The 143,575-nt window shown below is 44.5% G+C and overlaps 2 protein-coding genes, 2 long non-coding RNA genes and 1 pseudogene across 16 annotated transcripts in view; 3 read left to right on the top strand and 2 right to left on the bottom strand.

Annotated features, from left to right (window-relative positions):
* The window catches only part of hmgcs1 (3-hydroxy-3-methylglutaryl-CoA synthase 1 (soluble)), a 13,555-nt gene extending 8,902 nt beyond the window's left edge, over positions 1-4,653 (bottom strand). The window contains exons 1-4 of one of the 7 annotated variants that reach the window (XM_071351913.1): positions 4,435-4,540; positions 2,130-2,195; positions 401-858; positions 1-91 (exon numbers count right to left, since the gene is read on the bottom strand). The exon at positions 1-91 is cut by the window's left edge and continues 35 nt beyond it. In XM_071351913.1, coding sequence (XP_071208014.1) covers positions 1-91; positions 401-848 — 539 coding nt within the window. In that variant the 5' untranslated portion in view covers positions 849-858; positions 2,130-2,195; positions 4,435-4,540. The other 6 variants (XM_071351906.1, XM_071351909.1, XM_071351912.1 and 3 more) reach the window with 6 other exon arrangements.
* Positions 4,654-21,889: 17,236 nt separating this feature from the next.
* Positions 21,890-35,481, top strand: LOC139544595 (NACHT, LRR and PYD domains-containing protein 3-like; annotated as a pseudogene).
* Positions 35,482-36,132: 651 nt separating this feature from the next.
* On the top strand, positions 36,133-38,674 carry LOC139544593 (uncharacterized). The gene is made up of 2 exons (XR_011668896.1): positions 36,133-37,441; positions 37,512-38,674. It is a non-coding gene; the product is annotated as an uncharacterized lncRNA (long non-coding RNA).
* A 3,681-nt stretch (positions 38,675-42,355) lies between these two features.
* map3k1 (mitogen-activated protein kinase kinase kinase 1, E3 ubiquitin protein ligase) lies at positions 42,356-102,807 on the bottom strand. Of its 6 annotated transcripts, none has more exons than XM_071351365.1 (20): positions 102,304-102,807; positions 72,540-72,690; positions 70,982-71,200; positions 70,558-70,758; positions 66,235-66,351; positions 65,637-65,788; positions 63,306-63,472; positions 61,875-61,956; positions 59,456-59,624; positions 59,006-59,260; positions 56,314-56,435; positions 54,032-54,123; positions 53,577-53,769; positions 51,518-52,931; positions 49,276-49,428; positions 48,753-48,915; positions 48,109-48,240; positions 46,604-46,746; positions 45,469-45,600; positions 42,356-45,063 (listed from the first exon to the last, which is right to left on the bottom strand). In XM_071351365.1, exons 1-20 carry the CDS (start codon positions 102,777-102,779, stop codon positions 44,914-44,916), a joined length of 4,683 nt encoding a protein of 1,560 aa, XP_071207466.1. In that variant the 5' UTR covers positions 102,780-102,807; the 3' UTR covers positions 42,356-44,913. The 6 variants fall into 6 exon arrangements, with proteins under 6 accessions (XP_071207466.1, XP_071207468.1, XP_071207467.1 ...); XM_071351367.1 differs by having other exon boundaries at positions 63,348-63,472; XM_071351366.1 differs by having other exon boundaries at positions 63,306-63,469.
* Positions 102,808-133,190: 30,383 nt separating this feature from the next.
* LOC139544350 (uncharacterized) lies at positions 133,191-142,853 on the top strand. Of its 2 annotated transcripts, none has more exons than XR_011668852.1 (2): positions 133,191-133,266; positions 142,134-142,853. It is a non-coding gene; the product is annotated as an uncharacterized lncRNA (long non-coding RNA). The 2 variants fall into 2 exon arrangements; XR_011668851.1 differs by having other exon boundaries at positions 133,192-133,293.
* The last annotated feature ends 722 nt before the right edge of the window (positions 142,854-143,575 follow it).

Genomic DNA, 143,575 nt, shown 5'->3' with positions numbered 1-143,575 from the left:
AACATGGCTATCGCACCGGCGCCCCCTGTCGGCCGGGCACTTCCTGTGGCGTAAACTGCAATGTCTCCTGCCACCACCAGGGCATAACGACCTGCAGGGGGGCAGAAAGAGATGTCAGTAAGCAGACAGGTAACACAAATACTGAATATTCTTTATGAATAACAGATGATTTCTTCTCTCATTATGGACTGATACATTTGATTTAAGGTTATTCTATTGTCAGCATACTAGGTCCATTTAGAGGTAGTGTGTCAGACTTAAGAAATACGTCTTGTTTGTTCTTCAGTCAAATATTTGACTAAAATAGACAGTCTCACACACAGTCAAACACACCACACTTGAGAAGGTCAACAAAACGTTGACACAATGTCAACACAACGTTAAAAGCAACGCCTCTCACCGTCCCAGGAGCTAGACTCCACCCAGTTGACGGCGTTGAAGAGGGCGGCGGTGCCCCCATAGCAAGCGTTGGTCGTGTCAATCCCCTCCACGTCCGTGTTGCCCGATTCCTCGAACAGCTGCATCACCACCGTCTTCACCGACTTGGACTTGTCGATGATGGTCTCAGTGCCCACCTCCAAACGGCCCACCTGGTCGTAGGAGAGGCCATTCCTTTCCATCAGCCGCTGGACCACCGTCAGGCAGAGGGAGTTGATGTCCTCGCGGTCCGAGCAGAAGCCCATACGCGCCTGGCCCAGGCCCACCGTGTACTTGCCGGCCGACACGCCGTCAAACTGCTCCAGCTCGGCCTGGTCCACGTACTGTGAGGGGAAGTAGATCTCCAGGGCGATGACGCCCACATCTTTGGGCCACGTGGCCTCGCCGTTGGCTTGGGCTGATCCAGGCATTCTGTATGAGCTGGTTGGGAGAGAAGATAAGGATGAAGAGAGGTTTTAGAGATATGTTAATATGGGGAGTTTTTATTCATGGTGGAATGTGAGGTCAATAGGTTGATAAGGGAATTAAGTGCAACAGAGTAGTTCACGTCGTTATCCAGACCATGGTGCGCGAACCAGGGACCTTCTGCACAAAGACACTTAGCAGTCTAATCAATCGCTCCAACAAAACCAATCTGAATGTTATTCTGAAGCTGGTATCAAAAGGTATTTTCTATTGGTTGCATAATATTTCAAACATACATACTGAAGTAAATCAACTGGGAAAATGGCAGCTTGCATAACACCTGTTCTGAGTGTTCTTCCAGTGTGTTGAAGCTTGCTTGCAAATATTGTCTTCCTTGCTAAATGAACACACAAGCCCATTGGCAACACACGCACTGCGATGTTGGACAGAATGGAGACGCTAGCTAGCTACAACGAGAATAGGAGAAGGATAAAAGGTTTCGGAGTGGAGGAATATGGAAGGTGGATGGACAAACTTGAATCTGGCCCAGCGGTGGCAGGTCATGTAATAGCGGAAGCGGATGAAATGTTTGTTTCTGTTGGCGTGAGTGAAGTTGGTAAGAATGGGGCGGCAGGTAGCCTAGTGGTTAGAGCGTTGGACTAGTAACTGAAAGGTTGCAAGATCGAATCCCTGAGCTGACATGGTAAAAATCTGTCGTTCTGCCCCTGAACAAGGCAGTTAACCCACTGTTCCTAGGCCGTCATTGAAAATAAGAATTTGTTCTTAACTGACGTGCCTAGTTAAATAAAGGTAAAATAAAAAAAAGAATGACGATAATAAACAACAATGGAGCTAAAATAGCACAAGTTGGAAATGAACAGCAGTTTCTGGTTGGATTATGTTTCATGAATAAGGATGTTAATTTGGGAGACCTGTTTGCGGTTACTAAATTGGTGACAGACGAAGTGGAGTCGGGTCAGAGTGATCAGGAGCGGTATCATAGTGATTACATGTGTATCGAAAGAGCAAGAGGAAAAAGCTTTGTGGCTCTTTAAACTTTCAACGTACAAAGTGGAAAATGACGATTTTTAGAGTAGGGCGCAGAATAAAGGTGTCATCTCTGGCGATTCGCTGGATATCGAGGCTTCATGGTTTAGGGACAACATGCTGGTAATAGTTTGGGAATGTCAATTAACCTGTACTATGAGCATATGTACAAAAACTATTACAACGTTATAAAATGTAAAAAACTTTGTCCACCGGTCAAGAATTCACTGAGAATTCACCTGTTAGGGTAAAGGAGGTCAATGTAGCGAGGATCAGGGCTGTCGAGCAGGTCTTCTATGCGGAGGCTGTGAAAATTGTTGAGAGAGTAGAGATTATGAAGCTATGGCAGTGGATAACCAGCAGTCTATTGATGTCGTTCATCAGATAAAAGATTCTGAAATACTAATGGTGAAGATGGATTTTGTTGAGTTAATTGTACAGGACGACTACATTTTCAAAAAAATCTAAGAGACTGGATATCATTGTGAAAGCGGCAAAAATATTATTGGATCTTCAGTACTTCACGGCAGAAACATTGCAGGGAATACTGTCGGAAGATCAGTGGTGTAAAGTACTTAAGTAAAAATACTTTAAAGTACTACTTTTTTTTGGTATCTGTAAATTACTGTTTATATTTTTGACAACTTTTACTTTACTTAATTCCTAAAGAAAATAATGTACTTTTTAATCCATGCATTTTCCCTGACACCCAAAAGTACATTTTGAATGGTTAGCAGGACAGGAAAATGGTCCCATTCAAGCACTTATCCCTGGTCATCCCTACTTCCTCTGATCTGGTGGACGCACTAAACACAAATGCCTCATGTGTAAATTATGTCTGAGTGTTGGAGTGTGTCCCTGGCTAAATTTAAAATTTAAAAATATTTTTTTTATAATCTTTTTTATTTTACTAGGCAAGTCAGTTAAGAACAAATTCTTATTCACAATGAAGGCCTACCATTTTGCTTAATATAAGGAATTTGAAAGGATTTATACTTTTGATACTTAAGTATATTTCAGAAATTACATTTACTTTTGATACTTAAGTATATTTAAAACCAAATACTTTTAGAATTTTACTCAAGTAGTATTTCACTAGGTGACTTTTACTTGAGTAATTTTCTATTAAGGTATCTTTACGTTTACTCAAGTATGACGATTGGGTATTTTTTCCACCACTGTGGAAGATACTCCACCTTCTCAGGTTAGAGCCTGTGTAGGAATCTGAGTAGACATTTTAAACTGACTGAAGGATTACATTGGTTTGTGGGGGAAGTCTGAAAAACATACCAGCCTTCTTCTTATTATAATTTTTATTTGTGGACTACATCCTAAAAGGTGCATTGACGCCTCCTACTGGGTGGGGTGAAAACTGAGCGACTTTAACGCAGAAAAAAAGGGAATAGGGGAAGTGTTGATCATCAGGGAAGCAAACAATGTGATCAGCAGATGTCTTGCAGTAGTGAGTAATTGCGCTAGCATGCTCTACGCGTTACTATTTCCTCTATCGTCTCCTTTTTCGTGATTTTTTACCTAGCTAACGTTAATTGGCTAATAAAAATCCAAGAAGGAGAGTTGATTGGAAGCTAGCTAGCTAATGTTAGCTCTGCAAGTCCATGGTTGGTCTGCCATCAAGTGTGTCAGAACGACAATATAGTGGAAGAGGATAGCCATAACAGGGCTAACTACAGCTACAATCTCTACAAGCCATGTAATCAAATTCTAGCTGATGACAGCTAGCTAGCTACTTAGGACATTCGATTACTAGCTATGGCAAAATATGTCTGTTCACATAATCAGTCATCGAGAACATTCACAAAACCATTGACGATAGGTATCATCTTACCTTACAATCATAGGGTAATGACAAGATGTCTGTTTGCTGTCCTTAGAGGCTAGCTAACCAGATCATAAGGTCAGAACTCGATGTGACCACAGTCGGACGAAAGAGCGGACGGACCAGCTTCCGTTTCGAATTCTCTGAACAACCGTTCGACGTAGAATGTTACAATGTAGCACGCTCTCGTGAGTTCCTCTCATGTACCACGTTTGTTACTTTGTAATAACAGTGGTACTTTGTAAAAGGGCAACACCTGGCAGCACGATATGCATCCAAGATTAGATTTAGGATCTATTCTACTAATACCATAAAATAATTAGCAACTTAATTCAGCACCCCTCAGCAATCTAACTTGGAGCAAAATTGATATGCACCTAAATGAATAGTCGTCTAGGCTACTAATTTGGAGCAACGTTTCTTAGGCTATATCAATTTAGATGACCAATTTTGACCGCAAAGTAGATAACAGAATACTGATGATTTATCCATCACAGACAGAACACTCCGTTGACCATCTTGACTCGTGTACAGAAGCTTAACTTTTATCGTCACCTAGTTTAAAATAATATATTCCATAAAACCAAAAATTGGTGTAGCCTATTTAACAGGTATAATTACTTTTACAGTAGCCTGTACCGCTATAGCCCAGTATACCATCGTGTGGATTGGAGAAAGGCAATCCCGTAATCAATCCGTGTACTCACCTTGAAAAAGTAAGTGGTCTATCACTTCAATTATATAACCAGCCAAACTTTAGTCCCTTAACACTTTCTTGGCAGTAACGAATGACTTCAACATGCAAAACATCAATCCATTTATATATGACGAGTGTACTGTACCTGTGAACGACACCCCGTTTTCCAAGTGCCGAATACATGTCCAATCATAACAGAGATCCAAAGTTCTGAAGTTTCGGCATTGCCCACCCCTTTACGTATCCGACCAATCCACGAGAGGTAAAGAGAGACCATGCGCCGCAGCAGTCGAAGCGGTTCAATGGGGTGAGGGAATGACGGTGTATGGTGAGAGAGTATGGACCAATCAGGGAGCACGTCTGACTGCTGGCGAGGTAGTCAGAGACCTCCAGGCTCGAATCCGCGAGGAAGCTGAAGTGTCTCCTTGACGACCAGGGGCTGGATATTCACGTGCATGGTATTGGTGGATCTCCTCATCCTGCCATTGATCATGAACTTTCCTCTTTTCTTTCTTGCTTTAAAAGGAACACTTATACAACCTATTCTTGTTTGGCCGGGGTAGGCCTTCATTGTAAATACGAATTTGTTCTTAACTGACTTGCCTAGTTAAATAAAAGGTAAAGAATATATTTGGAAAAAATGAAGTTAAAATATACACCATGTGCTTGGTGGCTAGGCTACTGAGATGTTTCCTACAATAAACCCAACAGTCAGAATAAAATATAATCATGATATTCTAAAATAATAATAATATTCAATATGTTGGAAGAATAGGCTAACTTTATTTTTCCTAAAGGGGACTTTGACATATCTGGGAGATTTTGTTGGTAAAAATTGCTTCCAAATTCAGTCAAAACTGAGTCCTTATTTAGGCCTTGGTCAAAGAGCAATATATATTTATTGGTCCTATCTCACCAAGCAAGTGTTCAATGTCCTGACCCAACCAACAACTTTGTTTCCCAAGTAAAGTACTCAAGCAACCGGTGCATAAAATATTTCATAGCTTGAAGTTTTCCTTGTATGTTGGGACAGTGTTCTGACTGCATGGTGCATTTTAAGATTACCGTTTAAGAATGCATGTCTTTGAAAATTATTCTATAGTATGGCTTGCTTGCTGTGGGGTTGCCATTGCTCTCACAATGGGAAATAGTAACATACTGTAACACTGTAAGTCAACCCAGTGTACTTGATCATAATTTTCTCTGAAACCAAACCAGTGACAGTTTACCAGGTGGTGTCACTCATATGCTTTACCGCAATGAGAGAGCTAGGTTTTTGTAGTTAAAGAAAAGCTCTGATTGATCATGTTAAAACTAAAACCAATAAAACTTGACACCTTTCAGTAAATGTTGGTTGCACATAACAATAAGTCTTAGGTTTTTAGATGTTAGTGAGTTAAATTGTAGTTACATCTTTGTTTTTATGTTTGTCTGATTGGATCTTTTCCTACTTTTTCAAGGATGCATATTTGTCCTCTTTAATGTTTACAAATTTATCAAAGAATAACCAACGAGTAACGACCCTCCCTTTAATGTTCATATTGTTTAAGTATCTATATGTAACAGGGTTAGAAAATGTCCCTGTTCAGTGGCTTCCTCACAAAATGTATTGTTTTTCATATTTTTCATGTGGTAAGAGTGACCTCAATTGGTATAATGTGATACTGCAGTTCTTTGGTGACATCCTGGTTTTTGCAATCTCCAGGGCCCGTTTTTCCAAAGGTACCTGCAGGACTTCCCAAATAGGATAGGATTAAATGTTAGAATTGTGATTTTCAAAACTGAAAAATGTGATTATGATTCTCTGGATAGGAATAAGGATTTGGTCACCCAATCTCACCTTTAAATCAGGATTAAATATTGTTTTTGCTTTTTTCAAAACTCAAAAAAGGTAGTGATTAGGATAGTTTTGATCCCAAAAATCTGGATTATCTCGATCCCACTGGAAGGGTGGAGTCAGAGTGGCACTACAACCTAGACATTTCTATGTAACGAAAGTGAGCATCTGAAAACCAAAGGTTCATTATATTCAATTGACTGCCGTATAGGTATGTGGTAAATTGTTATTGAAAAGTGTCAAATACTTAAGTGATATGCAGGCTCTATTATTTTTAATCAAGGTATCTTTATTCATGTACAGTAGTTTACTCATCTGTTTCCCTTTGACAGTGTAGCAGTAGTACCACAGCCTGTCCATTAGATGGCAAGTAGCCTGTTCAAAGCACTGAAAATCCGGACTCTGTGATATCCGGATCAGAATGATCCTAACCGATTATTTTCTTAAAAACCGTCTCAAACACAGCCAGATTGATCTGATCCTGGATAGCAAAGAAGAAGATTACAGAATCCGCATAATTCTGATCCAGATACAAAGTTTTGAAAAAACGAAATGTTGTAACATATATAACTGGGTGAGTTATATAGAGACCTATCCAAATATGGATTGTAATTTCATGCAATTCTGGACTTTGGCCCTGGTTTCATGCAATTCTGGACTTTGGCCCCAGGGCCCAGTTTTTCAATTTTGAAATTTGGTTGTGCATCAGCTATTTTTCTATTGTTATGTCAGTCACTGACAGGACACTCAATTAATTAGCCCATGTCAGCAAACAATTTTTAGATTGGTAAATTAGTCTAGCCAGCTATCATCATTGAATTACCGACTGGGGGGCCCCACTGATTTTGTTAGTCACTCTCATTCAGTGTACAAACGACTAGCTGGAGCTTGTCTGACCGGTTGGCTGTGAATGCCCTCACCCACTACTCAATGCTGATAGTTAAGATTCTGACTCATTATAGCCTGTACTCAATGCTGATAGTGAGTCAGAATCTTAACTACACACTATCTGGCAAGAACAAGGCAGATGTGTCCATATCCAGAATTTCATTGGCTCTTTGTCACCACCACACATTACCAAACACACACACACACACACACACACACACACACACACACACACACACACACACACACACACACACACACACACACACACACACACACACACACACACACACACACACACACACACACACACACACACACACACACACACACACTTCATAGTTTTATGAAAGAAAGGAAATAAACACGCATATTAACACTGGTAATGCAGCTATACAATCAGGTCTGTACATAGCCCTTGATCATAAATCTCAGTTCCATTACATTACACATAAGAGTCATTGGACGAAGGCGTCTTCTGTATGGGGGAGTTTTGTTAAGAACCCTGATGCTCAATCTGAACATTAACAATTTCAGTATGGTTTTGCGAGCTTAAAAAGGTCCTTATCTTTCATATCAGCGAGAAATAATAATAAATAAATAACTAAAGGTTAAATTGAGACACGTTTATAAGGTTAGTTTTAGTGTTCCCATATGGCCATATCTCCATGTCACAGTGTATTTTTACAGAAGACAGGTGTATATTTAGCATTTGTGAAGTTATTTTGATGTGACATTATAGTAAAGGACTTTATGTTTCTAGAACCTTATCGCAACTGAGAATCGATTCACGTTTAGATGGAGTATTTGATTTATTTATATTTGGCTGCCAGAGCCAGTCTAACTCTAAAAAATAACATAAGATCATTGGAGCTTATTAAAACCTCTACGGGATCGGTGTCCCTAAACCGGGACAGTTGTTGCTCAATATGCGATAATGTGACTAGAATGACGTTGTAAACAACAGACAACTTTACGGGACATAGACGTGTTATTTGGGCAGAAAGCTTAAATTATTGTTAATCTTAACTGCAGTGTCCAATTTACAGGTGGTATTACAGCGAAAAAATACCATGCTATTGTTTGAGGATAGTGCACAACAACAACACATTTTTATCACAGCAACTAGTTTTATACATTCACCTCTGAAGGTATATAATGTACTTACATTCAGAAATCTTGCTCTGATTTGTCATCCTGAGGGTCCCAGAGAAAAACAGTAGCGTAGTTTTGTTTGATAAAATAAATGTTTATATTAATATGTAGGAACTGGGTTCTACAGTTTGCTGTCTCTGGCTCCACACCTACCCCGCCCGGCCATCTAAATGTGTGAAGGTTAGTGTCTTTTTTGTTGGGAAGCTAATGATCCATCATGTATGACATTCCTGGGAGTGTGTAAACTTACATTTTTATTACCATAGCATTTTTGTATGTTCTCTATAGTTATGTACTTGAACATGTATAAATTGACCAATTCGGCACATTTGGACAAACTCCTGGCAGGCTTGATACAAAATATTGTGGAGTCACTGGATCAGTCTGAAACTTTGCACACTCACTGCCATCTTGTGGACAACATCTAAATTACAACTATAATCCTAATCAGTATCTGGCCTCTCTCTTGCATTTCAAAGATGCCAAAAAATAAAACACGTTTTTTTGTTTGTATTATCTTTTACCAGATCTAATGTGTTATATTCTCCTACATTAATTTCACATTTACACAAACTTCAAAGTGTTTCCTTTCAATTGGTATCAATAATATGCATATCCTTGCTTCAGGTCCTGAGCTACAGGCAGTTAGATTTGGGTATGTCATTTTAGGTGGAAATTGAAAAAAAGGGTCCGATCCTTAAGAGGAGTAAGAGTACATCTTACTCAACAGGTAAACAATTCTACCAGCTAACAGAACAAATAAGTTACAGATGTAACAAGATAACTATCTCTAGCAAAGTCTCAGAAGCAAGCAGTAATTATAGTAAACAATCCCATAAAATATAAGCCACCAATTTACATTGCAGATGCACTTCTAGAATACACACTGATAACTTTGGTCGGCAGCCAAATTTGCATCTTCATCTAATATGCTGTAATTGTAGACTGAATATGGTGTAATTGCAGACCGCACCCCGGGGCGTTTCTTCTACTACTAAACTAATGGTGAAGAGGGAGAGAGGCCAGTGGAGATGCATGAATTGCGCAAGAAGGGAAAGTTGAACACAGATGTGTAAATTAGAAGTTCATTAAGCCACCATTTGTATGCTAGCCTACTACAGTGGATTTAGGCGAGTGAATTTTGGAGAAATATTTTTTGTCTATCGCATGTTTTGTGCCAATGAATTAAAGTTGAATGTCGCCAAATGCTTCAGTTTAATTAAATATGCAATGAAGAAGTAAAGTGCCTAGGCCTATTTAATGAAACCCTGGCTGTTGACGTAGGCAACAGATCGCAAAGCAGGGAATCACCATTCCCTACTGAGGTAATTTTTGGAAATGGCAAATTCACTTTCTCATCCATAAACGCATATCAAGTGTAAGTGCGCTGTCCAGCAGTTCATATCAACAGGATGGGGGGGCTTTTCATTAGGAGGAACGTCTAATGCGGATCGCTAAAATAATGATCACATTTCCTCAGTTTAAATATTAGACCTATGGGGAAACCTGTACATTTGGCAGCCAAGCATGAGTGATCATTGTAGCTTTTTATCGTCTAGACATGTTGAAATATCTTCACGCCTAAAATAAAAAAAATCACCAGCCTTCCGTCATAAGATTCAATGAATGACATTTTTTTATTAGGCCTACAGGGGGCTGTTTAGACAAATAAGGCACATGCTTGGATACTAATTACATAACCAACATCTAGTAATAATATAGCTGTCTCTCTCCCCCTTCAAACTTTCCTTGTCAATGAATTTGATAGGCAACATTATTTCAGCATTATGCTATAATGTAGCCTAGGCCTACTTTCTGATAGACTACAGGCACGATTTGAAGGTGAGCCTATAGGTTTTGAATATGTGTTTAAGAAAGGAGAAATGTGATTTGTGTGTGACTGAGGTGCACTGGTTGCTTTGATTGATGGGTCTGTGAGGGAACATTTTACGTTTGTGTGTATCAGATTGTACACAGATCGTATGTTTAGCATAAATGCTGCTTTTCTAATAACCAATTAGACTGGGTTCATGCAAGTGATTGATTGATTGTGCATGGGAGGAATTCTCACTATCAGTATAAGCAATCTGGCAGTACGCCCATAAAATTGCTTTGAGAACAAAAGGGGGGGTATCTCAGTTTCAAGATCTCAGCTTGGAGAGAAGAAGCCTCGTGAGGTTTTGGTCAGTCACGTGCAGGAACCAAAGTTAATGATGAATAGTGTAAATCATGCTTCTATTACTTTTTTACAATAGCCGTATATAAGAGAACTAACAGGACTGCCCCCAGAGAGCTCCTGACAGACCTTAAGTTTGTTGGAACTTGCTGATAATAAATAATTATTCCTTTAATATTGACTTCAGGTATCCCTGATAGTAATTTCTACAACAGGTCCTTTTAGTGTGTGTGTGTGTGTGTGTGTGTGTGTGTGTGTGTGTGTGTGTGTGTGTGTGTGTGTGTGTGTGTGTGTGTGTGTGTGTGACAGTTCACTAATTCTCTATGTCCATTCAGAAAGTTTCCTAAAGCAGCCTGTCTGGACTCCATTGTATAAATAAGAGAGGAGGGACAAATAACATAGGCCAAACTGAAATGAGCATAACAAATTGTGAAAATGTAAGCAAGTCATGATGATCAGCATACTGTATGTGCGAGGAATGACGACAGGTGCCAGTTTTGCATTTCTTTCAACTCATTAATGGGATGCAACTTAAGTAAACGTAGCTCGATTGAATCTTGCAGGCTAATATTTTCTGTATCATTATTTCTCTCTCATTATGGAGTCCTCTCTAGCCACTTTGAACAACCTGATCTTGCATTGACACTGTCTTCTCACAAGGGAATTACCACAGCATGCGGTAACGGTATTGTTTGTTGTTCTTAAAATTAGAATTTTAAATTGTGCAAAATTTTTTGCACACCCCCCCATGTTACATAACGTTGTCATGTAAAATATGAATGTTGCTTCCAACTACCAATCAGCAATTGTGTCATAAACCCGGCTGAAGGTTGTGATTGCTGGAGTGGAATGTCAGCTAAAGAGTCTGGTACTCAGCAGAGATGGAGTGGAATGTTAGCTAAAGAGTCTGGTACTCAGGGGAGATGGAGTAGAATGTTAGCTAAAGAGTCTGGTACTCAGGGGAGATGGAGTAGAATGTTAGCTAAAGAGTCTGGTACTCAGGGGAGATGGAGTAGAATGTTAGCTAAAGAGTCTGGTACTCAGGGGAGATGGAGTAGAATGTTAGCTAAAGAGTCTGGTACTCAGGGGAGATGGAGTAGAATGTTAGCTAAAGAGTCTGGTACTCAGGGGAGATGGAGTGGAATGTTAGCTAAAGAGTCTGGTACTCAGGGGAGATGGAGTGGAATGTTAGCTAAAGAGTCTGGTACTCAGGGGAGAAGGAGTGGGTTTCCTCACTCCATCCATCATGCGGGGTCAGTCGGTGTGATATCAGGAAACGCCCATTGATACCTGCCATCGGTCAGTCCCGGTTTTATGAGACTAATGGTTTCTCGACACAGGGGATTTGTTTACATAACAGGTTAAGATAATTAATGTGGCAGGTTATGTGAATTAGCGTGGCAGGTTAGCCAAAGGGTTAGGGTTAGCTACACTCCTACAGTTGTAAACAACGGTTGTACCCCACACACAAGAAACGGCTAAGGACCAAATCAAATCAAAGATGGCGAGCATCAATGGGTGTAATTTGATAGAGTGGAAGGGGTCAGAGTCCAAATGTACATTCTGGCATGCTGATTGGTGGAAACCAGGAGGCAATGAGGGGTTTGATTAGTCTTGCTCCTGTAGGTGGGTTTTGCACCAGCTGAAATTCGATTGCGTTTGTTTAGGACCCGGGCTGCCTCCCGGGCGTGAGCCAGGTGCCCGTTCAACCCCACGGCGAAGTCATCTCAAAACAAAAATGAAGTAATTAAGCACGTGGTGTAATGAGAAGGATTCTGTTATTTTCACAGTTTTCAATTTAAACACTTTATCTGACTTCCCAATTGTCATGATGGAGACCCGGCAGTGAATTATCCGGCTTAGTTATGTTTAGTAACTCTTAAAATCAGACAATTAACATGCAGTCCACAAGCTACTATCTGCTAGTCCTCATTGCTAGGTTAGCCATATCCGGTTATGACGATGACACGCATAACCAATCAATTACGGAGATATCTTTCAGACATCACTACATCTCCCCTTTTCTGAGAGAAATAAACTGTAACATCCTCTGTACCTAATACAAATATTCACCCTGTGGATCGTTTCAATACAAACTATTTGTATTTCAATGACATATTTTTTCAGTAACATAAGTTTTGTTTTTCTTTAACATCGACAATACACATAACTGTGTCAACTAGGACATGGGGGTAGACAGCCCTTTGTCCACAGCAACATAAGGATTATTCTGCCCTGAAACAGTTGCTGTTCCTATACCTCTTTCTTTTTTCTCAGGTGTCTCTGAACCTCAGTGGTAGTTTTACCTCTCGACCTCTGGAGGTCATTCTCACCAGTTGTGGTGAGGCTGGCTGAGGTGGTGGACTGAGTGAGGGGATGAGAGTTGGCTGGCTCACAGGCGGGGCCTGGTAGACTGGATGGCTCACAGGCGGGGCCTGGTAGACTGGATGGCTCACAGGCGGGGCCTGGTAGACTGGATGGCTCACAGGCGGGGCCTGGTAGACTGGATGGCTCACAGGCGGGGCCTGGTAGACTGGATGGCTCACAGGCGGGGCCTGGTAGACTGGATGGCTCACAGGCGGGGCCTGGTAGACTGGATGGCTCACAGGCGGGGCCTGGTAGACTGGATGGCTCACAGGCGGGGCCTGGTAGACTGGATGGCTCACAGGCGGGGCCTGGTAGACTGGATGGCTCACAGGCGGGGCCTGGTAGACTGGATGGCTCACAGGCGGGGCCTGGTAGACTGGCTGGCTGACAGGCGGGGCCTGGTAGACTGGCTGGCTGACAGGCGGGGCCTGGTAGACTGGATGGCTCACAGGCGGGGCCTGGTAGACTGGATGGCTCACAGGCGGGGCCTGGTAGACTGGATGGCTCACAGGCGGGGCCTGGTAGACTGGATGGCTCACAGGCGGGGCCTGGTAGACTGGATGGCTCACAGGCGGGGCCTGGTAGACTGGATGGCTCACAGGCGGGGCCTGGTAGACTGGATGGCTCACAGGCGGGGCCTGGTAGACTGGATGGCTCACAGGCGGGGCCTGGTAGACTGGATGGCTCACAGGCGGGGCCTGGTAGACTGGATGGCTCACAGGCGGGGCCTGGTAGACTGGCTGGCTCACAGGCGGGGCCTGGTAGACTGGCTGGCTCACAGGCGGGGCCTGGTAGACTGGATGTCTCACAGGCGGGGCCTGGTAGACTGGCTGGCTCACAGGCGGGGCCTGGTAGACTGGATGGCTCTTTCGTTGATCTGCTGCTGTCTCTCTGGAGAAGGTGACTCTAGAAAACCCTGACGATGTCGCCTGTTTCTCTGAGCGATGGTGCCGTGTTCAGTTTCCACAACGTAGGATCTCGGCTCTGGAGATTTGCTGATGACAACTGCTGGTGTTTTCCATCCTTTCTCTCTGTCCAGCTTGACTCTGACACTGTGTTCAGGGTGTAATAACGGTAGGGGGCGCACTGAATGCCTCCTGATATAGAAGAACTGGTAAGCTTGTTTGGCTTTCTGGTCCTTCTGTTTAACACTGTTGTGGCTGATAAGTTTTGGTTGTATATTTCCATCCAGCACGGGGACCAACGTCCGGATCTGACGTCCAGTCATGATTGGTGCTGTGCTTGCTCCTGTTGCGCTAATGGGGGCGTGGCTCGGTTGTTTAAGAATTCACATTAGCTGTCTGTACAGCACTCTCCGCTGCTCTATTTGCCTGCGGGCAATGGGGACCGGAGGTGGTATGAGCCAAACCATACTATCTGAACTCCTTGAACTCAATGCAGACAAACTGAGTAGCGTTGTCGCTAACGAGCTCAGTAGGTATCCCCATCTTACAAACATACCTTTGAGGCGGGTGATGACCTGCTGGCTAGTGGTAGTGGGCAGGTGAGCTATTTCTATGTCCCTACAATAGTAGTCCACCACTAGGAGGTATTTCTTGGCCTCTAGCTCACACAGGTCAGCTGCGATCTTCTGCCACGGACCCTTAGGTAAAGGTGTCATGACAAGGGGTTCTCTCTTCTGAGTTGGTTTGTTCTCTGTACAGAACCTGCATGACGTGCATCATTTTTCTCACGATGTGGGTGCTGATGCCCGACTACCACACCGATATCATGTGACCTTTATGTATCTGTTGTAGAACTTATCTCTGTGAAGCTGGGATGATAATCCTGTCTTGATATAGCACAAGTCCGTCCCGCTCTGATAGATGTGTGTGGTATCCCTGTAGCGTGTAGGGTAGCTGCGCCATTCTCTGAGACCAGCCTTTTCAGATGTAGCCAATGACCATTTGGAGGTGTGCATCATTGCGTGTCGCCTCTCTGATGTCATCCAGCCTGTGTGCAGACACTGGTCTGCTCTCCCCCACAGCTTCCACATATGCTTTGACTTCTTCTTCTGTGTCTGACGTGTTTACTTTCAATGGGTTTCTTGACAGTGTGTCATCCACCACTAACTGCTTCCTAAGAAACACTGCTTTCACTTTGAAACGTCTGAGGCGCATGAGCAGTCGCTGACACATGAGTTGTGCTTTGTCCAGGTCGTATGTGTTGATCAATGGAACGAGTGGCTTATGGTCTGTCTGTAAAACAAAGCTGCCCTGCAGGTAGCAGTCAAACCGTTCACATGCCCACCTGCCAGGCACTCTTTTTCAATTTGCGTGTATCTGAACGTGAACAAAATGCAACAGGACAGAGTTCGCCACCCTCTTGTTCCTGTAGGAGGGTAGCTCCGAGGCCATAGCTGCTTACGTCCGCACTGACCACAGTTTGTTTGCCGGCGTCGTAGTATGCTAATACGTTTGTTGACACTAACATAGCCTTGACCTTGTGGAAGGCCTGCTCCTGTGGGTTTCCCCACATCCACTCTGTCTCTTTTTTCAACAGCTCAGTGATGGGGTGTAGCACTGATGACAGGCCCGGAAAGAATTTCCCCAAGTAGTTCACCAGTCCCAGTATCTGGCGAAGCTCAGTGATGTTTGTTGGACTGGGCATCTCGGAGACGGCTTTCACAATGCTGTCATCCGGATTTATCTCATCCGGCTTTATCTCATCCAAGTACAGGATCTCCGACTTCCCACAGTGGCACTTGTCTTTGTTCAGCTTTAGTCCTGACTCTTTGATGGTCTGTAGCACTTTGCTCAGATTCCTGTCACGTTCTTCCTTATTTGCACCGTAGACCAGCATGTCATCCATCACGACGACTGTGCCTTCGTGTCCTCTCAGGAGCTTGCTCATCTCCCTCTGAAAGATCTCTGGCTCGTTGTTTATTCCTAAAGGAAGGCACTTTTTGGGGAAAAAAGTTTTGCCCATGCTGCAGAGGGCTATATCAGTCCACTAATACAGGACTATTAAAGGCCCAGCACTGCAGAGGGCTCTACCAGTCCACTAATACAGGAGTATTAAAGGCCCAGCACTGCAGAGGGCTCTATCAGTCCACTAATACAGGACTATTAAAGGCCCATCACTGCAGAGGGCTCTATCAGTCCACTAATACAGGACTATTAAAGGCCCAGCACTGCAGAGGGCTATATCAGTCCACTAATACAGGACTATTAAAGGCCCAGCACTGCAGAGGGCTATATCAGTCCACTAATACAGGACTATTAAAGGCCCAGCACTGCAGAGGGCTATATCAGTCCACTAATACAGGACTATTAAAGGCCCAGCACTGCAGAGGGCTATATCAGTCCACTAATACAGGACTATTAAAGGCCAGCACTGCAGAGGGCTATATCAGTCCACTAATACAGGCCTATTAAAGGCCCAGCACTGCAGAGGGCTATATCAGTCCACTAATACAGGACTATGAAAGGCCCAGCACTGCAGAGGGCTATATCAGTCCACTAATACAGGCCTATTAAAGGCCCAGCACTGCAGAGGGCTATATCAGTCCACTAATACAGGCCTCTTAAAGGCCCAGCACTGCAGAGGGCTATATCAGTCCACTAATACAGGACTATTAAAGGCCCAGCACTGCAGAGGGCTATATCAGTCCACTAATACAGGCCTATTAAAGGCCCAGCACTGCAGAGGGCTATATCAGTCCACTAATACAGGACTATTAAAGGCCCAGCACTGCAGAGGCCTATATCAGTCCACTAATACAGGCCTATTATTAAAGGCCCAGCACTGCAGAGGGCTATATCAGTCCACTAATACAGGCCTATTAAAGGCCCAGCACTGCAGAGGGCTATATCAGTCCACTAATACCGGACTATTAAAGGCCCAGCACTGCAGGGGGCTATATCAGTCCACTAATACAGGCCTATTAAAGGCCCAGCACTGCAGAGGGCTATATCAGTCCACTAATACAGGCCTCTTACCACTAATACAGGCCTCTTAAAGGCCCAGCACTGCAGAGGGCTATATCAGTCCACTAATACAGGACTATTAAAGGCCCAGTGCACTACTTTTGTGATATATATTTTTATATTGTGATTTTTCAGGCGGTGCTGCCGCACCCTCAGCACCCCTGTTTCCCGTGGCTATGTCTGTGTCTGAGGAAGTGGCCAGATGAGTCTCACACTTAGGAGAACAATAGGTGAAACTGGTTTGACAGGTGTTGTCACATTCCTAACCACCCACTTGCTCATGAGATTGGCCACCAAAGTAACTATATTTGGTTGAGGGTGTGATTTTATTGGAGGGCTAGTCTGTGATTTAAATGTCAGTGGGTTGTTCGTTGCCGAGTCGTGTCACTGCAGCAAGCTGATGGCAACAGTTAGACCACAGGCCAGCTCCCTGATACAGTGGCCACGTTCCAGGATGGTTTTATTGCAGTCAAGCTGCACACGGCAACCAATGGCTGCGTGCTACATCATCATCTGTGCAGTCGGGCATCAGATTGGGTGTGTTCCACAACTAATGCGAGGCGACGCAACAACCAATGGTCGCATGCCACGTCATCAACTGTGTCATCGACTGACAAATTGCTATAACATATGACGTGGTTAGCTGATACCTAAAATACCTATCCAGGCGTTGTCAGATCTGTCAGGCGTCAGCCATGTCTAAGCATAGGAACTTGCCAATTGCTACATCATTATGATGTGGTTAACTGAGACGTGAAACACCTATCCAACATTATATATATATTTTTAGATATCAAAATGAACCTTTACCAGTTGAATATAATTCTTTTTGTATTACTATCTTTCTGAAATATTGTAACAAAATATGCAATTTAGACAATATACGTGCACATCAATATCCATTATACATCAAAATCCATGATACATCAATATCCATGATACATCAACATCCATTATGCATGATACATCAATATCCATTACATCCACAACCATTAGGATGTTACTGATATCATATAATGAAAAGAGAGAAACCAATTATGAAAGTTAGCTTTACAATTTTTTTTTTTATTATGATACGATTTAAGGCGCATCTTTTACAAAAACGTTGTTACATTGCCTGTCCCAGTCACCTCAAGGCACTTTCATTTGGTTAACATATTCATCTTTATAACTAATGCTGGGGAACTGCTGTGAGTGGAAAAACAAGTTCTGTGAGTCCTTTCTAAAAGACATGCTCAGAAATACTTCCTGTTGTTGCAATTGAAAGGTCATCGTCACAGTGTTGCCAACTTAGCGACTTTGTCTCTATATTTAGAGAGTATTCAGACCCCTCTAGCAACACATTTTCAAAAAAGCAACAAGCGACAAATCTAGCGACTTTTTCTGGTGTTATTGGAGACTCTGACATGAAAGCACGTATCATTCTTACTCTTCTCAACGAGCAGCGGATGTTGCCGTGGGCCCCGCCCACGTCCCAAAGCACTCACAGGCGGCCCAGTCCTCGCGCAGCAATCCCTCCCAGCTGCAGTCAGAGCAGGAGATGTTCACCCCTCCACGTCCAGACTGCAAATGAATCGCACATGCGGGAAGCCGCCGCTGGCTGATCCTGGCCTGGTTCACAATAAAATAAAATAAATTAACCTGAATTAGGGCCAGACTAGTTACCATAATTTTCTCACATTGCCATTGACAGTTTTTTCCATTGTCTCTTTTTGGTCCATTTAGATTGTTAATGTAGATTGTATACAAAAAAAGTGTAAAAAATGTTATGGTTAAAAATTTTCATGTTTTACTGTGACTTGTTGTAGGCTCCTAAGTGGACCATAAGGTCAAAAACCAAACCAAATCAAGAAAACTAAAGTAAAAAAACAAAAAAAAATTAATTAAAAACTAAGTAACTCCGCCAGTGTCTCTTTTGGGTCACTTTTGCCGGTCCCAAGCCCGGATAAAGGAGGAGGGTTGGAATTGTGACAAAAAAAACAAGAATCAACAGAAGAAAGTTCATTTGTAGTTCTAAACATATTTAGGGTGTTTTTTTCCTCACTTTTTATCTCTCCCACGACGTTATTCCTCTCCTACAGCGTCCATCACAATTACATGGCAAATTATGCAAATTAGGTGATGACATCATTTAGCGACTTTTAGGACAGCCAATAACTACTTTCCTTACTGAGGAGTTGGCAACACTGCATCACCTCATTCTAGTAAGTCAGTATGAATGAGAAGGACATCACCTCCAGACAGGAGCAGCAGACCGGAGTTACTCATGAGACAGAAGAGATCTTTCAGACCAGTTCACTGTGTCAACAGCTATGAAGGGGGGGTCAAAGACAACAGTAAATATCAAATCTGTAAAAAAAAAAAATTAAATGTAGATTTTTTAAAATTTTACTGAAGATAGATTAAAGGGTTTTTCCATGAGATTCCTATAAAACATATTTACCAAGTTTTACACAGATCTTGGCGGTCTACAATTTTTTTTTTCTCCTGAGGTCTTGGCTGATTTCTTTTGATTTTCTCATGATGTCAAGCAAAGGTAGGCCTTGAAATACATCCACATGTACACCTCCAATTGACTCAAATGATGTCAATTAGCCTATCAGAAGCTTCTAAAGCCATGACATCATTTTCTGGAATTTTCCAAGCTGTTTAAAGGCACAGTCAATTTAGTGTACTTCTGACCCACTGGAATTGTGATCAAGTGAATTATAAGTGAAATAATCTGTCTGTAAACAATTGTTGGAAAAATTACTTGTGTCATGCATATAGTAGATGTCCTAACCGACTTGCCAAAACAATAGTTTGTTTACAAGAAATTTGTGGAGTGGTTGAAAAACGAGTTTTAATGACTCCAACCTAAGTGTATGTAAACTTCCGACTTCAACTGTATATACATAAACTGTATGAAATTATTTGATATTGTAAGCCATGAAATGTAGATGAAATATTTGTGCAATGAAAACTGCAAGAAAATACAGTATATATATATATATATAAACGGAATGTAGTGGAGTACTTTAAATACATTTTTGTTAAGTAATTTACACCACTGGACTTTAAAGGAACACCTCAATTACCTTGACTAACCGGTGCCCCGCACATTGACTCTGTACCGGACCCCCTGTATATAGCCTCGCTATTGTTATTTTACTGCTGCTCTTTAATTATTTGTTACTTTTATTTCTTATTTTTTAGTTAAGACGTGTATTTTTCTTGAAACGAAATTGTTGGTTAATGGCTTGTAAGTCAGCATTTCACTGTAATGTCTACACATGTAGTATTCGGCGCATGTGACAATTACAATTTGATTTGTTACACATGAAAACATGTTGTGAACCTGGTGTGACATTATTGAAACTGTGCTGACACCTAGTGGACACCAAGAGGAATTACACCACACACACTATAAAACAGATCCTTTACCTACATTGCTCTTTTTTATTAGACACTAATACACTGCACAAAAAAATAAAGGGAACACTTAAACAACACAATGTAACTCCAAGTCAATCACACTTCTATGAAATCAAACTGTCCACTTAGGAAGCAACACTGATTGACAATAAATGTCACATGCTGTTGTGCAAATGGAATAGACAAAAGGTGGAAATTATAGGCAATTAGCAAGACACCCCCAATAAAGGAGTGATTCTGCAGGTGGTGACCACAGACCACTTCTCAGTTCCTATGCTTCCTGGCTGATGTTTTGGTCACTTTTGAATGCTGGCGGTGCTCTCACTCTAGTGGTAGCATGAGACGGAGTCTACAACCCACACAAGTGGCTCAGGTAGTGCAGCTCATCCAGGATGGCACATCAATGCGAGCTGTGGCAAGAAGGTTTGCTGTGTCTGTCAGCGTAGTGTCCAGAGCATGGAGGCGCTACCAGGAGACAGGCCAGTACATCAGGAGACGTGGAGAAGGCCGTAGGAGGGCAACAACCCAGCAGCAGGACCGCTACCTCCGCCTTTGTGCAAGGAGGAGCACTGCAGGAGCCCTGCAAAATGACCTCCAGCAGGCCACAAATGTGCATGTGTCAGCATATGGTCTCACAAGGGCTCTGAGGATCTCATCTCGGTACCTAATGGCAGTCAGGCTACCTCTGGCGAGCACATGGAGGGCTGTGCGGCCCCACAAAGAAATGCCACCCCACACCATGACTGACCCACCGCCAAATCGGTCATGCTGGAGGATGTTGCATGCAGCAGAACGTTCTCCACGGCGTCTCCAGACTCTGTCACGTCTGTCACATGTGCTCAGTGTGAACCTGCTTTCATCTGTGAAGAGCACAGGGCGCCAGTGGCGAATTTGCCAATATTGATGTTCTCTGGCAAATGCCAAACGTCCTGCACGGTGTTGGGCTGTAAGCACAACCCCCACCTGTGGACGTCGGGCCCTCATACCACCCTCATGGAGTCTGTTTCTGACCGTTTGAGCAGACACATGCACATTTGTGGCCTGCTGGAGGTCATTTTGCAGGGCTCTGGTAGTGCTCCTCCTTGCACAAAGGCGGAGGTAGCGGTCCTGCTGCTGGGTTGTTGCCCTCCTACGGCCTCCTCCACGTCTCCTGATGTACTGGCCTGTCTCCTGGTAGCGCCTCCATGCTCTGGACACTACGCTGACAGACACAGCAAACCTTCTTGCCACAGCTCGCATTGATGTGCCATCCTGGATGAGCTGCACTACCTGAGCCACTTGTGTGGGTTGTAGACTCCGTCTCATGCTACCACTAGAGTGAGAGCACCGCCAGCATTCAAAAGTGACCAAAACATCAGCCAGGAAGCATAGGAACTGAGAAGTGGTCTGTGGTCACCACCTGCAGAATCACTCCTTTATTGGGGGTGTCTTGCTAATTGCCTATAATTTCCACCTTTTGTCTATTCCATTTGCACAACAGCATGTGACATTTATTGTCAATCAGTGTTGCTTCCTAAGTGGACAGTTTGATTTCACAGAAGTGTGATTGACTTGGAGTTACATTGTGTTGTTTAAGTGTTCCCTTTATTTTTTTGAGCAGTGTATATACGTCCAATAAACAGACATTCAAAAGTCGGAATGTAAAGCACTAACTACTGGAAAGTTCTTCAAAAGCAGCTGTAGTGAGTCAAGCATCTTGAGGTTTCCTGAAATAGATTAAAGCATATTTTCTAATTTATTTCATCTTTATTTAACTAGGCAAGTTGAACTCAACATCGACACAGACACAAGTTACCTGCTATATTTGGGAAACAGGATTAACACAGAGAGATCTTGACAAAATACAATGTATGTTTTTGTAGTACGAGTAGGCTGGTATATACCGTATCATCGGTAACAATTGTGTACAAGCCACCTAGTTAATGAAATAGTGGGGCTAGCGGTCATTAGTTACATTTCAATCATAGCGATAGCCTAATTGAGGCGCAATAGAGTTCACCGGCGAATACCGGAAATAATAACTAAACCAACGAACGAGAAATGGTGGAGGCTATCAGAATGAAGAGACATTTTCCCCAATAAACGTGGTGAGTGAAAAACGTATTTGCATACCGGGTAGGGAGTGGGCTCTCTCATTCTACCGTAATACGACTTTGTATGCGTTGTTTGTTGGCAACCTTGATATTTACTACGTTTTTGGAACGGATTCCTGCTTACAATCAGAAAACGAAAAAAGCTCGACAGTCAGGGAGAATCGAAAATGCAAAATAAGATGGAGGATTGTGATTGCGAAATGAAAGGTAGAGTCCTAGATAGCATCAAATGTTAAACAATGGATAAAGGACTTTTTAGTTCTTATGGTTAAAATGAGCAGAGCAGTATTCCACTCCTAGGAGACTTCAGTAGTGTGCTGAACCAATTTACACGTCCATTTCAGGTAACAAGACCCACCAGAACTAATAATACCACCTGACGCCTCTGATAGTGTGGGCAAGTGTCGTTACTGGTGTAGTGTAGAGGTCTACGTGGCACTGATTTCGGCACCTACAGCTATTCATACCGAAGCCGCTGGCTTTCTGTCCGACTCTCACCTGCTACCGCAGGAATTGGTCCCAAACCCAACCAGTCCCGCAACGTTTAGGCATATGTGACGCAGCTCAATTGCCAGCCATGGTCCCAGCAATTATGCGCCCTATAGGCAATATCAAAATGCACAAAAATATGCTGAGAAATAGGTTAGATTACCACAGATTCTCACATGGCCCTTTATATTAGGCTTCCGATATTACTAGACATAGTTTGAAGAGAGCAGAGTTGGAGAGACTTGAACTTTCTCTTCATTCAATAAAATGTATTTCCAAAGCCATTTTTACATCAGATGTCACAACGTGCTATACAGACACTCCAAACAGCAAGCAATGCACTCACAAACTACTACGTTGTATAGCCTACCTTTTAGGAGTGGGAAAATTTTCAGGCTGAGAAAAATATGGGTGTTCAATATTTTATTTATAGGCAATGTAGTAAACTATAGGCTAATCATGGGAACTCCGTTGACTAGGCTTGATTGAATATGACCCTCAGTCTGAAGGCAAGTTGCTCCAGTAGTTCATAGTAAAGTGAGTAATACTGATGAATGAAAATGTAACAATGTATTATGTTCTGAGTCAGCACATTGACAAAATCACAGGAGGAACAAGAAACTTCTCCTATTTTGGGTGATAAATGTTTATAAAATGAAATGCCATGGTTGAATTGCAGACACCAACCCAATCGTCTTAGATTTCTACAAGTGCCTGTAAAGGGGTAGGAATAAGGTTGTAGGGGTTTATTTGAAAATGACAGATAACATATCACAACTGGTTTCTGCCTCCAGCAAAACTACCTGTTGCAGTTCTCATTGGAAACCTCATTGGCTCTATGTGATGTCCTATTATAGTGGGGTTGCAGGAGCCCGTGTCTTGTAGAAAGGGAAGGGGACATGCTGTTATAGAATGTATGGTATGTGAGCAGGTGACCTTGAATAAATGCCCATGTTAATTAGTAACTAATGTCTAGTTATTGCAATATTACTCTATTCTAGTAAACCCGTAAGAGAAGGACAATCACCTCCAGACAGGAGCAGCAGACCTGAGTTAGTCGTGAGACCGAAGATAACTTTGCAGACCAGTTCACCATGTCAGCAGCTGTGAAGGGGGTCAAAGACTCACAGTAAAGATCAAACCGGAAAATTTAAGTTACTGCACACTCGAACTTCAGTGGCTGTTCCCCAAGTGAAATATGCAATTACATGCTAAAACGTGACCGGATCTCGCTGCCTCATGCTTGCTCTGCACAACAATAATACCCATTGTAAAAGCCCATCTGAACTATCTTGGCTTAACGATAAGAATCTTTCACCATTTCCTACCGAACTACCTCCTTGTTACACACGCCTCTAGGAAGAGGGAACGCAACACCCTGCTACAACTCAACTCCCTGTGGTGTGAAAGAGGTATGGGACTGTAGGTGCGAGTAAGGATGATAAAAGGCAGAACATTTGCCGTTTACTAGGAATTTATTCCGTCACACGGTAATATGGGGAAAATGGTCTGGACAGAACCAAAGTAAAGTAAATGTCAAAGCCCCCTCTATCTTACCTGCCTACCCACTACTTATCCAACTTAACACCACCTGGTGCACTAACCAAAATACAGGGGGTGGTCCGCCCAGGTCTTACCTGTGAATAGACTTCGGGTATATCTATGCCCGCGGGCCTCTTGCCTAAGCACTCCCTAGGTGCCTTCCCCCCCTGGGAACAGATGAAACAGAATATTACAAACTACTTGACAACAAAACTGAGAGAAAAAACTAAGGACATTAAAGAAGCTCTCTCTCTGAACAACAAACACAGAACACTACAATCAGCAACAACTAACACAGTACATAACAAATCTCTTAGCAACATGCTACAGCCATCAGCCTCCTCTCTCAGCAAACATCTCCCTCCTGAGCAAGAGAACACTGGTTAATATAGCTTCAGGAGTTGGTAATTGAAGACAGCTGCGTCCTGATGAGGGGGCGGGGTCAGCTCTCCAATTATCAACGGGGGCCGACCAATCAGCTGCTTGGGGAGAATTTCAGGAAGCCATTTCCTGAAATACACTCACAAATACACATACTACAACACAGAAACTGGGGAACGTAACACTCCTCACTTGGCACAGATGTCAGTTCTACGTCTACTTTGGATTAACATTTGTTTGAGTTGTCAACGAACCGTGAAATCAACAATAAATGTCACCATGTCATTGGCTTTAGGTTAGAAGTTGGATGAAAAAAAGACTAAATGCCCTTACGTTAACTTTTTGCAAAAATCTATAATCTGTTTTTCACATTGATTCAATGTCATCACATTGCTTTTTTTTTTGGATGAAATGATGTGGAAACAAACACACAGATAATATTGATTCAAACAGTTTTTGCCTAGTGGGTCATGTCTTCAACTCACTGATCAACAATGGAGACACCTGTCCCTGAGCTGTTGCTGACCATTCTAGAGGACAAACTGTGTGAAGAAAAACTGAAGAAATTCAAATGGCACCTGGTCCAGGGTGTAAAAGGTTTCCCTCAACACATCCCAAAGGCCCGGCTGGACAAAGCCGACCACCAGGACATTGTGGATAAGATGGTGGAGACTTACGGCCTTGAGGGCGCAAAGAAGATCACACTGGAGGTCCTGATGAAGATGAAGCTGATTGATTGCACTAATATGTGGACAGAACCAGCAGGTTAGATGATTTAAAAACATTTAAAGGGATAATAGTCATCATCATGATAGTCATATTGTGTTAGTATTGAAATGGCTATGGTCTGGCTCTGGCCTGTTCAAGAACTACAAGTTATACCCATTAGCGTATGTCCTGTTCATGACAACATTATGATGCTGTGATGACATACAGTTAATGTGTTTCAGAATGTATTGCCAAAATTCATGGTATCAATCTATGTACATTTAGTTTAATTAATAAAGGTTTGGGGTTGGTGCTCCATTGTAATTTTAGCACGGCTGTGATGGTCGACGGTACTACTCGGATAGCGTCTTTATATATGACCTCAGCACGTGCTTAAAGCCATGCTAAAACCACCATGAATCACACAGCCTCTCTCTCCCCTCTCTCTTTCTCAGCCCGGAGTGCTCCAGCAGTGGTTCAAAAAGTCAGAGGTGAGTAATACAAAATGAACACAGCGGCTACATTTGACACGTGGCACGTCATATTCTGTTTGTAAAGTGGTTTTCTGGTTGAGAACCAGATAAACGTTGTCTTTTTTTTTCCATGACAAAATCGAAAAGTCCTAGGAAGAATACCGCAAAGTTGCTACTTTCCATACAACAAGTACAAAACCTGACCAAAAGACGACATAATGATGTCAAACACATGCAGTTATCATGACCATTATATAAATAACTAGTGGCACCGTGCCCGGCGGGCAGTCAGTCATCTGATTAATGCAATTCCATCTGATGACTGTAACCCTAAAAATATATTAATATAAATAATATTTAAAAAATATGACTGAAATTACCACAGAATCTTTAACTCAATAACCCGTCTACTAATAAACTATGGTCAACTTCCTGTCTATTTGAAATGTAATGATTATTTTGCTTATGATCACTGTCACCCTATGTGTTGAGCTATTCAATTGTCATAGACAATTATTTTGTTGCAAATGCAACTGTGACCATGTAAAGAATTGTTAGGCTACTCATTTGAAATCCTCAGGTGGACACCTTGTGTGACCAATAGTCTTTGTGAGACCTGGCACAGTAAAATAATTTTGTTGCAAAAGCTACTGCCTCCCATACATCATAGAACACTCTTCAGCATCATTAAAAAATAATAATAATAATGTTTTACCCATACTCCAGCAATCTATCACAGGTGTGTAGAATCTGTAGAAAAGCTTTTCTTGTGCAGAGTTGCGGTAGCTCTGTAAAGTCCTGAAATCGAATCTTTGGGCTTTGTTTGAATGGCACATGGGAGTTACCACAGGTTATGTTGATGAGTCCTACCTTTTACCTGGGCCATTTCCCATATTGGCCGAGAACATATAGGCTACACTACAGGCTTATCAGTTTTGGAAACCAAATCTAGCCGAGGCTACTTATTAGTCTACTGTCTGGAATTTATCTTGCGTTGGTCTGCAAATGTGATCAAAGATGCATGTGTTTTATTAAAGGCTAAAAGTGTAAAGAATAAACTGAATCTATCTTTGTTTTCCCTTGCAATTGAAGATGAACTGAAATCGTACCTAAAGAAGAAGTATGACCAAATATATGAGGGGACGTCAAAGAAAGGGGATTTCGTCTATCTAAACAAGATCTACACTGAGCTTTACGTGATAGATGGGGCCATGGGAGGGGTCAGTGGTGATCATGAGGTCAGATGTCTGGATTCCAGAACACCAGCCACAGAAGAGACCGTTAAGCTCAGTGAAATATTCAAACCCCAGCCTGATCAGAAGAAACGAATCAGAACAGTGCTTTCACTGGGTATCGCTGGAGTGGGAAAAACTGTCTCTGTTCAGAAGTTTATTCTAGACTGGACAGAAGGAAAGGAGAACCAGGACATTGACTTCATCATTCCACTTCCTTTTCGCCAAATCAATAAAATAAGAGCAAAAGACTGCAGTCTGATTGACCTGCTTCATCAGTTCTTCCCCTTCATGGACCCAATCGATACTCTGGAGGAAGGTTTTAAGGTTCTGTTCATCTTTGATGGTCTGGATGAGAGTCGACTCCCTCTGGCCCTTAATCATAATAAAGATGTGGCTAAAGACACAAAAACAGCTCCGCTGGACGTCCTGATCACAAACCTCATCACAGGACAGCTCCTCCCTTCTGCTCTCATCTGGATAACCTCCCGACCTGCAGCAGCCAATCAGATTGATCGAAACTACATCCACCAGTGGACCGAGATACGAGGGTTCAATGACCCTCAGAAGGAGGAGTACTTCAGGAAGAGATTCTGTAATGATGACCAGGCCTACAGAATCATCAACCATATAAAGTCTTCAAGGAGCCTCCACATTATGTGTCACATACCAGTGTTTTGTTGGATTTCAGCCACTGTTCTGAATGATATCCTGGGTAAAACTAAGAGTGGAGAGATGCCAAAGACTCTGACTAAAATGTATGAACACTTTCTGCTCTGCCAGACTGATAAAATGACAGAACAGAAGTATCCCACAGGTAGTAAAAACGTTGTCCTTCAACTAGCAAAACTAGCATTCTGTCAACTGCAAAAAGGACAATTGATTTTTTATGAGAAAGACCTGCGAGAGAGTGGTATTGACATTGAGGTGGCTATAGTGTACTCAGGTGTGTGCACTGAAATATTTCTAGAGGAGGAGAAAGTGTTTAGCTTTGTGCATCTGAGTGTTCAGGAGTTCCTTGCAGCTCTATATGCTTACCACTGTCACACAACGTACAACAATAATGTACTTCTCCCAAAGCTGACAAGGAAACATTCAATATTTTGTTTTGGATGTATTCCACAGTCTTGGACATCTGTGTTTGACTTACATAAGACGGCAATCGACAAAGCCTTAGAGAGCCAGAATGGACACTTGGACCTTTTCCTCCGCTTCCTGCTTGGTCTTTCACTGGAGTCTAATCAGAGACTCCTGAGGGGAATCCTACCAGAGACAAAGGACCAAGAGGACATTGAGAAAACAGTCAGGTACATCAAGGAGAAAATCCGAGAGGACCTTTCTCCAGAGAAGAGCATCAACCTGTTCCACTGTCTGAGTGAGCTGAAGGATGAGTCTCTGGTGCTGGAGATCCAGAGCTATCTGAGATCGGGGAGTCTGCCAGTGAATGACCTGTCACCTACACAGTGGTCAGCACTCACCTTTGTGTTAATGACATCTGAGGAAACACAAGAGGTGTTTGACCTGAAGAAATACATCAGATCAGAGGAGGGCCTCCTGAAGCTGTTGGCAGTCATCACCTCCTGCAGGCGTGCTCTGTAAGTAGGCTACTAAAGTTGAAGTTGGTCTTGGTATATCCCAGGGACAGAAGTTATATTTTGGTCTCCATAAAATCATCAAATCGTATTTGTCACATGCGCCGAATACAACAGGTGTAGACTTTACAGTGAAATGCTTACTTACAAGCCCTTAACCAACAATGCAGTTTTAAGAAAAATAAGTGTTAAGTAAATATTATTATTATTTTTAAAGTAACAAATAATTAAAGAGCAGCAGTAAAATAACAATAGCGAGGCTATATACAGGGGGTACCGGTACAGAGTCAATATGCTGGGGCACCAGTTAGTCGAGGTAATTGTGGTAATATGTACAGTACATGTAGGTAGAGTTAAAGTAACTAAAGTGACATTTCCACGTTTGATCTGCTCTTTCCAAAGTATAATTCACAATAGTTAAATTAATTGCACCATCCTTGCTAATTTCAAGTGCTTGCCACCAGACGAGTAATGAAATGGATGTGCAATTCAAAATGTAAAAATCTAAAGCAGTCACCTCCATCAGAGAGAGTGATAGATTCGAGAGGGATACTACTACTTTATACAACGGGTGGGTCTAATCTTGCACGCTGATTGGTTAAAACCGCATTCCAGCCGGTGTCTATTCCACAAGTTATCACCGGCTAAAGCTATGACGTTGAAATGCCTATTTACTCTGTTCCATCTCACTGCGCAATCCACTGTCTCATCAGCTCAACCAGACAAGTATAAACTTGATCTCCCATTTCTTTTAGACTAGCAATTGGTTTTCAGTAGCGGAGATTTGTATAACACTTGCAGTCTGTCTCTCTGACATTTGCAACATTGTTTGAATATTGAAATTCGATCTCCAGCTGTCCCATAGTAATGCATGTGTCGGGGCGAGACAGACTGACAATCAATAAACCAAGGGGCCTGTAGACAGGACCCCGACACCCAATAAGGGTGACGAGCGAGAGAGAAACAGGTCGAGACGTGAGCTAAGTGACACAGGATGCACTTCCTGACAGCCGGAGGCAGGCAGGCAGCTTTTCTCGGGTAGTTCAAATCATGAATTAGCATAATTTTTTATGGATATATACAATTTACGAGTTAATGTTAATAGAAAACAGGTAAGACAAAACGAAATGCAGCTAGTTTGCAGTCTTTCCAGCTTCAGTTTGAAGTGATTGTGTTAGCTGTGTTGTTGGCTAGCTCCTCTTAACAACAGTGTCCTGATGAGAGCACACATTTTCTATGACAGGTGAAATCGTGCATCATTAGCTCATTGTTATGGATGTATCCAAGTAAATGTCTCAAGAAAACAGTTAAACAAATGCAAATGCAGCTTCTGTTGTTATTCTGGCTGCACTGTTTGACGTTACTGTATGTTAGCCGTAGTTGGCTAGCTATCAAGCAAGGGATAAGAACATTGCCAGCCAGTATGGCAATAGAACATAAAGACTGAACGACCAGTCGGCCTGGGTATCAACCCTAGGTTTTTGTCAGGACTATATCTCGTGGAAGGATGAAATAGTATTAATCAATACATCAAAATAACGTTTTTAATGAAAATATGTCAATTATTATTTGAATATGTTGGTAACCCGTTGTATAAAATTGATAATGCCCTCAAAGCCGGTGTTTGGAGTATATATTGACACGGTTTGCCTAACAACACTCATGCCAATATGTCCCCGAAACACCGGCTTCTCTGGCATTATCACTTAAATACAAGACACCTCCATCAGAGAGGGATAGATCAGAGGGATACTACGACCATATAAGATGTTTTAAACACAAAATAGTTGATATTAGAGGAGCCAATACTGCCATGTGATTTGATGTATAGCATTGTTGAAATAAACTTTTCATTCTGCTTTAGCTTAAACGACAAGTGCCGTTAAATGTTATTTTCCTGTGTTTTAATATATATTTCCACAATATGAGGTTGGAATAATACTGTGAAATTGTGACAATGTTGCTAATGCCCTTTTAGCTTAAGAGCTGGTTGAAAAGACCACCTGAAATGTCAGCCTGTTTTGGTGGGATGGAGTTTTGACCTGTCTGGTGACATCACCAGGAGGTAAATTAGTTAATAGACCAATAAGAGAGTTCCAAACCCCTCTGCCAATAACAGCTCGTTGTCAGTTTCCCCCTCCCCACTCAGACCACTCCCAGACAGTCCTAGCAAAATAAAAAATTCTTGCTTGAGAAATTGCTCTTGCTAAGAAGCTATTTTGGTTTATTTTTGACCGTTTTGATTGAAAGCAATCACAGTAAGGTACTTAAATTGTTACCCAAACTGCTGCATTGGACCTTTAATGCATACACTATGAGAAAGAGTTATGCAATTTAACATGTGTGTCATTCTGTGAAAAACATTCTTCTCCAGACTAGATAGCTGTAACCTTACAGCAAGATGCTGTGAAATGTTGGCAAAAGCTATCGGCTCAAACTCCTCTTACATGAAAGAGCTGGACCTGAGTGACAATGACCTACAGGATTCAGGAGTGAAACTGCTCTCTGCTGGTCTGAGGAGTCCACTATGTAAACTGGAGACACTAAGGTGAACAATTCTGGACTTGAATTGGGCTCTGTTTTATTTGTTCAATTGCGCTTCCTTTGTTCATATTTTTATTTATTTTTCAGACTGAATAGATGTAACCTCACAAATAACTGCTGTGTAGCATTGGCCTCAGCTCTGACTCTGAGGTCAAACGCCTCACACCTAAGGAAGCTGGACCTGAGTGACAACAATCTACAAGACTCAGGGGTCCAGAAGCTTTCTGATGGACTGAATGATCCACAATGTAAACTGGAGACACTGGGGTCAGTTGCTTTGGGTTATATGGGGCAATTTTCTAGGACCTTGTATAAAATGTCTGTAGCTATCATAATGTATCAGTATGAGTGTTCTCAATGTAGGCTTGAATAAAATGTCATCTAGCCTTTGGTTTATACCTGTGAACTGAAGAAGAGTTTTTGGAATATTTGATGATAGCAACTGTTCCCACAGGTTGTCGTTCTGCGGAGTCACAGAGAAAGGCTGTGCTTATCTGGCTTCAGCTCTGATGTCAAACCCCTCCCACCTGAAAGAGCTGGACCTGAGATACAATCACCCAAAAGATTCAGGAGTGAAGCTGCTCTCTGCTGGACAATATACAGTCAGGTGGGTCACAACAATACATACTGTGAAATGGGTGATAAACACTAATACTACAAAATATTAATTCTGTTCATTCTCTGTTCTTCTCTTACTAGTTTTCACCCTGGGGGAGAATACTGGTTCAGCGTTAGATGTAAGTGTGTTCGTGACTTTGCTCTCAGTCTGCATGTTAGCGCTGGATTAAAATTATACTAAAAAAAGTGTTCCGTACTTTGCCCTCAAAACCCAGCAGCGTTGCAGTTCTGGACACAAACCAGTACGCCTGGCACCTACCATACCCTGTTCAAAGACACTTAAATATTTTGTCTTGCCCATTCACCCTCTGAATGGAACACATACATACACAAGCCATGTCTCCGGTGTCTCAAGGTTTAAAAATCATTCTTTAACCCGTCTCCTCCCCTTCATCTACACTGATTTGAAGTGGATTTAACAGGTGATATCAATAAGGGATCAAAGCTTTCACCTGGATTCACCTGGTCAGTCTATGTCATGGAAAGAGCAGTTCTTAATGTTTTGTACAGTCAGTGAACAGAAATATAAACACAACATGTAAAGTGTTGGCAAGCTGGAGATTACATGTGAAAAGTAAACACATGGGTCCCTGCCTAATCAGGGCCAGATTACCAGTTAAAACAACGGGTCTCCTGCAGGCCCTCCGTATATGTATTCAACACATAACCAACATACACACAGACATCGATGTGTACACACACACACACTTTGACATGACGTGTTCTGAAAACAGACCTCCAAAAATCACACGACTTCAAAGTTGAAGCAGCAAGTAAGTAGGAGTATGATATACACTGAACAGAAATATAAACACAACATGTAAAGTGTTTGTCCCATATTTCATGAGCTGAAATGAAAGATCCCAGACATGTCCCATATGCACAAAAAGCTTATTTCTCTAAAATTTTGTGCACAAATTTGTTTACATCCCTGTTAGTGAGCATTTCTCCTTTGCCAAGATAATCCATCCAGTTGACAGGTGTGGCATATCAAGAAGCTGATTAAACAGTATGATCATTACACAGGTGCACCTTGTGCTGGAGACAGTTAAAGGCCACTCTAAAATGTGCAGTTTTGTTACATCACACAATGCCACAGTTGTCTCAAGTTGAGGCAGCGTGCAATTGGCATGCTGACTGCAGGGATGTCCACCAGAGCTGTTGCCAGTTAATTGAATGTTCATTTCTCTACAATAATTTGGCAATACGTCCAACCGGCCTCACATGATAATGCACGGCCCCATGTCCCAAGGATCTGTAAACAATTCCTGGAAGCTGAACATGTCCTAGTTATTCCATGGCTTGCATACTCACCAGACATGTCACCCATTGGGCATGTTTGAGATGCTCTGGATTGACATGTACGACAGCATGTTACAGTTCCCGCCAATATCCAGCAACTTTGCACAGCCATTGAAGAGGAGTGGGACAACATTCCACATGCCACAATCAACAGCCTGATCAACTCTATGCGAAGGAGATGCGTTGCATTTGGCAAATGGTGGTCACACCAGATGCTGACTGGTTTTCTGATCCACGCCCCTACTTTTTTTAAGGTATCGGTGACCAACAGATGCATATCTGTATTCCCATTCATGTGAAATCCATAGATTAGGGCCTAATGAATTTATTTCAATTGATTGATTTCCTTATATAAACTGTAACTCAGTTAAATTGTTGCGTTTATATTTTTGTTCAGTATATATTAGTTTCATTTTAAATGTCCATTTAGTTAGGCAATTTATGTTAATAATTCATAGGACTACAATCTCGTTTGATAAAATAGATATGCCTAATATTTATAATCTCAATTGTCTTGATTTAGTTACAAAATAAGGAAGTGGACAAAATAATGAAGTGGACAGTTCTTTACTTTAAAGGTTACATTTCCCTAGCGCCATCCCTTGACTAAAACATGTGGTGGGGCTACCGTTTTGTTGTTTTTCCAATCCCAGACTGTTGTTTTAAATGTGCAGTCCGTAATTCTAAAAACAACAAAACGGCTGTCCGGCATCTTTTTGAGGGGGTTAACAGCTACGGGATGGGGCTGGAGAAACCACTCTCAAATAGACCGGAGCTATGGATTAAAGGACTGACCGTCCATGAGATCAAAATGATCATTTTAATTAACCGTGTTTTTATTTGATTTATTTTGTACAATTACTAATTATGGGCTTAATAATTTTGTACAATTATTAAGTCCAAAAATGGATGTACCAATTCCAGATTTCCCCTTGAAGACTAATGATTAATGTCCACTGTATCAGTATGCATTTTAATAGAGCACAGTTTAAATTACTTGCTTACACTTTACATCGTTATGTATAACTTTTTTTTCTTTCATTCCCCCATCAGATGTCTGTAACCTCACACTGGACCCGAACACAACATGCAGAAATCTATCTTTGTCTGAGGAGAACAGGAAGGTGACATGGGTGACCACGAAGCAGCCATACCCTGATCACCCTGAGAGATTTCACTACTATGCACAAGTGCTGTGTAGAGAGGGTCTGACTGGCCGCTGCTACTGGGAGGTCGAGTGGAGTGGGAATAGGGTTGAAATAGGTATGACATATAAAGGAATCAGCAGAAGAGGACAGATAGATGACTGTGTTTTGGGACACAATGACAAATCCTGGTGTCTAGATTGTGATGGTAACCAATACACTGCCTGGCACAATGATGAGGACACTGCCATATCTGTCTCCTCTCGCTCCAACAGAGTAGGAGTGTCTCTGATTTGGTCGGACGGCAGTTTGGCTTCTATAGCATCTCTTCTTCTAACACGTTGACACACCTGTACACATTCCGTACCAAATTCACCGAGCCCCTCTACCCAGGATTTAATATTACAAACAACTCTTCAGTGACTTTGTGTCATAGATACCGAATGAGAAGTTCCCAAGCTCAATTTCCACCGCATATAGGCAAGAGCCTGACACACTATGCAACAGAGTGAGACTTGAAAGGAGCGCACCTTAAAATTGCGGTGGGAGAGAGAACCTGCTACAGTTGTTTAGATAGGATTTTGAAAATGAAGATTCTGAGTTTATAAAGTGAAAACGATTTCTAAGATGCATACTTTCACATATCATTAAGTCCTGCATTCAGACACGAGTCCTGCATTCAGACACGAGTCCTGCATTCAGACACGAGTCCTGCATTCAGACACGAGTCCTGCATTCAGACACAAGTCCTGCATTCAGACACGAGTCCTGCATTCAGACACGAGTGCCAGAAATGTTCCAAAAAGCGGAATCTGCATTGATTACCATGGAGAGTGGATGTTCCTATTCCTATTCCGCTTTGTCCGGTGGAGTGGGCCAGAGGCTCCTTTCAAGTCCTGTTTTGAGGCCTTGTGAAACCAGAGGGTTCCAGAGAGCCGGCTGGGTGGAGGAGCACTATCTGTTGGATGTAGGCCCACAGACGTTCCCTCTCCTCTGTGTAGTTCCAGTTACACTCTAACTGGAATGTCAGCAGCAGGATAGCAAAACTAGGGGCTTGTGGAATGTCAGCAGCAGGATAGCAAATCTAGGGGCTTGTGGAATGTCAGCAGCAGGATAGCAAATCTAGGGGCTTGTGGAATGTCAGCAGCAGGATAGCAAAACTAGGGGCTTGTGGAATGTCAGCAGCAGGATAGCAAATCTAGGGGCTTGTGGAATGTCAGCAGCAGGATAGCAAAACTAGGGGCTTGTGGAATGTCAGCAGCAGGATAGCAAAACTAGGGGCTTGTGGAATGTCAGCAGCAGGATAGCAAATCTAGGGGCTTGTGGAATGTCAGCAGCAGGATAGCAAATCTAGGGGCTTGTGGAATGTCAGCAGCAGGATAGCAAAACTAGGGGCTTGTGGAATGTCAGCAGCAGGATAGCAAATCTAGGGGCTTGTGGAATGTCAGCAGCAGGATAGCAAAACTAGGGGCTTGTGGAATGTCAGCAGCAGGATAGCAAATCTAGGGGCTTGTGGAATGTCAGCAGCAGGATAGCAAATCTAGGGGCTTGTGGAATGTCAGCAGCAGGATAGCAAATCTAGGGGCTTGTGGAATGTCAGCAGCAGGATAGCAAAACTAGGGGCTTGTGGAATGTCAGCAGCAGGATAGCAAATCTAGGGGCTTGTGGAATGTCAGCAGCAGGATAGCAAAACTAGGGGCTTGTGGAATGTCAGCAGCAGGATAGCAAAACTAGGGGCTTGTGGAATGTCAGCAGCAGGATAGCAAATCTAGGGGCTTGTGGAATGTCAGCAGCAGGATAGCAAAACTAGGGGCTTGTGGAATGTCAGCAGCAGGATAGCAAATCTAGGGGCTTGTGGAATGTCAGCAGCAGGATAGCAAATCTAGGGGCTTGTGGAATGTCAGCAGCAGGATAGCAAATCTAGGGGCTTGTGGAATGTCAGCAGCAGGATAGCAAAACTAGGGGCTTGTGGAATGGAATGTCAGCTGCAGGATAGGAAATCTAGGGGCTTGTGGAATGTCAGCTGCATGATAGAAAAATGAGGGGCTTGTGGAATGTCAGCTGCAGGATAGGAAATCTAGGGGCTTGTGGAATGTCAGCAGCAGGATAGCAAATCTAGGGGCTTGTGGAATGTCAGCAGCAGGATAGCAAAACTAGGGGCTTGTGGAATGTCAGCAGCAGGATAGCAAATCTAGGGGCTTGTGGAATGTCAGCAGCAGGATAGCAAATCTAGGGGCTTGTGGAATGTCAGCAGCAGGATAGCAAAACTAGGGGCTTGTGGAATGTCAGCAGCAGGATAGCAAATCTAGGGGCTTGTGGAATGTCAGCAGCAGGATAGCAAATCTAGGGGCTTGTGGAATGTCAGCAGCAGGATAGCAAATCTAGGGGCTTGTGGAATGTCAGCAGCAGGATAGCAAAACTAGGGGCTTGTGGAATGTCAGCTGCATGATAGAAAAATGAGGGGCTTGTGGAATGTCAGCTGCAGGATAGGAAATCTAGGGGCTTGTGGAATGTCAGCAGCAGGATAGCAAATCTAGGGGCTTGTGGAATGTCAGCAGCAGGATAGCAAAACTAGGGGCTTGTGGAATGTCAGCAGCAGGATAGCAAATCTAGGGGCTTGTGGAATGTCAGCAGCAGGATAGCAAATCTAGGGGCTTGTGGAATGTCAGCAGCAGGATAGCAAATCTAGGGGCTTGTGGAATGTCAGCAGCAGGATAGCAAAACTAGGGGCTTGTGGAATGGAATGTCAGCTGCAGGATAGGAAATCTAGGGGCTTGTGGAATGTCAGCTGCATGATAGAAAAATGAGGGGCTTGTGGAATGTCAGCTGCAGGATAGGAAATCTAGGGGCTTGTGGAATGGAATGTCAGCTGCAGGATAGGAAATCTAGGGGCTTGTGGAATGGAATGTCAGCTGCATGATAGAAAAACGAGGGGCTTGTGGAATGGAATAGAGCTGATCACAGGCTATGGGATCAAATGCAGTCTGAATGAGCAGGACTTGTCCATACTACTCTCTCTATATGATGAATGATAATGTTAATCTCACCCCACCCATAGCTGTCACTATTGATGAGGAATCTAGGTGCTTTAAACCAAATACAGCATCTGGTCCTGATGGGGTTAAACCACAGGTGCTTTGTGTGGTCCTGATGGGGTTAAACCACAGGTGCTTTGTGTGGTCCTGATGGGGTTAAACCACAGGTGCTTTGTGAGGTCCTGATGTGGTTAAACCACAGGTGTTTTGTGAGGTACTTCATTACATACATGTTGTCTATGTTAATCTTTATGGCAAATATCCCAATGGGTGCAAAACACCACACATAGTCATGTGAAGTGTCAGTCTGTAAAAAGAAAACAAAGACAAATGCAGGGCAGCAATTCAGGCCAATAGCATTGACCTCAGTCACAGATCAGGAAGTGTTTTGAGAAGGTGGTGCAGGTCTGTGCTCTCCAGGACCCTCTACAATATGCCTACAGGAAAAAGATAAGGGTTGATGACCCTTTGCCCTGTTTTTGTTTATCTATTTTAGACGACCATATTTAAGGTGAACTGATTGTCATGTTTTATATCGTTTATTGCTCTTTATTATTTTTTATATGCATATTATTCAATTGATCCTTGTGAAGTGATGTATTGCACTTTGTACCTGTTACTTAAGATGGGACAGAGGTCCTCCACGATTAGCTAATGTATTCAGGATGTATTGTACAGTCATTTGGTATTTTATTAGGATCGCCATTAGCTGTTGCAAAAGCTGCAGCTACTCTTCCTGGGGTTCCACACAAAACATAATACAGAATGACAGACAAGAACAGCTCAAGGACAGAACTACATACATTTTAAAAAAGGCACACGTAGCCTAGATATCAATGCATGCACACTTTTCCATTGATTCTAGTCTATTCCAGTGAATCTTTTGGCTATTATACAGTCTCTTATGAACATCATTATGAACTTGTTTCATCAGTCACTAGTACTCTGGTCATTGTCTTTACTGGTGACATCACATTTCTCCTCTGGAGATTAATTCATCTCTCGTTAACAGACGTTCCGTTTCTACAATTACGCAAGATTTTAGGTCTGGGTTAGGGATGAATTAATGTAACAGGACTGTGTCCATGTACATCTCAGATGCTATCTGGTGAGTGCAAGTTGATTACCTGTTTGTTGTGAATAAAAATGGCTGACCAAATGGAAGCGTTGAACTATCCAGGGATACTTAAATAGATTTAGCAATAGGAACACTTTTTTTGTATTACATGACACTTGATGTGATGTTACAGAGAACAAAACAATCTTTTTTTAATTTTTTTATGCTGTATTTCTATTGTTTATCTGAAATAAATCATATTTAACAATGTAATCAAGTCTCAAGTAGTGATTTTCTACCGAAAGAAAATAAAGGCCTATAGATGTGGTAAAGAGGCCAATGGAACACAGACCATGGGGGATAGAAGGATAGCGGATTGGCGCACAGTAAACAAATCTGATCTAACAAGGTGGATATTCATCAAATCAGTCATGATTGGTGTATTGTAACAGGCCCACAATGTGATTACTAAAGTCAGATTTGGATATATCTGTCTGTTTTAGCTGCATAACATTTAGAAGTAGTCCCTATTCAGGTTTAGAAGAAGTGACTGCTAAATGCTAACTCCCGTTCGTATAATTTAAACTGGTAGCATAGCTAGCGTACAGCAATCTGTGGTGGTAGTCAGTCGTTTTTAACTGTAATGCAGCTGATTGGTCACTATGACATGAACATGTATTGGGTTTAACATCCATGCAAACATTATATTCTGATTTTACCTCAACATATGTGTATTTTACACTAAATGTAGGATAATTTTGCTGGGGGGCAATCAGGAGATTAGGGATCTTTCCCCAACACGTTTCCATGGCATTTCCATTGTTTTGGTTGAGTTCCATTGACCTCTTTACTGCGTCTATCAAATTGAATACTTTCAAATTACTTTATTATATCAAACAACTATGATGTAATAAAGAATGACATTTTGATAGAACATTACTTATGACATAACAAATGAGCTTCCAGGAATTCCACGACATGGCATTATTTCATTCTGTGCTGCTGAGCTAATCTTTTCAAGTTGTATTTATTATACTCATGTGGCAGTCAGTACAAAGTGAAATCCAGGGAATATTATAGCCTTGAGTCTTCTTGTGTTTGACGCTACAAGCTTGACACAAATGCATTTGGGGAGTTTCTCCCATTCTTCTCTGCAGATCCTCTCAGGCTCTGTCAGGGTGGATGGGGAGCGTTGCTGCACAGCTATTTTCAGGTCTCTCCAGAGATGTTAGATCGGGTTCAAGTCCGGGCTCTGGCTGGGCCACTCAAGGACATTCAGAGACTTGTCCCGAAGCCACACCTGTGTTGTTCTGGCTGCTTAGGATTGTTGTCCTGTTGGAAGGTGAACCTTCACCCCGATCTGAGGTCCTGAGCACTATGGAGCAGGTTTTCATCAAGGATCTCTCTGTACTTTGCTCCGTTTATCTTTCCCTCGATCAAGACTAGTCTCCCTCCAGACGTGACGCTTTGCATTCAGGCCAAATAGTTGAATCTTCGTTTCACCAGACCAGAGAATCTTGTTTCTCATGGTCAGAGTCCTTTAGGTGCCTTTTGGCAAACTCAATGCGGGCTGTCATGTGCCTTTTACTGAGGAGTGGCTTCCTTCTGGCCACTCTACAATAAATGCCTGATTTGTGGAGTGCTGCAGAGATGGTTGTCCTTCTGGAAGGTTCTCCCATCTACACAAAGGGACTCTGGAGCTCTGTCAGAGTGACCATCGGGTTCTTGGTCACATCCCTGACCAAGGCCCTTCTCCCCTGATTGCTCAGTTTGGCCAGCCGGACAGCTGTAGGAAGAGTCTTGGTAGTTCCAAACTTCTTCCATTTAAGAATGATGGAGGCCACTGTGTTCTTTGGTACCCTTCTCCAGATCTGTGCCTTGAATCAATCCTGTCTTGGTGCTCTACACACAATTTCGTCGACCTCGTGGCTTTTTTTTGCTCTGACATTCACTGTCAACTGTGGGACCTTATATAGACAGGTGTGTATCTTTCCAAATCATGTCCAATCAATTGAATTTCCACCACAGGTGGACTCCAATCAAGTTGTAAAAACATCTAAAGGATGATCAATGGAAACAGGATGCACCTGAGATTCATTTTGAGTCTCATAGCAAAGGGTCTGAATACTTACGTAAATACATTTGTAAAACTTTTTTTTTTTTTACTTTTCGCTTTGTCACATTTCAGCCTCAGCTATCTACACACAATACACCATAAGGACAAAGCAAAAACAGTTTAGAAATTTTTGCAAATGTATTAAAAATAAAAAACAGAAATACCTTATTTACATAAGTATTCAGACCCTTTGCTATGAGATTCGCAACTGAGCTCAGGTGCATCATGTGTGGAGATGGGAGAACCTTCCAGAAGGACAACCAGGGTCTGGGAGACTAGTCAGGATAGAGGGAAAGATGAACAGAACAACGTACAGAGAGATCCTTAATGAAAACCTGATCCAGGTTCACCTTCCAAAAGGACAAGGACCCTAAGCACACAGCCAAGACAACGCAGGCGTGGCTTCGGGACAACTCCTTGAGTTTCCCAGCAAGAGCCCGGACTTGAATCCGATTGAACATCTCTGGAGAGACCTGAAATAGCTGTGCAGCATTGAGGCTGTAATCGCTGCCAAAGGTGCTTAAACAAAGTACTGAGAAAAGGGTCGGAATACAAATACTTATGTAAACATGATTTGTTTATTATTTATGAACTACCAAAGATTTCTAAAACCTATTTTTGCTTTGTCATTATGGGGTGTTGTGTAGATTGAAATGAAACGTAAAAGAGCAATTTCTCAAGCAAGAATTTAGCTAGGACTGTCTGGGAGTGGTCTTAGTGGGGAAACTGAAAACTAGCTGTTATTGGCAGAAGGGTTAAGAACTGGCTTTTCTTTATTCCATTAACTCATTTACTGCCTGGTGATGTCATCAGGCAGGCATAAACTCCATCCCAACAAAACAGGTTGAAATTTCAGGTCTTTTCAAACAGCTCTTACACTTTTATATATACATTTTTTTGTGTCAATTTGGGTTTTTGAAAAGCGTGTTACATTTTAAAATATATATTATTATTGAAGCCAGACAAGGCATGTCTTGGTTAAATAGACTTTTAGGCCAGTATTCCACTGAGTGACTTGTACTGAACCAACTGACAGGTCCATCTCCAACACAACCACCAGTAGGGCTGTGTCAGTCTGGAATTCTGGATGATCTTAACTGGCATGTTCTCCTCCTGAATGCGTGCTGCCATAGAAATATAATGAATACAACGAGTGTCCCCATTCCACAAACACTCTTTTGCTTGTTTCAGCAAGGAGCAACAAAGTTTAATCATGTTCTTAACCATGTTACAGCAGAAACTGACTCAACCGCAAGAACCAGTCTTCAGTTAAACGTTTGACGGTTATTTTCTTTTCATGACGGTCTTCATCCATAACTGGCAGTTCCGCGGTAATTGTGCTAGCCCTATCCTCCAGAACAAGTCCTACCACATGATGCTTTCAAGGAAAGTGATCATGGTTTTGATAGAGTTAAGAGTTATACGCATCTTTGTCCTGTACTGACTATTTATTTAAAAAAGCAAGTCAGTTAAGAACAAATTCTTATTTTCAATGATGGCCTAACTGCCTTGTTCAGGGGCAGAACGACAGATTTTTTTTGACCTTGTCAGCTCGGGGATTAGATCTTGCAACCTTTCAGTTACTAGTCCAACGCTCTAACCACTAGGCTACCTGTCGCCCACAGTTAAGGATCTATCTCAGATGACAAGGTTTTATTTAACCTTCATTTTAAAAAGGGAAGACATAGGTTGGACTGAATAGCACCGGCATTCTGAAGTAGAGGTTGCTCTAACTCATAATAAAGTCAAGGATACTCGTCTGTATGCCCATTGATAAACTGAACACAGTAGTTATGTGGTTCTGAGGCTTTGACAAAGAATTGACAGGAGGAACAAGAAACCTTTTTCCCAATTCTTTGTTTATTTACCATAAAGACAAACACCAAAATAAGTTCCAATTTATGCAATAAAATGCTTAGAATGGGGTAAAAATTGTAATAATTAAAATATCTTGATACATTTTAACTTACAGGATACAGCTTAAGCCATTTTTTTTCTTAATCCAGAGATTTCATGAGTTTATTTGCACAGTAAAGGTGCTAATATAAGTTAGCCCTTAAGCCCTGAAAATCTTTGAAGAAAAAAAAACGAAGTCAAAAAAAAGATTATATATATATATATATATATTGAGAAAGTGAACTTTGGTAGAAGAGACTCTATAGGACACCTGAGGTAGTAGAGACTGGAATAAAACAGCAAGATGTTTTTTACAAATAAAAAAAGTACCACCAAGTGACACAGGAAACAATTTCACACAAATTTCAGTCCAGCTTAGATCCAAAAAAAGCACATAAGATTACATCACATCAGCATAAAATAAGACAAAATAGATAAAGACCAGCAAGCTGGCTGAGACACAGGTGGACAAGAGGATTCCGAAGGCATTAAGAGATTGGTAAGAATTATAGACATGACAAATTGAAGTAATACTGATTAGCTTTTATGAATGACAGAAACAGATTTTTCTTCCAGTATATAAAAAAGACCAGAGTGCATAACTTTAAAGCTTTTAAAAAGGCATAAGAAAAATAACCCGAAGCAGGAACAAAAATAAAATGGAAAAGAGTATGGTATAAAAATACAGTCAAGTACAATCATTTTAGCTACCAAACTTCACATGTATTTACATTTAACTCTTCAAGCTTGATCAGCTTGTACTCCACGTAAAGAATAGGATATGTTTTAAATAGATTACATTTTCTGCTTAAAAAAAAGAATTTTTGAAATTGTCTCAAACCCTTGCCATTAAGAGATTCCAAATAAAAATAGCAATTAAATGCATATTCCCCATTTAAAAAAAGGTTGAATTTGGAAACATTCTACATCTTAATTATCATCCTTTTACTTTCTTAATAGATTACAACCAGAACAACAACACTTGGAGAGTTATAGTTCATAAATTAACACCATTTAGGAACATGTTTGAGAATTCTAATCAAAAAGAGATGGTAAAACATTTAAGCAGAAAAGTCAGCCTTAAATCAGAGAAATATCCCTCCACCAAAAATAAAAAACATTGTACAGCATTTATATTCATTATATAGAGTATCCACAATGGAAAATAGAAGAGTCATAGAAAACCTCAGATGTACATGGATTTTATAACAATTTGTTTTAAAAATAGAGCCAAGATAAAAAATAAAAATAAATCTAAATTGTTGAATTGTAGCGTGACATTCTACAAAGGAACAGCACCAGAAGAATGGTAGATCAATATTGAATATAGCGGTTTTGAATGTATGGACACAGCATTTAGGGCTCATAAAATGATTAAAAAACGCTAAAATATGTGCGATGCACATGGCTCAATTGTAACAGCGAGAGTTAAGAGACCAACAGGGTGTTTTCATTTTAACAGTGTGGTACGACATCAAAATGTTGTTCGGAAAACTTACGCCCATACACAATATATGTCTCAATCTCTTAAGGATAGCTTTGAATATACAATAACACCCCAAAAATATATCTATCTTTTTGGGGTGTTATTATATATATATATATAAAATCATAACTTCATACATGGGATCTTTCTATCTAAAAAATAAAATAAAATCAAACAAAATAACATTTGAGACAATACGGGCATCGTAAGCGTTCACATTCAGCGTTATGCTAGCCAAACTAGCAATGTTTCTGTTAGATATATCACCGCTCCCTGAAATACTTAAGTAATCTTCATGATTATTCGACTAAGCTTTATGGCCCAACAGTAAAATGCACATCTTAAAGGCATCTTTATAGAAATGCAGTTATGCACAAATTCAACCGATTAAAACTGCTTCATTATGCCTTTCTTCTACACATAGGATACTCTAAAAACAAAAACCGAGTCGGAAACTTATGACCCGACGTTACAACATAACAGTGATAAAAACCATTTTACTCCGTCGTCTCCAGATTGCGGTTCTAAGGACTTATTTGTTGACTCACGGGGGGTTAAAATGGGAAGAAGAACTTCTCGAAACCATTGCAAAATGGCTACCAAAGTGCTGACGGAACCATTTCTTTACCAGAACAGAGGCTTGATAAAACAGAGCAATACAGACTACAGTATACCAACATGGCACTAACTAAGAAAGCACCGTTTTCGTAGTAGAACGTTTGCGACTCGCTTTTTGCATTTTGTGCTAAGGTACAGCAGTTTGAGGCCATAGTAGTGGAGTGGGAGGGTATTACCCAGGTATCCCATCCATCCCAGGCCCTCCACTCATGACTGGGGGCAGTTTGGTGTGGATGGAGGGCGGTCTGGGGTTAGGTAGGCTGGTCTTGTGTTATGGAGGCTGGTCTGATTGTCAGCGGTGGGAGGAGGAGAGAAAAGCAGGCAGGCTGGCTGGGCCTTCAGTAGTAGACACTATGGGATAGTGAGGCTAGGGGGACTGTGGGAGGATGTTGGGGACTACCAGTTGAGGCGGAAGACGGGGTGCTTGAGGAGTTCCCTGGATGGGGGCCGGTCGGCAGGCTGCAGCTCAAGGCAGCGCAGGGTGACGTCCCTCAGGCCAGGGGTCAGTTGGGGAGGGATGGAGGGCGCCGTGGTGGCACTCGCAATCTGGGGGAGGGAGGGTGAGGTCATGCTACTGTTGAAACCCAATCAACCTTTGGATGAAACAGGCCAATAGGGTGCTTTTTCTGGTATATGTATTTTACAGCTCTACGTGTACATCAATCCTAAAACAGTAATGTTGTGCCAATTCCATCTAGTGATGTAAGACAGTAATGTGGTGCCAATTCCATCTAGTGATGTAAAACACCGACTGTGGTTTTTAGTGGGTCACATATTCAATGGTAACGTTAAAGAGTACTAATAACATTTCTAGGTATAGGATATTTCTGGTCGTGAAGACACATTGATCACATTTTTTTTTTTTTATAAAATGTATTTATCACTTATCTAACTGAATAGACATGGTTTCCTTAAAATCTAACTTTGTGGCTGTGCTTGTATTGGTGGCACCTTGAATATGAGAGCGAGGTGGTTGGAGTGTTTCTCTGCGTTCCAGGGGGGCTTGGCACACGACATCTCGATGATGGCACAGCCCACACTCCACACGTCACAGCTCCGGCCGTACTGCTGTCCACGCAGCACCTGCAGAGTCAACCGTACACAAAAAGGTATCAACATATGGACAACTGCGTGACGTTTATTGAATTTAAGCCTTTACTGCACACGCCCACTACACACACTTAACTCTACTCCATTCATAGGCTAGCATTTGCAAATAGCGGCAGAAAGGACTGAAATGGCAAGTCATTGTTTTATAGCACTTGACTGGGTGTTGTTGAGGAGTGGAATAGTTACACAACAGACACTTTTTGGTGGATGGACACACAACGTCAAACCAAAAAGAGTTAAATGTATTACGGAGCCTCCCATAGGCGGGCATTATGTTTTGTTGTGTCTATTTAGTTGCCCTGTTTCTACATTTGTCACATGACTATGGCTTCAATTTATTCCCAGGCCAAATCTAGCTTTCGTACGTATGGGGAAGGCCATTTAAAATGTCGTTGGATTCCGACAAAGCTTTTTTCCGGCGGTGAAACCCAGCCGCCATTATACGGGCCATTCAGAGTCACGTGTTCGCTACGGAAGTGAATTAAAGTGGATTTAGATTTCTCAGTAACTCCCAAATGTAAGAGCATTTTAATCCCCTTTGAAAGAGAAGGCCCCCACAATGGAGGCCGACCCCTTAATGTCTTGTTATTGTAGTGGCTCCCAAAACCTTGTTTAATTAGGAGGGAGTTCAACTGCCCAGGCCTCCCACAGCATGACAGCCCAGTTTAATACCAGCATGATCAGGGCCCTCTTCAAAACGAACAGACCCCACAGAAGGCTAATGCTTCGGCTTCTACCTCTTTCAGACCCTCTCCACAAAGAGGATACAGAGGACTGGGGGTTTTGATCTTAGGACATTGGTTTAAGTGGCGGAATTTACTCGTTTTATGCGAGCCATCACTTGTACGCAGTGTGTGTGTTAGGCTGTGTCTGAAATTCACTATGGCTCCAGTCAAAAGGATTGCACTATAAAGGCCAGGAACAGAATGCTAATTCTAAAACAGATTTACTCTCTCTCCCTTTCATCCATGCCTACCTCTGGGGCCATGAAGGCAATGGTTCCCAGGAGTTGGCCCTGGAACTCCCCTGCGCCAGTGCCCTTGGAGGCCAGTCTGGCTGCAGCACCGAAGTCAGCTATCCTCAGCCTCTGACCTGTGCTGTCAATCAGCAGGTTGGCACCTGGAGGAGACAGGGGGAGAGAAGGTGAGTTATAGTATGCCATAACAGGAGAGGTAGGGTGAGGTGTGTTCTGACTAGTCACCCAGTAGTCAGTCTCTAAGTTAGTTATTCCTGACCAGTACAAACCCAGTAGTCAGTCTCTAGTTAGTTATTCCTGACCTGTCCAGTACAAACCCAGTAGTCAGTCTCTAGTTAGTTATTCCTGACCTGTCCAGTACAAACCCAGTAGTCAGTCTCTAGTTAGTTATTCCTGACCTGTCCAGTACAAACCCAGTAGTCAGTCTCTAGTTAGTTATTCCTGACCAGTACAAACCCAGTAGTCAGTCTCTAGTTAATTATTCCTGTCCTGTACAAACCCAGTAGTTAGTTATTCCTGTCCAGTACAAACCCAGTAGTCAGTCTCTAGTTAGTTATTCCTGACCTGTCCAGTACAAACCCAGTAGTCAGTCTCTAGTTAGTTATTCCTGACCAGTACAAACCCAGTAGTCAGTCTCTAGTTAATTATTCCTGTCCTGTACAAACCCAGTAGTTAGTTATTCCTGACCTGTCCAGTACAAACCCAGTAGTCAGTCTCTAGTTAGTTATTCCTGACCTGTCCAGTACAAACCCAGTAGTCAGTCTAGTTAGTTATTCCTGACCAGTACAAACCCAGTAGTCAGTCTCTAGTTAATTATTCCTGACCTGTATAAACCCAGTAGTCAGTCTAGTTAATTATTCCTGACCAGTACAAAGCCAGTAGTCAGTCTCTAGTTAGTTATTCCTGACCAGTACAAACCCAGTAGTCAGTCTCTAGTTAATTATTCCTGTCCTGTACAAACCCAGTAGTTAGTTATTCCTGACCTGTCCAGTACAAACCCAGTAGTCAGTCTCTAGTTAGTTATTCCTGACCTGTCCAGTACAAACCCAGTAGTCAGTCTAGTTAGTTATTCCTGACCAGTACAAACCCAGTAGTTAGACTCTAGTTAGTTATTCCTGACCAGTACAAACCCAGTAGTCAGTCTCTAGTTAATTATTCCTGACCTGTATAAACCCAGTAGTCAGTCTCTAGTTAATTATTCCTGACCAGTACAAAGCCAGTAGTCAGTCTCTAGTTAATTATTCCTGACCAGTCCAGTACAAACCACAAGCCCTTATTATAGTTTCTTATTTCTACACTACATTTGTCCTTTAGCAGACGCTCTTCGGCAGAGCGACTTACAGCAGCAGTTACTTACCACTCAGTCTCCAAAGTTCCACCCGGAAAAGGTGAAACACATGGAATGAGTGTGTTTCCTGAGAGCCCACCTTGAACCCTGCGACAGGCAGCTCAATAGCAGCAGGGACTTCCTGTGCGCTGGAGGGTGTGTATGTGTGTGCCCTCACCTTTGATGTCTCTGTGGATGATCTGGTTCTCGTGGAGGTAGGCCAGGCCTCGGAGCAGCTGCTCCGTGTAGTTGATGATCACAGCCTCCTTGAAGGCTCCATACTTGTTCAGGAGATGGGACACACTGCCACCTGTACACAACAGAGAGAGGATCAACCCATGAAATATAATGACTATTTATCCTATTAATGGTACACCCAGTACTTCTATTTCTACGGGAGCAACATATGTGATTGTTATAGGAGGAAATTTATAGTAGGGATGGGGTCAAAAGTTACAATATCTACTATCAAGTTCAACTTCTGGTTAGTTCCAATTGGACATGACTTGTCTTATTTACATACAGGAAGTTAATGCTGCTGATACATATTCATCACTCATTAAAGGTTAAATTTCTATTTTATGTACCCAGTTCTGAAAAGTTGAATAAATACAAAAAGAATAATCACATCAAAGATAAAAAGCAAGAAAACGAAAATCTATCAATTTTCATAAATATTTTTTATCAACTAAATCAAAATTGAATTGAACAAATGAGAAAAGCAGGAACCCCCCCCCCCCCCCAAAATTTCAATTAAGGCTTTTTTCAACGTGGGATATCATCATCATCATCAGCAGCAGCAGCAGAGGAGGAGGTCGTTACCTGCCATCCACTCCACCATCAGGTTGTAGTTGCTCTTCTCGCAGGTGGCCCCCAGCATACGGATGATGTTGGGGTGGTTGAGGTGGGCCATCATCCGGATCTCCTCCCTCAGAGCAGTCACCACCTCCTCTTGCTCCGACGATGTGTTCCTGACGTAGGTCACCTATAGTCGGGGAGGACATGCATACACAGGGTTATCAGGGGAAGAGAGCTGGACATTCTCTTTAAGGGCAACATCTCAGTTTGAGGTCACTAGCTAAAATGAAGTCACAACTCTGACATGGAATCCCCAGAGTTTCTGCACCAGGGAACACAAGAGACCCATAGGCCCCACCTAGCAACAACACCTAGCCCTTATTCCCTAAACACTCCTGTAGATGGGAAAGCATTGAATAGGTATACATGCGCTATGGTAAGAGCTCTGACTGGCTAGGACACATTTTTATAACCATCTATTTCTCTGACATCAACAGGTGTGTATCAGGGCAGACATCTGTGGTTGGCATGTGTCTCCTCTTCTCACCTGTTTGACGGCCATCAGGGTGCCAGTGCCCACGTCCTGGGCCTGGTAGCAGGAGGAGAAGGCCCCCAGGCCAATCTGCTGGCCCTTCAGCCACTCCTGGCCCTCCCTGTAGGGCTGCTTGGCTTTGGTATGGCCAGGCAGTGTCTCTGGAGTCTGGGGAAGCATGGGATGACAACACGTCAGTATGACACACACATACACACCTGAAGTCGGAGGTTTACATACACCTTAGCCAGATACATTTAAACTCGGTTTCACAATTCCTGGCATTTAATCCTAGTAAGAATTCCCTGTTTTAGGTCAGTTAGGATCACCACTTTATTTTAAGAATGTGAAATGTCAGAATAATAGTAGAGAGAATTATTTCTTTCATCACATTCCCAGTGGGTTAGAAGTTTACATACACTCAATTAGTATGTTGTAGCATTGCTTTTAAATTGTTAAACTTGGGTCAAACGTTTCAGGTAGCCTTCCACAAGCTTCCCACAATAAGTTGGGTGAATTTTGGCCCATTCCTCCTGACAGAGCTGGTGTAACTGGGTCAGGTTTGTAGGCCTCCTTGCTTTGCGCACGCTTTTTAAGTTCTGCCCACAAATTGTCTATGCGATTGAGGTCAGGGCTTTGTGATGGCCACACCAATACCTTGACTTCTTTGTCCTTAAGCCATTTTGCAAGTATGCTTGGGGTCATTGACCATTTGGAAGACCCATTTGCGACCGAGCTTTAAACTTCTTGACTGATGTCTTGAGATGTTCCTTCAATATATCCACATAATTTTCCTCCCTCATGATGCCATCTATTTTGTGAAGTGCAGCAGTCCCTCCTGCAGGAAAGCACCCCCACAACATTCTGCCACCCCCGTGCTTCACGGTTGGGATGGTGCACTTCGGCTTGCAAGCCCCCCCCCCCTTTTTCCTCCAAACATAACGATGGTCATTATGACCTAACAGTTCTATTTTAATTTTTTTTCTAAAAGTACGATCTTTGTCCCCATGTGCAATTGCAAACCGTAGTGTGGCTTTTTTAATGGCGGTTTTGGAGCAATGGCTTCTTCCTTGCTGAGCGGCCTTTCAGGTTATGTCGATATAGGACTCGTTTTACTGTGGATATAGATACTTTTGTACCTGTTTCCTCCAGCATCTTCACAAAGTCCTTTGTGGTTGTTCTGGGATTGATTGGCACTTTTTGCACCAAAGTACGTTCATCTCTAGGAGACAGAACGCTTCTCCTTCCTGAGCGGTATGACAGCTGCGTGGTCCCATGGTGTTTATACTTGCGTACTATTGTTTGTACAGATGAACGTGGTACCTTCAGGCCTTTGGAAATTGCTCCCAAGGATGAACCAGACTTGTGGAGGTCTACTATTTTTTTTCTGAGGTCTTGGCTGATTTCTTTTGATTTTCCCATGATGTCAAGCAAAGAGGCACTGAGTTTGAAGGTACGTGAACTTCCGACTTCAACTGTACATACACACACACCTTCAAATGAGTGGATTCGACTATTTCAGCCACACAGGTGTATAAAATCAAGCACACAGCCAATCTCCACAGACAAACATTGGCAGTAAAATGGCGCTTACTGAAGACCTCAGTGACTTTCAATGTGGCACTGTCAATTTCTGCCCTTCTAGAGCTTCCCTGGTCAACTGTAAGTGCTGTTATTGTGAAGTGGAAACGTCTAGGAGCAACAACGGCTCAGCCGTGAAGTGGTAGGCTTCCCACAGCCAGCATGTGTATAGGTAATAGGCCTAGCACCACACACACGCTGTGGGTTAGATTTAGGGCCTCAGTCAACATTGGCAGGTTGATATGAATGATTATTCCCATGTATTCTCTGACCTTGGGTGTGACAATGTTCTCTATGCGGCAGCGTAGCCTAGTGGTTAGAGCGTTGGACTAGTAACCGAAAGGTTGTAAGATCGAATCCCCCAGCTGACAAGGTACAAATCTGTCGTTCTGTCCCTGAACAAGGCAGTTAACCCACTGTTCCTAGGCTGTCATTGAAAATAAGAATTTGTTCTTAACTGACTTGCCTAGTTAAATAAAGGTAAAAATTATATGTTATTTGTTACTGGGGCAGTTTCCTGGGCACAAATTAAGCCTAGTCCTGGAGAAAAAGGAAGCTCAATGGAGAAACATAAGGCTTAATCTGTGTCTGGGAAACTGCCCTTTTGTTTAGGGAACACTGAGGAAGTCTAAAGCCTTGTAGGGACATATGTTACTGAAGGTGCACATTGACTCACATCTGCCTGGATGATGATGATGTCCTGGTCTTTATCCACCTGCAGCTGGGGGATGATGGGCAGCGCATCCTGCGACTCTGACATGGCCATAACTACGGCCAGCGCCGCCTCCTCCTCCGCCTCCATCTTCTCCTTGCACTTCTGGTGCTGCGTCACGTCCTCGCTGTACATCCCCACCTCTCCCCCTCCTCCCGGCCCGTCCCCAGCCCGCTCCGGCGACAGCACGGCCACCTCCGACTGGAACGTGACGGTGGTGGTGTCACCAGCAACGGGCAAAGATGCTTCCAGGAGGTCTTCCATGGAGGAGTTGAGCTCAGCAGAGGCATCCAGTCCACGGAACTTCTCTTCCACAGGGGTGAAGCAGCTGTCCTCGCTGCTGATGAGGGTGGTGGCCCCCCCCATGTGGCCCCCTGTGGAGGGGCCTTCACCTCCGGAGGCGCTGGTGGAGAGGCTGGGCGATTCCCCCTGGAGGTCCAGCTTCATGCCCATCTTGGCGGCTCTTGGAGTGGGCGAGGTGCAGAGGGTCTTGGCCCCCTCGGAGGGGGTGGGTCGGGAGGGCTTTGGTCTGTGGATCTGGCTGGAGGGGAGGGGTCGGGCCTGGGTGAAACAGGGGGAGGGGAGCTGCTTCTCTGGGTCCTTGTTGCTGAAGGGCTTCTGCTGGGGAAACCTGCGCTGGGCGCCTGGAGAGCAGGAGGAAGCAGAAGAGGGGGCAGTTGACGCTAGCTTGCTGGGGACGAAGCTCTGGGGCCGGGGTTTGGTACTGCTGTCAGGGCCTGGGAAGGAGGGGGGAGGGTGGGAGGCGGAGGGCGAGGGGAGGCTGGGGGTTTGGCTGGAAGGCGTAGAGTTCAGGCACTGGCTGAGGGGGCGGTTACGCGCCTGAACGGGGGGCTTTGGGTGCTCGGCCAGGGCCCCACCGCACGTGGAAGTGGCCATATTGGGACGCCCAGCGCTAGTTGAGATGGCCGCTAACCTCTCACTTATATCCTCAGGACTCGCTCCCAGGTTGCCGGAGAAACCTCTCCCTCCCTTCCCGCTGGTCATCTGGACCGTATGCGTCGGGGTGTTGCTCTCGGTCACGTTGGGCGAGTTCTGAGGCGCGGAGGGCTCAAGGAAGGCGGCGCTTGCCCGTTGGTGCGCCTCGCTGGCGCTGTGCTCCATGCTCTCCAGACCCAGGTTGATGGCGTCCAGGATGTCCATCTCCTCGGCGATGGCGAGCAGGCGGCGGCGCATGCGGGCGTAGTGAGTGGAGCTGGTGACGCTCAGCATGTCCAGGAGCTTGACGAAGATGTGCGGCACGCGGGCCACCATGCGCGCGGCGCTCAGGAACACGCGGCGAGACAGCTTGCCCACCATAGAGTGGGAGTTGTCGATGGACTGCAGTGAGAAGCTCAGTAAGGGGAGCAGCTTCTGATACCTGGACAGAGGAACAGGAGAAGGACAACTTAAAAGGCTGTAGCTTCCTATTCCCTATAGTACACTCTCTTGCAATAAAATCACTGTGTGAGATATAAAGGCACGATTCAAGGAAGTGTTATCCAGACCCGAGTTTGTATCCAGACCCGAGTTTGGTCATCACGAGTCTACATATTTTAACTTAGAATAAAAAATATTTTAATTACCATGTCATCAACATTAAGAACAGACCAAACTACTGAATTACAAGCTACAAACCAGGACACCATTTTTTATAAAGTTAGGAGTGTTTATTAATAGCAATACCCAAAGAATCCATCATAGCACATTAGGCCCCTTAATGAACTTCCCAAGCATTCAGAGTAATGGGCCAGGTCAAGGCTATGTATCCAAGGCTACGCACTCAAGCGTACAAGGTTTTGACTTTGTCTAGGTGATCGAGGCTATACCAGGACAAGGTCACCATATCAATGCTGTGAGCTCAAGGCTACGTGACTACAAGATCCAAACTACTAAGTCAGGGAAATATCACTGGGCACAACGCTCATCCCTGTGGCACTCCTCTCCCAGGGAGTCAGACTCGAGTCAGCAGCTAGGTGAATCAGGCTATACAAGAACAAGTCTAGAAGAGGAGAAGATTGCGTACCTGTCCCCCAGGGTCTGAGACTGGTGCCAGTCCCCTCCAGAGACGATGTGGGGGTAGAACTCAGCAGGGAACTCCAGCAGGAGCCTGTCAATCAGACACAGACGGCCCAGCAGGGCCTGCCAGTTATTGGCCTCCGTCTGGGGTCCCAGGATGCAGTTCAAGACATAGTCCACCCCGCCAATACCGATGGACCCTGAGCGAGATGGATAGGGAGAGACGCTTACAATGAGTTGTCAGTTGGATGTTGAGGACCTACGCACCTGGGCATTAATGGCCAGATGGATATTGAGTATTAGACAAGTGGCATATTTACTGTTGTTGAGAAGAAGAAAAAACACTTAAGACAACAGATAGTCAAAGTCGCATATATAAATTGTGGTGAGTATGTGATATGGGGTGAATACTACATTTCCACTGATAACCCAGAGGGGTTGCATGGGATTTATAGCTCTTACCTGCTTTGAGGATCTCTCTACCCACAGCCAGCTCTCCCAGCTGGCCTTTGCACAGCTCCAGTAGTGTGGACACCGACAGCTGGCTGGTACGACTGGACACGACACTCAGAATTAATGTCCATGCTAGACTGCTAATGGCCGTCATTCATACTCTAACTTTTATACAGTGTGTTATCTCTTGTGGACAGACTACGTTAACATTCTGACCAAATGAAGCAGCATTTTAGTTCTGGCTTAAACGAGATTATACAGTGTGCAACATAGACCTACTGAAATGAGACAGGAATCATGGAGATCTGTTGACTAACAGTATTATACCACAAGTAAAGGTGCCCATATTTGAGTCAGTTCTTAGAGATATATCATGGAAATGTACAGTGGGGAGAACAAGTATTTGATACACTGCCGATTTTGCAGGTTTTCCTACTTACAAAGCATGTAGAGGTCTTTAATTTTTATCATAGGTACACTTCAACTGTGAGAGACGGAATCTAAAACAAAAATCCAGAAAATCACATTGTATGATTTTTAAGTAATTCATTTGCATTTTATTGCATGACATAAGTATTTGATCACCTACCAACCAGTAAGAATTCCGGCTCTCACAGACCTGTTAGTTTTTCTTTAAGAAGCCCTCCTGTTCTCCACTCATTACCTGTATTAACTGCACCTGTTTGAACTCGTTACCTGTATAAAAGACACCTGTCCACACACTCAATCAAACAGACTCCAACCTCTCCACAATGGCCAAGACCAGAGAGCTGTGTAAGGACATCAGGGATAAAATTGTAGACCTGCACAAGGCTGGGATGGGCTACAGGACAATAGGCAAGCAGCTTGGTGAGAAGGCAACAACTGTTGGCGCAATTATTAGAAAATAGAAGAAAATAGAAGAAGTTCAAGATGATGGTCAATCACCCTCGGTCTGGGGCTCCATGCAAGATCTCACCTCGTGGGGCATCAATGATCATGAGGAAGGTGAGGGATCAGCCCAGAACTACACGGCAGGACCTGGTCAATGACCTGAAGAGAGCTGGGACCACAGTCTCAAAGAAAACCATTAGTAACACACTACGCCGTCATGGATTAAAATCCTGCAGCGCACACAAGGTCCCCCTGCTCAAGCAGGCGCATGTCCAGGCCCGTCTGAAGTTTGCCAATGACCATCTGGATGATCCAGAGGAGGAATGGGAGAAGGTCATGTGGTCTGATGATTCAAAAATAGAGCTTTTTGGTCTAAACTCCACTCGCCGTGTTTGGAGGAAGAAGAAGGATGAGTACAACCCCAAGAACACCATCCCAACCGTGAAGCATGGAGGTGGAAACATCATTCTTTGGGGATGCTTTTCTGCAAAGGGGACAGGACGACTGCACCGTATTGAGGGGAGGATGGATGGGGCCATGTATTGCGAGATCTTAGCCAACAACCTCCTTCCCTCAGTAAGAGCATTGATGATGGGTCGTGGCTGGGTCTTCCAGCATGACAACGACCCGAAACACACAGCCAGGGCAACTAAGGAGTGGCTCCGTAAGAAGTATCTCAAGGTCCTGGAGTGGCCTAGCCAGTCTCCAGACCTGAACCCAATAGAAAATCTTTGGAGGGAGCCGAAAGTCCGTATTGCCCAGCGACAGCCCCGAAACCTGAAGGATCTGGAGAAGGTCTGTATGGAGGAGTGGGCCAAAATCCCTGCTGCAGTGTGTGCAAACCTGGTCAAGAACTACAGGAAACGTATGATCTCTGTAATTGCAAACAAAGGATTCTGTACCAAATATTAAGTTCTGCTTTTCTGATGTATCAAATACTTATGTCATGCAATAAAATGCTAATGAATTACTTAAAAATCATACAATGTGATTTTCGGGATTTTTGTTTTAGATTCCGTCTCTCACAGTTGAAGTGTACCTATGATAAAAATTACAGACCTCTACATGCTTTGTAAGTAGGAAAATCGGCAAAATCGGCAGTGTATCAAATACTTGTTCTCCCCACTGTATATCTGGACCTGGAAGCCAGTTCCACTGCTGATTTTCATTGTTCCCCTCTGATCAGTGACTGATTTACACCAAGTGGGTGCAATTAATTATCAGGTAGAACAGAAAACCAGCATCACTCCGGACCTCCAGGCTCAGATGTGAATATCCCTGATAGAACTCACCACTGATCATACTGGGAGAAACCTAACAAGTCCTGTTGTGTATTCTCCACCTGAGGGCACTAGCTACAAGCAGTTGTAGTCAGGCTCCCATATCTATCCCACTCTGTAGTTTCAGACTGACTTTACCTGTTGGCGTCGGCACATTTGACCAGGACGGTCTCCACCACGGGCCGGAGCAGCTGCTGCAGGCGCGAGCGTTCAGACACTGAGTGGCAGGGCGTGTACACCAGCATGGCCCGCAAGGTTTTCTACAACAAGGGGGTGAGAGACCAGGGTTCACATTACCACTTCAAACATACAGTCAGTACTACAAACACTTTATCCCTAGTCCTGTGTGTGGAACATGGGTAAAGACAAGAACAGTGATAGTGAATGTGACAACAATATTGTCCAGTCTAATGTATAATAACTTACTATCAACTATGAGTTTTAAATACTTTATATAAAGCTCCCCCCCCAAAAATGTTTTTGACCTACATGACTAAACCAAACAAGGCAAATGCTGAGATGGCAAGTTGCTAATTTAAAAATGATTGCGCAACACAAGACCTCTTGGAGCCCAAATGTAATACTAATAAGGCGGTTGGGGAAATTACGCTTTTGACCCAGTCGAGTTACGACCCCGTCTATTCCTGTGAGAATATGTCCACCTGGGCCTGATCACAGGCCATTAGAGACCCTCTGTGGCCTCGGCTGGAGGACACTTGGTGGTGCTCCCCCCAGGAGAGGGGTAGAGGTGCTGGGTTACAGGCGGTGCAGCCTGACCCTTACTCCCAGAGAGAGAGAAGAGGTGTGGGGAGTGGTGACTGATAGAGCGTTGAATTGGAATGCTGCCCAGAGACCGATAGAGAGAAAAAGAGAGAGGGACTCAGAGACTTTCTCCCCCACCCTCCCTCCCTCCCTCCCTCCACCAGGCAGACAAGGCTACTCCTTCCTCCAACCACCTCATCCCACTCACTCACAAATCACTCAAACACAGCACTACATACACGCACTCCCTCCCTCTCCCTCCATTACTACATTCTCCACAGCCTACTCTACTCTCAGGAGAGACGGATCATATCAATAAACAAGCATTTTGGCAAAACAAACAAAACTTCCAAAGGGGAAGCCACATCACATGGTATGACAAGGCAAGAAAATAGGACCCCAATCATCAAAGTTATTGAAATGGTGGCTCTGGCATTTTCACTCGTTACAAGGTCCCAGGTAGCGCGCACGTAGCTAACGACTTTGCCCCGTGATCTGAGCACACTTTCCAAGGCTGCCTCAAACAAAGTAGAGGCTTTTCAAAACGGCGATTAAAGTCGATTTTTGTCCCACTCTTCCAACTCTGGTGGTGCCCATGGTATTTTTAGTCCACTCCCCGCCATCACCAACATCCCCTGCTTTGTCTTAATAGAAGAATACAACAGACGCCAAAAGTCTGTCTGCTGCTAAACACGCTGGAAAGCCCCCAGAGAAGACAGAACTCTTTTTGTTTTCCATAACCGCAGCTCTGCTGAAGCAAAGTGCCGCGGGGGGAAATGTCAAGCTCCCCAGAGGGTCTGCATATTTTTTAAAACAGCCACCAATAAATATTGTTCTCTAAAAGAGACGAAGTAGAAGAAATTAGGCTAGGAAGAGTGAAAAAAGAGAGATGCTCAGTCTGTCCCTGGAGAATCCCTGCTGGTTTGACTTTAGGACTAGTCAGGCTAGCTTGTTGTTGAAGTGGACTTTAGGACTAGTCAGGCTAGCTTGTTGTTGAAGTGGACTTTAGGACTAGTCAGGCTAGCTTGTTGTTGAAGTGGACTTTAGGACTAGTCAGGCTAGCTTGTTGTTGAAGTGGACTTTAGGACTAGTCAGGCTAGCTTGTTGTTGAAGTGGACTTTAGGACTAGTCAGGCTAGCTTGTTGTTGAAGTGGACTTTAGGACTAGTCAGGCTAGCTTGTTGTTGAAGTGGACTTTAGGACTAGTCAGGCTAGCTTGTTGTTGAAGTGGACTTTAGGACTAGTCAGGCTAGCTTGTTGTTGAAGTGGACTTTAGGACTAGTCAGGCTAGCTTGTTGTTGAAGTGGACTTTAGGACTAGTCAGGCTAGCTTGTTGTTGAAGTGGACTTTAGGACTAGTCAGGCTAGCTTGTTGTTGAAGTGGACTTTAGGACTAGTCAGGCTAGCTTGTTGTTGAAGTGGACTTTAGGACTAGTCAGGCTAGCTTGTTGTTGAAGTGGACTTTAGGACTAGTCAGGCTAGCTTGTTGTTGAAGTGGACTTTAGGACTAGTCAGGCTAGCTTGTTGTTGAAGTGGACTTTAGGACAATTCAAGAGCTGTGGTGGAAGGAAGGGAGACAGGCCAAGGGGTGAAAGCGGAGATTGGGTAGCGCTAATTAATCAACTCCTGAGTACCGATAACAACACATTTCATGTCTTCAGCACTGGGTTCATGGTAATGAATGGAAGTTACTTGACCGTCTATGCATTGCAATCACTGTGTACATACAGTACAGTGTATAATTTGTCTTTGAAGTGATGGTGATTCCTGGAAGATAAACGTTTTGGAAGCGCCGTGATAAGAGGTTGTTTATGGACGGGGCTTCAGACTTTATGGGGCCAAAATGCTTTCCTTGACAGCTGGAGTATGGTACAGTCATATTTAAGAAAATAAGGTACTAAAACACTCACTGCTCTTTTTTACTAGCACCAACTTCGCTGATAATTAAATAGTTATCAGCCATGACTGTGATATGTGGTTGTCCCACCTAGCTATCTTAAGATGAATGCAGGAACTGTTAAGTGGATCTGGATAAGACCATCTGCTAAATGACTAAATGTTGAGTCTCACCAGTGCAGCCACGTAGACCTTGTAGACAGGGTCAGCACACACCATGGAGAGGACGCTACAGCACGACTCCACCACCACGTCACCCGACACCTCAGAGCAGCCTGCCCCGGCCCCTAGCCCCGCCCCCGGCCAGGAGCGTTCACCATTGGCCAGGAGGAGCGCGCCGCTGACGTCATGCGACAGCCGCCGCAGGGCCATCTCCCGGATGTTCCAGTTCCTGGAGAACAGACAGCCCACCACCTCCATGCCAAACACCTGGGGAGGACAGAGACATTAAATGAGTCTGAAAGGAATATGGCACTGATTGGATAGAGACACAAGTACACGTGAACCCCTCTTTGTAGGCAAAGGGAAAGTCCTAAAAAATGCAAAAGCTCCTTGAAGAATTTGAAAGTATAAGACAGAGTCCCCACATTATAGACCCCACGTCCATCTTCCCACCCCGCTCACCTTTATCCAGGGCTCGGCCAGCTCTTTGTAGGTCTGGGGGATCTGCTGGACCCCGTATTGTGGCAGGGTGAAGTCCCCCTCCTGGGACGATGACCCCCCTCTGGAACCACCTTCGCTGTGGGATGATGACGCCGCCGCATTCTCCATGGAGACAGATGAGGGGTCATGGCTGCCGAGAAAGACGCCAAAGTCAGTGAGCTTTTAGCGATTTTTGGGGGACTCAAAATGGTGGTGGTAGGTAGGTAACTAGACTAAGTTTGAATTGTAGTTCTGCGCATTTGATATTACAATAAAGAATGGTCACAAATATGCTGATTCAGGCTTGGTCAGAATTCAGGAATATACTTTCAGAATATAATGAAATGGGGGGAGAAGTTGTCAATAGGGGGAGGTGGGGGGGAATCATATTCTGAAGACGCCAAGAATCAACCCAGTGAAACCGGAAAATATGAAACTCTTTCCTTCCTGTTGTATTGGCACGAGAGTCATGTGACATGGCAGGTCATCATAATTGCAAACAAACAACAAAAAAACATTGAAAAACAACTGGGTACAATTTCAGGGCGGAGGGGGTAACAGATACTTTCTGACAGTATTCATGTCTTCATGTCTTCTGACAGTATTCATGGGGAAAAACAACAACAGCTATCATTTCATTCCCAAGCAGACGCACAAAACAAGGGCTGGTGCCTGGCTGTCTGGCTCACATAACCGCACTGTGGAGGGGATCGAGCTCACGACAAACCTACGTACACACACACACACACACGTGCGCACACTAACATACGTGTGCATACTCACACGCGGCACTTCAAGTTCAAAGAAGTTCTTGAGGCTAGTGTATTTAGCATGGGCTCATTCAGGGGTATGTAACATTATACAGCACTAGAGCATTCAGATAAACATTGTGGAGACACATAATTTCTAAAGTTTTTAGTTCTATAATGTTTTACAGTGGCTGGTTGTAAGGGTTGAGAGCTAAGGGAATGGTGATGTGTGTGGGGGGTGAGTCTCGAATGGTGATGTGTGGGGGGTGAGTCTCGAATGGTAATGTGTGTATGTGTGTGGGAGGTGGTGGGGCTGTTGACACTGATATTCCTGAACTCACAACCTGGGCTCAGTTATTGGCTTCTATTAAGCTTTAAGTGGAATGGCTCTGGCACACTGCATTAGCGTAGCCCTGTTTGACCTAGCATGATATAGCCTAGCGCACCACTAACATGCTAATGTGATGGCTCTGGCACACTGCATTAGCATAGCCCTGTTTGACCTAGCATGATATAGCCTAGCGCACCACTAACATGCTAATGTGATGGCTCTGGCACACTGCATTAGCGTAGCACTGTTTGACCTAGAATGATATAGCCTAGCGCACCACTAACGTGCTACTGGGAGACTAGTCAGGATCGAGGCAAAGATGAACGGAGCAAAGTACAGAGAGATCCTTGATGAAAACCTGCTCCAGAGTGCTCAGGGCCTCAGACTGGGGCAAAGGTTCACCTTCCAACAGGACAATGACCCTAAGCACACAGCCAAGACAACGCAGAAGTGGCTTCGGGACAAGTCTTTAAGTGGCCCAGCCAGAGCCTGGAATTGAATCCGATCTCTGGAAAAACCTGAAAATAGCTGCGCAGCAACGCTCTCCATCCAACCTGACAGAGCTTGAGAGGATCTGCAGAGAAGAAATGGGAGAAACTCCAAATACAGGTGTGCCAAGCTTGTAGCGTCATACCCAAGAAGACTCGAGGCTGTAATCGCTGCCAAAGGTGCTTCAGCAAAGTACTGAGTAAAGGGTCTGAATACTTATGTAAATGTAACATCAGTTTATTATTTTTAAAATGTCTAAAAACCTGTTTTTGTTTTGTCATTATGGGGTATTGTGGGTAGATTGAGGGGAAAATACGATTTAATAAATTTTAGAATAAGGCAGTAACGTAACAAAATGTGGAAAAGGGGAAAGGGCCTGAATACTTTCCGAATACACTGTAGCGTAGCTCACCGCTAACACTCAAGGTTCTTTCCTGTCTCTGGGCTACTGTGTCACTGACATAGCCTGCAATGAATCAATCACAGATTCACTGTGCAGTTCCACACGATATGCGCTAATCTAAATCCCTAACACTTTATGAGCTTATAAACAGCTTATAAACCATTCAATAGTTAGCTAACTATTAGTTAACCATAACTTGCATTCAGCTTGCATGAGATTCGAAGCTCCACAGCTGTTCTGTCATCTCAGACGAGGCAGGTGTTTCCTTTCCTCCCAGACACAAATATAGTGAAGCCGCTTCCCCCGTCTTTCACACAACAATACCAGATACCAGCTGGTGCGCTGTCAAATCATTCCCCCTCCCCCCATCCCAGGAGTCTTTCCAGGAGTTGCTAGTTCCTAGCCCACACAAACACACGTGAAAATTACCTGTAAAAATCATGGGACTTCCACTTGGCTCTACAGAGGGGGCAGATGAGCGTCTCGTGGTTCCGCCGGCATTCCTCAGCCCCTGCGAGACAGACAGACCAACAGAATTAGCTCTCCCCCCAGTTTAGAAAAATGTGTCAAGGAAGTCAATGCGCCAATAAAATGGAGCAACAATTAGACAGGAGTGTAGAGAGAGAGAAGGAGGCTAGGGCCTCGGCACGAACGTGACAGACTATCGAGAGGGCTGTATAGGGCTGTGTGTGTAATGAGATGGGAGTAAGTGGAGTGGCGTGTGGTGGTGCTTGCTGGACTATAAAACCTTCATGGATGACTGCATGGAGTCACTAAATGTCAGACGAGTCCATGTCTGAGGCCGGGCCACAGAGACCCAGGTCTCAAACAGTCAGTCGGTCGATGTTAGGGGAGATCGCTAACGGCTCGGAGCCTATTATAATTTCCCCCTTCACTCTATTTGAGGGGCATATGATATTCTGTTGTAGTTGCTTTTAGGAACACTATGCACATGTATATCCATTATGGCGCTACCACTGTACACCAACTACTACTACCACTGTACACCAACTACTTCAACTGGTGAAGAAAAGCACTGAGTGAAAACAAGACTTTCAGAGCTTCTACTCTGTCAATTTTAGTGTCATTTCACCATATCCGCTTCTCTCAAAATACATGTTTAATCACTCCACACCTCGTCAAACAGAGGTTGACTCTGTAAAGGGGGAAATTATAATAGGCTCCGAGCCGTTAGCGATCTCCCCTAACATCGACCGACTGACTGTTTGAGACCTGGGTCTCTGTGGCCCGGCCTCAGACATGGACTCGTCTGACATTTAGTGACTCCATGCAGTCATCCATGAAGGTTTTATAGAGAAGCTGATACGGTAAAATGACACTAAAATAGACAGAGTAGAAGCTCTGAAAGTCTTGTTTTCACTCAGTGCTTTTCTTCACCAGTTGAAGTAGTTGGTGTACAGTGGTAGTAGTAGTTGGTGTATAGTGGTAGCGCCATAATGGATATACATGTGCATAGTGTTCCTAAAAGCAACTACAACAGAATATCATATGCCCCTCAAATAGAAAAATCTGGACCTTGATGCCAGTTTAACTGCTTTAAAAAAAAAATGTATTCTTCCCCTCTAAATCAGGGACTAAATCAGGGACTGATTTAGACCTGGGACACCAGGTGAGTGCAATTAATTATCTGGAGGAACGGAAAACCAGCAGTACTCAGGACCTTGTAGAGTCAGATTTCAATACACCTGCCTTATGAACTAACCCTAAGTGTTACTGGGGTAAAACTATTTTGACAATGTCAGAGCTCACCTTGGCTTAGATGACAGGGACCATATTACACTGTACACGCGTCAAAAGTTTAAATGAGTTGAACTTTTGATAGCGTACTGTTGTACTCACAGATAGACATGCAGTCTTCTGATAGCGTACTGTTGTACTCACAGATAGACATGCAGTGGTGGTGCAGCTTGTTCCTGCAGCCTTCCTCACACACAGTCAGACTCTCCTCATCCAGCATGTCCAACAGACAGATAGGACACATCTGCTCCTCTTCATCCTTCAGACTACTGAGAGACAGAGGGGGTGAGAGAGAGAGGGGGGGACAGAGAGAGAGGGAGAGAGACACAGAGAGGGAGATGCAGAGAGAGAGGGGGAAGAGAAAAACCAAGGACATAAACATATACATATATATATATAAACATATACACACACACAGTTAAAATAGGAAGTTTACATACACTTAGGTTGAAGTCATTAAAACTTGTTTTTCAACAACAACCACAAATGTCTTGTTGACAAACTATACTTTTGGCAAGTCGGTTAGGACATCTACTTTGTGCTTGACATAAGTAATTTTTCCAACAATTGTTTAGACAGAATATTTCACTGTATCACAATTCCAGTGGGTCAGAAGTTTACATACACTAAGTTGACTGTGCCTTTAAACAGCTCGGAAAATTCCAGAAAATGATGTCATGGCTTTAGAAGTTTCTGATTGACTCAAATGATGTCAATTAGCCTATTGGAGGTGTACCTGTGGATGTATTTCAAGGCATACCTTCAAACTCAGTGCCTCTTTGCTTGACATTATGGGAAAATCAAAAGAAATCAGCCAAGACCTCAGAAAAAAATGGTAGACCTCCACAAGTCTGGTTCATCCTTGGGAGCAATTTCCAAACGACTGAAGGTACCACATTCATCTGTACAAACAATAGTACGCAAGTATAAACACCATGGGACCACGCAGCCATCATACCGCTCAGGAAGGAGACACGTTCTGTCTCCTAGAGATGAACGTACTCGTGCGAAAAGTGCAAATCAATCCCAGAACAACAGCAAAGGACCTTGTGAAGATGCTGGGGGAAACAGGTCCAAAAGTATCTACATCCACAGTAAAACGAGACCTATATCGACATAACCTGAAAGGCCGCTCGGCAAGGAAGAAGCCACTGCTCCAAAACCGCCATAAAAAAGCCAGACTACGGTTTGCAACTGCACATGGGGACAAAGATCGTACTTTTTGGAGAAATGTCCTCTGGTCTGATGAAACAAAAATAGAACTGTTAGGCCATAATGACTATAGTTATGTTTGGAGGAAAAAGGGGGATGCTTGAAAGCCGAAAAACACCATCCCAACCGTGAAGCACGGGGGTGGCATCATGTTGTGGGGGTGCTTTGCTGCGGGAGGGACTGGTGCACTTCACAAAATAGATGAAATCATGAGGGACAATTATGTGGATATATTGAAGCAACATCAAGACATCAGTCAGGAAGTTAAAGCTTGGTTGCAAATGGGTCTTCCAAATGGACAATGACCCCAAGCATACTTCCAAAGTTGTGGTAAAATGGCTTAAGGACAACAAAGTCAAGGTACTGGAGTGGCCATCACAAAGCCCTGACCTCAATCCTATAGAACATTTGTGGGCAGAACTGAAAAAGCGTGCGCAAGCAAGGAGGCCTACAAACCTGACCCAGTTACACCAGCTCTGTCAGGAGGAATGGGACAGAATTCACCCAACTTATTGTGGGAAGCTTGTGGAAGGCTACCCAAAACATTTGACCCAAGTTAAACAACTTAAAAGCAATGCTACAAAATACTAATTGAGTGTATGTAAACTTCTGACCCACTGGGAATGTGATGAAATAAATAAAAGCTGAACTAAATCATTCTCTCTACTATTATTCTGACATTTCACATTCTTAAAATAAAGTGATGTGCTAAAACAGGACATGTTAACTAGGATTAAATGTCAGGAATTGTGAAAAACTGAGTTTAAATGTATTTGGCTAAAGTGTATGTAAACTTCCGACTTCAACCATACACACACACACACACACACACACACACACACACACATACATATATATATATATATACATATATATATATATATATATATATATATATATATATGTGTGTGTGTGTGTGTATGTATGTGTACGGTTGAAGTCGGAAGTTTACATACACTTTAGCCAAATACATTTAAACTCAGTTTTTCTATAAATATAAATAACAGCCAGGGCAGAAAGGGAAAGAGACATTTGTGTTAAACCAAGCTGGACCAATGTGTTAAACCAATGCTTGACCCTCGTTCACATCAAAATCAAAAATTTGACACCACTTTTGTTTATACAACTTGGTGGTATTCAAGGGCCTTCTGGCATAATATGTTTTACAATACAACATCTGTACTCTGTGTGCGCGTGTGTGCGTGTGTGCGTGCACACTACCTGCTGTCGTTGCTCGAGGCGCCAGAGTTGCTGGACGGACAGGACGTGTGGGGGTTGGACATGCGCGACACAAACTTCTGAATGGTGTTGCGCGACGGCGCCTTGATGCGCGAGCTGCGGCGATTGTGGTACTTCTGGAACAAGCTCTCCACCTGGAGACAATGCCACAGTTAGCCGTCGTAGGGAGACATTTGCCCTAGACGCTGATCTTGGGTCAGATTGGCATTTTCTCTACTAGTGGTTAAGTATCTACATATTCAAGTGCATATCTTAACGTGCATTCAAGACGGTGCAAGTCATTGAAAGTTATCCTAAACATAGACATATTCTAGCTTTGAAGTTTCTTTGGAAATTGGTCATTACAAAATGGGTTTAGCTAATCATGTATGCCCTTGTCAAACTATTGTTTCGACCTGAAGCATACTGTGCTGGTACGGATATCCCCATTTTCACATTGTCCTGTCCAGCACGTTTTCAGCAACTATGTTGGATCCTTAAACAGGCCAGCACGGTACAGCTCAGTTCTCAGCTCAATAGGGAGAAAGGGAAATTACACAGATTGGTTACAGGGCATGTCGGTTGGTTGCTGAAAGGTTACCTCAAAGTTTTTGAGGGTTTTCCTCCAGAGCAGGGGGTCTGAGGGCTCCAGCTGGAAGACACGGAGCATGACGAAGAGGACGTGGATACAGAACGCCCCTCGGCCACAGCTACAGGTCTACAGTGAATGGAGAGGATAGCAGACCGAGGGGTTACTCACATGTGTGTGTATATACATACCAACACCGCACTCACAAACACACGCGCAGGCACACACACATGGCCATAAATGGTCACTCAGACAGATACAGACCTGCTGATCCATCTGTCCCAAATGGTACCCTAATTCCCCCACGTTGGACAACGCTCTGGTCAAAAGTAGTGCCATTTGGGACGCAAGCCTTTAGTAAGAGGAAGCTCTAAATCGCACCATCGCTACAGTAGCAAATGGCTGGGTAATCACTACATTAGCGATGGAGCGATTACCCAGCCATTTACTAACGATAAATCGCTCCAGTAGTAAACGGCTGGGTAATCGCTCCAGTAGGAAATGGCTGGGTAATCAATCACTCCATCTCTCCAGTAGTAAATGGCTGGGTAATCACTCCATCGCTCCAGTAGTAAATGGCTGGGTAATCACTACAGTAGTAAATGGCTGGGTAATCACCCCATCTCTACAGTAGTAAATGGCTGGGTAATCACTCCATCTCTACAGTAGTAAATGGCTGGGTAATCACTCCATCTCTACAGTAGTAAATGGCTGGGTAATCACTCCATCGCTACAGTAGTAAATGGCTGGGTAATCACTCCATCTCTACAGTAGTAAATGGCTGGGTAATCACTCCATCTCTCCAGTAGTAAATGGCTGGGTAATCACTCCATCTCTCCAGTAGTAAATGGCTGGGTAATCACTCCATCTCTCCAGTAGTAAATGGCTGGGTAATCACTCCATCGCTCCAGTAGTAAATGGCTGGGTAATCACTACAGTAGTAAATGGCTGGGTAATCACTACAGTAGTAAATGGCTGGGTAATCACTACAGTAGTAAATGGCTGGGTAATCACTCCATCGCTCCAGTAGTAAATGGCTGGGTAAACGCTCCATCTCTCCAGTAGTAAATGGCTGGGTAATCACTCCATCGCTCCAGTAGTAAATGGCTGGGTAATCACTACAGTAGTAAATGGCTGGGTAATCACTACAGTAGTAAATGGCTGGGTAATCACTACAGTAGTAAATGGCTGGGTAATCACTCCATCTCTACAGTAGTAAATGGCTGGGTAATCACTACAGTAGTAAATGGCTGGGTAATCACTACAGTAGTAAATGGCTGGGTAATCACTACAGTAGTAAATGGCTGGGTAATCACTCCATCGCTCCAGTAGTAAATGGCTGGGTAATCGCTCCATCTCTACAGTAGTAAATGGCTGGGTAATCACTACAGTAGTAAATGGCTGGGTAATCACTACAGTAGTAAATGGCTGGGTAATCACTACAGTAGTAAATGGCTGGGTAATCACTCCATCGCTCCAGTAGTAAATGGCTGGGTAATCACTCCATCGCTCCAGTAGTAAATGGCTGGGTAATCACTACAGTAGTAAATGGCTGGGTAATCACCCCATCTCTACAGTAGTAAATGGCTGGGTAATCACTCCATCTCTACAGTAGTAAATGGCTGGGTAATCACTCCATCTCTACAGTAGTAAATGGCTGGGTAATCACTCCATCGCTACAGTAGTAAATGGCTGGGTAATCACTCCATCTCTACAGTAGTAAATGGCTGGGTAATCACTCCATCTCTACAGTAGTAAATGGCTGGGTAATCACTCCATCGCTACAGTAGTAAATGGCTGGGTAATCACTCCATCTCTACAGTAGTAAATGGCTGGGTAATCACTCCATCTCTCCAGTAGTAAATGGCTGGGTAATCACTCCATCTCTCCAGTAGTAAATGGCTGGGTAATCACTCCATCTCTCCAGTAGTAAATGGCTGGGTAATCACTCCATCGCTCCAGTAGTAAATGGCTGGGTAATCACTACAGTAGTAAATGGCTGGGTAATCACTACAGTAGTAAATGGCTGGGTAATCACTACAGTAGTAAATGGCTGGGTAATCACTCCATCGCTCCAGTAGTAAATGGCTGGGTAAACGCTCCATCTCTACAGTAGTAAATGGCTGGGTAATCACTACAGTAGTAAATGGCTGGGTAATCACTACAGTAGTAAATGGCTGGGTAATCACTCCATCTCTACAGTAGTAAATGGCTGGGTAATCACTACAGTAGTAAATGGCTGGGTAATCACTACAGTAGTAAATGGCTGGGTAATCACTACAGTAGTAAATGGCTGGGTAATCACTACAGTAGTAAATGGCTGGGTAATCACTCCATCGCTCCAGTAGTAAATGGCTGGGTAATCGCTCCATCTCTACAGTAGTAAATGGCTGGGTAATCACTACAGTAGTAAATGGCTGGGTAATCACTACAGTAGTAAATGGCTGGGTAATCACTACAGTAGTAAATGGCTGGGTAATCACTCCATCTCTACAGTAGTAAATGGCTGGGTAATCGCTACAGTAGTAAATGGCTGGGTAATCACCCCATCTCTACAGTAGTAAATGGCTGGGTAATCACTCCATCTCTACAGTAGTAAATGGCTGGGTAATCACTCCATCTCTACAGTAGTAAATGGCTGGGTAATCGCTACAGTAGTAAATGGCTGGGTAATCGCTACAGTAGTAAATGGCTGGGTAATCACTCCATCTCTCCAGTAGTAAATGGCTGGGTAATCACTCCATCTCTCCAGTAGTAAATGGCTGGGTAATCACTCCATCTCTCTAGTAGTAAATGGCTGGGTAATCACTCCATCTCTCCAGTAGTAAATGGCTGGGTAATCACTCCATCTCTCCAGTAGTAAATGGCTGGGTAATCACTCCATCTCTCCAGTAGTAAATGGCTGGGTAATCACTCCATCTCTCCAGTAGTAAATGGCTGGGTAATCACTCCATCGCTACAGTAGTAAATGGCTGGGTAATCACTCCATCGCTCCAGTAGCAAATGGCTGGGTAATCACTACAGTAGTAAATGGCTGGGTAATCACTACAGTAGTAAATGGCTGGGTAATCACTACAGTAGTAAATGGCTGGGTAATCACTCCATCTCTACAGTAGTAAATGGCTGGGTAATCACTACAGTAGTAAATGGCTGGGTAATCACTACAGTAGTAAATGGCTGGGTAATCACTACAGTAGTAAATGGCTGGGTAATCACTCCATCGCTCCAGTAGTAAATGGCTGGGTAATCGCTCCATCTCTACAGTAGTAAATGGCTGGGTAATCACTCCATCTCTACAGTAGTAAATGGCTGGGTAATCACTACAGTAGTAAATGGCTGGGTAATCACTACAGTAGTAAATGGCTGGGTAATCACTCCATCTCTACAGTAGTAAATGGCTGGGTAATCACTACAGTAGCAAATGGCTGGGTAAACAAAAAGAGCCTGGCAATGTACAAGTGAAGCAACTTATTAAAGTAACTGTCCAGTGTTTCCAGATTTCTATGAAATATGACCTATAATTACTTACAATACGAGTGAAATGTTTTTCCTTCCCAAAAAAATGGTAATTAAGTACTGTATGTTAAAAAGCAACAGAATAGTGTGGGCACATATTGGTCATAAAAAATATTAATGCGAGTAGAGCGCTGATTGGTCAGCTCATCCTCCTTTAGACCACGGATTGGCCAGCTCATCCTCTTCAGGAGTATGACATCATACTCTGAGAAAATAGAAAGCGTTCTTGTTGAGATACAAGTTTGAGGTGTGGTTTTTGAACAGTTTTTTTCTTAGTACAACTACATATGGGGATATTATTTTTGATGATATATAGTATTACATCGTTTTGACAATATTGCTATATTTTTTTGGCGCTAGTCTCCTCAGGACTGTAGGGGGCATTTCCCAGCCCTATTATTACTTCAATGTATGTTTTGGCCACAAATACAATTATAGGATGAGTCAACAACATTATTTGGGTATAAGTTAACAGAATACAAACTTTTAAAAGTGAGATTTTCAAATGGACAATTACTCTAACCCCATTGCTGTAAACGCAATTTGGTAAAAGCTGGAGCCGTTGTTGCAGCCAAGCCTCAATCTAGCCTGCCAGTTGGAATCTCACAAACTTGCATCAGTTTAATCAATTCCCAATCGACCCCAAGTCTAGACACTTGTATATGTTTGAAATGTCTGTATCGACATAATAGCTGATAACACCCATCTAATCCTTTTAATATTTACACAAGTACAGAGGGTAGAGGGAGTCGATTTGAAAATTAGTCTTGATTCTGTTTAAATCTTCATTGGTCTGAGTGGACTTCCAGCACTTCCTACCTGTGGACCAATGAACACCCTGTATTTGTTGTCGGGGCTGTCTCCTCCAATCAGAAAGGAGTTGGGGCCTATCTGCTGCAGTAGGTAGAGGCGAGCCCTCATGACCTTGTTGACACGGCGACTGGTCTCCTCAGGACTGTAGGGGGAGAAGCCGTCTGGGGAGGGCGCCCGGCGAGGGGGCGTCACCCTGCCACTCTGAAACTACACAACAACATCAGATTAAGACAGCCTTAGAACAATAGTTACATGGGTATATTATACTGTCACTAAATAGTCACTTTGGACTTTATATTGCTATGATACTTTATACAGTTCTTTAAACCCCAAGTGAAGAGGCTTGATATCTAATCAATGTTATATTATCATCAACATGTTTTTATGTCTGTGCATTGTGTGTGTGCTACGTCTGTGTGTGGCTAATCACCGGCACGGGTGAGGCCCTCTTCCTGCGCACCCCGGGGGACTCAGGCTTCCCACCGGCCCTGCCAGAGGAAGAGGAGGAGGAAGAGGGGGGTCCGGGGGAGGGGCTGCGGCGGCCTCTGCTCTGCTGGGGGGAGGAGCTGGTGGGTGCGTCGGCTCCGGCCTCTGCCGCTTTACAGCCCGCCTCGCTCCCGTCCGGTCGCAGGGGGACGGGCTTCACCACCTGAGGGAGAGAAGGACAGGCGGTTAATATGTGGTTGGGGTAGGCCAAATGAGGCCTAAATGACAGTAGAGTCCCTTTACAGTGGAACGTTCAGACAGACATTTGTTTGAGTTTGAGTTTATTTTTATTTTTACAGGGGCAGTGCACACTAATCAACGTTTCAGTAAAAGTGCCGGTTTTAGCCAGCCGGCTAATTTTCAACCGCAGTCCCTGGGCAGGTTATTAAAAACAATTACAATATAGACAATAGCAACATAGAACAAGCAAGACATAGCAACATAGGACAAGCAAGACATAGCAACATAGGACAAGCAAGACGTAGCATACAGACAGAGCAACATAGAACAAAAAGCAGCAAGACAAAATTCATAAAAGCAACAAAGTGTTTCCACACCTTACAAGTTACAGACAACAGACATGGAAAGCGGCAACACACAGCTAGGGACCATGTTCACAAATCTGATTGACCTTTAGCCATGTCTTCAAGCATTTTGTGAAAGTGTGATATGTGGTGCAGTTATGTGTGTCTGATGGCAGTGTATTCCAGATATGGGAAGCTCTCACAGAGAATGCAGATTTACTAAAGGTGCTTTTCCTTAGGGGAACTATACAGTCACCTCTCATGGCAGACCTTGTGGATCTGCTGCCATATGTCTGGGTTTTCTGTTATGTAGAACAAACATGCTTCTCTGACATGTAGAACAAGGAATAATGTCAGCTCTATCCATGGCATTTCTATCTGCGACGTTGGTCAACTGAACACGGGTCTGTAGATCTGGTGGAAGCATTGACATTTCCACGCAGCCAATCGGAAGGCATGATGTAGCTATATTACCATAATACATATATCCATCTAATCCTCTCAGAAGACTGTCGAGACTAGAGGTCAGGGGGCTAGAGGTCAGGGGGCTAGAGGTCAGGGGGCTAGAGATCAGGGGGCTAGAGGTCAGGGGGCTAGAGATCAGCATCTGTGTCTGCTGTGAAAGACTAGGTGCAACATAATGGTGCAACGCCCAGGGTTGGGCATGTCCAATTCTGCTAGATTTGAGTCATGAAAACAAACTTTATTTCAAAGCATTAACAGTATCAAATCAGTCTTTAGAGTAGTGAATATTTAAGAGTTGCTTGGATCTATAAATGTTAAGCGTGGCACAGTAAGCTAAGTACACACACACGTGTGGTGTTCTCTCTCTCTGTGTGTGTGTGTGTGTGTGTGTGTGTGTGTGTGTGTGTGTGTGTGTGTGTGTGTGTGTGTATAGACCTACATGTTTATACAGTATTAGCCGTGTGTGCATGCGTTTGTTTCTGTGTCCATGTGTGTCAGGCTGCAGTAGCTCACCACCGGGCCCCTCCTGCTACGTCTCTCCAGCCACTCGTGCTTCCAGGTGGGCATGCAGGTGGCCTTGAGCTTCTCCCGGATCATCCGCTCCTCGGGCCGGTCCTCCATCTTTTGCAGACCCCGCAGGGTATCCTTACTCTCCATGTCGCGACTACAGAGAAACCGCAGAGGGGGCGGAGTTAGACAATGGCAACTGCTTGGCATCTGACCGCAAGGCACTACAGAGGGTAGTGCTTACGGCTCAGTACATCACTGGGGCTAAGCTACCTGACATCCAGGATCTCTATACCAGGCGATTTCTGAGGAAGCTGTGGCATATCAACAGGCTGATTAAACAGCATGATCATTACACAGGTGCACCTTGTGCTGGGGACAATAAAAGGCCACTTTAAAATGTGCAACACATTGCCACAGATGTCTCAAGTTGAGGGAGCGTGCAATTGGCATGCAGGAATGTCCACCAAAGCTGTTGCCAGAGAATTTAATGTTAATTTCTCTACCATAAGCTGCCTCCAACATCGTTTTAGAGAATTTAGCACTAAGTCCAACCGGCCTCACAACTGCTGACCATGTGTAACCATGCCAGCCCAGGACCTCCACATTCGGCTTCTTCACCTGCGGGATTGTCTGGGGGGGGGGGGGGGGGGCTGAGGAGTATGTGTCTGTGGTAAGCCCTTTTGTGGGTAAAATTCTGATTGGCTGGGCCTGGCTCCCCAGTGGGTGGGCATGCCTGCACCCCTGCCTACTCATGTGAAATACATAGATTAGGGCCTAATGAATTCATTTAAATTGATCATTATATGAACTTTAAGTAAAATCTTAGAAATTGTTGAATTTATATTTGTGTTCAGTATATGTACATATCTACCCTCAAGTACCCCTGCACAGACGACTCGGAACTGGTAACCCGTGTACAGGGCCTGAAACTTTTTTGGTTCACCATGATTGTTGCCATAATTACACCAAAAACATATATATTTTTTAAACAGATGAGCATGCTTTGTAATGTTTCTCAAACAAATGTATTACTAGTAAAAAGTGGTATATTGCTAAATGTTTACATTTGAACCAAAATATTACAGAGACAAATGTTCAGCTACCCCCTTTAAGGGCGGGAGGTTACCGTGGCAACGAGGGCGCTAGCTGCTCTAGTTCTTAGTGACACAGAATCTGACTAGTAGCCGGTGCCTTCACTAGCAGTTGAAGCAAAAATCAAACATTGAAAAACAACCTAGCTTGTGAACAAGACAATGTAAATAGTCAAGACACAGAAGGGCAAAGTCTCACTTTAGTAGACTTGCTGTGCGTCGCGGGATGGATAGATATATAAGTCCTAGTTCTTTGTGTGATTAGCTACAAGCTATGAAACAAAACGACAGAAACACTTTGAAAACAGCTCATACTTGGCTGGTGGCGTGTGTTCATTTTAGACTCTGCCATATAGCCAAGTTACTCATTGTGTATTTATTCCTCATTTTATTATTTTTCTATTATTTCTCTGCATTGTTCGGAAGGGCCCATAAGTAAGCATTTCACTGTTTGTCTACAACTGTAGATGTGATTGCCAATACCCAGCAAACTAGAAACATTCCCAGAACATTATCCAAGATTCCCATGATGTTCTAGTTAGGGTTCTCTTACAATAGGTTGATAAAGATTTTATTAACAACGTTCTCTGAATGTTTATGTTCTAACATTCACTAAAATGTTGTGCACAACATTATAAAAACCACCACAGAACATTCCCCAAAAGTTCTCATTGGGTTTCCAGGTAATGTAATAACAATGTACCAGTAATGTTTTCCCAGCAAACCTTTCTGGGAAAGTTCCCAGAACATTATTTAGGTCACGGCAAATGTTCTCATAACACACATTCCTGGTGATGATTAAAGAATGTTTGTATAAAACATTTGCCTAATGTTGCAAAAATGTTCCTATAAAACATTTAAAAAAGGTTCCCAGGATGTTTCATTAGGTTGTGGGACCAGTCTGGTGAGAACATTTTGGGGACATGACAAAAGATACACTACCGGTCAAACGTTTTAGAACACCTACTCAGTCAAGGGTTTTTCTTAATTTTTTCTACATTGTAATAGTGAAGACATCAAAACCATGAAATAACACATATGGAATCATGTAGTAACCAAAAAAGTGTTAAACAAATCCAAATGTATTTTATATTTGAGATTCTTCAAAGTAGCCACCCTTTGACTTGCTTGCAGCTTTGCACACTCTTGGCATTCTCTCAACAAGCTTCATGAGGTAGTCACCTGGAATGCATTTCAATTAACAGGTGTGCCTTCTTAAAAGTTAATTTGTGGAATTTCTTTCCTTCTTAATGCGTTTGAGCCAAATAGTTGTGTTGTGACAAGGTAGGGGTGGTATACAGAAGATGGCCTTACTTGGTAAAAGACCAAGTCCATATTATGGCAAGAACAGATCAAACGACAGTCCATCATTACTTTAAGACATGAAGGTCAGTAAATACGGAACATTAAGACCTTTGAAAGTTTCTTCAAGTGCAGTCGCAAAAACCATCCAAGTGCTATGATGAAACTGGCTCTCATGAGGATCGCCACAGGAATGGAAGACCCAGAGTTACCTCTGCTGCAGACGATGAGTTCATTAGAGTTACCAGCCTCAGAAATTGCAGCCCAAATAAATGCTTATTTGTCACGAGCGCCTGAATACAACACTTACAGTGAGATACTTACAGGCTCTAACCAACAGTGCAAAAAAGGTATTAGGTGAACAATAGGTAAGTAAAGAAATAAAAACAGTAAAAAAGACAGTGAAAAATAACAGTAGCGAGGGAATATACAGGCACCGGTTAGTCGGGCTGATTGAGGTAGTATGTACATGTAGATGTGGTTAAAGTGACTATGCATATATGATAGACAGAGAGTAGCAGTAGCGTAAAAGAGAGGTTGGCGAGTGGTGGGTGGCGGGACACAATGCAAATAGCCCGGTTAGCCAATGTGCGGGTGCACTGGTTGGTCGGGCCAATTGAGGTAGTATTTACATGAATGTATAATTAAAGTGGCTATGCATATATGATAAACAGAGAGTAGCAGCAGCATAAAAGAGGGGTTGGGGGAGGGGGGGCACACAATGCAAATAGTCCAGGTAGCCATTTGATTACCTGTTCAGGAGTCTTATGGCTAAAAACTGTTGAGAAGCCTTTTTGTCCTAGACTTGGCACTCCGGTACCGCTTGGCATGCGGCAGTAGAGAGAACAGTCTATGACTGGGGTGGCTGGGGTCTTTGACAATTTTTAGGGCCTTCCTCTGACACCGCCTGGTGTAGAGGTCCTGAATGGCAGGCAGTTTAGCCCCCGTAATGTACTGGGCCGTACGCACTACCCTCTGTAGTGCCTTGCGGTCGGAGGCCGAGCAATTGCCGTAACCAGGCAGTGATGCAACCAGTCAGGATGCTCTCGATGTTGCAGCTGTAGAACCTTGAGGATCTCAGGACCCATGCCAAATCTTTACATTTACATTTAAGTCATTTAGCAGACGCTCTTATCCAGAGCGACTTACAAATTGGAAAGTTCATACATATTCATCCTGGTCCCCCCGTGGGGAATGAACCCACAACCCTGGCGTTGCAAGCGCCATGCTCTACCAACTGAGCCACACGGGACCGTGTGGCTTTAGTTTCCTGAGGGGGAATAGGCTTTGTCGTGCCCTCTTCACGACTGTCTTGGTGTGTTTGGACCATTCTAGTTTGTTGGTGATGTGGACACCAAGGAACTTGAAGCTCAACCTGCTCCACTACAGCCTCGTAGATGAGAATGGGGGCGTGCTCGGTCCTCCTTTTCCTGTAGTCCACAATCATCTCCTTAGTCTTGGTTACGTTGAGGTTGTTATTCTGGCACCACCCGGCCAGGTCTCTGACCTCCTCCCTATAGGCTGTCTCGTCGTTGATCAGGCTGCATCGAGCGTGCTCACTGTTGTGTCGTCTGCAAACTTAATGATGGTGTTGGAGTCATGCCTGGCCATGCAGTCATGAGTATACTGGGAGTACAGGAGGGGACTGAGCACGCACCCCTGGGGGGCTCCAGTGTTGAGGATCAGCGTGGCAGATGTGTTGCTACCTACACTCACCACCTGGGTGCGGCCCGTCAGGAAGTCCAGGATCCTTAGCTTAGTGATGAGCTGAGGGTACTATGGTGTTGAACGCTGAGCTGTAGTCAATGAATAGCATTCTCACGTAGGTGTTCCTTTTGTCAATGTGGGAAAGGTCAGAGTGGAGTGCAATAGAGAATGCATCATCTGTGGATCTGTTTGGACGGTATGCAAATTGGACTGGGTCTAGGGTTTCTGGGGTAATGGTGTTGATGTGAGCCAATACCAGCCTTTCAAAGCACTTCATGGCTACAGACGTGAGTGCTACGGGTATGTTAGTCATTTAGGCAGGTTGCCTTCGTGTTCTTGGGCATAGGGACTATGGTGGTCTGCTTGAAACATGTTGGTATTACAGACTCAATCAGGGACATGTTGAAAATGTCAGTGAAGACACCTGCCGGTTGGTCAGCACATGCCCGGAGCACACGTCCTGGTAATCCGTCTGGCCCCGCAGCCTTGTGAATGTTGACCTGTTTAAAGGTCTTACTCACGTCGGCTAAGGAAAGCATGATCACAGTCGTCTGGAACAGCTGATGCTCTCATGCATGCCTCAGTGTTGCTTTCCTCGAAGCGAGCATAGAAGTGATTTAGCTCTTCTGGTAGGCTCTTGTCACTGGGCAGCTCGCGGCTGTGCTTCCCTTTGTAGTCTGTAAAAGTTGGCAAGCCCTGCCACATATGACAAGCGTCGGAGCCGGTGTAGTACAATTCAGTCTTTGCACTGTATTGACGCTTTGCCTGTTTGATGGTTCGTCACAAGGCATAGCAGGATTTCTTATAAGTTTCCGGTTAGAGTCCCGCACCTTGAAAGCGGCAGCAGTGCGAATGTTGCCTGTAATCCATGGCTTCTGGTTGGGGTATGTACGTACAGTCACTGTGGAGACGACGTCCTCGATGCAGTTATTGATAAAGCCAGTGACTGATGTGGTGTACTCCTCAATGCCATCGGAAGAATCCCGGAACATGTTCCAGTCTGCGATAGCAAAACAGTCCTATAGTTTAGCATCTGCTTCACCTGATCACTTTTTTTATAGACCGAGTCACTGGTGCTTCCTGCTTTAATTTTTTCTTGTAAGCAGGAATCAGGAGGTTAGAATTGTAGTCGGATTTACCAAATGGAGGGCGAGGGAGAGTTTTCTATGCGTCTCTGTGTGGAGTACAGGTGAGCTAGAATTTTTTTCCCTCTAATTACACATTTAACATGTTGATAGAAATTAGGTAGAACTGATTTAAGTTACCCTGCATGAAAGTCTCCGGCCACTAGGAGCGCCACCTCTGGGTGAGTGGTTTCCTGTTTGCTTATACAGCTAACTGACTGCGGTCTTAGTGCCAGTGATGCATCTGTGGTGGTAAATAAACAGCCACGAAAAGTATAGCTGAAAACTTTAGGCAAATAGTGTGGTCTGCATTTTATCACAAGATACTCTACTTCAGGCGGGCAAAATATAGAGACTTCCTTAGATTTCGTGCACCAGCTGTTTACAAATATGCACAGACCGCCCCCCCCTCGTCTTACCGGAGTGTGCTGTTCTATCTTGCCGGTGCAGCGTGTATCCCGCTAGCTGAATATCCATGTCATCATTCAGCCACGATTCCGTGAAACATAGGATATTACAGTTTTTGATGTTCCTTTGGTAGGATATTCGTGATCGCACCTCGTCTAATTTATTGTCCAGTGATCGCACGTTGGCGAGTAATATTGACGGTAACGGCAGCTTTCCCACTCGCCTTCTGCGTATCCTTATGAGGCACCCCGCTCTGTGTCCTCTGTACCTGCGTCTCTTCCTCTTGCAAATAACTGGGATGTCGGCCTTGTCGGTGTTCGGAGAATGTCCTATGCTTCATACTTGAAGAAAAAATCTGAGTCTAATCCGAGGTGAGTGAACACTGTCCTGATATCCAGAAGCTCTTTTTTGCCGTAAGATACAGCACAATTGGTTGGGCACCCGTAAAACTGCTGCCATTTCTTCCGGCGTCATTTTACCTCAGACACATCTCAACAACAACTGTTCAGAGGAGAACAGGCCTTCATGGTCGAATTGCTGCAAAGCAACCACTACTAAAAGGACACCAATAAGAAGAAGAGACTTGCTCGAGCAATGGACATTAGACCGATGGAAATCTGTCCTTTGGGCTGATGAGTCCAAATTGGAGATTTTTGGATCCAACTGCTGTGTCTTTGTGAGACGTGATGTGGGTGAAGGGATGATCTCTGCATGTGCATTTCCCACTGTGAAGCATGGAGGGGGAGGTGTTATGGTGTGGGGGTGCTTTGCTGGTGACACTGTCGTGATTTATTTAGAATTCAAGGCACACTTAACCAGCATGGCTACCACAGAATTCTGCAGCGAATACGCCATCCCATCTGGTTTGCGCTTAGTGGGACGCTCATTTGTTTTCAACAGGACAATGACCCAACACACCTCCAGGCTGTGTAAGGGCTATTTGACCAAGAAGGAGAGTGATGAGTGCTGCAACAGATTACCTGGCCTCCACAATCACCCGACAACCCAATTGAGATGGTTTGGGATGAGTCGGGCCACAGAGAAGGAAAAGTAGCCAATAAGTGCTCAGCATATGTGGGAACCCCTTCAAGATGGTTGGGAAAGCATTCCAGGTGAAGCTGGTATAGAGAATGCCAAGAGTGTGCAAAACTGTCATCAGGTCAAAGGGTGGCTATTTGAAGAATCTCAAATATATTTTGATTTGTTTAACACTTTTTTGGTTACTACATGATTCCATATGTGTTATTTCATAGTTTTGAGGTCTTTACTATTATTCTACAACATAGAAAATAGTAAAAATAAAAGAACAACTCTTGAATGAGTAGGTGTTCTAAAACATTTCACCAGTAGGGTATGTTCCCAAAATACAAAAACTGTCCAGTTCTGCAGATGAGGGAGACAGAGAGTGCAAAAAACATTCACCTGATGTTCCAAGAAAGTTCCCAGAACACATTCTCTGTTCTTTAAAAAGCTCCCAGAACATTTCATTCAGTTGTGGTAACATTGTGGGGAAATGACAAGTGATACTGCATGTTCCCAAAACACAGAAAATGTCCAGTTGTGCTGACATTTAGATAATGTTTGTATCAGGATGCACAAAATATTCCTTTGATGTTGCAAATTTTTTAACAAAACAGCCTTTTCTAATTCCCAGAATATGTACAGTTGAAGTCGGAAGTTTACATACACTTAGTTTGGAGTCATTAAAACTAGTTTTTCAACCACTCCACAAATTTCTTGTTAACAAACTATAGTTTTGGCAAGTCTTTTAAGACATCTACTTTGTGCATGACACAAGTAATATTTCCAACAATTGTTTACAGAGAAATTATTTCACTTAGTTAACATACACTAAGTTGACTGTGCCTTTAAACAGCTTGGAAAATTCCAGAAAATGATGTCATGGCTTTAGAAGCTTCTGATAGGCTAATTGACATAATTTGAGTCAATTGGAGGTGTACCTGTGGATGCATTTCAAGGCGTACCTTCAAACTCAGTGCCTCTTTGCTTGACATTATGGGAAAATCAAAAAGAAATCAGCCTGGTTCATCCTTGGGAGCAATTTCCAAAGGCCTGAAGGTACCACGTTCATCTGTACAAACAATAGTACGCAAGTATAAACACCATGGGACCACGCAGCCATCATACCGCTCAGGAAGGAGACGCGTTCTGTCTTCTATAGATGAACGTACTTTGGTGCGAAAAGTGCAAATCAATCCCAGAACAACAGCAAAGGACCTTGTGAAGATGCTGGGGGAAACAGGTCCAAAAGTATCTACATCCACAGTAAAACGAGACCTATATCGACATAACCTGAAAGGCCGCTCGGCAAGGAAGAAGCCACTGCTCCAAAACCGCCATAAAAAAGCCAGACTACGGTTTGCAACTGCATATGGGGACAAAGATGGTACTTTTTGGAGAAATGTCCTCTGGTCTGATGAAACAAACATAGAACTGTTAGGTCAAAATGACCACCGTTATGTTTGGAGGAAAAAGGGGGAGGCTTGCAAGCCGAAGAACACCATCCCAACCGTGAAGCACGGGGGGTGGCAGCATCATGTTGTGGGGGTGCTTTGCTGCAGGAGGGAGTGGTGCACTTCACAAAATAGATGGCATCATGAGGATGGAGAATTATGTGGATATATTGAAGCAACATCAAGACATCAGTCAGGAAGTTAAAGCTTGGTCGCAAATGGGTATTCCAAATGGACAATGACCCCAAGCATAGTTCCAAAGTTGTGGCAAAATGGCTTAAGGACAACAAAGTCAAGGTACTGGAGTAGCCATCACAAAGCCCTGACCTAAATCCCATAGATTTGTGGGCAGAACTGAAAAAGCATGTGCGAGCAAGGTGGCCTACAAACCTGACTCAGTTACACCAGCTCTGTCAGGAGGAATGGGCCAAAAATTCACCCAACTTATTGTTGGAAGCTTGTGGAAGGCTACCCGAAACATTTGACCCAAGTTAAACAATTTAAAAGCAATGCTACCAAATACTAATTGAGTGTATGTAAACTTCTGACCCACTGGGAACGTGATGAAATAAATAAAAGCTGAAAGAAATAACTTTCTCCACTATTATTCTGACATTTCACATTCTTAAAATAAAGTGGTGATCCTAACTGACCTAAGACAGGGAATGTTTACTTGGATTAAAATATCAGGAATTGTGAAAAACTGAGTTGAAATGTTTTTGGCTAAGGTGTATGTAAACTTCTGACTTCAACTATAATTAGGTTGTGGGAACAGTGTGAGTACATTAAAAGAGAAGTTCCCAAAACACAAAATATGCTCAGTTGTGATGGCATTCAGACAATGTTTACGTTAGGTTGCACAGGACATTCCCTTAATGTGGTAAGAATGAAATAAGGATGTTTTTATGACATTCACAGCATATCTGTTTTAGGTTTAACATAATATTCCATTGATGTTCACGCAATATACATTTCACCTCGTCTTACAGGTCTACAGAACATTGACAGGACATTGACAATGTTATATTTTAAGTTTTACCTAATATTACCACAACATTCTCAGCATGCAAATTAAAGCATAAGAAAGCAGATTGGAATGTTTTACATTTATTTAACTAGGCAAGTCAGTTAAGAACAAATTCTTAATTACAAATAACGGCCTACCCCGGCCAAACCCTAAACCGGACGACGCTGGGCCAATTGTGCGCCGTCCTATGGGACTCCCAATCACGGCCGGTTGTGATCCAGAACCCGGGGCCTGTAGTGTCACCTCTAGCACTGAGATGCAGCACCTTAGACCGCTGCGCCACTCAGAAACCAATACATCACCATGATGTTTTTCTCCATATTTAATGGCAATTTACATATTAGGACTGTATTTGTAGGTGATAGACACAAGTGGCATTTTTATTTAATTCATAGGAAATTTGAACAGTATTTTTTTTAAATCATACAAACAACCATATTATTTACACTTCATATATTGACAATCTGCACATCATTTAATTCATAGGAAATTTGAACAGCATTTAAAACATGGATCTTGTGATCTCTGGGACTCCACTAGTATTATGTCATCTTCTGTATACTGCCCCATACAACCCGAGAGCAAACAAATCCTCCTCCCACCCCTGGCCAGTCTGTGTTTAAGGCTGTCGGGTCAGAGTGCTTCAGAACAAATATTCCGCCTCACACGAGAGGATGTTATGATAAGGAGGCAGCAGTCTGAGCCCGTTAGAGTTCCAGTACATCATACAAATGGGAACTGACAGCCTTGTTCGCTGCACTCCCAATGCTTCTTTGTGAATGAGCCTTCCCTTTCAGCTCCCAAACACTTTGCCTTTAAAAAAAAATGGTTTGCCTACAAACCCCTCTAGTCAGACCTCGGAGTGCTGTGGTCAGGTCAATTCACCGCTTCTCTACAACAACCTTGGAGTCTTTTTCCATTGGCTGGACTTGGAGGTGTGGGCTGCTCACCAGTCAACTGTGCATGAAGCTTGCTCTTATCAAAGGATAGAGTTCATGAACCATTTTCACAAATCTTACACTTCAATAAAAGGTATATTCTCAGTTTGATGAGTCATAGAAAAAGGACTAAAGTCCATAGAACTCCAAAGTCCTTGAACAAACAAAAGGACTTTGGTTACCATTCAAGACCTCTAATTTGCAAAGATCTGAAGACTACAATATCAATATCCTCAGACAAAAAAAATCCACAACTAGCTTAAACATCATGCGAACACAACCGGGAGCTGAACTGAACTTCAAAGTCTCCTACAAAACCTAAGGATTGCACACGTCGCATCGAATGTGGATCTAGCATGCCTGCCGATCATTCAGCGTGCTGTGTTTTAGGGACCACCCACTGTAGATGTCTGACTGTCGACATCTTTCACTAGATTCTACATGTAAAAAGTCAGTGCGCACTCAGTTCGCAAAGTACGTTTAGAGAGCCTAGATACTCTCGACCAGCAAAAGCTATTGGTGTGTCTGTGCCCTTATGGTCGTCAGTCAGAAGATTAAAGTCGGAGGGTAAAGATCTCCTTACAACAATTATATCAGCCTCCGAGATGAAAGATTCCTCCACTGGATATATAGTTGTTTACCAGAACTCACTGCATCCCAAATGGCACCCTATTCCCTATATACAGGCCTGAAAAGAACTCACCCGGCGGGCCGATGGGAGTCACATGCAGTCCAGGGCCAGCTGTGGAAACCAGCCATTTTTAATTGATGCTGTGATCAATGCTTCTACCCCCTTCAGGCCTTTTCCGTTGGTCAATTGAATAGGAGGCTCGACTTGCTGCGGCTAACGAACGCTGTCAGTTCGACAATAACAAGTGGTTGGGTTGGTTGGGGGAACAGGAAGAGAGGAGTCTTCCTGTTCTGAGAACTGAAGAGCCGTTTGAAGCGTAAGATGTAGCAACTAGGAAGTAGACTGGGGTTTAAGTCAACATTACAGGGTAACGTTTATGTGGGGTTGATGCTTTGTAATTGTTGTGGAATGACAATGTGATTGGGAACATCGATTGGGGACATTGCCCTGTATTGTGTGCCGTCTTTCAGATGGGATGTCAATCGGATGTCCTGACTCTCTGTGGTCACTAAAGATCCCATGGCACTTATCGTAAGTGCAGAGGTGTTTAGCCCGGTGTCCTGGCTAAATTCCCAAACTGCCCCTCATACCATCATGGACACCAAATCATCCTCAGCTTCCAATTGGCTCTTCCGTCCTCTCCCCTGTAACTATTCCCCAGGTCGTTGCTGTAACTGAGAATGTGTTCAGTCAACTTCCCTGGTAAATAAATAACAAAATACTTAATGTGTCAGCTTAGCTACCATGTGTTTAGACTTCTCCTCTGTGGATGATGTGTTGGGTACAAACAGAGGGGGGCTCAAGTGGGCTTCCTATGGGCTAGTGGGAGGTCTAATGGGCTTCCTATGGGCTAGTGGGAGGGCTAGTGGGCTTCCTATGGGCTAGTGGGAGGTCTAATGGGCTTCCTATGGGCTAGTGGGCTTCCTATGGGCTAGTGGGAGGTCTAATGGGCTTCCTATGGGCTAGTGGGAGGGCTAGTGGGCTTCCTATGGGCTAGTGGGAGGTCTAATGGGCTTCCTATGGGGGGCTAGTGGGAGGGCTAGTGGGCTTCCTATGGGGGGCTAGTGGGAGGGCTAGTGGGCTTCCTATGGGCTAGTGGGAGGTCTTGTTGTTCATTAGGAGTACTCTCAAAACAAGGTATTTTCTGAGAATTAACTAAAAATTTTACATATACATCCTTCTCAGTAGATTTTCCTTAGAGTTTAAACTGTCTGTGATTAACTCTGATAGCAATGCTGTTCTGCGGCATGCTCTTTGAAAATGATCACAGTGCATGTCTCCAAAAAGTCCTTGTACTGTACAAGTGATCGTTAGCATAGCGTAAGTGCCTTCAACTTCACTAAGGAGAAGAAACATACAAATTTGGGCACCATAGTTCCTAGCTACACGCCATGTTCTGTCAAGCCAGCAAATGAAAAGAGAAGTCAATGTAGCCCAACTCCTTCATTTGTACAGATGTCAAACCTTCCAAAATAGACTTGTGTCAACGAGCACAGTGTGTAGTCAGTTAAAAACAACTGGAGCGGCCGTCTATTCAGTCCCCACTGGCAGAGGCCGACCTATTCAGTCCCCACTGGCAGAGGCCGACCTATTCAGTCCCCACTGGCAGAGACCGCCCTATTCAGTCCCCACTGGCAGAGGCCGCCCTATTCAGTCCCCACTGGCAGAGGCCGCCCTATTCAGTCCCCACTGGCAGAGGCCGCCCTATTCAGTCCCCACTGGCAGAGGCCGACCTATTCAGTCCCCACTGGCAGAGGCCGACCTATTCAGTCCCCACTGCCAGAGGCCGACCTATTCAGTCCCCACTGGCAGAGGCCGACCTATTCAGTCCCCACTGGCAGAGGCCGACCTATTCAGTCCCCACTGGCAGAGGCCGACCTATTCAGTCCCCACTGGCAGAGACCGTCTATTCAGTCCCCACTGGCAGAGACCGTCTATTCAGTCCCCACTGGCAGAGACCGAGGCCGTCTATTCAGTCTCCACTGACAATGGAACCAGATAGGAGTTTACCATCTTTCCTCTGAATAAAGAGTCAGTGGTGTTGCCGTCCCCTCGCCTCTTAAATAACAGCTATCCCACAGGGCCGTGGGCCGGGAACAAAAGGGCATTGTGGGGCTGTGCAGGTGGGACCTGGAAGGGCCGGCAGGCTGGGAGTTCATTTCAAACCTCCACGTAAGCAGAGACTGCGTCACACACACACACACACACACACACAGCCAAGCTCGCTGGGCACACACCCTTTCTCATGGGCTTCAACGCTCCCAAAAACTCAGGTTACCGGTTCACACAATCCCTGCCTCTGCTGGAGGGAACAGAGGAGCCAGGACTGCTCAACAGTGTATAATGACAGACGGAGCCTGGTGTTTCTGGTCAAAACAAGGCTGAGCAGACTCAACAACAGCCATAAACAACTTCAAAACAGACACAGCATAGCTAACCTTTCAGGCAATACAAAGAGGCAGCCAATTGAATTTCGCCTGACAAAATAAAATGGTTACGTTTAAAAAGGGAAAGAAACATATCCACATGACTAACCGACAAAACAAAAAGGTCAACCGCTCTGACTAACATATGGAAAGATCCGACTCTCTGTAACCAAATTAATCAATGACACAATGAGATTCAGCACCTCTAAATAGTGAGTGGAATCTAACGCTGACATGAAACTAATAACCATCACTAATGCTGTGAGGACCATATATCTAACTCTGGCTCAGCCCCCCAGTGCATGGTGGGAAGGGAGTAGCTTAACTGAAACCTTATTACAGCCGGCTTGCATCATGACCACGAGTTTGGTGATCTAACTCCACGGACCACTGAGAGACCCCCTGAGCGAGCAGCCGATGGTCAACTAATCCCGGGAGGAATCTCCTCGACAGACCAATAACAGTTGACCAGAGATTTGAGACAATAGTTCCACTATTAGGAACCAACAGAAGTGAACCGGTTAGATGGCAGAAACAGAAGTGAAAAAGGCAATCCCCTACAACAACTTGCCAAGTCATGAGACTAAGCAACCTGACGGAGGCATTTTAAGTGTAAATAAAAATGGGAATGACGTTTTAAATGAGCGCTTTCAAATCAATGTTATTTAAGCCCTTTGATGAATCTGGCAGCTTTCAAACCCCTTAGTTGTATTAATGCTGATTCAAAGTACAGTCACAGAAACAGCCAGAGAAATCAAATGACTGCCGTTTCAAAGCAAGATTCTGCCCAATGTTTCCCTCTGGAGAGAACCAGCCATGGAAGAACTATTTAGACAAAGTGCTGCAGTACTCCCAATAGAAACATGGGGTCGGAGAGTAGACCGTACCCACTGAAACTTTGAGGGGGGAATTCTGCTGCACTGAATTAGGGTATCCATCACTTTCTCAGGGAACAACCTCGTTGACATATTGATTGAAAGAAAAATGGGAGGGGTTAAAGTAAGCCCTATCAATCGTATTCATTACAACAAGCAAAACAGCCCACCTGACCTCGACGAACATGAGAATCTATCATCCACCGTAATAAACCTGAGCTGAAGGGACACTTCACAAGTTGTGTTGAAGTTTCTGCGTCTTTAGCATGAACTTCCTCTCAGGCAAGCAAACAAACCAGCAGCTTATGGTCGGAGAGGAGAAGTTAGATTCCGAGCAGATATCCGCCACATGTGCCGGACGGACCGAAACTGGTCCACCAAGAGGAGAAGTTCCCCATTACGGTTTCAGATCATGTGGGCAGGCGAGGGGGGGGGGGGGGGGGGGGTAAACAACGGCACGACATGGGACGTTTCGCAAGATTTAGAAAATATGCATTTCGCAAGTTGCCGGTTTGAAACCATCCACCTCCACCCGTCAATTCAGATGAAAGGGTTGGAAAGGAAGAGGAAAGACGAATCAGGGCCTCAATAGCAGGGCCTCAATAGCAGGGCCTCAATAGCAGGGCCTCAATAGCAGCCCGATGCAAAGACATCAGCTTTCTCTGCCTGTGAGCTTTTGTTTTGTTTTTAACCACAGACAGTGGTGGTGTCATTGGTTAGAAATACTATTGGTAGTCACATGAGTTGATTTTTCGTTTCTAAAGAGGTAACAAACACAGCCACCACTTATGAAGACCCTAACCATAAAGATGATGTTGGAGCATAGAGTCTGTTGGACATTACATTTAACATTTGAGTAATTTAGCACACACTCTTATCCAGAGCGACTTACAGTAATGAGTGCATACATTTTCATACTGGTCCCAACCCTGGCGCCATGCTCTACCAACTGAGTTACACGGGACCTGTGTGGCAGGACATCTGCACAGACTCTCGCTTTGTCCCTCTCCAACCTGCTGTTTGGTTTGCTTGCCTGAAGAGGTTTAGGTCCAAATCCTATTCCTGATTGGAGGATAACTGGGTCACCATGTAAGAGATAAAAGTTCATGACGAATGTTATGCAACACAGGAAACTGGACCCTGGTGTACCATTCAGAGCGCCCTTTTGGGAGGTGTGCCTCTGTCCAATAAGGTCATTTCTGGGAAATAGTTTACGGCTATTGAGCATCCCTAGAGGGAGGGAAAACATGTTCAATTCACAGTTGAGAGTTTATGCCCAATTACATTTTGAACAATGGCAGGTCTACCCATTTAATAGCAATTAAGTTCGTTTGCCAACATTTTGGTAGCGAAGTTCTCTAGCTTTTATTTTAAACAAATAAAAGAGTAGAAATCTATCAAACGTTGGACTAAAGCTGGGACGCCCTGACTTTGAAATGTCTATCTAGTTCATAATAACGTGTGATCATCACCTACGATGTAGGCCGCTGACTGACTCAACGCGTCAGGTATTCACATTCTCCACTTCAGAATTTTGGCCTATGGAGGAAGACTCGTTTAAACATGTTCAAACCAGTCTTCCAGCATTACCATAACATTTTCTTGACCTCTAATGGCATCCTGCTTGAGTCTACTCATTCAAATGAATCTTACCAGATGCCTTCCAAAACAGGACACGTCTGAATTTTGCAGGTCATCTGAGGCTTTCGTTTTAGTGCAGCCAGCTTCTAAATATAGGCCTGGTGCTGAATATAGGCCTGGTGCTGAATATAGGCCTAGTGCTGAATATAGGCCTGGTGCTGAATATAGGCCTGGTGCTGAATATAGGCCTAGTGCTGAATATAGGCCTAGTGCTGAATATAGGCCTAGTGCTGAATATAGGCCTGGTGCTGAATATAGGCCTAGTGCTGAATATAGGCCTGGTGCTGAATATAGGCCTAGTGCTGAATATAGGCCTAGTGCTGAATATAGGCCTAGTGCTGAATATAGGCCTAGTGCTGAATATAGGCCTGGTGCTGAATATAGGCCTAGTGCTGAATATAGGCCTAGTGCTGAATATAGGCCTAGTGCTAGTAGAGGCAACATGCCATGGTCTCGCCTGAGATATATATATATATATATATGTCTGATAAAACAATTTAAATTCACAAAAGTAGCAACACAATCAGTTTGTTTCATACCACTATAGCGGTTGCTGATGGCAAGTGGGAGCGTTGTGTGCATGCCGTTTAGTTCAGTGCCCACTGCTTGGCTATGGAATGTAGATGGAATGCAGAGAAATTCCTCCCACCCAGAGTTATTCAGAGCGCTTGGCCCCCACTGTGATGGGGGTATATGGAGGAGGTCAGGACCCCACCAACTCCCCACCTTCCCTCTCTGAGCAGGGGAAGCCCCATTAACCTCTCCCGGGAGCCCTCTTATCAAGCCACAAACCAGGCCAATAGTACTGCTGGTGCCTCTCATTCACACACCACGTCCTCATCACAAACCAGACTACTTTCAGCGGTTAAAAAAATAAAAAGTCAAAACTTTTCCATAGAGGGGGAAAAAAATGCTTAACTTCTGCAGCATGAATCATCACGGACCTGAAAAGGCTTGGTTGCTTGGTGAGAATTGATGTGGATGAGGTGTCCCCCACCCCCAGGGCTCTCTTCCCCCCCAGCGTGTCAGTGCGATTGTGCAGTGCCCCAACGAGCAGACACTCCATTAATGTCCCACTGGCCAACGTGCTGGAAGTGGAGCATGGCCTCCGGGGAGGAGGAGGAGAAAAGGGGGAATCATGAGGCAGGATGAACACTGGTTTTAGGAGGAGCGGTGAGGCAGGATGAACACTGGTTTTAGGAGGAGCGGTGAGGCAGGATGAACACTGGTTTTAGGAGGAGGGGTGAGGCAGGATGAACACTGGTTTTAGGAGGAGCGGTGAGGCAGGATGAACACTGGTTTTAGGAGGAGCGGTGAGGCAGGATGGACACTGGTTTTAGGAGGAGCGGTGAGGCAGGATGAACACTGGTTTTAGGAGGAGCGGTGAGGCAGGATGAACACTGGTTTTAGGAGGAGGGGTGAGGCAGGATGAACACTGGTTTTAGGAGGAGGGGTGAGGCAGGATGAACACTGGTTTTAGGAGGAGGGGTGAGGCAGGATGAACACTGGTTTTAGGAGGAGCGGTGAGGCAGGATGAACACTGGTTTTAGGAGGAGCGGTGAGGCAGGATGAACACTGGTTTTAGGAGGAGCGGTGAGGCAGGATGGACACTGGTTTTAGGAGGAGGGGTGAGGCAGGATGAACACTGGTTTTAGGAGGAGCGGTGAGGCAGGATGGACACTGGTTTTAGGAGGAGGGGTGAGGCAGGATGAACACTGGTTTTAGGAGGAGCGGTGAGGCAGGATGAACACTGGTTTTAGGGGGAGCGGTGAGGCAGGATGAACACTGGTTTTAGGAGGAGCGGTGAGGCAGGATGAACACTGGTTTTAGGAGGAGCGGTGAGGCAGGATGAACACTGGTTTTAGGAGGAGCGGTGAGGCAGGATGAACACTGGTTTTAGGAGGAGCGGTGAGGCAGGATGAACACTGGTTTTAGGAGGAGCAGTGAGCTTAATATCGCTCTCCCTTTTCAACCGTGGCTTGGCCAATCCCAACGCACTTGTCAAACGCAGGTATAGAACACATCCCTACGGCAGACGCGAAGAGAGGAACTATGAAAAGTAGCCATTCCCTGGAAAATCATTCAATGAGTCTCCTGATGACATAGAATACACAGAAATCCAAGCATCTGACAACTATGAGCCATGACATCATCAGTTCTCTCAACTGATGTTACTTCTCTGATGCTAAAAGACACCAATCTCAAGGTCTCTGGAACATTCTAGACAAAGATAAACACAACCACCATAGAAACCTGTGCTGGGGCCAACCTTGGTCTAAAGGTTTCAAAAACAATGTATTTATGTATCTGTGTGTTAATTTCACAAACAAAACATGTCTTTAAATATACCTTGGGTTTATGAGAAGCATCATAGCTTCCTCTGCCGTGAGTCTCCGGGCACCGAAGACGTGGATGTCGATTAAGGCAACCCCCCTCACCTCTCTGATTGAGGGGTTGGGTTAAATGGAGGAAGACACATTTCAGTTGTACAACTGACTAGGTATCTCCCCTTACCCACTGGAGTTAAAGTAGACAGATAATCTTACCAATCTGTCCTGCAAACAAGGCAGGTGTTAAATATTCACTCTGCTGTCTCAGAACAGAGTAGAGTGGAAACTTAGCAGACACAGGTGATTTCCCCAAGTTAATCAATATTTTCACCAGACACAAGTGGAACAAAGTTCGAAAAAACACATGTAGTGTTCGGCGAATATCAAAGGAGTTTTTATTGCCGTTTTGTTATTGGACTTTTGTGTTTAATGGTCCGACTTTGACCGTAACTCTCCAGCCATCTGGCCAGCTGTTATATCAGGTTTATACAGTTTGCAGAAGGCCTATATTCCAGTCCAACTCAAAATGACACATTGCTCATACCGTAAAAACAGCCCATGCGTCGGTCGACCGTTTACAATCTTCACATCCAAGTGTGGTAGTACCACAGTCTCAGCATGCTACACTAAGGTGGTGCCCTTCCCAGCCCCAGCACTGCTCTCTAGGACACTGTACCTGTTGCCTAGGACCCTGTTGCCTAGGATATTACAGTTACAGTACTCTTAGGCTGGAGATGGACAGCAGTGTAGCTAGCATGGGAGTCTGTAGAATATAGTTCATGAACTGTCCATGACTTTGCCTGAGATACTGGCTGCTACAGTCATGAGCGGCCTCAGAGATGATGTTTGGAGGCGCTGTCTTCGTACACAGCAGGATCTTTCGCTGGTGATGCAAGCTGACAGGGGATACACGGCGGGGGTACACCGTGAATCACACGGCCCATAGTGGGGTACACCGTGAATCACACGGCCCATAGTGGGGTACACGATGAATCACACGGCCCATAGTGGGGTACACGATGAATCACACGGCCCATAGTGGGGTACACAATGAATCACACGGCCCATAGTGGGGTACACGATGAAAGCACCTCTCCCTCAAATTTTTTTTTAATAATTCTAAACACAAAAAGCCCCTCCCCCACCCTCTAAATATCCCTATTTCTTACGTTCTCTCTTGCGCCACTCATCCGTCCCCACTGTGAGCAGAGGCAACAGCAGCAGCACATTTCACAGCGTTTCAGCGGGCCCTCCCCAGTCACATGTGAAAGCGACTCGAGTCATGGGAAAATCTGGGCCAAATCCGCCCAGAGAATCACATGCATGGCCTCTCCCCGTGCACCACTGACAGTTAGGGAGTGAAGGAGAGAGAGCGCACGCGAGAGAGAGAGCGCACGCGAGAAATATGCAAAGTTGGCACTGTAGTAGAACTGCCTAGTTCTCTCCATCCATTATGTTTTTTTGGCTACGTCTAGGACATTAGAAAGTGCATCTGGCTATTCCTGCCTTGGATATTTTCATGCAATCACATTTAGCTCATACTTTTATGGATACACGGCGCTGAAGTATTTTTATTCCGTGATCAAATAGCCCTTCGGCCAAACTAAGAACATCATTGCAAAATATCAGTTGGACGTCGCTTTCAGCGTCGGCATTTTGACAGCTAGTTCCAGGAAAGGTGAGCTTTGGCACGGCCACAACTTTAAGTCTGAGACACCAGACATTAAAACAGAGCAAACAAATCACATTAGTGAAGTCAGATCAGCATGTTGAACGAAAGCTGTGGAGCGGACTGTCACGGGGGTCAGGCGGGTTCCTGACTGTCACGGGGGTCAGACGGGTTCCTGACTGTCACGGGGGTCAGGCGGGTTCCTGACTGTCACGGGGGTCAGGCGGGTTCCTGACTGTCACGGGGGTCAGGCGGGTTCCTGACTGTCACGGGGGTCAGGCGGGTTCCTGACTGTCACGGGGGTCAGGCGGGTTCCTGACTGTCACGGGGGTCAGGCGGGTTCCTGACTGTCACGGGGGTCAGGCGGGTTCCTGACTGTCACGGGGGTCAGGCGGGTTCCTGACTGTCACGGGGGTCAGGCGGGTTCCTGACTGTCACGGGGGTCAGGCGGGTTCCTGACTGTCAAGCTAGCATCTCGCTAACAAGAGCCTACGACAACACATGTAGTCCACAGGAGGTTGGTGAAACCTTAAATTGGGGAGAACAGGCACATGGTTATGGCTGGAGCGAAATCTGTGGAATGGGATCAAATGCGCCAAACACATGGTTTCCATGTGTTTGATGCCAGTCCATTCGCTCAGTTCCAACCATTATTAGGAGCCGTCCCTCCCCCTCAGCAGCCTCCACTGACGTAATCTCTTCCGAGACTCATTCAAACTGTCTCGTGGAACGTTGAATAAAAGTGCTACCATGGCTGTGGTCGAAGGGCAGGGATACTCCGACGAGGGCAAAACGGTGAATACGGCTGCATTCAGCCAGGCACATGCCAGCGTTTTCAGCTGCTTGAGGAAACATGGCTTGAAACAAAAACAACTTGACCTGAAAAGCACAAAGAAAGACAAAAGGAAAACAAGTGTGGAACAGTGACCCTGGGGGAGTGTGTGGAGGCCAAGGCAGCTGCCCGGATGAACGCACGGTGGAAGAAAGGCGTGGCTAAGTAAACATTTCTGAGCCCTTCCAAAAACAGCTTTGACTGTAACAAATGGGAGGGCCGCCCGAGCTGAACATGCCAGCCAGGGGACGTTATTTTAACACAGCAAATTCAAAGCAAGGTCCTCATACGATGCATAAATGGACATGTAAAACTGCTTTGGGAGGAACAGAGATTGCACAACTGGTTTGTTTCTCTGCCACTATACATTAGCACATCAGCAGAAGAAAGACGTGGAGCAATACATGAACAGAATGTTGTTAGGAGCTTGGCAGCTAATTGGCAGAGGCACTGGTCAATATTTAGCTGTCCTTGACCCCACCTTCTGGAAAATATTCAACCAAAACTACAAGCCATGCATTCTTTATCAGCATTCAAGATAGCCCTTCTCACCCCCATAAGCCTCTAGAACACTCCAATAACATACTGAACAAATATATAACGCATCATGCAACAATTTCAACGACTTTACAGAGTTACAGCTCACAGAAGGAAATCAGTCTATTGAAATAAATTAGGCCCTAATCTAGCCAATCAGAATGAGTTTTTCCCTACAAAAGAGCTTTATTACAGACAGAAATACTCTTATGGTAGAGAAATTAACATTAAATTCTCTGGCAACAGCTCTGGTGAACATTCCTGCAGTCAGCATGCCAATTGCACGCTGCCTCAAAACTTGAGACATCTGTGGCATTGTGTGGTGTGACAAAACTGCACATTTTAGAGTGGCCTTTTGTCCCCAGCACAAGGTGCACCTGTAATGATCATGCTGTTTAATCAGCTTCTTGATATGCCACACCTGTGAGGTGGATGGATTATCTTGGCAAAGGAGAAAATGCTCACTAACAGGGATGTAAACAAATTTGTGCACAACATTTTAGAGAAATAAGCTTTGTGCGTGTGGACAATTTCTGGGACCTTTATTTCAGTTCATGAAACATGGAACCAATACTTTACATGTTGCGTTTATATTTTTGTTCAGTGTATATCATACTCCTACTTACTTGCTGCTTCAACTTTGAAGTCGTGTGTAGTGTTAGCGACGTATGATTTTTGGAGGTCTGTTTTCAGAACACGTCATGTGAAAGTGTGTGTGTGTACACATCGATGTCTGTGTGTATGTTGGCTATGTGTTGAATGCATATACGGAGGGCCTGCAGGAGACCCGTTGTTTTAACTGGTAATCTGGCCCTGATTAGGCAGGGACCCATGTGTTTACTTTTCACATGTCCAGCTTGCCTCGTCCTGCTGCTAACTAAACAGAATCTGGGAGGGGACCCCTAGGCCTGCTCACACGCCTAATGGGGATGGAAATATCCGGGCCTTTTGTTAGTGGCCTCCAGCTCTGAGTGTTGAGCTAACCCCGGGCTTTAAACAGCCAGTTCTGGTGAACGTGGAGAGGCCCAGGCAGGCTGGTTAGACAAAACAGTCAAACCCTCTGGAGTCCAGGGCCAACCCACAACCCACTGGGGCAGGGCCATAGAAAACAGACCTACAACTAGGCCCCCCTCTCTCAACGACACATTACCATGGGAAACCCAACGGCTATCAGGTAAGGTCTTGGTTAAAAGACAGCCATTAAAACAAAAGACATTTGCCCCCAGATACATTTCAAAGATACATTAGCATGGGCTTCTAAGAACACCCTTTCTGTTCCAAAACCACAGTCAAACATTATCCAGCAATCGTCGTTCATGCTGATGATGCCGTAGCGCCCCACACGTCGAGCGTGAGACATGTGTTTTCTGTGAACACAATAGTATGGGCTTCCCTGTCTTAAATCATATACCAATTATCACAAATAGCATTAGGCATTTTCAGAACGAGTTGGAGAAGGACAAAAGCTGGCTTCTGACCCCCCCATGTGAAGAATAGAATTTGAGAGCATTCCAGCCCCTGGTCTGCCTAGCAACAGTGCATTTCAGATGCTTCGGGCTGCTCCAGTCTTGAAGTAACTGCTCGTTATAAACATTGCCATGTTACCTTTATAAAATCTTTGCATTTAGCCAGGCAAGTCTTGAACCTTGGCCAGGAGTTTTATGGAATGGATAACAGTGAGAGCTACTTTTCAGTGTCGGACTCAAAGTTGCGTTGTTTGTATGATTAAAAATGTCAAGTCCATCACTATAAAATGTAGAGGTTAGAACAGCTCTGAATCAAACCCTGAAAAACAGACGTGTTTCCCTCTAGATACTAGAAGAAGTATAAACAAGGCAATATATTGAAATGTGAACATCTGTCAAAGAAATACTAGTAAAACTAATTGTCTCTCTGCAAAAAAATCTCAGTCTGGAAAATCCAAATCCTTGGATTAAAATGATTCAGTGAAAACTAAAACAGTTGAGAGCTACGCTGAGTCATTGAAAACCGATCTGTCTGCGGCCTCCTCCTCCACAAAACATAAACATAGCGCCTTTTAACATACCTTGATGGTGGAGTTGGCAGTGGACATAGGGGCTGCGGTCAAACCAGTTCTGGATGACCAGATCAAAGCACTCAACACTAGTCATGTGATTCGGTGGGAGGAGATCGGTGGCTCCCCTTGACTCCAAAGGCTCCGTACTATCCCCGGGAAGTAAAGTGTTGCATTTTACACTCAAACGCTACTTTGCCGACCCTGCATTTAACACTGGACAGTAAGCGCATACAGAGAAGATCCTCTGGTCTGGTCCCTTCTCCCCTCAATGTCAAAGGAGCTGACGTTAACAACATATGATAGATAAGAAACTGATCCCTAGGACCACTCTCCACAATGTTTCATGACTTTGGAAGATCCAGAACTAGAGCCGTGACGACACCAGTATCGCCATACTCCTTAGTATCGTGGCAAGGAAACAAAACACGAAGCGGATGTAACTTCTTTAGGAAAACATCCCTAATGTTGGAAACAAACATTGTGTTCATGTTTGTTCATCATTGTGTTGTCATCCAGAGTCACATGTATTTATTTAACAAGCTATAACGACAATGTTTTACATACAGCAGGTTTTTAAACGGACCAAAGACCTGGATCTGCTTCGTGTTTTCATTTTTGACATGGATAACATAATCGCAACACTGGTACCGTCCCAGCCCTATCTAGAACTTTGGTTGATGAGCATTGACCTTACCATGGTCCTGGACTTTCTGTATAGGTTAACAGTCTGAAGTGAACATTTGCAGCTCTTTCTAGAAAACACAACCATGCTGGTGTCATTTTTCCGTATGACTATACTGACATCCACAGTTAGTCGTTGAGATGATGTCAGGTCATACTCTTTGAAAGGCCATGGGGTTTGTACTACATAGGCTTTCCCTCTACTTCACCCATGGAGTCATTGGGCATCCAGATGTTAACAAGCTACTAATCTGACTCAAACAGCCGCTCCCCCCAGCTGTTCAGTGACCATCCCAGTGTTGGAGCCACGATGACTCATTCTATCACGATGACAGGATAACAAGATGTTAATGACATGATGCCCCCCAGGCTGAAAACGACTGAAGACAAACATGACTTAAGCCCAAATATTTCTTGAACTCTTCAACATTGCCACCTCAAGACAATTAAGTCAAGCTGTGTTTGAAACCTAAGCCCGGAACACCATCAGCTAAATAAAATGCGAGATGAAATTACTTCAGGAAACTCTCAATTATGGATCCTAAGCAATGTGCACAGAGAGGGGATTTTCCGGCTCATTTTTTTTTTCTCCCAGAAATGTCTACTTAGTGATTTTTGGAAGGGGTGTAGTCCAAGGGAAGTGTGCTTCACAAATTACCGCTGGTCTGATGTGACTGCCGATAATTGCAAGGAGTTTTGTGCAGTTAAGAATAAAAGCTACCAGCCAAGGTTATGAGTTTAAAACGAGGTGTACAAACACTAATCAAAACGACAACTACAGTACAAGATATAGGCTACTTTATAAACTGGGTTAGTCGAGCCCTGAATGCTGACGATGACAGCCGTGGTATATTTAAGTCCTTATGCACGACGCAACGCAGAGTGCCTGGACACATGATGGTACGGCATACACTTTTCCAGGGGGGCCATATCTTATCCTGCATCAGACTGTCGGTCTACTGTAAACCACAACGTCAGAACTCCTGCCACATCCGCTGGAAATGCAAACAAATTAATTGCGACCCCGTGGGTAGGGAACACCCATTGGCCACATACCAGCTTCTTCTTTTCCAAAGGAAACTTCTGTCCTTCAGAAGCAAAAAGCACAATAGTCAGGTTCCACTCCCATCAGCCTTTCAAGTGCCAACTGGTCAGTTGAGGTTAAGGCCCTGGTGAATTGTGTCCAGTTTCATTGTAAACATAGCACAGAGCCAAGCAAGAGCTCCAATAACTTAAAATGGCCAAGCTGAGAAAATATGGACGAAAAGCCAATGGAGGTGCAGCTTTTCTTGTTTGAGTGACCTGCTGAGGACGTGGTTGGGGGATGTTCTGGCCCTAGGCAGTGCAAGTGATAGCTTCTCTCCTCCATTAGACCTCAACCTCACAATGTAGACAGGATATGTAGGGCACCAACTGGATAAATAATACAACATACATGGTGAAGCCATGAAACTCCTCCAAAAAAGGTAGGCCACATACTGTATCGTACCTACCATTATATCATCTCCCTCAGATACTAACTTTGATTAGGCCTCTATGAATTAAAGCTGCAATATGGACCAACATTCACATATAAATGTGAGTTATAGATCTGTCATTCTCATTGAAAGCAAGTCTAAGAAGCGATAGATATGTTCTATGTGCACGATTTCTATGCTTCCCGTTCTTAAGTTTTGTTTTTGCGTATTTTACTTTCCGTTTTGTACACCAGCTTCAAACAGCTGAAAATGTAAAAAATTGGGTTATGGAAAATATATTTCACAGTGGTTTAAATGGTACAATGATTCTCTACACTAAATATTGCTTGGTTTTGTCACAAACTGAAATTAAGTGAAGTATTAGAATTTTTGCAACCAGGAAATGGAGGAGCGATTTCTGCATAGTGCATCTTTAAATAAGGGACCTTGCGAGACATGAGACATTCAGTGTGCCCAATCGAGTCTTCCCTGAAGTTAGTGTGAAGCATACAAATAGAGTTCAAAGAAACATCTGACCTTAATGTGTAACCGTCACTGTAGATAGCAAGGGAAGAGGCAATCCAGGCCTTTGAATGATTTAAATCCTAAGAAACCGTGTCAGCCAGAGGAGAAAGAGACGTTGGACTAAATTCTCTTTTGATCTCTCGTCAGTAAGACTGTTTACGAGTAGTCAACAAGGTTCTGACTTAACACACCTGCTTTTTGAAACGTCAGCAACACCTGTCGGATGGCTCATCTCCTACCAGCAAGGGTTGTTCAGAGAGGACAAAACAGCTACGAATAGCTCCACAAAACTCAATGACGCTCTGAGGCAACATGTCAGTGAGTGATTCAGTTTGCTGATGCAAACCGAGGCGTTTCGCTTTATCCGACTCAAAATCACGATGTGGCTTCTACAATATGTGAGTGCTGGGGTGGAGTACAACAAACCAGCCTTCCTTGAAAGCACAATGTGTCCAGCTAGAGCATTTCAATAGGATGTGGAAGCCTAAAGGCATTTGCCTGAGCATTAGCCTAATTATGGCTAGTATTGAAACTACACTATATACACAAAAGTATGTGGACACCCCTTCAAATTAGTGGATTCAGCCATTTCCGCCACACCCGTTGCTGTATAAAAATCGAGCACACATCTATGCAATCTCTATAGACAAACATTGGCAGTAGAATGGCCTTACTGAAGAGCTCAGTGACTTTCAAATGTGGCACCGTCATAGGATGGCACTTTTCCAGCAAGTCAGTTAGTCAAATTTCTGCCCTGGTCAACTGTGAACGCTGTTATTGTGAAGTGGAAACGTCTAGGAGCAACAACGGCTCAGCCGCGAAGCAGTAGGCCACACAAGCTCACAGAACCGCCGAAAAATTGTCTGTCCTCAGTTGCAACACTCACTACCGAGTTTCAAACTGCCTCTGGAAGCAACGTCAGCACAAGAACTGTTCGTCAGGAGCTTCATGAAATTGGTTTCCATTGCCGAGTTCGACAGACTAATCTGGGTTTGGCGGATGCCAAGAGAATGCTACTTGCCGCAATGCATTGTGCCAAGTGTAAAGTTTGGTGGAGAAGGAATATTGGTCTGGGGCTGTTTTTCATGGTTCGGGCTAGGCCCCTTAGTTCCAGTGGAGGGAAATCTGAACGCTACAGCATACAATGACATTCTAGACGATTCTGTGCTTCCAACTTTGTGGCAACAGTTTGGGGAACGCCCTTTCCTGTTTCAGCATGACAATGCCCCTGTGCACAAAGCGAGGTCCATACAGAAATGGTTTGTCGAGATCGGTGTGGAAGAACTTGACTGGCCTGCACAGAGCCCATCGAACACCTTTGGGATGAATTGGAACGCCAACTGCGAGCCAGGCCTAAACGCCCAACATCAGTGCCCGACCTCGCTAATGCTCTTGTGGCTGAATGGAAGGAAGAAAGTCCCCGCAGCAATGTTCCAACAACTAGTGGAAAGCCTTCCCAGAAGAGTGGAGGCTGTTATAGCAGCAAAGGGGAACCAACTCCATATTAATGCCCATGATTTTGTAATGAGATGTTCGATGAGCAGATGTCCACACACTTTTGGTCATGTAGTGCATATCTATGTAAACTCTGACAAACTCACGACTAAGATATTTCACTCAACTTCTTCAGCATTCATCAGTTTTTAAGTGTAATAAAATATCTGACATGGGATTGTGTTTACTTGTATGCTTTCTGTAATGCAAGTCCCTGCAAGCCATTGACACAATGATGATGCCTCCCTAAATAAAATATGCCAATTATGGGTTTGGCTTGTGATGTCTTGCTCTACTAAATGAAAAAGGGTATAATATATACTTAACATTCATTATTGTCTCTATATTTCATTGGCCCAAAGATCAGTAGAGAGAGGACTAAAGTTCAACCGAGAAACTACTGTGTGCAGAAAAGGGCTTGGGCCTCTGAGGTCCAACAGTGGAGTTCAGTTTGTTGGAATTTTACCTTTGTGCGGTGAGGGGATACTGATGGTTTGCCTTAGCCCATTATCCCGGACAAGAAACGCCACAATGGAATCCAGCTCTCTTTCCATCCATTTCTTTAGCTTTCAACGTCCTATTCATCTTTCATTATCTGTACCGTTCCAAAAGCCAATGTCTCATGTTGCAACAAATTCTCATCTCACAATCTTTCCTTTCTAAAAAGCTGTCATTCATCCCGGGCTGATCTCTGCGCTATATGGCTGTGTTGAGAAAGGAAGCCCAAGTCTGATATTTTTATTTTTTTTCACTAATAGGTCTTTTGACCAATCAGTTTAGCTCTGAAAAAGAGCTGATGTGAAAAGATCTGAAAATAGAATTGGGCTGCCTGTCAATACACCTGTCAATCATTAATCCTTAAGAGTCTATTGACGCACCCGTGCAGCAATCTATTTAACATAATACAAAAATCCCCATCAAAATCTGCTAGTTTTAACAGTGCTGTTTGTCAAACCAGGGGACATCACCAAAATTGTTCTCACAAAAATGTCTGTAACATCTGAATGGTTTGGCCTACTAACTATGACCACCACGATGGTGTTCTCCGTTCTGCTCTACAACCCCCACAACCTGTTTGAAGTCGGTACCGCCAATGTGCCAACTTCTGTCTGTAGTGTCCGAACCGTTTAGGCTATAAACTAATATGACTCCACTATGGAAAGGGAAGACTCTCACGAACACGATGGTGGTTAAATGTGTCCAAAAAACTTAAATTTTTGCTGAGATTTCTTATATCTCCTAGACATAGGACAGACACTTCAAAACCTTGTGTCTGTTTTGCCATTGATAAATGTGTTATTCAATGCGTTTCTATGGGCTATAGCAGTAAAGGCCAAATTAAATATTTGATCAAAAGCATTTTAAATATTTTGTTTGATACTTACAGGGGTCCTAAAATCATCAATCAAATAGCTAAATGATCCATGGTATGACCATCTTAAAACAATTTCATGTTAGTTTAGGAGAATACCCACCCCACCTTGAACCAGGTAGCCTAGCGGTTAGAGCGTTGGGCCAGTAACCGAAAGGTTGCTGGATCAAATCCCTGAGCTGACAAGGTAAAATCTGTCGTTCTGCTCCTGAACAAGGCAGTTAACCCACTGTTTCCCGGTAGGTCGTCATTGTAAATAATAATTTGTTCTTAACTGACTTGCCTAGTTAAATAAATAAAAATAATGGACACAAAGATGTTGATTGTTAAACACTACTCACAAAAGAAAATATATAGAAGTTGGCTGATTTTTAATAGCAACCGTTACAGAACTGCGTTTGAACTGTGTACACAGGACAACCAATGAATTTGAATTGTAGAACAGTGAATAACAAAGGATGTTCTATAAATGGAAAAACAGCAGAATTGGGATACCTGCTTGAAGTACTTGACCTACTGTGAGGTCACACAGAATTTCTTTCACCGTGAACTTTTTAATAATAAAAACAATTCCGTTAAAATATTAGCTGCTTTTTCACATGTGTTTTTCTATGTGTAACGTGATGACGTTTAAATGTCTTACTCTCAGAAAACCTATTGGTAGTGCAACCTAGTGCTGCTGACCGTGGCACGTCTGTAAATAGACACTTCTGACTCTACTTCCAAATGACACAGCCTACACAAACGGTCCTTCTACACGAGGGTTCGTAAGTAAGCATGTCACGGTAAGGTCTACTACACCTGTTGTATTCAGAGCATGTGACAAATAAAATGTGTTACAAGTTGGAGAATTACCGACCTTGAATTCTCTGGTCTTTGAAATTTTGACCTATACTTTTGAAAAAGCCTACATTAAGACCCATAACCATTATTAATTATTTATTTATAAACCAATAAAAACGATGCTTACAGTAAACACGCACTTGTATTTCATAAATCGCTATTGCAAGTTTCAAAAACTGATTGAAACGTGCGCCAAGACGAGGAAATCTCACAAATTAATATATAACTGTGCAACAAAGTAACTAGCTATGTCTGCAACTGACAGAATCCAACCAACAAGATAAAAAGTATAACGATTATCAAACAATCCATGCACCGAGAGTCAATCTTGTATGTACAGCTTACCTATTTTGTGTAGTATTAACTTCTATTGAAGTTACGGTTGCACCATTATCCGGACTGAGATGGTCGCTGCTGTTTTTGAAAGAAGTTTTCAACAATTCCTGAGCGGCTGTAGACAAACTATTAGTCGTTTTATCCGAGAGAGGGTGATCAGTTAGTGAGTTGCTCTGCTGAATGTGGGGTGTTTTCTGTAATAAAGTAGCCTGGACCGCACCAGGCGAGGAAATGGACAAGAAGTGAAGCTGCGCTGATATCGGAGCCGTCCCAGTCTCAGGAGACAGGAGCAGCGACTCAGGTTTATCCAGATCCACACTTCGGACTTTGCGTAGATCTTTACGTCTCCATTGTGAGTTTTCCCCGGTACTACTCTTCGCCTTACCGTGACTGCTTGAATTTCCTTGAAGACCGCTTTCAACGTTTGTGCTGTTATTCGACTCATATATTCCTGACGACGAGGTCCGGCTCCCCGCCGTCGCCATTTTCAGTCACGGAGTTTATCACTTATTAGGTTCTATGAAGAGGGAGTGGAGGGCATTGGGGGATGGTCGGGAGGGAGGAGCGAGAGAACCGTGGTGTTTACATTCGACCGTAAAATGCGCTTCAGTTGGCGTATTTTGCGCAACTTTACGCAAGGTCCAAATCTCTCAAAATAAGATCGACAATAAATGATACGTGACTCCTGTTACAGGCAGCATGTGATACCACATCAACACGCTTAAAATTATGAATCAGAATAAAGTTCTTTGTTTTATTTTAGATGTATTTAAAAACTGCAGAGAAAGTTAAACCATACATAACTACAAACCATTGGTAGCTGAAAACACACCCAGGGAACACTCAGGTTAAAATACATGAAACAGAACACAAAACTGGCACAAAAATGCTGCATTTACACAGGCAACTCAATTCTGAGCGTTTTTGCACTAATTGGTCTTTTCACTAATCAGATCTGCTCTTTTGCCAATAATTAGGCAACATATCAGAATTGTGCTGCCTGTGTAAACAACACAGCTCTATTTAAAATGAGCTATTTAGCGCAGTAAAAACACCTGTCTATTAGCCACCAATAATCTCAACCAATAAAAAACAAGAAACACTTAATAATGAACACGTGCTTGTAAAGGTTGTAAACTGATGGGAAATTTGGCCTACTAACTGGAAGTTTCATAAATGACTGAGTAAAACAAACATAGGTCTACATTGAACACATAAATACTTTGAATAAAGATTGTTGTTATATGGTTTAGCCTTAGGCCTACATAAATGAACAAAACAAACAGAACTTATAACTAGTAATATAATTATTTCTGTTCTGTTCTGATATTTACTTATCAGTATAAACTGCAGAGATTGTCCCAAAGCACCAGGGAGGTCTCTGGCCATGACCAACCAGTTCAGTGTGTTCCTCTTTTTCTAGGGCAACCGTTGGTCTGGGCAGAGTGTCATCTTTGTGAACCTGCAAATTGCATGTCCCCCTGAATCTATCTTTTGTTATTCAAGTTATGTAATGGCACAATTGAGTTTAAGGTCCTAACAGCAAATAAATATTGGGCTTGAAGGCTTCAACACAAACCCACATCATGTGAAGTATATTCTTATTTGGAAATACAGTACTTTTCCCCTTCACTGTATTCATGTCATGTACATTGTTGAAAATATCAGCCCTCAAATGAAACCATTGATATGGTTTTCCTCTTGATATAAAGGGATTGTTCTTCTTGATTCAAAGTACATTACATGTAGGTTACACCAAATGCTTTTATGTATGAATAGTATGTGCTATTATGACCTATAGTGCATGATATTCAGGGATTTCACAAACATGAAAGTCAATGCCGAGCTATCTTGATATAACAATCAGAAACTCTTGAACATGGACCGTTTCAGACTGTGATTTTGAGCGTGCAAACTCAGCAAAAAAGTTTTGTTTTCCCAGAAACCGGTAGTTGGGCAAGCAGGGTATTTTCTTTCTAAAAAAACAGAGAGCAGAGTGGATCTTTGAGCCCTGGGGAGAAAACAATTTCCTGTCAATGTGGATTCAATCCATCACCAAGCGCTATTCATAGCCACTCAGACTTCCTGTAGCTTCTACACGTCCTGCTCACGTGGGCCTGAACACATGAAACATGTCCACACCTCCTCACTCATGGTAATTTATACCAGGGTTGCTTTGGTCATTGAGGCTTACAAAGGTGTCATCGTTTGATCATTGACAGGGTAGAATCAAATTAAATGTTATTTGTCACATGCTTTGTAAACAACAGGTGTAGACTAACAATGAAATGCTTACTTACGGGCCCTTTTCCAGCAATGCAGAGTTAAATAGAAAACATATACAATATAAATAGTGACATGAGGAATAAATACACAGTAAATAATGAATAACAATAACGAGTAAAAAATAACATGGCTATATACAGGGAGTACCAGTACTGTGTCGATGTGCAGGGGTACGAGGTCATTGAGGTAGCTATGTACATATAGGTAGGGGTAAACTGACTAGGCAACTGTAACGGCTGTCGTCGGAAGAAGGTGAAGACCAAAACGCAGCGTGGTAAGTGTTCGTCATGTTTAATAGAAACTGAACACTAAAAAGCAAAAACAACAAGTGACAACCGAAACAGCTCCGTCAGGTGCAACACACACTAAACAGAAATGAATCACCCACAACACAAAATGGGAAAACAGGATACCTAAGTATGGCTCCCAATCAGAGACCACGATAGACAGCTGCCTCTGATTGGGAACCACACCAGGCCAAACACATAGAAAACCAACAACATAGAAAAAAGAACATAGACTGCCCACCCTAGTCACACCCTGGCCTAACCAAAATAGAGAATAAAAAACCTCTCTATAGCCAGGGCGTGACAGTAACAGGATAGACAATAGACTGAGCTGTAGCAGCAGCGTATGTGGTGAGTGTGAAAGTGTGTGTGTGTGTGTGTGTGTGTGTGTGTGTGTGTGTGTGTGTGTGTGTGTGTGTGTGTGTGTGTGTGTGTGTGTGTGTGTGTGTGTGTGTGTGTGTGTGTGTGTGTGTGTGTGTGTGGTGTCAGTATGAATGTGTGAGCATGTTATGTGTGTGGGTACCAGTCTATGTGTAAGCGGTAGCAGTCTTATGGCTTGTGGGGTATCTTTTCGGGGTCCTGTTGGTTCCAGACCTGGTGCACTGGTACCGCTTGCTGTGCGGTAGCAGAGAGAACAGTCTAGGCGTTGTCGTGCCCTTTTCACAACTGTGTGGGTGTGTGTGAACCATGTTAATTCCTTAAAATTAATGATGTGAGTGCTACGGGCGATATTCATTTAGGCAGGTTACCTTGATGCATTTGTGTTCATTTACCTTTATTTTAATTTATTCAATAGGTGCTTCAACTTCTTAAGAACTTTATACTGTGAACATACTAAATAAACATGACAATTTAACTTATATGTTTATGAGAAACATAATAATGAATTTCGTAATATCGATGTTTAGGTCACTGTAATTATATCTGCCGCTGTGGCCCTGCAGTCTCCAGTCCTGGTGTCTTCAGCTGACACCTTGCCAGGGGTCAATAGGACTCCTGCTCCTCCCCTGGGGGTCTTATAAGCCTTCACCATTGAGGTACTCCTGTTGCCTGTTCCTAGGCAGAGGGGGCAGCCGTCACCGGATCCACCACCGCATCTTGTTGGCTCCCCTCTTCCAGCGCTGCTTCACAGCCTGCACTGGCCTCCACAGTATCATTCGCCCTGGTCTGGTGACCTCAAGCACCCTTTGTGACGGGGCGGCCAGGTAAACCAAAAGACAGGCCTTCTGGTCTACATTTCTTCCTCTCTGAATGACCACAAGTATTTACGTCATTCCTCTCAGTGACTGTCTACCCTTGCTGCCCTTTGTTGTTGATTTCAAAGCACGCTGTGTGGTCAGAAACGTGCTTTCCCCATCCTGATGAGCACTTCCACAGTTTTCCCTCCTGCTGAACTTTTCCTCCTGTGGACTGAATCCCTGTATGTCTCGTGTTTAATTGTGCGTGCATCTAAACGTAAGTGCCTTGAGATCTGTGTCATGTTATGTGGAGCTAAATTTTGTGGTTTATTGTGTACAATTACCATGTGTTGAGCTTGTTAGCTAGCTCGCGCTCCCACTAGCGTTAGCAGTACTGTTAGCATTATGCATTGGAATGCATTAGCATTTTAGCATGACTGTTAGCGATTAGCAATTTCTAAGCATTGCTCATTTATGGTGCTAGGCTGTTTTCTATTCTATATATATATATATATCACTCATGCTCATTGTAATTATATTATGTATACATTTTAACATTACTGTAATGTTTATTTGAGCACATTTGCCTGAGTTTCAGGTTTAGAAGTCCAGTAGGGTGTTTGCCAGTCTATTGCCATGTGTCACGCCCTGATCTGTTTCGCCTGTCCTTGTGCTTGTCTCCACCCCCCTCCAGCTGTCGCCCATTTTCTCCATTATCCCCTGGGTACTTATATCTGTGTTCTCTGTTTGTCTGTTGCCAGTTGGTTTTGTTTTGTCAAGCCTACCAGCGCTTTTCCCTCTGTTCCTGTCTATTGATTCTTCCTGTTTTTCTCAGTTTTGACCTTTCCTGCCCGCCCTGACCCTGAGCCTGCCTGCCGTCCTGTACCTTTGCCCCACTACTCTGGATTACCAACCTTTGTCTGACTTGACCTGTCATTTGCCTGCCCCTGTTGCTGTAATACGCATTGTTACTTCAACACAGTCTGCATTTGGGTCTTACCTGAAACATGTGACTAGGCCTTATACTTGCTGTAGTGTATAGCCCTTGCTGTTATATACTTACCTGTGCTAGCTTATACAGACATGTCATTCATAATATAGCAGTGCTATAGCCTAAGTTTTCTTTCTCCTCTTTCCTTTCAGAACCACATAGTTAATGTCAGTTCTCACTGGGCATGACTGTCAGTTATCTGAACCGTGAGTGGTCAGATGTGTGTGTGATGTGTGAATGTGGACATCTTCTTCCATTAAACTCCCCCTAATCTGGACAACCGCCTCATCCTTCTTCTGACCAGACATTCTGTAGTGGTTGCTACCAGCCTTTAGCCAGTGTAACGGATGTGAAATGGCTAGCTAGTTAGCGGTGGTGCGAGCTAGCAGCCTTTCAGTCGGTTACGTCACTTGCTCTGAAACCTAGAAGTAGGGGTTCCCCTTGCTCTGCAAGGGCCGCGGCTTTTGTGGAGCGATGGGTAACGATGCTTCGTGGGTGACTGTTGTTGATGTGTGCAGAGGGTCCCTGGTTCGCGCCCGTGTCGGGGCGAGGGGACGGTCTAAACTTATACTGTTACACCAGCACCTAAGGTTTCTTATTACATTCATGGTCCTTCGAATCTCTACAACCCTACCCCTATTTTTCACCAGCACCTAATTAAGGATGTGCGTATGACCGCTAACTTTTCTATAGATGGAATTTTGATGTTTACCATTATATTGTCAGATGCGATTTAAAAAATAACTGTAAAACTGTACCCTCAGCCAATTACTAACAACAACCCTCAAATGACAAAGGCTTTTCTAGTCTGAAGTACAAACTCAAGAGTGGGATTAATACCCAACTGTAGTGAGAAAGGTAATTGTGACACATTTCACAGGTTTTACAAATGTCCAGGGCCCGGTTTCTCAAAAGCAGTTTAAGGGTATTAGAACCATTAGAACCATAGGATCCGATATGGCTCTAAAATGAACGTGGCCTTAAGTTACTTTTGGGAAACCGGGCCCTGGAATGTAACAACTCACTCAACACACAGCATAAAGCAGAACTCTGTGTTTTTTTTCATTTTTGGACAAGTTGATATAGCCTCCCGCTTCAAAACGTTTTCATCCTACTGGATAAGGACCAAGCTACAGGTACAGTACAATGTTGGTTCAGTTAGGGTAGAATCAGATTAAACACTGACTTGGCATCCTTTAGCAACAAATGACAAAAGAGACAAATGCCTCTCTTTCTTTCTCTCTCTCGGAGGACCTGAGCCCTAGGACCATACGTCAGGACTACCGGGCATGATGACTCCTTGCTGTCCCCAGTCCACCTGGCCTTGCTGCTGTTCCAGTTTCAACTGTTCTGCCTGCGGTTATGGAACCACTACCTGTCCCAAACCTGCTGTTTTCAACTCTTAATGATCGGCTATGAAAAGCCAACTTTTATTCCTGATTATTATTTGACCATGCTTGTCATTTATGAACATTTTGAACATGTTCTGTTATAATCTCCACCCGGCACAGCCAGAAGAGGACTGGCCACCCCTCATAGCCTGGTTCCTCTCTAGGTTTCTTCCTAGGTTTTGGCCTTTCTAGGGAGTTTTTCCTAGCCACCGTGCTTCTACACCTGCATTGCTTGCTGTTTGGAGTTTTAGGCTGGGTTTCTGTACAGCACTTCGAGATATTAGCTGATGTACGAAGGGCTATATAAAATAAACTTGATAACTTGATATTAAAAAAAGACTGGGCCACAGCGACCGTGGTCACCCTCACTCTCATTCTTCATCAACCAGTGGTTCACAAAAGGTACAAATGCAACAGGTTTTGTCTATTAGTACACACCATATCACCAACCACACATACGGTATCTTCTTCAGTCCCACGGTTGCTGCTTCAATCTGGGACCAAATACTTTGGGGTGTAGTCAAGCCAAAGGTTTCCAAGCGCAAACAAGACGGTCAAGTTCATTAGGGCAACAGAAAATGGATGGCGCCGGAGGAGATGGCTGCTGTTTTACAGGCTCCCAACCAATTGTGCAATTGTGTGTGTTTTTTCGCGTTATTTGTAACTTATTTTCTACATAATATTTCTGCCACTGTCTCTTATGACCAAAAAGAGCTTCTGTAAATCAGGACAGCGATTACTCACCTCATACTGGACAAATCATTTTTCTTTAACGAGTCGGACTCGAAGGATTTACTTCAGACATCCGTCAAGGCCCAAATCCCCGTCATTCGCATGAGAAAGAGATGGAGACATAGGGGACGTAGGTCGGGGTGCGTTGTAAGGATCCGACTGCCTCGACCATCAGTCCTATTAGCCAACGTACAATCATTGGATAAGAAAATAGACATGTTGCGATCACGAATATCCTACCAACGGGACAATAAAAACTGTAATATCTTATGCTTCAACACATGGATAACATACAGCTGGCGGGTTTTACGCTGCATCGGCAAGATAGAACAGCCGCCTCCGGTAAGACAAGGGGTAGTGGTGTGTGTATATTTGTAAACAACAGCTGGTGCACAAAATCTAATATTAAGGAAGTCTCAAGGTTTTGCTCACCTGGGGTAGAGTATCTCATGATAAGCTGTAGACCACACTATTTATCAAGAGAGTTTTTGTCTATATTTTTCGTAGCTGTCTATTTACCAACACAAACCGATGCTGGCACTAAGACCGCAGTCAATGAGCTATATAAGGCCATAAGCAAACAGGAAAACACCCATCCAGAGGCTGTGCTCCTAGTGGCTGGGGACATTAATGCGGGGAAACTTAAATCCATTTTACCTAATTTCTACCAGCATGTTAAATGTGCAACCAGAGGATAAAACCTCTAGACCACCTTTAGTCCACACACAGAGACGCGTCCAAGCTCTCCCTCGCCCTCCATTTGGCAAATCTGACCATAATTCTATCCTCCTGATTCCTGCTTACAAGCAGAAGTGGTCAGTTGAAGTAGTGGTCAGATGAAGCAGATGCTAAGCTACAGGACTGTTTTGCGAACACAGACTGGAATATGTTCCGGGATACTTCCGATGGCATTGAGGAGTACACCACATCAGTCACTGGCTTCATCAATAAGTGCATCGACTATGTCGTCCCCACAGTAACCGTACGTACATACCCCAACCAGAAGCCATGGATTACAGGTAACTTCCACACTGAGCTAAAGGGTACAGCTGCCGTTTCAAGGAGCGGGACTCTAACCCGGACGCTTATAAGAAATCCCGCTCTGCCCTCCGACGAACCATCAAACAGGCAAAGCGTCCATACAGGACTAAGACTGAATCGTTCTACACCGGCTCCGACGCTCGTCGGATGTGGCAGGGCTTGCAAACTATTACAGATGACAAAGGGAAGCAAAGCCACGAGCTGCTTAGTGACACGAGCCTACCAGACGAGCTAAATTACTTCTATGCTAACTTCGAGGCAAGCAACACTGAAGCATGCATGAGAGCATCAGCTGTTCCGGACGACTGTGTGATCACGCTCTCCGTAGCCGATGTGAGTAAGACCTTTAAACAGGTCAACATTCACAAGGCCGCAGGGCCAGACGGATTACCAGGACGTGTGCTCCGAGCATGCGCTGACCAACTGGCAGGTGTCTTCACTGACATTCTCAACATGTCCCTGATTGAGTCTGTAATACCAACATGTTTCAAGCAGACCACCATAGTCCCTGTGCACAAGAACACTAAGGTAACCTGCCTAAATGACTACCAACCCGTAGCACTCATGTCTGTAGCCATGAAGTGCTTTGAAAGGCTGGTCATGGCTCACATCAACACCATTATCCCAGAAACCCTAGACCCACTCCAATTTGCATACCACCCCAATAGATCCACAGATGATGCAATCTCTATTGCACTCCACACTGCCCTTTCACCCCTGGACAAAAGGAACACCTATGTGAAAATGCTATTCATTGACTACAGGTCAGCATTCAACACCATAGTGCCCTCAAAGCTCATCACTAAGCTAAGGACCCTGGGACTAAACACCTACCTCTGCAACTGGATACTGGACTTCCCGATTGGCCACCCCCAGGTGGTGAGAGTAGGTAACAATACATCTGCTACCCTGATCCTCAACACAGGGCCCCTCAGGGGTGCATGCTCAGTCCCCTCCTGTACTCCCTGTTCACCCATGACTGCATGGCCAGGCACGACTCCAACACCATCATTAAGTTTGCAGACGACACAGCAGTGGTAGGCCTGATCACCGACAACGATGAGACAGCCTATAGGGAGGAGGTCAGAGACCTGGCCGGGTGGTGCCAGGATAACAACCTATCCCTCAACATGATCAAGACAAAGGAGACAATTATGGACTACAGGAAAAGGAGGACCGAGCACGCCCCCATTCTCATCGCCGGGGCTGTAGTGGAGCAGGTTGAGAGCTTCAAGTTCCTTGTTGTCCACATCACCACCACACTATCATGGTCCAAACAGACTAAGACAGTCGTGAAGAGAGCACGACAAAACCTATTGCCAGGAGACTGTAAAGATTTGTCATGGGTTGTCAGATCCTCAAAAAGTTCTACAGCTGCACCATCGAGAGCATCCTGACTGGTTGCATCACTGCCTAGAATGGCAACTGCTCGGCCTCCGACTGCAAGGCACTACACAGGGTAATGCGTATGGCCCAGTACTTCACTGGGGCTAAGCTTCCTGCCATCCAGGACCTCTATACCAGGCGGTGTCAGAGGAAGGCCCTAAAAATTGTCAAAGACTCCAGCCACCCTAGTCATAGACTGTTATCTCTACTACCGCATGGCAAGCGGTACCGGAGTGCCAAGTCTAGGTCCAAAAGGCTTCTTAACAGCTTCTATCCCCAAGCCATAAGACTCCTGAACAGTTAATCAAAGGGCTACCCAGGCCCCTCTTTTACGCTGCTGCTACTCTGTTTATTATTTATGCATGGTCACTTTAACTCTACCTACATGTACATATTACCTCAATTTCCTCGACTAACCAGTGCCCCCACACATTGACTCTGTATCGGTACCCCCTGTATATAGCCTCCACATTGACTCTGTACCGGTACCCCCTGTATATAGCCTCCACATTGACTCTGTATCGGTACCCCCTGTATATAGCATCCACATTGACTCTGTAACGGTACCCCCTGTATATAGCCTCCACATTGACTCTGTATCGGTACCCCCTGTATATAGCCTCCACATTGACTCTGTACCGGTACCCCCTGTATATAGCCTCCACATCGACTCTGTATCGGTACCCCCTGTATATAGCATCCACATTGACTCTGTAACGGTACCCCCTGTATATAGCCTCCACATTGACTCTGTATCGGTACCCCCTGTATATAGCCTCACATTGACTCTGTACCGGTACCCCCTGTATATAGCCTCCACATCGACTCTGTATCGGTACCCCCTGTATATAGCCTCCACATTGACTCTGTACCGGTACCCCCTGTATATAGCCTCCACATTGACTCTGTACCGGTACACCCTGTATATAGCCTCCACATTGACTCTGTACCGGTACCCCCTGTATATAGCCTCGCTACTGTTATTTTACTGCTCCTCTTTAATTAATGATACATTTTTTACTTTACACTTATTTTTCTAAAAACTGCATTGTTGGTTAATGGCTTGTAAGTAAGCACTTCACTTTAAGGTCTACACCTGTTGTATTCGGCACATGTGACTAGTGAGATTTGATGAAATTGGATTTGCAGTGGAAAACAAACTGCAAATCCAGGCAGTTCTTGCCTGTTTTAGTCCACTTTCTTCCATTTGGTGACTAATGAACGCAACCACATTGTCCTGAGGTGGGGCAAAACCCCACTCCTACCACATAGCTGGCATATAGTTGGAAGGCTTGTGGGACTGTTTGAGATCCTGCATTCTCCACATTCCTTTGTCAGGTTTGTTTCCTGTGACAAATATACCATCAAGCATTAAAGTTTAGGAACATGTTCATAAAAGGTCAATTGCACAACTGTCAAGTGACATTTGTGTTTACACTACACACAGTATGACTGAACGAATTTAGAGCAATCAAGATTCAATGCAGATAATAATTTATTTAAAGGGATAGTTCACCCAAATTACAAAATACATTTTGAATGTTTCCTTAGCTTGAACACAGTCTATGGAAAAATAGAGATTGCGATCTCCACACTTTGATTTTGTTTATCTAAGCTGTCACCAACTCTAAATATTGGTATTTTCTAGCCAAAAACCAATGAAAATAAATGTAGGTCTACTCCCAGCCTGAAATGTAAACAATGCTGCAGCTACTTTGGTGTACATTGGTTTTTGGTGGGAAAATGCTATTAGCGCAGTAGCTATATACATTTTGCAGACCCTGTGTCACGCATTGTACATCATCAGAAAATTCCTTATAGCTTTACGATACATTTCTCCTCCTTTCTCTGGTGACAAGCCTCACATTGAGGTTTATTTTGGGTTCAGAAAGTAATTGAAGTTCAACAGCCGACACCCTGTCGTCGCCCTTCTCTGAGAAACACCAAACCCATGCCAATGTCCCAAAAAATGTTTCACCATTTTCATTGTGTTTAGCAACGGCTTTTCCCTAAAGACATGCCACTCATTCCATGTGATTTGGCATTGATTTCACACCAGTGCGCTGGCCTGACAACCACACAAATGTCTTTAACCTCTGTGTGTCAAATGCACTCAATTTGCGTGATGGCCTCTTGATGAATGCTTTCTGGTCATGTTCAACTATGCACTGATTCCCCATAAAATCCAAATCCCAATTATTCTGTCCCAAGGAACAACTCACGCTGGGCGTATTAAGCTCTTGCATGTGGATGCGGCATCTGTCCGACCGGGTTTGGGACCCCGGCCCAGAATCTGTCAGATTCAGTTGGGGTGGGGAGTGTGGGAATAGCTTTTGTTTGTGGGACCCTAGCCCCCCAACCCCCCACCCACCACTTTTGGAGCCTGGTAGGTGCATACGGTCTTCAAACAGAGGCATTCTGAAGCACAAGGTTTCATGTCCTCAAGAATGTGTAATTTCCACCCCTACACTATCCTACTCCACTGCTGTGCAGCTTGATATGAAACTCTTTGGAAAGCTCTAGAATGTCTGTTCACACAGTGGCACTGGTTAGCTGTGTCAATCCTCGAGGGGGAAGCCCATCAACTAGTCTATGTGTCGGTGTCAGTGACAAATCAAACAAACATTTATCACAACTTCATGTGTGTATAATTGCTAAATGTCATCCGCAATCAAAGGTTATCTTTTGTGAAAAGGCTCCCCTGCTGTGTGGCAAGAGCTTCGGCTCTCTGTCCCTGCCTCTCTCTCTGCCGAGCCCCCCTCGGCCACTTCGGCTCTCTGTCCCTGCCTCTCTCTCTGCCGAGCCCCCCTCGGCCACTTCGGCTCTCTATCCCTGCCTCTCTGCCAAGCCCCCCTCGGCCACGCTCCTTTTCAAGGCTAACACTAAGCCCTATGGAGACAGGGTACTCTCTGCATGTTAACGGGATCAAATGATCATATTTCATTGGCTATTTTTTGTCGTCCCTGTAATATGAAATCCCATGCCAAGCCTGGAGTATTATGATCTGTTAATCAAGTTAATGGTGCTGGGAACGCTCTGATCTCCGTCTGGTGTTGGATTGGAGGGCAGGGGCCCGATCTATCCAGGAAGTCGGGCTGTGTCCAAAATCCCTGAGACCCCCCCCCCTCAAGTCACTACATGGGCCCGTTCTATCCAGGAAGTCTGTCTGTGTCCAAAATCCCTGGGACCCCCCCACCCCCCCACTCCTCAAGTTGCTACAGGGGCCCGTTCTATCCAGGAAGTCTGGCTGTGTCCAAAATCCCTGTGACCCACCCCCCACCCCTCCAGTCACTAGAGGGGCCTGTTCCATCCAGGAAGTCTGGCTGTGTCCAAAATCCCTGTGACCCACCCCCCCACCCCTCCAGTCACTAGAGGGGCCTGTTCCATCCAGGAAGTCTGGCTGTGTCCAAAATCCCTGTGACCCACCCCCCACCCCTCAAGTCACTACAGGGGCCCGTTCTATCCAGGAAGTCTGGCTGTGTCCAAAACCCCTGGGACCCCCCCACCCCACATCTCAAGTGGCTACAGGGGCCCGTTCTATCTATCCAGGAAGTCTGGCTGTGTTCCAAAAATCCCTGTGACCCATCCCTCCACCCCTCAAGTCACTACAGGGGCCTGTTCTATCCAGGAAGTCAGGCTGTGTCCAAAATCCCTGTGACACCCACCCCTCAAGTCACGACAGGGACCCGTCACATCTGGGCTCAAATAGTTTTCGATGTCTTCTAAGTACTTTAGATGCTCTTGATTGAGCTTCCCTGGCACAATGGAACCAATAGAAGAGTTCCAAAAGTACAAACATCACCCATCAGGTAGGCTCTAGCAAACACTCAAAAGTTTATGAACGATTTTGAACCCAGATCCGGATCAGTCCACAGTCTATCCATGTGTAAGCCTAGTCACATGATCCCCACGTTATGACAACACAAACACCCATGGCTGTACTTCACTTTGCATGTTTTTGCCTGTCATTAAGGTGTCTTTGTGTGTCTTTGCGTGTCTTTGCCTGTCTTTAAGGTGTCTTTGTGTGTCTTTGCATGTCTTTGCCTGTCTTTAAGGTGTCTTTGCATGTCTTTGTGTATGTTTGCCTGTCTTTAAGGTGCCTTTGCGTGTCTTTGTGTGTGTTTGTGTGTCTTTGCCTGTCTTTAAGGTGTCTTTGTGTGTCTTTAAGGTGTCTTTGCATGTGTTTGCCTGTCTTTAATGTGTCTTTGTGTGTCTTTAAGGCGTCTTTGTGTGTCTTTAAAGTGTCTTTGCCTGTCTTTAATGTGTCTTTGCGTGTCTTTGCGTATGTTTGTGTAACGATCGTCCTGGAAAGAAGGTGACCAAAACGCAGTGTGGTAAGTGTTCATTATAATTTAATAAATAAACTGAACACTGAAACAACAAAGAGAGTGAACAAAACGAAACAGTCCTGTCTGGTGCAGACACAAAACAGAAAACAACTACCCACAACACACAGGTGGAAAAAGGCTACCTAAGTATGGTTCTCAATCAGAGACAACGATAGACAGCTGCCTCTGATTGAGAACCACACCCGGCCAAACACACAGAAAAGAAAACATAGAACACCAGACATAGAATGCCCACCCCAACTCACGCCCTGACCAAACCAAAATAGAGACATAAAAAGGATCTCTAAGGTCAGGGCGTGACAGTACCCCCCCCCCCCCCCCCCCCAAAGGTGCGGACTCCGGCCGCAAAACCTAAACCTATAGGGGAGGGTCTGGGTGGGCATCTATCCGCGGGTATCTATCCTCTGGCGCGGGACGTGGCACCGACCCCGGACTGGGGACCCTTGCAGTGGGCCCCGGACAGGAGGGCGACTCTGGCAGCTCCGGACAGGAGGGTGACTCTGGCAGCTCCGGACAGGAGGGCGACTCTGGCAGCTCCGGACAGGAGGGAGACTCTGGCAGCTCCGGACAGGAGAGCGTCTCTGGAGGCTTCGGGCTGGAGGCCGTCTCGGTAGGCTTTGTGCCATGTCTCACCACTGTAGGCTTCGTGCCATGGATCATCACTGGAGGCTTCTTGCCATGGATCATCACTGGAGGCTTCTTGCCATGGATCATCACTGGAGGCTTCTTGCCATGGATCATCACTGGAGGCTTTGTGCTATGGATCACCACTGGAGGCTTCGTGCCATGGATCATCACTGGAGGCTTCGTGCCATGGATCACCAATGGAGGCTTCTTGCCATGGATCATCACTGGAGGCTTTGTGCCATGGATCATCACTGGAGGCTTTGTGCCATGGATCATCACTGGAGGCTTCTTGCCATGGATCATCACTGGAGGCTTCGTGCCATGGATCACCACTGGAGGCTTAGTGCCATGGATCATCACTGGAGGCTTCGTGCCATGGATCACCACTGGAGGCTTCGTGCCATGGATCACCACTGGAGGCTTCTTGCCATGGATCATCACTGGAGGCTTCTTGCCATGGATCATCACTGGAGGCTTCGTGCCATGGATCACCACTGGAGTGGAGAGACACACAGGAGGCCTGGCTCTGGGAGAAGGCACAGGACTCACCAGGCTGGGGAGACATGCAGGAGGGTTAGGGCTTAGCACAGGCACAGGACTCACCAGGCTGGGGAGACATGCAGGAGGTCCTGTCCTTGGCCGAGGCACCGGATACACTGGGCCGTGGAGGCGCACTGGAGGTCTCGAGCTAAGAGCCTGCACAACCCGTCCTGGCTGGATGGTGACTTTGGCCCTGCACGTGCGGGGCGCAGGCACAGGACGCACTGGGCTGTGCAGACGCACTGGAGACACAGTGCAGAACCGGCGCAGGATAACCCGGGCCGAGGAGACATACTGGAGGCCTGGAGAGCAGGGCTGGCACACTCCGTCCTGGCTCGATGCCCACTCTAGCCCGGCCGATGCGAGGAGCTGGGATATAGCGCACCGGGCTAAGAACACGTACTGGAGACACCGTGCGCTCCACCGCATAACACGGTGCCTGACCAGTACGACGCTCGCCACGGTAAGCACGGGGAGTTGGCTCAGGTCTCCTACCTGACTCCGCAATCTCCTCGTGTGTCTCCCCCCCCAAAAAAAATCTGGGGCTGCCTCTCATGCACGCTTCCTCGAGCCAACTCCTCATAGCGTCGCCGCTCCGCTCTAGCTGCCTCCAGCTCCTCATAGCGTCGCTGCTCAGCTCTAGCTGCCTCCAGCTCCTCGTAGCGTCGCCGCTCCGCTCTAGCTGCCTCCAGCTCCTCGTAGCGTCGCCGCTCCGCTCTAGCTGCCTCCAGCTCCTCGTAGCGTCGCCGCTCCGCTCTAGCTGCCTCCAGCTCCTCGTAGCGTCGCCGCTCCGCTCTAGCTGCCTCCAGCTCCTCGTAGCGTCGCCGCTCCGCTCTAGCTGCCTCCAGCTCCTCGTAGCGTCTCCGCTCTAGCTGCCTCCAGCTCCTCTTGGGTCGCCGCTCCGCTCTAGCTGCCTCCAGCTCCTCGTAGCGTCGCCGCTCCGTTCTAGCTGCCTCCAGCTCCTCATAGCGTCGCCGCTCCGTTCTAGCTGCCTCCAGCTCCTCATAGCGTCGCCGCTCCGTTCTAGCTGCCTCCAGCTCCTCATAGCGTCGCCGCTCCGTTCTAGCTGCCTCCAGCTCCTCATAGCGTCGCCGCTCCGCTCTAGCTGCCTCCAGCTCCTCGTAGCGTCGCCGCTCCGTTCTAGCTGCCTCCAGCTCCTCGTAGCGTCGCCGCTCCGCTCTAGCTGCCTCCAGCTCCTCGTAGCTGTTATGCTGATGAATGAGGACCCAAAAGCGACGTAATAGTAACAGAGTCTTTATTCCAGTATTAAACAAATAATGATTCTCCTGGATATAATCAATGGTAATCCAAAACAGGAAACTGAAATCCTCTCGTCAATAGAGAGGAACGCCTGGAGACGCGACCACAGACTGCAGGTCGCTTCGGGAAGGCACTGGCCGTAGCTGACATTGACACCTGCTCACACGCAGCATCTGAAGAAGGCAAAGAACACGACAGGGCGAAACAAGGACACAGGAACAGCAAACATCAAACAAGAATCCGACAAGGACAGGAGCGGAAAACAGAGGGAGAAATAGGGACTCTAATCAGAGGGCAAAATAGGGGACAGGTGTGAAAGAGTAAATGAGGTCGTAGGGAGAATGAGAAACAGCTGGGAGCATGAACGGAACGATAGAGAGAGAGAAAGAGAAAGAACCTAATAAGACCAGCAGAGGGAAGCACAGGGACAAGACATGATCAAAGACAAAACATGACAGTACCCCCCCACTCACCGAGCGCCTCCTGGCGCACTCGAGGAGGAACCCTGGCGGCAACGAAGGAAATCATCAATCAACGAACGGTCCAGCACGTCCCGAGATGGAACCCAACTCCTCTCCTCAGGACCGTAACCCTCCCAATCCACTAAGTACTGGTGACCACGTCCCCGAGAACGCATGTCCATGATCTTCCGTACCTTGTAAATAGGAGCGCCCTCGACAAGGACGGGGGGGGGGGAGGGAAGACGAACGGGGGCGCGAAGAAAAGGCTTGACACAGGAGACATGGAAGACAGGGTGGACGCGACGAAGATGTTGCGGAAGAAGCAGTCGCACAGCGACAGGATTGACGACCTGAGAGACACGGAACGGACCAATGAACCGCGGAGTCAACTTGCGAGAAGCTGTCGTAAGGGGAAGGTTACGAGTGGAAAGCCACACTCTCTGACCGCGACAATACCTAGGACTCTTAATCCTACGTTTATTGGCGGCTCTCACAGTCTGCGCCCTGTAACGGCAAAGTGCAGACCTGACCCTCCTCCAGGTGCGCTCACAACGTTGGACAAAAGCCTGAGCGGAGGGAACGCTGGACTCGGCGAGCTGGGACGAAAACAGAGGAGGCTGGTAGCCAAGACTACTCTGAAACGGGGACAGCCCGGTAGCAGACGAAGGAAGCGAGTTGTGAGCGTACTCAGCCCAGGGGAGCTGTTCTGCCCAAGACGCAGGGTTTCGAAACGAAAGGCTGCGTAAAATGCGACCAATCGACTGATTGGCCCTTTCTGCTTGACCGTTAGACTGGGGATGAAACCCGGAAGAGAGACTGACGGAAGCACCAATCAAACGACAGAACTCCCTCCAAAACTGTGACGTGAATTGCGGACCTCTGTCTGAAACGGCGTCTAACGGGAGGCCATGAATTCTGAACACATTCTCAATGATGATTTGTGCCGTCTCCTTAGCGGAAGGAAGCTTAGCGAGGGGAATGAAATGTGCCGCCTTAGAGAACCTATCGATAACCGTAAGAATCACAGTCTTCCCCGCAGACGAAGGCAGACCGGTAATAAAGTCTAAGGCGATGTGAGACCATGGTCGAGAAGGAATGGGAAGCGGTCTGAGACGACCGGCAGGAGGAGAGTTACCTGACTTAGTCTGCGCGCAGTCCGAACAAGCAGCCACGAAACGACGCGTGTCCCGCTCCTGAGTAGGCCACCAAAACCGCTGGCGAATAGAAGCAAGCGTACCCCGAACGCCGGGGTGGCCAGCTAACTTGGCAGAGTGAGCCCACTGAAGAACAGCCAGACGAGTAGAGACAGGAACGAACAGAAGGTTACTAGGACAAGCGCGCGGCGACGCAGTGTGAGTGAGTGCTTGCTTTACCTGTCTCTCAATTCCCCAGACAGTCAACCCGACAACACGCCCTTCAGGGAGAATCCCCTCGGGGTCGGTAGAAGCCACAGAAAAACTAAAGAGACGGGATAAGGCATCAGGCTTGGTGTTCTTATTTCCCGGACGATAGGAAATCACGAACTCGAAACGAGCGAAAAACAACGCCCAACGAGCTTGACGTGCATTAAGTCGTTTGGCCGAACGGATGTACTCAAGGTTCTTATGGTCAGTCCAAACGACAAAAGGGACGGTCGCCCCCTCCAACCACTGTCGCCATTCGCCTATGGCTAAGCGGATGGCGAGCAGTTCGCGGTTACCCACATCATAGTTGCGTTCCGATGGCGACAGGCGATGAGAAAAGTAAGCGCAAGGATGGACCTTATCGTCAGACTGGAAGCGCTGAGACAGAATGGCTCCCACGCCCACCTCTGAAGCGTCAACCTCGACAATGAATTGTTTAGTGACGTCAGGAGTAACAAGGATAGGGGCGGATGTAAAACGCTTCTTGAGGAGATCAAAAGCTCCCTGGGCGGAACCGGACCACTTAAAGCAAGTCTTGACAGAAGTCAGAGCTGTGAGAGGGGCAGCCACTTGACCGAAATTACGAATGAAACGCCGATAGAAATTAGCGAAACCGAGAAAGCGCTGCAACTCGACACGTGACTTAGGGACGGGCCAATCGCTGACAGCCTGGACCTTAGCGGGATCCATCTGAATGCCTTCAGCGGAAATAACAGAACCGAGAAAAGTGACAGAGGAGACATGAAAGGCGCACTTCTCAGCCTTCACGTAGAGACAATTCTCTAAAAGGCGCTGGAGTACACGTCGAACGTGCTGAACATGAATCTCGAGTGACGGTGAAAAAATCAGGATATCGTCAAGGTAAACGAAAACAAAAATGTTCAGCATGTCTCTCAGTACATCATTAACTAATGCCTGAAAGACAGCTGGAGCATTAGCGAGACCGAACGGCAGAACCCGGTATTCAAAATGCCCTAACGGAGTGTTAAACGCCGTTTTCCACTCGTCCCCCTCTCTGATGCGTACGAGATGGTAAGCGTTACGAAGGTCCAACTTAGTAAAGCACCTGGCTCCCTGCAAAATCTCGAAGGCTGACGACATAAGGGGAAGCGGATAACGATTCTTAACCGTTATGTCATTCAGCCCTCGATAATCCACGCAGGGGCGCAGAGTACCGTCCTTCTTCTTAACAAAGAAAAATCCCGCTCCGGCGGGAGAGGAAGAAGGCACCACGGTACCGGCGTCGAGAGAAACAGACAGATAATCCTCGAGAGCCTTACGTTCGGGAGCCGACAGAGAGTATAGTCTACCCCGAGGGGGAGTGGTCCCCGGAAGGAGATCAATACAACAATCATACGACCGGTGAGGAGGAAGGGAGCTGGCTCTGGACCGACTGAAGACCGTGCGCAGATCATGATATTCCTCCGGCACTCCTGTCAAATCACCAGGTTCCTCCTGAGTAGAGGGGACAGAAGACACAGGAGGGATAGCAGACATTAAACACTTCACATGACAAGAAACGTTCCAAGATAGGATAGAATTACTTGACCAATTAATAGAAGGATTATGACATACTAGCCAGGGATGACCCAAAACAACAGGTGTAAAAGGTGAACGAAAAATCAAAAAGGAAATGGTCTCACTGTGGTTACCAGATACTGTGAGGGTTAAAGGTAGTGTCTCACATCTGATACTGGGGAGAAGACTACCATCTAAGGCGAACATGGGCGTGGGCTTCCCTAACTGTCTGAGAGGAATGTCATGTTTCCGAGCCCATGCTTCGTCCATAAAACAACCCTCAGCCCCTGAGTCTATCAAGGCACTGCAGGAAGCAGCCGAACCGGTCCAGCGTAGATGGACCGACAAGGTAGTACAGGATCTTGATGGAGAGACCTGAGTAGTAGCGCTCACCAGTAGCCCTCCGCTTACTGATGAGCTCTGGCTTTTACTGGACATGACATGACAAAATGTCCAGCAGAACCGCAATAGAGGCAAAGGCGGTTGGTGATTCTCCGTTCCCTCTCCTTAGTCGAGATGCGAATACCTCCCAGCTGCATGGGCTCAGTCTCTGAGCCGGTGGGAGGAGATGGTTGAGATGCGGAGAGGGGAAGCACCGTTAACGCGAGCTCTCTTCCACGAGCTCGATGACGAAGATCTATCCGTCGTTCTATGCGGATGGCGAGTGCAATCAAAGAGTCCACGCTGGAAGGAACCTCCCGGGAGAGAATCTCATCCTTAACCTCAGCGTGAAGTCCCTCCAGAAAACGAGCGAGCAACGCCGGCTCGTTCCAGTCACTGGAGGCAGCAAGAGTGCGAAACTCTATAGAGTAATCCGTTATGGATCGATCACCTTGACATAGGGAAGCCAGGGCCCTGGAAGCCTCCTTCCCAAAAACTGAACGATCAAAAACCCGTATCATCTCCTCTTTAAAGTTCTGATAATCGTTAGAACACTCAGCCCTTGCCTCCCAGATAGCTGTGCCCCACTCCCGAGCCCGACCAGTAAGGAGTGATATGACGTAAGCGATCCGAGCTCTCGCTCTTGAGTACGTGTTGGGCTGGAGAGAGAACACAATATCACACTGGGTGAGAAAGGAGCGACACTCAGTGGGCTGCCCAGAGTAACATGGTGGGTTATTAACCCTAGGTTCCGGAGACTCGGAAGACCAGGAAGTAGCTGGTGGCACGAGACGAAGACTCTGAAACTGTCCAGAGAGATCGGAGACCTGAGCGGCCAGGGTCTCAACGGCATGACGAGCAGCAAACAATTCCTGCTCGTGTCTGCCGAGCATTGCTCCCTGGAACTCGACGGCAGTGTTGAGAGAATCCATAGTCGCTGGGTCCATCTTGGTCGGATTCTTCTGTTATGCTGATGAATGAGGACCCAAAAGCGACGTAATAGTAACAGAGTCTTTATTCCAGTATTAAACAAATAATGATTCTCCTGGATATAATCAATGGTAATCCAAAACAGGAAACTGAAATCCTCTCGTCAATAGAGAGGAACGCCTGGAGACGCGACCACAGACTGCAGGTCGCTTCGGGAAGGCACTGGCCGTAGCTGACATTGACACCTGCTCACACGCAGCATCTGAAGAAGGCAAAGAACACGACAGGGCGAAACAAGGACACAGGAACAGCAAACATCAAACAAGAATCCGACAAGGACAGGAGCGGAAAACAGAGGGAGAAATAGGGACTCTAATCAGAGGGCAAAATAGGGGACAGGTGTGAAAGAGTAAATGAGGTCGTAGGGAGAATGAGAAACAGCTGGGAGCATGAACGGAACGATAGAGAGAGAGAAAGAGAAAGAACCTAATAAGACCAGCAGAGGGAAGCACAGGGACAAGACATGATCAAAGACAAAACATGACAGTAGCGTCGCCGCTCCGCTCTAGCTGCCTCCAGCTCCTCATAGTGTCGCCGCTCCGCTCTAGCTGCCTCCAGCTCCTCTTTCGGACGGCGATACTCTCCCAGCTGTGCCCAGGGTCCCTTGCCGTCCAAGATTTCCTCCCATGTCCAGGAGTCCATTCCACTACGCTGCCTGGTCCTTTGGTGGTGGGTAGTCCTGTAACGATCGTCCTGGAAAGAAGGTGACCAAAACACAGCGTGGTAAGTGTTCATTATAATTTAATAAATAACCTGAATACTGAAACAACAAAAACAACAAAGAGAGTGAACGAAACGAAACAGTCCTGTCTGGTGCAGACACAAAACAGAAAACAACTACCCACAACACACAGGTGGAAAAAGGCTACCTAAGTATGGTTCTCAATCAGAGACAACGATAGACAGCTGCCTCTGATTGAGAACCACACCCGGCCAAACACACAGAAAAGAAAACATAGAACACCAGACATAGAATGCCCACCCCAACTCACGCCCTGACCAAACCAAAATAGAGACATAAAAAGGATCTCTAAGGTCAGGGCGTGACAGTTTGAGGCGTCTTTAAATTGTCTTTGCCTATTTCCAAACGTGAACCCCTGTTGGGAAGACTCAGATATCAGATCACATTACTCTCCCTGGCACTTTCACTTCCAGGAAGACTCCTCTGTAGGTCATTGGACACTAGCTTTTTTACCCTCTCCAAGCCCCCGCATTTCATCTCACATGTTAAATGGCTCTGCCTGTCATTGCTTAAAAAGTGACAGCGGCAGATGAGATGAAAACACTAAATCACACTCAGTACAATTAAGACAATTAAGCAAGGGGGTGTGGTCAATATACCACGGCTAAGGGCTGTTCTTATGCACGACGCAATGCGGAGTGCTAGGACACAGCCCTTAGCCGTGGTATATTGGCAATATACCACAAACCCCCGAGGTGCCTTATTGCTATTATAAACTGGTTACCAATATAATTAGTACAGTAAAAATACATGCTTTGTCATACCCGTGGTATACGGTCTGATATACCCCGGCTTTCAGCCAATCAGCATTCAGGGCTCGAACCACCCAGTTTATAACAAGGAGCACATAGCCTCGTTATTGTTATTTTATTGTTGCTCTTTTATTTTTTACTTTAGTTTATTTAGTAAATCTTTTTCTTAACTCTTATTTTTCTTAAAAACTGCATTGTTGGTTAAGAGCTTGTGAGTAAGCATTTCACAGTAATGTTTTGTATTCGGTGTATGTGACAAATAAAAATATATTTGATTTGAAATGAATTGACATGCAATTGTATATAAAAATATAAAGTGCAGTTGAGCTATAAATGTATTTCTGTTTTGTAAAGACATATATATATATATATTTATTTATTTTTACTTGGAAATGTTTTATGTTAGAATATGTATAAAATGGCCATTTGTATTAGGCTGGAATTTCAAATATTTTACTGTTCTGCACGTACACTGAACTAACTTGTCAAAGTTCTCCCCCTCACAAAAAATGCATTTTAGAATGTTATCTTTTAATCATGACTACATATTCATTTCTGAACACTCTCTTTTTGTATTTTCTTGCCAGTAGTAAACAAATCCACTGTGATAGTGAAACTTATACACGTCTTCCCAGTATGTAGAGTTGAAAGGTCCAGTCTTTCCCACCAAAAGCATTTAAAATCCACCATTGTATCTTTGTTTGTGTTCGAGACAGAGGGAAATGGGAAACGAAGGAGAGAAAGCGAGAGACAGAAAAGGAGGCCAACTTGCTTTCTTAACCCAGGGGTTGATTTACTATCTATACGACTCAAGTAGGCTAGAAAGGCATTATACGTCTTAAGTGCAGAGCTGAGAATACGGAATTGTGAACAGTCAAAGAAATGTTGAAATACATAGTTTGAATACTTTGAAGAAAAAAAATCTTGATGAAAGGGCTGTGTTTTGTTTGTAATTTTTTTTCTTCACAATCATGTGACATGCCCCCCCCCCCCCCCCCAAAAAAAAAGTAAATACTGGTTCTTCATCTATAAAGTGGCTTAAATAGCCGCCATCTCCAATTATAACACAGCTACAAAGTATGCACCACACCACAGGAAACTCTGAAGGGTTCGAGATAATTCATGTTTCTGAGTCCGCAAAGAAAGTGTTTGAATCCTGGGGTTCGCCCCAAATGGCACCCTATTCCCTATATAGTGCACAACAGTAGTGTACTACGTATATAGGCGTTAGGGCGCCATTTAGGAGACAGACAGTGTATAAATCCTGACTTCAGAGAAAGCACAGCTCCAAACAATAGCAATGACCTCTTTATCCCGTCAGCGCTCACCTGATAGGAGCCGGATGAGCTACCACGGTAATTCTACACTTTGGTTTACAACAGAGCTACATTATCAAAACAGACTGGTTAGTCTGTCTCCTCTACACTTTCATTTACAACAGAGCTACATTATCAAAACAGACTGGTTAGTCTGTCTCCTCTACACTTTCATTTACAACAGAGCTACATTATCAAAACAGACTGGTTAGTCTGTCTCTTCTACACTTTCATTTACAACAGAGCTACATTATCAAAACAGACTGGTTAGTCTGTCTCTTCTACACTTTAATTTACAACAGAGCTACATTATCAAAACAGACTGGTTAGTCTGTCTCTTCTACACTTTCATTTACAACAGAGCTACATTATCAAAACAGACTGGTTAGTCTGTCTCTTCTACACTTTCATTTACAACAGAGCTACATTATCAAAACAGACTGGTTAGTCTGTCTCTTCTACACTTTCATTTACAACAGAGCTACATTATCAAAACAGACTGGTTAGTCTGTCTCTTCTACACTTTCATTTACAACAGAGCTACATTATCAAAACAGACTGGTTAGTCTGTCTCCTCTACACTTTCATTTACAACAGAGCTACATTATCAAAACAGACTGGTTAGTCTGTCTCTTCTACACTTTCATTTACAACAGAGCTACATTATCAAAACAGACTGGTTAGTCTGTCTCTTCTACACTTTCATTTACAACAGAGCTACATTATCAAAACAGACTGGTTAGTCTGTCTCTTCTATACTTTCATTTACAACAGAGCTACATTATCAAAACAGACTGGTTAGTCTGTCTCTTCTACACTTTCATTTACAACAGAGCTACCTTATCAAAAAGCGGGGCTTGTTCCAATAGACGGAACCTGTATAAAGTTGTTCCACCTACTATGATTCACCTCCTCTCCGTGTGTGTGTGTGTGTGTGTGTGTGTGTGTGTGTGTGTGTGTGTGTGTGTGTGTGTGTGTGTGTGTGTGTGTGTGTGTGTGTGTGTGTGTGTGTGTGTGTGTGTGTGTTACTACTAGTGAAAAGGGCAATTCAGAACCCCAAACACACCTAAAAACACCAAAATACACACAGAGATATGCACACACAAACACACACGTGGGAAATATCCCCACGAGGGAGACTTTTCCTTGTTTTACTATCCTTGTGGGGACTTTTGGGGATTTTACAACTCCACAAGAATAGAAGAACCAATCAACCCGCACACACACACGCACACACACACACACGCATGCACGCACGCACGCACACACACACACACACACAAATGATATACCTATCAGTCTCATGCACGATATAGTCATTACAGCATAGTACCTTCAATTCCATTTACCCCTTAGTCTCCCCACTTACAATGAGACACTAAAAGGGAACCCATCCAGAAATACACCTCTCCTGCAGCCCTGCATGAGCACAACGAGAGATTAAATCACAGTACTCCTCTTCAGACTTATCCTTTCATTGACGGGGAACAATGAAATCTCTCCACCAAGCTGTTTCCTGCCCTTACCTAAACATGGAAGCTGGCCTCCTCTCCTCCTCGCATCAGCATGAAAAAAGGGGAAAAAATGTATTTATTCATTTGGTTTCCATGTGTGGGCTCTTCCTCAGGCATGTTTATCTATCAGTGAGGGATACAGGGACTGCGACCGCGGGCAGCGAGGGGATGGAATTTCCAACATGGAAAGGAAGCAGTGGAAAGCGACCATGTTTTTTTTGGCGAAACAACCAATTGTTTTTAATTCAAGAGACACGCTACCAAAAAGGTCATTCCCCCCCTTCCAAAAAAATAATCCTCCAAATTACACATTCAAAAATAGGTTTTGGCATTAAATTCAGACTTTCTTTGAGTGAGGCTCTCTGACAGTGATTTGACTAACAGCAGCAGAAGCTGTTTATGGATAGCTATTTAGATAACTACATAACATAGCTAGCTACTCATATATCCACAGTACATGGAAACTCATGGGATGTTCTGATAATGGTGTGTTTTATCAACTGCAGAGAGACAGACAGAGAGCCACAGAGCCATTATCATTTGAGTCCACTCCACTGTCAGTGGCTCTAGCTTCCCGTCTGATACTGTTAAGAGCTGCCCGGATAGTTGCTTCCTGTTTTAGCTTTCCTAAGGTCAGAGGTCAGACTGATGGCCTACAAAGTCCCAGAGCCTCTGTCTGTCTGCAGACAATATCCTCTTTATCCAGGGCACACTGCTTTCACTCACACAGCAGTACAGCCCAAATACAACCACATCACCACAACAGCAGGACAATCTTCAATTATTTAGGGAATGTTGGTGCTGTATTTGAGATTGAGACAGAAGACAAATGTCCATGTTCTCACAAAAATGATCATTAATGTACTATATCAAGATGGTTGCTGATTGTTGCTGTTTTTCTGCTGACTTGTTGAAACACTATGGGCTTGTTGTTCAGTGTTTCTATTTAAGACGATAAAAATAAAACAGGCATATGACAAAGTGTGTCAAAACCTCCTAACTCATAACATTATTTTCTGACAAATAATTGAAGATGTTGTGCTGTTGTGGTGATGTGGCTGTGCTGCTCTGTGAGGGAACGCAGTGTGGCCTGGATAGAGAGGATGTTGTGCTGATGTGGCTGTGCTGCTCTGTGAGGGAACGCAGTGTGGCCTGGATAGAGAGCATGTTGTGCTGATGTGGCTGTGCTGCTCTGTGAGGGAACGCAGTGTGGCCTGGATAGAGAGGCTGTTGTGGTGGTGTGGCTGTGCTGCTCTGTGAGGGAACGCAGTGTGGCCTGGATAGAGAGCATGTTGTGCTGATGTGGCTGTGCTGCTCTGTGAGGAAACGCAGTGTGGCCTGGATAGAGAGGCTGTTGTGGTGGTGTGGCTGTGCTGCTCTGTGAGGGAACGCAGTGTGGCCTGGATAGAGAGGATGTTGTGTTGATGTGGCTGTGCTGCTCTGTGAGGGAACGCAGTGTGGCCTGGATAGAGAGGCTGTTGTGGTGGTGTGGCTGTGCTGCTCTGTGAGGGAACGCAGTGTGGCCTGGATAGAGAGGATGTTGTGCTGATGTGGCTGTGCTGCTCTGTGAGGGAACGCAGTGTGGCCTGGATAGAGAGGATGTTGTGCTGATGTGGCTGTGCTGCTCTGTGAGGGAACGCAGTGTGGCCTGGATAGAGAGGATGTTGTGCTGATGTGGCTGTGCTGCTCTGTGAGGGAGCGCAGTGTGGCCTGGATAGAGAGGATGTTGTGCTGATGTGGCTGTGCTGCTCTGTGAGGGAACGCAGTGTGGCCTGGATAGAGAGGATGTTGTGCTGATGTGGCTGTGCTGCTCTGTGAGGGAACGCAGTGTGGCCTGGATAGAGAGGATGTTGTCAACACCCCACATCATCAGTCTGCAGAGTCTCATCGCTGTGTTTCTTCTCATACAACATGTTGTCTTACGGAGGAAGACGTAGGCCTACATAGATAGCAAAGACAGATGGTGAAAAATAATCATGTTTCTAATTGCTAGCCTTTGCCAAGGTCTCTTAAATCAACTTACAACCATTTGGATTTTCCCACTCTTCCCACAATTCATTTCACCCACTCTCCCACTCTGTTCACCTGCTATGAGTGTTCTACAATGTCTAAAATAACGTTACGTTATAATATATATATTATGAGATAAGCCGGGTCTTGAATGAATCACACTTATTCAGCTGTGAGTCATTCCCTGCTAGTACATGTTGTCACGACAACATTATATCATGAAAAACTACAGAGCTGTTGATTTTGAAAGAGGATTCTGTCGAGACATGTCAAGACATGTCAATGTCTTTCCAAGGAAGAGCATACCGATGCATGTCCTTGATATCCTAAACATTGTACTTGTCAGGAATTGGTTCTACTTTTCACATACTGAGAACTCATGTGCAAATTCAGTAAATGGGATATGTGTGTTTGGTTCCTCGATATAAGCCTCTCACTGTTCCTGGCTGCCAGTAAGGGCAGGTACAATGCCACTCATTTCAGCTTCTTTGCCGTCTTTGTGTAACCCACACAAGCTTTGGCTTGTCTGCCATTTTTCCAACACACCTAACCGTCAAACGGAGGTTCCAATGGAATGCATTTCAAAACAAAGGTGAGTCATGGTGCGATCAACATGGCACACAAGATGAATATTAATCTTCCCTCTTTAAGATACAAGTGCTTCTCACTTAACACAAAGAATTTGTGCTGTCGCACCCTTTGTGAGGTGAGAATTGTAACACATTTGTGAGCGTGTTAACACTTCCTGTTAAAGTCTCTGTGCAGTGCAACCACAAGTTGTCCCCCTTTAACATTTAACTCTTCAACTGCTGAGCTTGTGTGGTCCACTACTCCATCAAGCACCATGCATTAGGCCCATAGCCACAAAACTGAGGGGGTAAACACCCTGGACCACCAACCAACATCATCATCCCCAAATGTAAACACTAAAAGCCTGAACGCAGAACCGGCTATCACCACGGCAACGTTGTGTACATTAACTCCCCAAAGACAAATCCCAGTGCTTTTAATTTCACAGTGAGTAGTGGATATATATTGTCGGGGCTCTGTGGGCTTTTGAACCAAACCCACGATGAAAGACTAGAGAAGGAGAGTTGGGAAAGAGAGAGAGTTACTGTACACTCCAATCCCCGCCTGGACAAGAGGGTTATGGGCAGGGGGTTGGGTGGGTACAGCTGCTCTCCTTCATCAGGATAAGTGAACGGGGGAGCCCAAAAAAAGATGAAAAACGATCCGCCTCCTTGATTTCTGGCCAAGAATAATGCTTGGAGGAGAACACTATCCAATTAGTGGTGTAATCATTAGGTTTCTAATCAGGTTAGTGCATTTTGTTATTTATCTTATGTTTGTTGTGTAGTAAATATTTCACCTTTTATTTTCATAGTTTTTTTATTCGTTTTTTTCCTGTGAAGCACATTGTGTTGCATTCCGTGTCTGAAATGTGCTGAATAAATAAAGCTTGATTTGATTTTGATTTGACAAAGGTTGGATACAATCGTTACAGACTCACTTGGTTAGAACCTGTTTATGTAGAGTATTACTGGGTTAGTATATTAATAATGTTTGGCTTCAGTGGTAGACTACACTACCTCCTCTCTGTTCCTCAGAGGTTCAGTGGTAGACTACACTACCTCCTCTCTGTTCCTCAGAGGTTCAGTGGTAGACTACACTACCTCCTCTCTGTTCCTCAGAGGTTCAGTGGTAGACTACACTACCTCCTCTCTCTACATCCTCTCATCCTCTCTCTACATCCTCTCTGTTCCTCAGAGGTTCAGTGGTAGACTACACTACCTCCTCTCTGTTCCTCAGAGGTTCAGTGGTAGACTACACTACCTCCTCTCTGTTCCTCAGAGGTTCAGCGGTAGACTACACTACCTCCTCTCTCTACATCCTCTCATCCTCTCTCTACATCCTCTCTGTTCCTCAGAGGTTCAGCGGTAGACTACACTACCTCCTCTCTGTTCCTCAGAGGTTCAGTGGTAGACTACACTACCTCCTCTCTGTTCCTCAGAGGTTCAGTGGTAGACTACACTACCTCCTCTCTGTTCCTCAGAGGTTCAGTGGTAGACTACACTACCTCCTCTCTGTTCCTCAGAGGTTCAGTGGTAGACTACACTACCTCCTCTCTGTTCCTCAGAGGTTCAGTGGTAGACTACACTTCCTCCTCTCTGTTCCTCAGAGGTTCAGTGGTAGACTACACTACCTCCTCTCTGTTCCTCAGAGGTTCAGTGGTAGACTACACTACCTCCTCTCTGTTCCTCAGAGGTTCAGCGGTAGACTACACTACCTCCTCTCTGTTCCTCAGAGGTTCAGTGGTAGACTACACTACCTCCTCTCTGTTCCTCAGAGGTTCAGTGGTAGACTACACTACCTCCTCTCTCTACATCCTCTCATCCTCTCTCTACATCCTCTCTGTTCCTCAGAGGTTCAGTGGTAGACTACACTACCTCCTCTCTCTACATTACACACTGTACTGGGCCTAGGAAACTTGGATCCGTTTCAGAAGTTTTACTTCACAACCCTATTTCAGATGCTATTTACCTGGTATTTAACAGGACAAATAAGCTTTTGTTTTTGTTGATTTTACAACCCAGAAAGTCTATTGTAACATTTAGATTATGACATTTTCCAGTTTTCTTTTTGTATGTAGTTAAAGCACTTTGAGCTGCATTATACATTTCTAGTAATGTTTTCAATTTACAGTCCTAATTCAGCTACTTATTGGGACATTTAAAAAAAAATATATATATTTCACCTTTATTTAACCAGGTAGGATAGATGAAAACAAGTTCTCATTTACAACTAGATTAAGGTATAGTAGAGCATTATTCGAATGTACTCTATGTGGTAAACAGATAATATTATTCTAATGTAGCTTCTGTATGTGGTAAACAGATAATATTATTCTAATGTAGCTTCTGTATGTGGTAAACAGATAATATTATTCTAATGTAGCTTCTGTATGTGGTAAACAGGGAGTATTGTTCCCAGAGAAGTGAAGGAGCAGCCTGGTCTCATAGACCAGACGTAACATAGTAAATGTAAATCCAGGACACTCAAATTGTTATGATATGTTATGTTTGGTATGGTTACATATGACAGAAGGTTGATAAGGGAAAAACTAAAATAGGGTGGTTGGTCGGGCTGAATGGGTGTGTGTATAACAAGAATGTTTTGTCTAGCAACCCAATCTAGCAATCACGGACAACTTAACAACTTTGCAACTACTTACTACTTTTTAGTTACTTTGCAACTACTTAGCATGTTAGCTAACCCTTCCACTAAACTTAACCTTAACCATTTCATCCTAACACCTAACCCTAACCTTAACCTTAACCCAAACCTTAACCCCTAACCCCTAGCTTACCTAATGTTAGCCACCTAGCTAACGTTAGCAACAACAAATTTGAATTCGTAACATTTCATACGTTTTGCAAATTCATAACATATTGTACGAATTGCAATCCGTAACATATCATATGTAATGGATGATGGACATCCCCAAATTAATACATAACATACGAAATGTAACATATCATACTAAATGGAGTGACCTGGTTTAACACTTAATTTGTTATGTCTGTCTCTGAGTCCAGGTTGGAAGGAGGGTAGAAAGAGGAAATGCTGAATTGCCAAGAGGGAGAGGCCGGCTGCATCCTGCAGGGGAGGGGAGGCTAATGTCAGAGGGACTGGCTTGTGTCTCCTCCCACCTGGGGTTTTTGGTGCAGTCCGGTGCCTAGTACAGCATGGTCCCTTCACTCCTCAAAACACTCCTAATCTAGCCTACCCCCCGGGACGCTCCGACCCACCGACACAGGTAGACAAATTGGAAAAAACAACTGGGGTGGGTCTCTCTTTGTATCTGCTTTTAAAGGACTTTCTGGGTTGATATCCGAACTGAGTTGGTTGATTGAGGTGTAGAATGAACTGTTTACATGCATGACAGTTTCTGTCAGTCTTTCAGTCCAACAAAGCTGCATTTCAGTATTGAAATCTTAATTTCTTGCATCCTCACAGATAAAGACACAGTAGTGTGTTGTATGCCTTCTTAAACATGTAAGAATTTACAGTAACATTTACAGCATTTACAGTAACATTTACAAAATTGACAGTAACACTTTAATCGCCTGGCACCTACGTAACGACTTTCTAACTCATGCATTACCCGTACCCATTTATAAACTGGGTGGTTCGAGCCCTGAATGCTGATTGGCTGACAGTCGTGGGATATCAGACCATATATATATGGGGCTCCCGAGTGGCGCAGCGGTCTAAGGCACTGGTTCAGTCCCTGGTTCAAATCCAGGCTGTATCACATCTGGCTGTGATTGGGAGTCCCATAGGGCAGTGCACAATGGGCCCAGGTTTGGCTGGGGTAGGCCGTCATTGTAAATAAGAATTTGTTCTTATGACTTGCCTAGTTAAATAAAACAAATACCACAGGTATGACAAAACATTTACTGCTCTAATTACGTTGGTAACCAGTTCATAATAACAATAAGGCGCCTCTGGGGTTTGTGGTATATGATCAATATACCACGGCTTAATCAATCAATCAAATTTATTTACAAAGCCCTTTTTACATCAGCAGATGTCACAAAGTGTCACGCCCTGACCATAGAGGGCTGTTTATTCTCTATGATGGTTGGGTCGGGGTGTGATTAAGGGTGGGTTATCTAGGGGAATTAGATATCTATGTTGGCCTGGTATGGTTCCCAATCAGAGGCAGCTGTTTATCGTTGTCTCTGATTGGGGATCATATTTAGGTAGCCATTTCCCCATTGTGCTTTGTGGGATCTTGACTATGTATAGTTGCCTGTGTTCACTATTATTAGCGGCACGTTTCGTTTGTTCGCGTTTTTGTTCTTTGAGTTTTTCTCTTCCTATTAAAAGAGATGGAAACATCTTGGTCCACTCTTTTCGACGAGCGTGTCACAAAGTGCTGTACAGAAACCCAGCCTAAAACCCCAAACAGCAAGAAATGCAGATGTAGAAGCACCGTGGCTAGGAAAAGCTAGAAAGGCATTAACATAGGAAGAAACCTAGAGAGGAACCAGGCTCTGATGGGTGGCCAGTCCTCTTCTGGCTGTGCCGGGTGGAGATTATAAGAGTACATGGCCATAAAGGCCAGATTTTACTTCAAGATGTTCAAACGTTCATAGATGACCAGCATGTGATTGTAGTGGGTGCAACAGGTTAGTACCTCAGGAGGTCGAGACAGCAGGTGCGGGAGAGAGAGTCGAAAACTGCAGGTCCGGGACAAGGTAGCACGTCCGGTGAACAGGTTGAAACTGGAGCAGCAGCACGACCAGGTGGACTGGGGACAGCCAGGAGTCATCAGGCCAGGTAGTCCTGAGGCATGATCCTAGGGCTCAGGTCCTTCGGGTCCTCTGTGATGCGTCGTGCCTAAGAACAGCCCTTAGCCGTGGTATATTGGCCAAATATACTACATGGGTAAATGCAACAGAAAGATGAAAATAACAGTAGCACTTCATATCAAATCAAATCAAATGTTATTTGTCACATGCGCCGAATACAACACCTTACCGTGAAATGCTAACTTACAAGCCCTTAAGGAAACTTTTGAAATGGCTATACATAACACATTCATAACATCTGACATAAAGAGTACATAACACCTTCATAAATGCTGTGTCAGCCTTAATGTATCCACCAGGCAGACATGAATGTAGCGACTGTGTAAGGGAGGTAGCATGCAGATAGAAACAGATTTATCCCGAGACCGTAGAAATATCGAACAGGAAGTGACCTCTGTCTCTGCTAGTGATCATCTGTTTTTTTTAGCGCTTAACGGGGGACTTTATTCTGACACACTGGTTCCACATTTATGTCATGTATGACATGGATGTTACATACATATGTTCTAAAGGCTGACACGACATGTGTGAAGGTGTTATGACGTCTTTATTTCAGGTGTTATGAATGTGTCATATATACCCCCTTCATAGAAAGTGTTTCCAAAATAACTTTATTGACATAAATTGTACAACTGGTTATGAATGCAGAACCTATGGGTTATGAATGTCCTGTGAAGTCCAACTTCAAATAAAATACCTTCAAATGTTACAGAATGCATAACACAGCTCTCTATTAAAAACAAATTAAATGAATATTCCAAATCCTGTCTGAAAGGTGACTAAACCTCCAGCCGCCATGCAAAGATGGAAATAAAATTACTGGGATAGCAACAGACTAATTACAGAATTAGGTGGTGCTTATTCTGCAAAAAGCCGTTTCTCAACCACATGACTATGTGAGTTTTGTCAGCCATGGGCTAAAAGCTAATGCCCTTATTCCCAGCAGAACAATTAATAGGATTTAAACCCAGCAGTCAGTCAAGTCCTGCTCCATCCTCAGGATACGTCCCAAATGGCATCCTATTCGCTATATAATGCACTACTTTTGACCACTAATGAGGGAATAGTGCACTGCATAGGGAATAGGGTGCCATTTGGGATGCAGGTTCAGACTCCATCCCCTCAGACAGACACCATGTTGTTTTGGCTGGCTCTGAGGGCTCTGCATGGCGATTAGTCTGACAAACTAATCTTCAACTGCTATGTTTTCTCCCCAACAACAGCTTAAGGTTATGTCCCAAATGGCACCCTATTCCCTATGCAGTGCACTATTTTTGACCAGGGCCCATGCCCTATGTAGGGAATAGGGTGCCATTGGAGATGCAAAATACGTTTTTTCCAGAGGTATAATAAGGTCTAGTTGGCATTTTTTGTATGACATCATCACTTGTTTGCACTGTGGTGGAGTTTGTACCTGTGAAACTAATGCCACTAAAGATTTGCATTTTCCTTGAGTTCTGTAACCCACAGAGTCCTGTAACCCACAGAGTTCTGTAACCCACAGAGTTCTGTAACCCACAGAGTTATGTAACCCACAGAGTCCTGTAACCCACAGAGTTCTGTAACCCACAGAGTTCTGTAACCCACAGAGTTCTGTAACCCACAGAGTTCTGTAACCCACAGAGTCCTGTAACCCAAAGAGTTCTGTAACCCACATAGTTATGTAATCCACAGAGTTCTGTAATCCACAGTGCGGACCACCATAAAATGTAACAGTAAATGCCTCGCTTGATCCTCCAACAATAGTCAAATTAGAGATACTGGTCATAAAACTACCACTCTTTCACGCTCTTCACATACGCTGCTGCTACTCTGTTTATTATCTATCCTGATTGTCTAGTCACTTCTACCCCTACCTACATGTACATATTACCTCAATTACCTCAAACTACCTCCTACCCCTGCACATTGACTTGTAGTTAGCCTCGTTATCGTTATTTTATTGTGTTACTATTTCCTATTTTATTTTTCTTACTTTTGTTGGGAAAGAGCTCGTAAGTAAACATTTCACAGTACAGTCTACACCTGTTGTATTCGGCGCATGTGACAAATAAACTTTGATTTGAACCCTTTTTTTCTAAGAGTATATGAGGTAGTTTACATAATGTATCCCACAACCACCCATTGACTGGGACCAATTGTAGTGCATAAGACCAATACCATGAAAAACATCTGAAATATGGTATGCATGGCTACAGTAGGCTGCATGGCTACAGTAGGCTGCATGGCTACAGTAGGCTGCATGGCTACAGTAGGCTGCATGGCTACAGTAGGCTGCATGGCTACAGTAGGCTGCATGGCTACAGTAGGCTGCATGGCTACAGTAGGCTGCATGGCTACAGTAGGCTGCATGGCTACAGTAGGCTGCATGGCTACAGTAGACTGCATGGCTACAGTAGGTTGCCTTCCCAAGTTCTCTCACGAACCTTCCCAAGTTCTCTCACGTCACCCCGCTCCTCCGCTCTCTCCACTGGCTTCCAGTTGAAGCTCGCATCCGCTACAAGACCATGGTGCTTGCCTACGGAGCTGTGAGGGGAACGGCACCTCCGTACCTTCAGGCTCTGATCAGGCCCTACACCCAAACAAGGGCACTGCGTTCATCCACCTCTGGCCTGCTCGCCTCCCTACCTCTGAGGAAGTACAGTTCCCGCTCAGCCCAGTCAAAACTGTTCGCTGCTCTGGCACCCCAATGGTGGAACAAACTCCCTCACGACGCCAGGTCAGCGGAGTCAATCACCACCTTCCGGAGACAACTGAAACCCCACCTCTTTAAGGAATACCTAGGATAGGATAAAGTAATCCCTCTAACCCCCCCCCCCCCCCCCCCCTAAAAGAGTTAGATGCACTATTGTAAAGTGGTTGTTCCACTGGATATCATAAGGTGAATGCACCAATTTGTAAGTCGCTCTGGATAAGAGCGTCTGCTAAATGACTTAAAATGTAAAACATGTGAAATGTAAATGGCTACAGTAGGCTGCATGGCTACAGTAGGTTGCATGGCTACAGTAGGCTGCATGGCTACAGTAGGTTGCATGGCTACAGTAGGTTGCATGGCTACAGTAGGTTGCATGGCTACAGTAGGCTGCATGGCTACAGTAGACTGCATGGCTACAGTAGGTTGCATGGCTACAGTAGGCTGCATGGCTACAGTAGACTGCATGGCTACAGTAGGTTGCATGGCTACAGTAGACTGCATGGCTACAGTAGGCTGCATGGCTACAGTAGGTTGCATGGCTACAGTAGACTGCATGGCTACAGTAGGTTGCATGGCTACAGTAGACTGCATGGCTACAGTAGGCTGCATGGCTACAGCAGGCTGCGGTACACGTTAAGCAAGCAGCTTGGCGTCCATTACAGTTGCAAGGTCATAATTACATTGAGGTTAAAAGAAGCAGTTCATTCTATGTCTAATCTAACGGTTTGCCAAAAATGATTCCTCCCAATAAGAATGGCTTCAAAACATTGTTTCCTTCATAGACTGAAACAGCTATTACCTCACGTAGCAGAAACTACCCATCCTGCAATATTTCCTGTCATTTACCCAATGAAGGAAGGAACATTTCTGTCTTTCCCTGGACTAAGTAGGAAAGTTGGAGTTTGAGAATGTTCACAGCACCAAAGTCCTGGGAATCCAGGAAGTCATTCTAGTCCAAAAAGAGAGATAACAGATAGGCAGATATTTGGGGTGCATCCCAAATGGCACCCTATTCCCTATATAGTGCACTAGTTTTGACCAGAGGCCCCCAGTCGAAAGTAGTGTACTATTTAGGGAATAGGGTGCCATTTGGGATGCATGTTTCCTCTCATGTTTCCTTAGTAGTGGCTATATTAAACAAGGCTAATGTTTTTCTCAGTAGACTGCAAGACTTTAACAGAGTGTGCCACTCTACTTGGCCTATTCTGTGGAATCTCAACATTTCCAAAGAAAACTAAGAATCCAGTGTCTAGCCACAGCAACATGTTGGAGCTTACATCACAAGCATGCCTTCATGCAACTCTGGTACATATAAGGAAGGAACTTTGCTCTCTGTCTCTCTCTCTCTCTCTCTCTCTCTCTCTGTCTCTCTCTCTCTCGCTCTCTCTGTCTTTCTCTTTCTAATTCTCTCACTCTCTCTCTCAATCTCGCTCTTTTTCTCTCTTTCTTTCTATCTCTGTCTGTTTCTCTGTCTCTCTCTGACTCTTTCTCTCTCTCCTCTAGTCGGAGTAGGTTTTTCCCTCCTTTTTTTTTTTTTTACAATCTGTTGGTTCCCAGGGGATCCAAGCTTTATGAGACCATCTATCAAGTCCATCTATTCTTCAGAGGTTCAAAAGAGGCACCCTACCACTCCACTGTGCCACATGAGTGGCTGAGGTGCAAACATCCAACCCTGGGGTCCGGGTTGATGTTGTCGGGGGTCATCTCAAAGACACTTACAGTGGACAAAGACATATTGTACAGTGTCCGTAGACAACCCTTAGTGATGGGTTGTTTTGGTGGTGTGGGTATATTCCTACGAGGATCACCCTATAAATAGAATACATTTATTTTCCTTTCAAGAAATAGAAATGTGTTTAAAAACTTTTTGTAATGTTATAATATTCCTTGTGCTGTTACAGGCTTTGGTTTTTCCATTTATATTTTGAGGTTGGATGTTAGCACGTTAGCATATGGGGCGCACCGATTGGTGTTACCTCGTTAGTCAATATGTGTTACCCCAGTGCTGGTTGCCATGTTGTTAGTGGGAAGGTGTTTCACCTGTGCTGGCCCAGATGCTATTTAAGAATGGCTGGCCGAGTTCTCCAGTTGTCTTGAGAGATGTGGAGAGTCAACACCTTTAGTTGACTCTCCCTACTTGATTTCTAGAAAAACATTCCTTTGTCTGATTTTCCCTGTTTTTGTTTTTCTCCACCATGTCTGTTTGCTTCCTGTCTTTAAGTTTGGTGTGGGTTTTTATTTTGTTTGCCTCTTCTGGGGTAAATTTAGTGGGCGCTCATGGTGGGTGTCTTTAAGGTCCCAGTTGCTGTTGCTAGGCAACGTTCAGTGGACACCCCCACGAGTGTCATTCAGAACCCCTCCTAAAACCCCACCTGTTTCACTTTGGTTGTTGGTCAGTGACTCTTTGTTAGTTCCCCTTTCTGTTCTGGCTGGGGAACATAACAGTATCCTTCTGCCCAGTGTGTATTCAACTTTTCTAAAGTATGGTATCTTTATAGCTTTGTCTTATTTTCTTGTGTTTTTTTGTGGAGTATATTATTTATATTGTTTATATTGTGTTGTCTAAGTGTGTGTGATTTGTGTGTAAAACTGAGTAAAACAATGTAAAAAAATAATATATAAAAATATTCATGCTTTTTCCCAATAAAAATAAATAAAAAAATTAAATAAAAAAGTCATTACAGAGGAAAGGGGAGAATGGTAATCAACGTGGCTGAACATGGTGTTCCATCTGCCCGGGCATGCTTTGGGCAGGGTTTCTGAATGTCCACTCATGCATGACTAGCCTGGTCCCCGATATGTTTGTCATTTCATGTCAATTCCTTATCACGCTAAACAGTCATGATAGCACAAACAGATCTGACCAGGCTAATGCATGATGGGAGGATCATAGTTTTGCCTAATATCAGGAAATTGTTTTCCAGATCCAGGCAATACAAAGATGGTTTATTCCTCACTAGATGTGTTGACTTGATTTATGAGAAGATCTTGTCTATTACCTTCTAGGGGAATTTTGATTCGACTTTAAAGAGACCTTTCAGGGGATGAGTGGATGAATGGGTTCATGCTCAGTTTTAAAGATTAAATACTGTCGAATTTCAGGTATATTCTCTCAAATGTTCCTTTCTCACAGGTGTTTTCGTCTGGATTTCTTCCGAAGGTACACTAAAAAAGTCTCTCATTTCGGCAAAGTGGCAAAAGAGCACAGCCCTCAACATAAAAGTGCTGACAAATCGATGTCTCATGCAAATCTTAACCAGGGCAGCTTGGCTTGACTCCACTCTGAGAAAACTAGTTCAATTTCTATCAACTAGCCTAGCGGAACTTCACTTCAAACGTTCATCAAGTAGTAAAGATAAATCCCTCCCAAAAAAAACAGGAAGTGAGTGGTAGTGCATGTTGCGATTGGTGCGATTGTGTCGTAGATGTCCTTTTCCGTAGGAGAGGAGAAAAGGTCTTCACAAGTGAGGATGTTTGAAACCCAGCGATGTCTGAACATACCATGTGGCCTTCCCAGATGTCCGGTAGCAGCCTCAACGCTAATGAGACCTCAAGGCTTCATCTGGGTGGGGGGGGGGAATAAGTGACGCACGCACTCTTTTGATTTCTTCCTGGACACAGGAAAGAGGGGGCAGACAGAAGCGATGCACATTTCCTCTCTATTAGGAAATCCTGCACCAAATAGAATGTCTATCAGTTAGTTAGTTATTGATGAAATCCCAGCAGGCAAAACTGGTTGGAAAGACGTCATTATGACATATTTTATGATCAGCTCAGGTCGTTCATCATTAGATTTTCTTTTAAGACCTCTTCAACTGGTTGTAATCTGGTTGTTCTGACCAGATTAATAACCTAAATACGTCTTTCCCTGATATCATGAGGGTTGTAAACTCGTTACCTGACGTCTTAACTTCCAGAAAACCTTGTGATAACCTGAATATAACGTCAAAATGACGGCCCGTGCCAAATTTTGGCCACTGGCCTGCCGCTTTATTTTGACAATGTAGGGAAAGTAAAACACATTTATAGGTGCAGTATCTACAGATTTAGCTCCAAACGGATCTTCACAACATTGTCACAAACCAACAATGGTTGTTGGAGCATTTGAGTGTGACTATTCTATTACCGTATCAAATCAAATCAAATGTTATTTGTCACATGTGCCGAATACAACAGGTGTAGACCTTACAGTGGAATACTTACTTACAAGCCCTTAACCAACAATGCAGTTTTAAGAAAATACTGAAAAAAATAACATAAGAGATCATAACATTGAGTGTAGGAGATGGTTGGAAGACTCATGACTATGGTGAATGTTGATTTGGGACTTCATGTTCCCTTGAGACCACAGAAGCTTCCACAGTTGTCGTTTTGTGTAGTGGCCAAGTATCTGTGTGTGTTCTGCCTTGGCAGCTCGTGTGGTGGTGAGTGGCTGTGAGTTGTGACTCTCTCTCTCTGCCTCCCTCTCCCCCTCTCTCTCCCGCCTTTATCGCTCCCCCTCTCTCCTTCTCTCCCTCTCTCTCTCTCTCTCGCTCTCTCTCTCTCTCTCTCTCTCTCTCTCTCTCTCTCTCTCTCTCTCTCTCTCTCGCGCTCTCTCTCTCTCTCTCTCAGTCTCAGTCTAGTAATTATAAAGGTCATGGAGGAACAGCAGCACTGCCTTGAACCAGCTCCCTACCTTGAACCAGCTCCCTGCCTTGAACCAGCACCCTGCCTTGAACCAGCTCCCTGCCTTGAACCAGCTCCCTGCCTTGAACCAGCACCCTGCCTTGAACCAGCTACATGCCTTGAACCAGCTCCCTGCCTTGAACCAGCACCCTGCCTTGAACCAGCTCCCTACCTTGAACCAGCTCCCTGCCTTGAACCAGCACCCTGCCTTGAACCAGCTCCCTGCCTTGAACCAGCACCCTGCCTTGAACCAGCTACCTGCCTTGAACCAGCTCCCTGCCTTGAACCAGCACCCTGGTCATATTTATTAGGCGTGGACGAAACGGTTCAGAATAGAGTGAAATGGGGAGGTACTACTATCTGAACTTCCAATAAGAAACATGTTTTTGTTTTATATTATGCTACAGGGTGTGGCTTAATGAACAGTTGTCTTGTTTCATGTTTGGCTCTAAAATGTGTTCATACATTTGTAGTTTTGCATTAATTAGTACTTGTTTTTTACACGCAAGACGCATAACTAACAGTATAATTATGGCACCAAGACATGGATTAAATTGATTAAATTGTCCCCCCCCTCATCAATCTACACCCAATACCCCATAATGACAAAGCAAAAACTGTTTTTTATAAATGTTTGACATTTATATAAAAAAAACTGAAATATCACATTTACAGTATTCAGACTCTTTACTTAGTACTTTGTTGAAGCACCTTTGGCAGCGATTACAGCCTCAAGTCTTCTAGGGTATGATGCTACAAGCTTGGCACACCTGTATTTGGGGAGTTTCTCCCATTCTTCTCTGCAAATTGGATGGGGAGCTTTCCTGCACAGCTGTTTTCAGGTCTCTCCAGAGATGTTCGATTGGGTCCAAGTCCAGGCTCTGGCTGGGCCACTCAAGGACATTCAGAAACTTGTCCCGAAGCCACCCCTGCGTTGTCTTGGCTGTGTGCCTTGGGTCGTTGTCCTGTTGGAAGGTGAACCTTTACCCCAGTCTGAGGTCCTGAGTGCTCGGGAGCAGGTTTTCATCAAGGATCTCTCTGTACTTTACTCCGTTCATCTTTCCCTCAATCCTGACTAGTCTCCCAGTCCCTGCCTGCTGAAAAACATCCCCACAGCATGATGCTGACACTACCATGCTTCACTGTAGAGATGGTGCCAGGTTTCCTCCAGACGTGACACTTGGCATTCAGGCCAAAGAGTTCAATCTTGGTTTCATCAGACCAGAGAATCTTGTTTCTCATGGTCTGAGAGTACTTTAGGTGCCTTTTGGCAAACTCCAAGCGGGCTGTCATGTACCTTTTACTGAGGAGTGGCTTCTGTCTGGCCACTCTACCATAAAGGCCTGATTGGTGGAGTGATGTAGATATGGTTGTCCTTCTGGAAGGTT

Source organism: Salvelinus alpinus, chromosome 18 (genome assembly GCF_045679555.1).
Source record: "Salvelinus alpinus chromosome 18, SLU_Salpinus.1, whole genome shotgun sequence".
NCBI classification, from domain to species: Eukaryota; Metazoa; Chordata; class Actinopteri; order Salmoniformes; family Salmonidae; genus Salvelinus; species Salvelinus alpinus.
The sequence above is the reverse complement of the archived record's forward strand: the minus strand, read 5'-3'. Positions and strand labels throughout refer to the sequence as shown.

Excerpts from the sequence above, each read along its gene's own strand:
- map3k1 (XM_071351365.1), bottom strand. The coding sequence starts at position 102,779 with ATGGCGACGGCGGGGAGCCGGACCTCGTCGTCAGGAATATATGAGTCG. Across the intron at positions 49,429-51,517 it reads TCATCATCATCCAGGCAGAT|ACTCCAGAGACACTGCCTGG; the intron begins GTGAGTCAATGT and ends ATGCTTCCCCAG. Across the intron at positions 46,747-48,108 it reads CATCCACAGAGACATCAAAG|GTGCCAACCTGCTGATTGAC; the intron begins GTGAGGGCACAC and ends TGTCTCCTCCAG.